Source organism: Apus apus, chromosome 2 (genome assembly GCF_020740795.1).
Source record: "Apus apus isolate bApuApu2 chromosome 2, bApuApu2.pri.cur, whole genome shotgun sequence".
NCBI lineage: Eukaryota > Metazoa > Chordata > Aves > Apodiformes > Apodidae > Apus > Apus apus.
Genome location: NC_067283.1, coordinates 38,059,865 through 38,204,043, shown reverse-complemented (window position 1 = coordinate 38,204,043; position 144,179 = coordinate 38,059,865). Strand labels below are relative to the sequence as shown.

The following is a 144,179-nucleotide window of genomic DNA, read 5'->3' as shown; positions in this document are numbered from 1 at the left end:
AGATTGATTGCAGATTTTCCACTGCATGACCTGAGGACTTGCCTTACGTGTTTTATTTAGGCTATGTAACACATGGAGTCACAGCTGGGTTTGCTGAAGCACCACAATACATTATGTTGGTTGACCTATAAAAAAATCCCTGCACAGAGGAAGTGGGGAAAAGAAAAAAAAGACAATTGAATGCTTTGCTGAAAAATTATAATATCCAGGAGATAAGAGGCACAAAAAAGAGAGGAACTGCAAAGAGGAGAGTCAAGCTTCAATGTCTAGGATATGAAATGGATGAGGATGTTGAGGTCAGCCAACAGCTGCCAGCCCAAATGAAGGAGGTAGCAGTGCTTGGATTTCCAAAGTCTTCCCTCTCCCCCAAGATTTGTTTTATTTTGAGTCAGAAATAAAAAATCCTTTTAAAATACACAGTTTTTAAAATGCACAGTTTGGATTTCATAGTTGCAACAGTTCTGCCTCCTACCTTAGACCGCTGATGGCCACATCTCCTCCTATTTTGTACTTGTCTATTTTGCCTTTAAGCATGATGAGCCAGCCTATATTGTGCTAATAATAAGCTTTGGGATGGCAGCGCTGGTAATACAATGTCTGATTTTACCAGTTTTGAGAAACATGGCTTCCCATTCTTTTTTTTGAGATGAGTTCTTAGAAGGCAGAAGAAATGTTAGAGGGAGACTTAAGATCTGTAATTCTTCCCAGTAGTCAACTGGTATCTGCTGCAGGATAACCCAAAACAGTTCAAGTTCCACTTTACACCCCTACTGTCACAGATCACTTTCCCTCCCACTAATTTTTTTCATCTAATTCTATGTAGCCATATCACAGCACAGAGATCTTACTATCTAGAAAGCATTCCTGAAATGGATTTTAATTATAAGGAGATTCTTTTTGTTCTGTCACATGGGTGCATTTCTGACACAACAACAACAAAAAGAGAGACTGTGGAATTAAAAACTGCAATTCAAGACATTTAATTGCATTTGTCTTCATAAGCACCAGGTGTGATCATAAACAGGTGGCTTTGTTTTGCACTCAGCTAACAAAAAAAAAAAAAAAAAAAGATACTTTTCAAATATTCAGGGTCTAGTCCTCACTTTATGTAGTATAAAAATTATTCACAAATTAAAATGGTAAATGTGTTTTCAGGCAAATAGTAGTCTCTAATACACAGTAGCCATTTCTGATGCTGCTTTGGAACTCAACAAGTGTGTCCACAAATTCATCAAAACTAGGGCTGATGGAAGAAGTTGTGTGCCTGGGATTGATCTGTCAAAGCAAACTAGAACTACAGGATACATCAAAGAACTCATCTGCTCTGCAGAGCAGGAGCTGCCATGGGGAGCTCTTTTGCAAAATAGCTCAACATAAGTTCTCTGTAGACAAATGCCTGCATTGTCATCTTGCTTCTCCAAAGTCAACAGCAAAACTTCACAGAGCTGTTATTTAGCCAATACATATTTTCTAGATAACAAAAGGTTACTTGTGAATGATTTCAAGTCCTTGCTTCTATTTGCATTTTGTAGCAATGATTTTAACTTCTTTTTTTGTGTAATTTATTTGTTACATTCCCTAAAGTCTGGGAGACAATTCTCCTACAGGGATAAAAGTGAACCTAACGTGACTGGGATCTGAAATTGTAAACTCTAACTGCAATGCCATGTGAGACATGGTGCTGTCACTTGATGAGCATCCTTACCTCCTTACATAGCTGGAACTGGTCCAAGAGTTTATACAGAGAAACCCAGTGTAAGGCACAGAAGTTCTTTAATGCTTGATATCCAAGCATGGGAGGCATTCCTGTTGATGGGAAGAGTGGGAAAGAGGGGGAAAAGTGGGAAATGAAGGCAGCTGCACATTCCCATTGCTTTTTTGTGACTTTCTACATGCAAGATATTGGCGTGCTGTAGTGCTGCATTAGAAATGCAGAAATTACTATGTTCTGAGCTATAGAGCAGGATTTCACATTTAGACAGTACAAGGGATGGGACTGAAAGTCCCCTTACTTATTGCCACCCTAGGAAGACTGCCCCAATCACCATTAAAAGAGCTTTGCAATCTTAATTCATTAAAACATTTGTAACTATTTACAAGTAAATATTCCCAGATCAGCTTTAGGGAAAAACAAACAAAGAAAAAACACAAAAACAATCAAACAAAAAAACCCAACAGGCCACCTGGTTTGTTTTTAAGCCAGTTTCTTTCACTATATTAAAACAGAAGAGGTACCATTTTTGACAAGTGTCTTACTTGACATTTTATATCACTCATGTCAGTCACGCTGTATTTCCTAATGCAAAGTGACAAGGGCAGCACTGAGACAGAGTCACTTGTCATGCTGTTGAGTCTGCAAGAATTCCTATGAACCAGAATTTGCTTAAATTCAGAGCTGGGGTAAGGGTGCCTTACAATGAAATTTTCTTTTCTTTCTGCAAAGCAGATGCTACAGTGTAGCACATATTTCAGTTCACCTGAGGTTTTACTCCCTGCCATAGGAAATGAATTATTGCCATGAATAGCACAGGGATACCAATACTCCCCTCCATTTAATAGTTTGGTTTTAGTGAGGATCACAATCATTAATAATCTGCTCTATTAAAAATAAGTTTAAATATGCCAGATGTTAAAACAAAATGTTAAAAAAACAACAGCTGAAATTAGACTAGAACAGTATCAGTATAAATTTGCCTTCCGGTATCTAAAAGGTAGTTATAGAGAAGATGGAGGTGGTCTCATCAGAAAGAAGCATGGTGACAGAGGAAGATGCAACATGCACAACCTGGGAAATTTCATAAAAGTGATTTACTCTGAGAAGAGTTAAACATTGGAAAAGGTTGCCAGAGAAATGGTGGGATCTCTCTTGCTGGAAATATTCAAGACTTGGCTTGACAGGATCCTGGTTAATCTGGTCCAATGTCCAGCTTTCAGTGGGAGCTAGTATCAGATGATCTCCAGAGGGCCCTTCCAAACTAGGGTTTTCCATCATGCTAGGATTCTAAATATTTAGCTGTGAAAAAAAAAAAAAAAAAGATAATAAAAAAATCACTGTATGCTACTATTTTCACCTGCTTATTTTTCAGGTATAGCATAGCAATGTATACCAGCACGGTTCAGGCACCTTTAGAAATAAAGATAAAGCTTAAAAGTCACACATTTGTTGTGAGCTAAGGCAAATCTGTCACTCACTGATGGTCTGTACAGCACCATGCACAATGTGCAACTATAGGCACAGCAACTGTTTTGTAAATCCCCAAAATCACTTAATGCACTTGCCAAGAGCACCACAATTTTTGCACAAATGTCTTGCACACAAGCCCTCATCCTAGCCTGCCCACAGCGATGTCAGCAAACTTGGTCTGTTTTGGGTAGCAGAGCAACTTGAATTTTTACTAACTTATTTCCCAAAAGTGCTTATTCAGTTGACCTGGCATTACTCATGGACATGAATAGGAACTGTCCAATACTTTCAGTAAAGTTAAAAAAACATATTTACATAGAGAATAAGCACCTATCCATTTCCATCCCCTCCCTTTTGTTCTTGTATTTTCTGGGAGATCATATAACTCAGTTTTCAGAATAGTTATTTCCTCAGAGATAAAGTGAAATTCTCATTTCCCAGCTGCTCAAATCCCAGCAGGTACCCTGTTCAAGACACCCATACCTATCAGTGCCATGGCCTAATTACAAGACCATGAGAACAGTCTGTTCCAGGGCATCCATTCTCCTGTTGTAGGTGTTACACTTAATATTACTTAATATGATACGCAAATAGGACAACAATACTCCTCTCTCCATTAAAAGAGCATGCTACCCATCATCCCTACCCTCCCTGATACAGCAAGTACTCAATTATTTATGCCCCAAAGAAATCTGAGAATCAGTTCCAAGGGTCATACATAAGCAGTTTTTTCTCCGTTTTATGAATCTTTTATTTACTTTTGCACGTATTTCAAAAGTAAAACCATCTAAATGCAAAGCAGAACAGAGCAGAAGATTCAGAAGAGTGGTTGTAAGATAATTTTATTCCTAAACAGAGCAGTTCAAGATCTGCATGGTTTTGTATTGACCAAGTTTTATATCAGATTATCTGCTGTGGCTTTAATTTTGTTTCTGGAGGAAACCTGGTATTTGCTAACTCCTGAGCTGTAAGACAGACCACCAGTAGACCATGCGTAAATACCTAATTATGTTTGCTCTGGGCCTAAGTCCCACCTGGCTGTTTAGAAGTTCAAGGAGATTTCTTAAGGAAACACCAAATCAAGCTATAATGTTTATTTGGTTTCAGCTTTTAGGGAAAAAAACCCCAAACTTCAGGACTACTAAAACAGAAGACAAAGTTCAGCAAAGCCAAAGGGATTCCTTATCAGAATGGCATGTGTGTCTGCCTCAGACTCACCAGAAAGACAGAATAATCTCAGGTATAATGGAAGAGATTTCTGAGAAGAACCAGTAGTTTCTATAAGGCAAAAAATCACCTGGATTCTGTTTCAACAAGGTAATTTCAAGCAATTTCTTTTCAGATATTTTGTTTTAAAGATTTTGAAGAAGTTAAGATCATAAGATCCAAACCTCCTAATGAAATCTAGCGGGTTTTTTCTAGTGGGACATTTTACCACATCTGTCCTCCCAAACTGTTTTCCTAGCTCTCAAGAAAAAAAGAATATGCCCTTGGGCACATGATAGCTTTTCAGGTAGCAAGTATGTATCTTTCATCCCCTTAATATTCTTTTAGATGCCTCTCCCTCACTCATATCCATCTCTACTCAATAGATCCTCGTTACTCAATTATTTTCAATCTTTTTTTGGTCAAATGTTTTTGTGGTCAAGTTAATGTTCTAAGGACAGTTCTCAGAAAGCCTGAAACAACAGCAAGATTTCTGTAAGCAAATACTAGTGCACCAGTTATGGCATTGGTGAGGTTTTCTGCAGGTTTATTTAGGGGGTTTTGGCCAGAAATAGCTGAGAATCCTATTCATGATGATGGATTAGTCCTTGGGTATTTCTTCGGTCATAACTCTTTCTTTGGACAATTGCACTACCAAAGGAACAGGTTGAAAACCATGCTGTTGAATTACTTTATTAATTTATTTAATTCATTAAACATATTGTTACAAATGTGTATAAATAGAGCAATTCAAGTGTTCAAGGAGGATTTAAAGGAAAGAAAATTGCAATTAGTTCCTGAAATTACAGGAGAAAAAACTGACCTATTTAAGTATCAGGGTCACATTATCCTTTCTATAAGATGAACAGTCACATAACATTCATAGTTTAAAGAACAGCTGACATTTAAGAATGACACAGTAAATCTCTTCTATAGCTTTGTATGGAAGATCTTATTAACATTTTTGGCATTAGGATACATGGACAGAACTGCAAACAGGTATATTTAGAGACACATAAATTTAGGGTAAGAAGGAAGGTCCAAGGTCAAGCTAGATATCAAAATTAAAATAAGGTGAAGCAAAGGTTTCACAGAATGATGGCAAAGAGGACTGACACTGTTCTTTTGTCCAGAGATCAGCTGTTCTGACAGAGAAACCCAAAGATAGTCTTGAGGCTGCAAACAAGCCTGTAACTTCCCTTTTTATATGGCCAGACCCCAAACTGTACAAGGTAAGATCCATTCCAGACTTTTTTAATAATTTGTAGACGTTTCCAAAAATTATTGCCTTGAAATGGTAGATCGGGAAACTCATGACAGTTGAAAACCAGACTCCTGTGGCTGCATCACAATTTCCTTACCATGAAAATAGCCTGGCTTGCTTTAAACATGCACAGTACACACACCTGACGGGTTCTCCACAGAGATTACTATATGTGGTTGGTAAGTGTAATGATCTTTTAACTTCTCCCAGATATGGTAAACCAGAATAGTGACTGGGCTCTCCAAACCTTTAAAGTCCCCACTGGAACTATGATCATATGTCACTTTCACAAAGCATTCATATCACTCAGTCCTAGGCACCACATTTAGTCTACAGATATCATATGCTTTCTACAGTCAATGGGAATAGACAAGCTCCTACAAAGGGAGAAATCCACAACTTTCAGGACAACTCGGAATTTTAATTACCCTTTGGTGCAGTGCCAGGGTCACCCTTTTCCCTCGATGCAGAGAGTGCAGAGGAACAGCAGTGCTGTACCTGTCCTGGCTGTCCTCCTCCAGCAGGACGGCTTTCTGCCCCAGACCCCCATCCTGCCCTACCAGTCCAGCAGACTGAGACATGCTTCAAGTTATCATAAGGTCATTTAGGACTCTGATCCATGCCCTGAACTTCTTCTCACAGGCAGGAAGATGTACAGAACTTTTTACAGCCTCAAAAGATATAAGAATGTCATTAAAATGAACATAGCATTAGACGCTTTACTAGAGGAACAGAAGGAAAAAATGAGCTCTTACTGTTTAATCAGCCACTTAACAGTTTGGATTTGTTTTATTATTCTAATTTTACTACTCTAATTTTATGAACATTTACCCTTGTTCAGATTCCTTCTCAAATCCCAGTTCATAACTGTTTGCTTAATACTTGAGGGATTAAGCCAGTGAGACTTAGACAATTTATTGCAGCTCTTTAAAAGGTTTCTTTTCAGTTTTACTGGTGTCTTACACGCTTGATACATCAGCAAGCACTTACTTCTAAAGCTTGCCCCAGGTCCTGACACATTACTGCAGCAGGCAAGGGAATTTAACCAAAAGAGGTGTTACTGAACTCAAACCACAGGCTGCAGTGTTTGCAGGATGAAGGTTGAAGGTCCGGTGTGATTTCAGTGAGCTGACAGGTTGTCAAAGATCCTCTGTCACAGAGGACAAGAGTGGAACAGTTGGTCTGAGATGCCAGAATGAAACTGGAAATTGAGGCTACACAAACTGAAGAGATCTGTTTAAGTCCAGGCATCCTTTTCTGAAGTTCCTCTGACCTGGAGGAGAGTTTGAGCTGCAAAAAAAAAAAGGGTGACTGAGCAGAGAGTACAAGACTGTGACACACGGAGCATGCCTGTGTTGGTCTGCAAAGCCATTCATACCCATTCAATGGAAGTGTAAAACGATGCCAATCCGATATACTGTCTTTGTGCATACCATGTATTGCTGTAGGTAGCAATGCAAGATCCGAGCTAGTTGAGATCTGCTTTGTTTTTGTCTGCATGATCACATATGATACACCTACCAGAGCTCAGCTAATTCAGGGTAATGGAAGTCAATCAGGTGAAATCCTAGCCTACATCCTCCTAAACCTGTCAATCCTATGGACAGACAGAAATGCAAATCTGTTAAAAGAACATAAACTGAAATTAAAAAAAAAAAAAAAAAAAAAGTGAATGATAACAGCAGAATATTTTGAACAAAACCTCAGACTTGTACTTGTCCCATTTCCTAAATTTCCTGCATTTAAAATTGATGTTTTGCTTCACGTATGGGAAATGTAATAAAAGCAGTTGACAACGTAATGTTAAGCTTCATTTGAGAACTGTTTGAGAAAAATCAGAATCTGTCCAGCCCATTAGTGAAATGAAAATTGTACAGGCAGAATTCCAGCACTTCTGAATAATTGAATCTAGACTTGTTCATTACAGTAACCTTCAGGGAACTGTAATGCAGATCCATGACACCAGCAGATTTAATAGGGATAAAAATGTGAATTTGACAGATATTGTCAGAATTTTTCAACGTTAAATTGCACTTTGTTTACAGACATTAAGTATACACTCTTTGTATCTCCTTACATAGGAAGTCAACAGCTTTATCTCATGGTAAATGTAACATGAGAAAGTGACACATACATATATGCATATATATACATATATACACATATATGCATATATACATATATGCATATATACATATATAAATAAAAGAGTGAGTTTGCACATGTGAAAGTGACAGCTGGGTTGGAAGCCTGCTCTATGCCATGTCCAGGTACAAAGTTCTGAAAAGACAATTACTATAACAACAAGATGACTGTTACTCACTTATATCTACAGGTATAAGCTAACCTAGGTCAGATGTCTCCTCTGCCTGAGCCTGCCTTTACTTCCTGCCCAATCCTATGGCCTGTCTCCTATAAGAGCAATATTTATATCAGAAAAAAATTATCTCTGTTGTCAAGCCCTGTATGCTTGCAACAGACTTTTAAAATCTTGATGTCAAGTTCCAACTCTCACCTTACTTAAGCCATTTCTAAAAATTTGGACTAAATTGGATGGAAAAAAATGTTCAGGTAGAAATATTAGGATCTCTTCTTGTATTTCACCTTAGCTGAATGACTGCATATGAACATATGACTGCATATGTTCATCCCTCTCTACCTTGACTCCTTCTATACTTTCCTTCCAGGATGAAATCAGACCTCTTTGAAAGGGATAGTAAGATTTCCTTCAATGTGGGAGGAAGGTGGCAGGGGAAGAGCACAACTGATACCACATGTCCTGTACCCTCTCTTTTCTAGTCAATCAGTCAGATGGAAAAAGATTTGAGAAATGGCTGTGGCTATGCTTTCTGTGGACAGCTAAAGGAGATCTGTGAGAACAACAAAATACCATCCTACATTTGCAGGTAAATTTGGTCTTGTGATAAATCTGGCACACCGTACAATATTCCCCAAGCAGGAAGGTGCCTGAGTTTCTGCACTTTTAAACTATTACATAATAGAAACAATGGAGCAATCAAAATGCAAACAGTTTTTACTGGTTATGACTTCCATTATTTATAGCTTTGTGTCCCTTTTGGGAAATGCCATCCCAAAATTAAACTTAATTTCAGTCTCCAAAATTAGGCAAGTCCTATGACTCAGTGGAGGAGAGAACGTTACACATGCACACTTCTAAATGGGGTGGGCAGTTTAGTCTATTAGAATTCATAAGAGACTGAGTCATGCTTGTGAAACTGAATTTACTTAGGACAATAACCTTCAAGTGAAATTAAGTATAACAGTGAGACAGTTCTCATTTCACAAAGAAATCAGGCAGCCTCCAAGCTTTCATAACTGTAGTAATCCCCTAAAGTTCCTGCCTTGTAGGATTTAGGCTGTCTCCTCTACTTTCATATGCAAGAACTTGACCACATATGATACCTGCAAAATAAATGACATGAAATTGGTATTTGGTGGCCTGGAGTGTTTAGTAACATCATTATCAAGACAGTGAGAATTCATTCCCACTCTAGTTAAGGAGTAAAATTAGAAAGGGACCACATACAAAAATAACATGAGTACGTGGAAACAGCTGAAGTAATTCCCTCTGCACACAGCAAATAAAGTCTAATAATAATTTATTAAAACAGAATGTTAAATGTCAGTTGAAGATCTAAGGCTAAAGCTAAATATTGGGAGTACTATTTCAAGAACAAGAAACCCTGAGTATATCACTCTTGATCACAGATTATTGACTGTTGCTGAAATAAAGAATAGCTTCTAAAGAATCAAATAATTGTCTGTCAACAGCTTCTCAGTTTGGCAGCAGATAGCTGCTCCCCACCATGCAACTGCCTGGTTGGAGTACTGACTTCTCACAGTCTGAGTGCAATAGTCAGACTCTTTCTCACTCATGACTTTGGAAAGTACTGTGGAGAAAGAGTAACTGTAATGGTTGTGGATTTTTACCAGTTTAGGTTCTGTTTTGGGGCCATAGAAGTAATGATGCTGAAGACAGGATAGCTATGTTTTGAATTTTGACAGCAATTGCAAAAGCACTTGCTTTTCATTCTTTATTGGTTGAGTGGTTGAGGAGCCTGCAGTATTCATGTACACTCAGGTGGTTCCAAATTTAATTTTGTCCCTAATGTACATAATTAACAATTAATACTGATGCTTCACAATTCATTTAAGCATAGAGCAGTCCTCTGTTTTTCACAGTGGCAGTTGTGTTCCAACTCAATTGAGACCCTCCCTGAATCTATCCTCTAATAGCTTTCTTAATTTTATTTTTGTATTCCACAATCCTTGATAACAGGAAACTAATTTCTATAACTCCGTTTGATGAAAATGTGCTGATGGAACTCATATTTCACTTCATTGACTGTAATGAGCTATTTCATCAAACTGTCCATGTGACACTACTATAGAGAAAATGATAAATTTACTAATTTATTCACTAGAAATTCCATTGGAAATTTAAAAAGGAAAAGAAAAGAGCCATGAAGTGAGTTACATTAGACTTCCACCAAATGATATGTCAAGGTCTACATGAAACAAAAGCACTGACTACTGCTACATTTAATGGAGTGTAAACATTAAGTATGTGCTGATTAATTACTAGGTTGGCTGAAACTCAGCAGAACAAAAACATGCACCACGATGCAGGTTTTCCCTTGTAAATAGTTTCATACTTTGCCTATTCATCACATGTAACACTGCTGCCACTAGAAATCACTGTTTCATTCATACACTTCCTCCCCACCTGAGGGACCTCCTACCCAATGTCAGGGCCACAGATTTGGATAAATTCAGCAGCTGACAATCAAGCTCTTAGATTGTACCAAGTCTTCCTAACCAAGCTTTGCAGTACACTAAGTGGCAAGGAAATGCTTCCTCCAAAGATCATTTTGCCAAAGACTATTTGTATTTATCTCTTTTAAAAAGGAGGTATCTGCAACTACACTGCTGTGTAGGATGAAGCTATATTTTGGAAGAACAGTAGGGAGTATGTAATTAGACTATTCATCTCATGTTAATATTAGGCCTGAAAATAGAGACAGTGTCACATGACCCGCCTGGCTTATTTTAATTAGCTGTCCTCCACCTGCTAGTAAAATTATGATCTGTGTATTGGATTGCTTTGCAGCAGACCATCCTGAAACCCAGGCATCAGCCTGGAGAGCATACTAAGGGGAAAACCACAAAACCAACAAGGGACAATTACTGACATTCTTCCTTGCTTTTCATTTCATACCTATACAGGGGCTTTCTTCATCTGTCTTTAAACCTGTAGCACACTCCACCTGCTATACCAACTTTCTGCACTTGTTTTGTGTGGAAAGGCATTTTGTAGGAGGTAAAATATTTTTAGAAGCACATTATTTTAACTATCTTCAAACAATTGTAAAAGCAATTACAAAGTTAGAAGTAAAATACTATTTTATATCATGGAATATTAATTTTTTTGACCCTTTTGGTCCACATAGTTTAAGGGAAACCATTTTACATAGAGAAGTGTGGCGAGGTTGCTTGCTTGGTTTGTTTTTTTAGATCTACTTAATTAAAACTGTCACTTTCAAAAACTGCTTTCTTTGCTAGTCTAGTATGCTTGAAGGACATGATGTCTGGAAGCCTAAAATCCAAAGCAACTATTTGCATGGCATATCTTCTATTAACTTAAGGATGTGGCATTCACACATAAAAAGAAAACTACCACAGGGAGCGAGCAAGAAGGTTTGTGTTTTTCCACAAAACCTGAACATTTTAAGACTTCCCGCTCCCTCCTCAAGGCTCACAACAACACACTGAAGGCAGTGACTAAGGAGCAATCATCTTGCTGCTGCACAAGAGCTGTCTTCTTAGGGTATGTTACAAGAAAACCCAATCAGTTTGCATGGTTTAAATCAAACCACCAACCAAGCAAACCAACAATTTAATAATTACGTAATTAACTGGCAATTAGTAAACTATACAATCAGAATCAGCATCAGGGATGCAACACACAAACCACATTACTACAAGTTTCAAAAATGTTAACAAATACCTATAAATTTCTAAGCACACACAGATTCGCTGCTATGCACACACAACCTCCTCACAGGGCTTAAGGGCAACGAGCCCTCACACCTCTCTTCTGGGACTGCAAGTTCCCCTACTTGCTCCCACATCTTCCAGGAAACAGGGGTGCTCTTGCTTTGTGTGTACCCACGCTGCCCTCTACAAATACCCTCATGGCTGAGAAGGCACTCTACAAGTTCTCATACACACGTCCTTACTTTTTGCACCCCAACCTGCAAGTGCAATGGCTGGACCGCTCCAATGGGGAGGATGATCTATTAGGTCTAGACAGAGGTTTTCATTCCAGTGGGTGACTGGGGCAGCATCAAACAAGCATCAAACATCGATCTTGACTGCTGCTCTGTTCCCACTTCTCTCCCCGCTTCTGTCACAAATTCATATGCTTCTTTTATACTTCTTTTCAAGCTGACTTATCAACTGATTTCAAAGGTTTCCTGGTTAGTGGGAGGGCCATGCCGGTGCCCCCGTATGGTTACACCAACAGGTCCAGGTGGGAAAGAAGGCAGTGAAGAAACTCTTTGTGAGAGGAAGGAGTTACCAGCTTGGACATATTTTTACTCTAATGCATCTAAACAGCATCTGGTCAGAAAGAGCTCACACTCCATCAGTGCAAGGTACGGAGCAAGCTTACCACTGATGGTACCTGACCAAGAAGATGGTGGCTCATATTGCTACCAAACTGCCCGCTGGATGGCACTCTCACTGCTTGGACCAGGCCCCTAGGGAAGTGCCAGTTAATCTCCCTCTCTGGCTCCAGCTTTATTTAATTCTCAAATTGCTGTAATATTTAGACATATGAATGATCAGGACCCTGTAGATAGCTACCCTAAGGTAGTTAGTCCTTGGGAATATAATCTCCATAGATACTCTGGAAGTACAAACTTTGCTTTAGAAAAATTGGTAAACATTGAGGAATGGAAACTGCTCTCTTTTTATGAGAGCAAGTATGCCACTACTCTCTAATTAAGATATAATTATATAAGTCCTGAGCACATCAAGTTATCATCAGAGCCTTCCTAAGAGATTTCTGTGTAATAGGCCAATTAGTAGTCCCTAGATCCCTATCCTGGAATTTGAAAGTAGTTAGAAGATCCAAGAAAGATCGATTTTAATGCTATTAGTAAAATAGACCACATACTTATCTTCATGCATGATCATCAGTAACCACTATGCTGATGATACTTGTGCAGTATCTGTCTGAAAAGAAAAGTTCGGTTTCAGCAGGTTTTTCATAAAGCATAATTCGATTAGTTAAACAGTCCCTGTTAAATCTGCAAGCTCCAGAATGCCACTGTACAGTTAATTTAAAAGATTTTGTTCCTGTCCCATTTTACTCATTTTTCTATTATATTGTTTGATTGATGTATCAACCATCTATAAACATGAAAACAGTCCTGCATAATTAGGGGGGGGAAATCCAGTTTCCTCTGACATGTGAAGGAATACCTTCAGCTCAGGCCAGAGGTTGTCTGATAGCTCTTTGTCTGTAGAAGATTGAACCAGCTAGAAGCAAGGGGACTCTGAAAGTTCCTTTTGCTCTCCATGTTGTGGGAGGGGAGAAGACATAAACTAATGGAGACATTAAAGACATTTTGTTCCTTTTCATCAAAGATCTAAATCTGGAGGATGTTACTATAAAATGCTACTGTAGGGTGGTTTTGTTTGGTTGGTTTTTTTCCCTAGCGGAGCCACAGACGTAACAACAGGGAACAGAAAGATCACAAGCCTTCCAGCTCAATACAATCAATATTAAATATTTGATCAAGTCTATTAAAATTTATAGCCATGCAAGTATTCATGGAAAGCAAGAGAAAAGGACATTTAACAGAAAAGACTTTTAAAATAGTTTTCAGGACCTGACTGTAAGCAGAATAACCAAGCAGTGGAGAGAGCGGACCAGCCACACCCTTCCTCCTTCCCAGTCTCCTTACACATGTTCCAATTCATATTCAACCTTACAGCAAGATGGGTATCACCCACCCATACCAATATGAAATCACATATTTATCACACTCTTGGACTATGCTCTGTCCACAGTCCCTCAACCATGGGCATTATCGCAGTGTCTTTTTATAGCAGCAAGGGACACTAGAATCACTATGTGGAGCAAGGGCCTACTAATACAAACAAAAATTTATCAAAGAAACACTGACATTGAAAAATAAACTACCTAACAAGTCAGTCATCTAAAATTTATATTAACCACAATCAAAAGAGTATAAAATACTTGAAATCGAAAGACTATATTATAAAGTAGAGGCATATGGAAGTGCAGAATTATTACCAAATCTCATGGTGAAAGCAACATGCAGATTTCGAAGTGCCAAGCTGTTGCCAGTGAAACTGAAACAGCCAATTCTTGACTGAACTGCCCTAATACCATGCTGAATAAATAGAGAGTACACTGGAAATATGTGACCAGCCAGAACAGAACAGCATTTAAGAATCACCAGAGGCCAGTTCAACTCCAGGTAAACTACCAGCATTCAGTTCTATACTGAAATGTCTTGTTTCACTTGAACTAGAACACAACTTCCACAGCACAGAGATTACTTCAAGTTACAAGTTACCATAAACCACGTCCTTTCTATGAGGTGATTAATTCTACGAACAATGAGATCTGTCTATTTCTTGAAGCATGTGATTCAGATGGAATTTAAGACTTAAGCTCCAGTTTCTAACGAGATGTCAAAACCCTCCTGGCCAGCAAACCTGAGGTTAAAACATGTTTATGCAACAATTCAATTGCAATGTTGCTTTGAGTTGGCACAAACCATTCATTGGGTAGGTCAGACAGAATTTGCAAGCCCAAGCAAACAAGGCTCACCCATCAGGAAGAGGAGACTGAGGGGCAACCTCATCAATGTTTACAAATATGTTAAGGGCAAGTGTCTGGAGAATGGAGCCAGGCTTTTTTCAGTGATGTCCAATGACAGGACAAGGGGCAATGGGTGCAATCTGGAACATAGGAGGTTCCATGTAAACATCAGCAAAAAAAATTTCTTTACTGTGAGAGTGACAGAGCACTGGAACAGGCTGCCCAGAGAGGTTGTGGAGTCTCCTTTGCTGGAGACATTCAAAACCCGCCTGGACACGTTCCTGTGTGATGTGCTCTGGGAGATCCTGCTCTGGCAGGGGGTTGGACTAGATGATCTTTCCAGGTCCCTTCCAGCCACTAAGATTCTGTGATTCTGTGATCAGTTTAGAAGAAATTCTTGGTGACATGGCAGTCCATATGGCAGTATAACTTACTTTGGTCCCATTTGCATAGACAAGATCAAAACTCTTGTTACGGTGCTTGGAAGCAAACTATAACTTGCTTGTTTGATACCTGTATGGAAAAGAGGACCAAGTCAAGTTTTAAGAATGTTCCTAAAAATGCTATGTTTTCTTTTGGAACAGAGAGGGAAATACTTAAGCACTGTTTTGGACATCTAATCTGTGTCATATTAACCACTTTAACAACTTCTAGGGCTCAGAAAAAAAAACAAAACAGCATGTAATAAAAGCATTATTTCTGTGGCATTTTCTATCTTGCCAATCCTAACAACATGTGAGTCTCTAACTGGATTCAGATGACACTTTACTGGTACAGAAAGCCTTTTCTTGCACTCTGTCATTATTTGGTGATGGACACTTAACAACCTGACTAATCTAAAGTGTATTAATGAGGCAGTAAAATGTTTTCAGGAATAAAGCAGGTGTTAAATTTTCTGTAATACATTGAATTCATTTAAAACTTACAGGTCTTTTTGATAGGTATATAAAAAGGTTTGTTATACAGAGATTTTTCTCATTATTCACTTTCAGAGTTCCTTTATCTTTCATTCTTTATTCATTCAAGCAGGCTTCACTTCTCAGAAAAGTCAACAAAACACCATTTCATATACCTTGGCATGGTTATGGTGGATTAAGAAACAGACAGAACATAGAAGAAAAATCCATAACTCAAAAAGAACAATGCATTTTACCTATATTGCTCATTTTTCAGTCCCCTCTAATTTTTCTGCCCTGTATGAATGGTTTAGCTAAGGGCTGAGTCTAGAACGCCTCAAGAAGAAAGAGCTTCCACTCCATTCAAGATCAAGGTGAACACTTGTAACTGGCCCTAACTATTTCAGTAATAATTATGTTTCAGTAGACAGTGAATAGTTTTCAATTAAACTGTCCATTAATTGAAATTCAGGGAGTTGTGTTGGGTTTTTTTGCAGTGCAAACCAGAAAGGGCTTTTGCTTTATTTTCTAGACAAACAAGCAGAAGGTATGAAACGGAACTAACTGCTTTTAAAGAAGAAAGGAAAGAACTAAGCAAGGCTCTGAATACTTATCAGCCAGAGAAAGGAATAAGCAGTAGGAAAAAGCAAACAACAAAAATGGTCCGAGTTACAACTTCTTGCCTTACTTACAACTTGAGAAATACTACAAAAACTTAGGGAGGTTTTCTGGACTGGATCCTTAAAGTCTTGATGCTTAGACTCACAGATAGTATCACATAATGTCTTTGTTTAAGACCTAATTAGTTCCACTTTGGGGCACTTGCAGAATTCTGTTTGCTCCACTGTCATAAGGATTCTGTTGCAATAGTTTAAAGTCTTCCTAAGGCCACACCTACTTTTCCTTGAGGTCAGATTTTACTCATTTGCCTTCATGTTAGCACTTACCATTCTTTTCAGTTTTTGCTTTGTGGTGTATCTGGACTCTGAAGTTTTGCCTCCACTTCTTGTTTGTTCTAGTAAACTAAAACACAAGATTCTCTGAGGTACAGAACTCATTATCTTGGAAACAGCTGACTACAATATAACTGCATCGAGGTGGTACTCCAGCTGAGGCAATTAGCCCTGCAGAGAAACGTTGCTCATTAGCCCAGGAACTTGGTTAACAAATCCATGCTGCCCAAGACAGGCTCAGATTGTTAGCAAAGTAGACAGTTACTGAAAGCTGTAAAACAGGCATGATCCTCTACTTATTTACGTCAGGTGTCTGGAAAACCAAGCTGACTACTTTTTTCTGTGGGAAAGGTTGGGATATGTAGACTGCTGGTTGGGCCAATGACTCCGATTAGCATGGCTGTTCCTCTGCCTTTCTCTCCCACTAGTTGGCATTTCTGTACCAAAAGCAACTCAGCCTTATGCTTTCAACCTTTAAGTGACAAAATAAATTCAGTCTATGATGGTAAGAAGCCTTGAGCCAGCACTGACACTGCCTTGGGGATCAGGACCACCCTTCACACTGCTGCAATGGACCATTTTGTTTTGGCTGTTTCTGGGATCTGCCAACATGTCCCTGGTTTCTTTCCACAGAGGATGCCAAAAACCTGATTTGGCTAACTGATCCAGCAGGAAAACCATTACTTGTCTGTGAAACTTTATAAAGGACAGCACAGGAGCAGAAATTGGAACCAGATATGCCCATATACTTTTTAAAATTTAAGGCACTGATGTATTTAACTGTGTACTGTTTTAAGGAAGAGTTGTATGGCTGAATTATCTCCAGAAATGAAACTCCTAAGGTCTTACTTGCTTTACTTTTACCACTTGTAGTTTTCTGTTTGTAGGTTAGTACATCTTGGGACAAAAGGCAAAAAAGGACAAAAACAGTGCTTAGTTTCTCATCATTGTTACTTCTTTTCTTTGGTAGGGATTGTCAGAGGGGGTTTTTTCCCCTACTAGAACTGTCGCTTTGAGAAGATAGTCAAATAATGATCCACATAACCATGGCATAAATCTTTTTTGTTAGGCTATGTTTTCCCATAAGCATTTGGCCTTCCTATGCAATTACAGTTCATCAAGCATAAAAAGTATTTGTCAGTCTATTAAGTTTCCACTGGAATCCTCCATTATTGCTCACTTGACTGTGCAGCCCAAGCTTCTTCGGGATCCAGCTGGTAGTGACCACTGCCATTAAAGAGGAATTCCAACTGCGGCTCAGCCTTCCGTTTTGTCAGTGGCTCCTGACTTTCTCAGACAAAACCTATCAAGCCAAAACTGTTTGTGATTGTTCTCAGCCCAGTGCTGAATTATTTTGGAAAGCTTGAGTAAAATCAATTCAGTCACTTGAGTTAAGCCAGCATGAAAAATAAACTGTGCTTTTGCCATATGTCCTGATTGAAATTTTCAAGCATGGAAATCTTAAAAATGGCTAATTTTCCACATGTCAGTCCAGGTTGTTTTATAAATCCTTGCAAAGGAAGGAAAAATTATTCATGGCTAATGAAAAATGGTTCAGTAATTGTAAACTTACGAGCATTTAAAGTCACACGTTTGTTTAAATTTTCCCTGAAATAAGGGATGAGTTAATGCTGCTTGAGTTTAGAGCTAATCGATTACCAGTAATGCTCCTCGGTGAAGTCTGTTTTAAGCATATGATTAAAGTGTGGCTGCATCATGTTTTTAAAGTATTTTTTCTTTTAAAAAAATACAATAAATAACATTTACACAACATTAATGAACCAAAACCTGTAATTCTAAGATATCCCCAAACATGCATTTTTCCTCCAGTATCAACACTACCTTATTCAACACCTACAGTACTCACACTCATTTTCCTCCACTGTGAATCTTGATGTAGTATTTTTTCAGTTATTTAAATTCTTATCTTGCTTACAATATACAGAAAGAATACAGTAGCCAAAACAACAAAGATATGTCTCTGATCACATATAAAGGATAAGTATAGCCCCAGTGTTTCCTGGGGGCAGCGGGGGAGGAAGACAGCTGTGCAGTCAACAAGGTTGCATTACCTAGAAGTCAGGGTACACCACACTTGTTTGACACTCATTATGGAGAAAAGGGGAGGAAGCTTTGAGCCTTTGGACCCATCCCCAGTAAACTGGCATTTGTTTATACAATGTAGGAGCCAAAAATTCCTTGGGACTCTATAGAATCCAATGGAAGGAGACAAGTCCTGCTTTAAGAGCTTTTATCTTCAAAGATAATTGAGAGCAAGGGAAAGGGAGATACCATGTCAGTGGATCATTCAATGTGTGGCAGTGCCTGTCCTCTTGGATGTGTTTTATTTGAAGACTGAAGTCAGGAGTTACGGTAGGTAAGGCCTAAAACACTCAAAGTATAAAAAAGAAAGTAGGGTAAAAATATTTAAGTGAAACAAATGAAAAGAGCTATGGTGCAGAGCTATGAGAAGATTAAAAGAACTATAATCCTTCAAGGAAATACAACTACCTAAAATGCAAAACAGTGCAGAATACTGACCATTTTTCTCCCCGAATTTCTCAACTGATCTCTCTGCTGAAAGTTTAATCCATCTAGAACTAAAAGAAGGAAGGAATTGTATAAAAATGACATAAAGATCTCAGAATTGGGCCTCTACTATTTTCACCTGACCTATTTTTCACATCATCACTAGCAAGCTACAGCTGTCAGAAAGGTAATGCATCTGTGTAGCAGTAGTCAATAGTGTTCTCATTAAGAGTAACTAATGCTCTTACAATTGTTTTAAACACTTTATTTGCAATAGCAGCAAGGTGAAAGACTAGTGGAAATAAATTAATTGTAGTAGTGTTTGTCCTAGTCGAAAGCACCTGCAGCTACTCCTGAGATGTAACCTAATCTGGAAAGCAATTATATGAAAGGTAATAATCTTGCCAGAGAAATAATCTTGTTGCTTTTAAAGACAAAGACTTAACAAAAACAAAACAAAACAAAAATACACACAAAACCCCTGAAAACAAACAAACAAACCAACAAAAAACCCCAAAACAAACAAAACAAAACAGAAAAAACCACAAAAAAACCCAAACAAAAAACAAAACAAACCCCAAAACCTAAAAAAATCCCAATGACCACTACACTGCAATAATATTTTAGCATAATAGTATTTACGTATTAAGTCTGCAGAATCAGCATCATGGTATCAGTACCTCAAATGGTGCATTATCACCTACATTTATTCCTTCGTATTTCCTTTGCTTATTGGAGTTTACATGTGCTCAACTGCACTAAATATCTAAGCCTTCTACAGTCCCGTGTTTACACTGCATGCAACACTCAGTGACCTCTCCATGCTGGTCTGTTCAGAGGTCTACTGAATCTGATCCCAGCACAGGCTGGCCAAGTGCTTTTGCAACAATTCTTGTAATAGTCAGAGCTAAGATCTTGTTGTTAGTCAGTCATGAAATGTTTCTCAATGAGAAAATGCTTGCTGCCTCAGGCTATGTTTCAGACAATTTAAAGTCATATCCAGTATTAGGTTTCTATGATATTATGTTTTTTACTCTTTTTCTGAAAGTTCTTAACACAAATAAAAACAAGTAACGGACAGATTGACATTTTTAACCATTTTTATGTTTTTTCATAATTTTGAAGTCATTGTGTCAAGTAAGTACTTCCTGTGAAAATCAATACCAAAACTTTTTTCATCTTGTTAATACAATATGTTAAGTTGCTAAAAATGGCGAATCCTTCTACCTCTAGCATAGCAGGCATTACTGAGCAGAAGATCCCTCTGCTACGTGAGAAACTAAGGGTAGAACATCTGACATTCATTTGCCCTGGTTGACTTGGTTTAGGAGGGATTCTCTGATTTGCACAGGATTTTGCACCAATGCACAGCAGCTGCCTCTCTTCAACTTAAGGGTTTTTGTTATGGCCCTACTCTCCTGCTCAGTGGCTGGTACACTCATATAAGGTGGAAGACAGCAGGCACCCCATTTTCCTTTACCTCAGTGGATTAAAATTTGTTTTGCCAGGAACCTTACTCCAATGGCTATAAGTTAAGAGGAAAGGAGATGCTCTGCACTGTTCTTGGTGTGGTTGTGTCATTGCACAACCAAGAGAGCAATGGTTCCTTGACAGTCAGTGTTTCAGCAAGTCTGTGGCCAAGGGTTAAAGCTTCTCACTTAGTTTGCCCAGGCAATTAGCTAGATTGTCAGTTCCCACACTGAGCATAAAATCACTTTAAAAAACTCTACTTCATTTTACCAGCTGGCAACCAGCAGGCTTCCAGAATGGGCAAAAGCTGGCTGCGCTCTGCTGCAACAGTGCATCACCCAGCAGCATATGGATCCCAGCACTGCAGCAAAGACATACTCATTGTGTCACCATGCAGCACCCATGCCCTACAACACAGTGTATCAAACTTCCTGGAATGGGACAGAGCTGCATTAGCCAAAATGCAATTCATTAATCTAAATTGGGATTTGAATTTGTGGAGCGACAAATACTGGAGTAATATCTAGATCCTCACTCAACACAATGATAGAGTATCCCAGATATCTTCACTGAGGTGAGGATACTTAGACTTTTCACATGTGTAAAGATGAAAATAGAAATCAAACATAGGGCCCTGAAGACCCTCAATTAAACATACGTTTCCATCTGTTATCCAGATTGAATTATTCAGTTAATTCATCCCTTACCTTCAACAACTACAACTCTGTGACAGATCTATGAAGCAGTGCTGCCACCTTACAAATGCATGTGTATGTCCTGAGAATAGAGCATACACTATGCACCCACATACCTTATATTTAGTAAATAACTTGTGTTTGACATTAAACCTCCTTGTGCTTCTGATGCAGTTGCCTAGTTGCAAATGCAATGTCAGGTATTTTTATCTTGTGCAAGACTATGCTTCCATGAGCAATTATAATCTAATTAAAGTCATTAATGTTTATGCCTTAGGGAAACATTCAGTTATTTGTAGGCATCTGAGTTTTTCCTGTCTTCTGATTCTTGTTGTAATTTATGCTTTATTGAGCACATCTAAATATCCACAAGTTACTTCACTGCCATCCCAAAGCAGTGCCACCCTGTAGCCTATGGCATTGTTTTCAATGCTTCTATTTAAACTGAAAATAAGTAATATTCCTAATAAAGTTTCAGAACTGGAGCTACAGCTTTTGAAACCAAGCTGTATAAAGTTTTCACTTATACCAAAGGATGTTCAAGATTTTCATTCTATGAATCATGCCTTAATCGGATTTCAGAACCCTCTATGCCTTTCCAATGCAAGCAAACAACTAGGAGTGTCTGAAAGAATCCATGGATGATTTAAAAACCTAGACCAAGTATAGGAAATGTATAAAGGATCCCTCTGCACTGATTTAAGTAAGCTCTGCAGCAAACTCCTGTGTCTCTCAGAGCAAATAATCTCAGGCCATGAGGCAAAAGGAAGGGTGCCATCATTACCAAAGGGTTTCTCTAATAGCTTCCCAAGTTTCCAGGTTAGGACCTTTCCTACTTGGAACTGAGAATGTTTGGGTGCAAGGTGAAACAGCCAAGGAAAGAGCACATGATTTCATTTCAAGCAATCTAACTCAATTGCTGCAGAGGGTGTGGGAAGTGATCCGTGTGTATCAGTGCTGTCAGCCCAAGGAAGGATCATTGCTGATGGCCTGTGATAGGAGAAACTTTCTCCTGGCTGTGTCTATACTAGTCTTATCACCAAAAATGTCCCTCATCACTGCAGAGAACAAGGTATTTCAACTACAGCAATGAAATAAGTATTTTCTCATTCATTCAACGTAATTCCAGATTTCAAACATTTTTCACTCCATGTTGGTGTGAAATCAAAACTTCTTGAAGGTTTTCACAAATAATGCTTTCCCTGGCACTCCCAGATCAGGTTCAACATGTTGTACAACCTGGTCTAAGCAAGAGATGTAAGCCTAAGCCTTCTTCTAAGACATTGAGAGCACCAGGCTCTCTTGGGGTGGATTTTATTTTCTCCCATTGGAGCTGTTACACAGATGCAGTATCTATAAACACTCAAACGTTTTACTGCAGCCAGGACTTGATCCCACTAGAGTTTATGAACTTGACTGTTGTGGACTGGCACTACATCTGCTTGTCCATCTTTACCTTTCTTCAGTATGGGGCCAAGATAGCTATCCTAAACTAAGCTAAATACACTTCAATTTGACAACTAGTCATTTTATGATAAAAGTAATTTCAGTAAAATATTCCCAACCAGTGGCAGTAATGCTTCTTTTGGAACAGGTTCTAAATAGCAATCAGCTTGTCCAGCCTGACCTTGTCTGAAATCTGCTCAGAACAGATTTAATTAACATGACTAGAAACCCAGAATACAGCCTGACATGGTCTGTATTCTCCACAGATGTTGGTTTTATTTTTTAGCCAAAGTGTTATTTAGAGGGGGTCTGATACCCATATAGTATAGTCCCATGATCAGGGCAGCAATTAATTGTCATTAACATGAAATAAGTGAGACTTCAGCACATACTGTTACATAAAAGTTGTCCTATGGATGTATTAAGAAATCCTTCTTCCCTGGGAGTTATTCCTAATATGTTTAAAATTAAGAAATGCAAGCAGACATTCTGTGGGGTTCTAGTCCTAATTGCGTAAATATAGCTTTATTTGCAAGGTTTTTAAAGTTAAAATAAGAATACATACAGGAATGGCCTTCTTTCTAAATGCTCTTCTGTTCACCATCCTAGAAAAAAAAGCAAAAGCTAAAATATTTTTTTCTGTATGTTCAAACAAGGAATGCAAATTCTGAACAGCTCAGTTTCTTGTATAAGCAGAAGGGATCACCAACATTTAAGCCTGCAAAGCTGTATATTTTACCCTCCTTCAGCATACCTTCTCTAGTGTGCATGTCAGGACACCATAACTTCACACATTTTGCTGAGAAGGTTTAATTATCTGCTACTTGCATCACATATCTCCATCCCATACTTTACCGTCCAAACTATTATCTGGAAATTTGGAATACAACTAGAGATGAAAATGGATTTATTTGATTAATGTGTGTATACAAGTGTGGGTTCTCTTGTGAACTATTCAAATGTTGAATTTAATTGAGCTACAGCTGGTGCTGAGTGTGTTTCCAGAGAGTAGGGATTTACTGACTGATTGACTGTCTCTCCCTTTTAACCTGGATGAAGATGTGTTCAGTAAGAAGTGAATTTTCCTGATGATGCAAAACCACAGAGAGAACAGTAAAAAAGAGAAGAGCAATAAATTGAATAAATATAAGAGCATATAAAATCAAGTAGCTTATATAGAAGGAGGGAAGCAAGGCATACCAGGTAGTAAAGGCTTTAAATCAGGGACTTTACTTGTAAATCTCCAATTCAACATGGGGAAAAAAAGAAAAAGAAAAAAAAAAAAAAAGAGCAACTAGAGTTACTATTCCAGTCACAATGCAAATTGCCTTTGGAGAGGCAGAATAAATTACATTAATGAACTTTCAAAACTCTTTGGCTGAGAATTTCTCTCCCTTGTTGCCAGAGTTAGATACAGCTGTTCAAATGGTATTGCAAAGAGAAAGCTAAAGAAAAGCAGAAAATTGTAAAAAGAAAGAAATAAAAAAGTTGTCTCCCCTGTTTGTGCAGGTCAAACCTGTGTGGCCTGTGGTTAAGTACTGATTATCCTAAGAAAAAGGGGTGGAACCAGATGCAAATTGCCAGTGTGCCAACAATAGTATAAAAAAAAAGCAGTAAAGTCACCCAGTTTAAAACCAAACCAAACAAACAAAAAAAAAAAAACCCCAAACATCCACAGCCATTTCTGTCTAGAGAAACAATGCAAAACTCAACTCCTTTCATAATTTTGGCTGAACAACAGCAGCTCTGGACAATTATCCAGAAACAGGCCATGGCAAGGGCTCTTTCCAGCCATTCTGGGTATGCAGAACCCCCTCTATTTTCATACTGCCCCTATTCCATTTTCCAGCATTAAAAGAGCCCATCCTGCCCTGCTATAGGTGAGAAAGTCACTTCTGAATTTCAGATATTGTCTTTTGTTTGACCTTTGTTATTTTTCAACACTAATTTCATTCCCATCTTTCCTTTAACTATCATATGTTCTTTACATACTCTTTTTTTAATTTTTTTTCCTCTTGCAGGGGAGTAATACTGCAGTTTCTAATTCTGCATTCAAGATACAAGTCTTGTTGCTGCCCACAGTTATAAATTGAGAAGTTCTAGAAATACAATTTGTTTTCATGATGTAGATTTTCATTATATACATTTTCATTCACTTGGAAAGAGTGCAGAATATGCATGCAGAAATACTTCAGGAAATGTAATTATTTAGCTAATCTTCGTAGTTGTGAATAATGTCCCTAATATGATTTTGTATGTAAAATCTAAAAAGCTATAACCCCAGAATTTCTTCGTTTTTCTCATTTTTTCATACTAGGATAGGAATAGTTAAAATAAAACTGTGCCAGCTTTGCCAGAGTCTCAGGGGCTTGAAAACCTCAACTGTCATCTGAGTCAGTGGGTCATGGAAGGAGACGCACTGCTAATGGAGATGAGAGAGCTGTGAGTGAAGACATGCAGTGTTGGGGACTGAGATGCTATTCTGTCACTGGACATTTTTTTCTTCTAACTTGATTGTTATAGCACAGTCCACTCTACCTGGCTCAACCTAGACTCCAGTCCCCTAGGGTTGTGGCTTCTCTCCCATTCTATAATGCCAGTTGCCAGATCATAGAATCACAGAATCATAGAATCATAAAATCATAGAATCCTAGGGGTTGGAAGGGACCTCGAAAGATCATCTAGTCCAACCCCCCTGCCAGAGCAGGGTCACCTAGAGTACATCACACAGATCTGTCAACAGCTGGCTGATTAGGACAACCGGATTCTTCTGGCATGTGGGGTCACCCACCAGAAAATAGCCATGTGCTTCATATATTATGAAATAAAATACGAGGGTGGAGCTTAAATGACAGAGTTTCTTCCCAATAAATGAGATCTGACAAGTCTAAAGAATATGTTGTAAATGTAACACTTTATTAATATGCTATTCAGAACAAAACCTCCCTGACAGGTCAAGGGAGATTCTCCTCCCCTCTACTCTGCCCTCGTAAGACCACATCTGAAGTATTGTGTCCAGTTCTGGGCTCCCCAGTTCAAGAGGGACAGGGATATGCTAGAAAGAGTCCAACAGAGGGCTACAAGGATGATTAAGGGACTGGAACATCTATCATATGAGGAAAGACTGAGAGACCTGGGGCTGTTTAGAATTAAGAGTAAGAATCAGTAGGTGCTTCTGTTGCCTAAACTCCTTTAAATAGTGTCCCATTAATATGGATTGAAAAGAAACAAATTATGAGGAAAAGCTTCTGAGAGTTCTCTATGCTTGACAGAGTGCACAGAAGATGTTTACTGTTTGATATCCTCTACTTTTTTGCCTCTTACAATGCTCCATTGTCTACACCAGAAATAAAATAGCTGTCCTTCTGGACTTTATAAAGTATATTTCAAAGGGAGATACAAAAATGGCATACATTTACAATATTAGCAGCAAAATAAAAACAAACAAAAAAAAACAAACAAAAAACCCCAACAAACAAACAAACCCCCAAAAAAACCCAACATCCCCCCCAAAAAAACCCCAACCAACCAGCATGTCAGCTGTTAATAAGCTTAACATTAACAGCTTTAATTTCTTATAACTGTACCAAGAGTGACAGCTATTGCTTCATCCTCACAGGTTTCCATGCACATTACCAAATATACCTACACTGTATTCCCTTTTTATTACAGCAAAAGGACACAGCCTTCGCTTCAGCCAGCAAGTCCTCTACTTCTCCTGTCTAGAGCAACTAAAATCAAAGCTGTAAAACTTCTAATTCATCCAAGGATTTATTGAAATCCCACTTTTTTTTTTTATTATCTTTCGCCAATGTACTGTTTATAAAACCTGCCTTTGAGACCTTTCATGCAAGCTATTTGTAAAGCAAATTGAGTTTGCAGAGTAGTCTGGCTCCACCAAGTGACCATGGCTGTGATTGCTAGTCAACTCTTGGACTTCAGATGACACAAATTGGTACTAAATATTAAACTAATTTGGAAACGTGATTTAACCAGAGAGCTTTGAACGTCAGTAACTCACACGTTTTAGATAAACTACTTTTTTATAGTGTAGATGATAAGGGAAAACACTGAAGCATTGGAAATAACTTACTTGCCTCACTACTCCTGGATAAGTTTTGTTTTACAAAACTACCCATACTATTTGTTAAAGTATTATTAATACCTATGAGAATTACTGTGGAAGGGTAGAAGGGAGGTGGATGCTGTGCAGATAGATTGGTAAAAAGTCTGCTGGAATATGAGGAACGTGTGTGAATGAACTTAGTATGCAGCCTTTAATATAATGTGTGGAAAGAATATGCTTCAGAAGGCTCAAAACAAAGTGGATGAAAATCACAGGTGTAAGGAAAGCCATTCTAATACGTTTTCTGCATACTATTTTTGAACGACAGCATATTCTGAAAGTTTTTAAAAAACACTTCAGAGTGAGGAAGCTGAAGGCCAGGGACAAACCACGCAGAGCCAGACAGTAAAACTGAGATTGCTTTGGTTGCTGCCTGCATCAGCTTAGTGAACCCACTCAAAGATCCTGGGCTCAGCTTTTGCAAGCTCACCGAGATGTGAAAAAGTACATCTACTGAAACTTGAAACTAACATGATGCAGTTGATAGGTTTTAAATATCATTTAGTCAGCTGTAAATTTTACCATAAACAGTAGAATGTCCTTTATCAACATTATTACTTGCAGTTTTGTTATTTTTTGGTGAGGAAGACTATGGAAAGGCTGAGCAGGCTGTCTGTTGTTAGGTCTGAGTTCTACTTAATTATTAGCAGAGACAGCAGTAAAATGGGTCAGCAGCTACTGGAAAGTATCATAAACCCATGCACACAGATACGCACATGTGCACACACACAGGGCGCACAGAACATTAGGAATTAAGTTAATGTCTTTGGCATTATAGTGCTTCCTACTACTGTCCCTACCTATAGAGTATATGAGCTTTAGAATACCACAGACAGTATTTGTTTTACTTGGGTATTCTCAGTTACACGTTGTGTTCCTTTGAAAAGACTGGATGAGGAGCAGGCCCCCTCAAGACAATGGGAGACAACTCAGCTGCTGAAAGGAGACAAAGTCAGAGAGACCTCAAGAAGGAATAGACAGAAGACTCACAAAAAAGAGCAGCAATGGTCCAGAAAGACTGGAAAGAACTTCCCAAGCAAGACTACAGAGAAATTGTGGGTACTCAGCAGCTGAAATCCGGGATATGTCTGCAAAATGATTGTGAACAAGAGAACAGTACATAAAACTTATTTCTGTTCTGTCAACTCAAGTTGCCTTCGGTTTTCATTATATAAAAAAGTAGAAATGCAACTTTTTATTTAAATTGTGTGGCTTCTTTTTAATTTAGAATTTTTCTTGTATTTTTGGGTAGCTTATTATAATATGAAAGTCCTTCTGGTGCCTCTGGCTGGCAGCCAAGCTGCCATGTGCCTGGGCACGCAGGGGACGGCTCTTTTTGGAGTCTGGGCACGGCATGGGTGGCAGGGCCACTCACCGCTGTCTCTCTGAAGAGCTTTCTGCCGATGATCACTGGAGAGGCGAGGAGTCTGACGCAGTATTCCTCAGTGGACCCGGATCTGGTGGCAAAGTCACGGCCTGTGGTGGTCTCAGCCAGGGCTGATTTCAGCTTGGCTCCTTTTATTTGGTTTTCCCTCTCCGCTCTCTTTTGTCGTCTTCTCTCTCCTTTGCACCAGCAGCAGTGGCGATGGGCATGGGAACGACCCACAACTCATTGCTGTGCAGGCCTGGGCCGCGCCCAGCCCTACCTGCAGCTCGGGAGGAAGTCCCAGCCGTGGCCCCTGGCCCGCAGTATTGCCACCGTTTTCTCCTTTATTTTATTTTTTCTGTTACGTCTCTCTATTACAGTCAATTTCAGTGAGAGACATACTTCTTTGGTGGCCAGTTCTCCACAGATAGGGATTAGGGAAAAGCAATCCTTAGAAATCTTGAAAAATTAGTCTTACCATCTCTTATCAAACACTACCAACACTGATTAAACTGGTCCATAAGACAACACCCACTCTAGGGTTAAAATTATGTTTACCCCAAACTGCAAACTGACTGTTCAGTAAATAGCAGCTTAATCAGGAAGCAGAAAGGAAGAGACTAAATAGGCAGAATACAATAGAAATAAAAAGAAGAAAGTAAATCCTGGTAAAATCTGTGCCGAAGGCTACCCTGAAGGAAAGAAATAATCAGTTGAAATGTTTGGGGACTAAGCTGATAATTTTGCATTCAAGTTGTACTTCTGTGCAAGATTTCAGGATCCAAAAAAAAGCCAAAGTGAGTTTTCACAAGGCAACAATGAAGCCACAATAAAGCAGTACCAAGGCAGACACATCAAAACATTCTCTTTGGCTACAGGGTTATGGCAAATGCAGACTTCCTCACTACTTCCTCACCAGTAAGTGCTTTCTGGTTGACCACAGGCAAAGGCGTGAGCCTCTTTACCATCAAATAATGCATAACTTAAATAAAAAAATCAGAATGAAAATGGGTTGGCAGCTGGGTAAAACGAGGTAATTCAACCTATAGGCAATCAGTATGACGTGCACACTGAGCTTCTATATGATATGCAGCAGTACCTTTCTCCTTTTTCTAGGACTTCCATTTTTCTACATCTGTTTTGCCATTAAAAAAGGCCCAGGTTTTCCACTATTTCTCAGGTGATCCAAGTTGACCGTGCCTGTGTCTTTGTATTTCCTTTTCTGGTTGGGGCAGGAACCAGTACATCTGAAAAAGGAGAGTTACTATCAGTAAGAATGAAACTAGGAAAGCTACAAATAAGTAGTTTTATCTAAATGTACATAACAGGAACCTAGGCAGACTCTCCTGTGACAATTTGCATCTACTATTGCCAAGACAAAAAAAGTAGGAGAGACGTGTAGGAAGGTGACTGAATGTTGAGTGGGCTCAGTGTCTGCACTTTTTATTTTCTCTACATCATAACCAGAGAAAACTGTCATTTGAGCAACACGGTTTAGATTTGTGCATATTTCTTGGCAAACAATTAGTTTATTCTTATTTCTCTCATGAGATTTCTAAAAATTTGCTTTGTACTAAACCATTTTGAAAGCTTCTATTAGATCTTTTTCCAGCCTGTTTATACCATGAATTGCTGGCTTCACTACAGTGAAAAACTTTCTGAAAACTTATTGATTACATAAAAATGTATTATATAATTGCTTAAACACTTTTCTCAGTAATATTCAAGCATTTCAATATGATTTTATCATGACAAATGCTATGCTCTATTTCTATAGATTTAAATTTTGTTAAGATTGAAGGAAATTTGTTCACAATATTTTTCAAATCTTCTTAAATCACATAAAATAAACTAAAAGAACCAGTGAGAATCCATTAAAACATACAATTATTTCAATATACTGATCTTTCTCTTTATTAATAGAGTCTCTGGTTCTTCTATTGTATCTGCATATAAATGTAAAATACCAGTATTTATATGTTTTTATTAAGATTTCTCCAATAAGATTGAGGGAAAGTATTCTGAGAGAAAACCAGATGAAATTGTGAGAATGAAAAACTGTAACACTGTACACTATAATACAGTTGCAAAGTAAGATAATAGAATGAGAAGAGGTAGTAAGATATACAGAAGTGCAAAGATTAACAGAGCCCAGAGAATACTGCCACTGTTCTGCTTTTCTGTCAGTCAAAAATCTTGTCATGTTTGAAGTTCACATCAGCTGCAATTCAGTTGCCTTTCCATACCTCTTTAACAGTGCCATGTCACTTACAGCTTTCTCTGGTGACAGATTTGCTTCAGCTTTTCAAACAAACACCAAACTGTTAGTGGCAGGCTAAGCTACGAAAACACGTTATCAACAGAGGCATGCAATGATGGTTGAGCTGTACTGCTTTGTTACAGCACTGACCACTCACTTCTTACCTCTGTTTTCTGTCTGGTATTACCCACAGTATTTCTCACAAAATGTTTAAGTAATAAAATGACCCTGTTTATTTCAACATGGGCAGCATACCTAGAGCAGAACCTAATGGACTCCGACTGGATAACGATGTTTGCTTATTTGTATACCCTTGGTTATAAATTATATGCTATCTTCTCTCCCTTGTTCTCTGTGGTTGACTGAAGTCATTAAAAAGTGCTTGCACAGGACCTGTTGTGAGAGAACAAAATGTCAATCTGTATCTGTGTCTTCTACCTATGAACAATGATTAGCTCTTGGAAAGTCATTCACCCGTGACCCAAATCTCTGAGATCTGACTGCAGCAATACAATCCCAGCAGGAAGGAAAATTGCTTTTCCACACATCATAAAAATCCTCCTTAACTGAATATTCTGATCTAGAAGCAGACAGGGTGTCTAGGCATTTTGTCCTTGCCTGATGCCAGCGTGCTCTACCCTACCCAATGTGTGTGCAGAATGCTGCTATTAATTTCTTCTGTCTTTCATCACATTTCACCAGTAGCTTTAGAAGATAGTAAGGATTGTACAGTACCTACTGCTATAAGGTCTCAAACAAATACTTCTATTTAACATGTATGTATAGAATAGTCATATATAAAGAGAAGAATAAAAGATCATATCTAGCCCCAGGTTTGTCCATCTAAACCAAGAGCCTCTTCTCTGACATCACAGTACCTTTAGAGGGGAGGCATATTAGAGTGGGAAGCTGGTGGCACTTGGCTCCATCAGGATCCAGAGCTTCTGCACCTATCATTGTGTGCTTAATATTCACTTCTCAGATTATGGCAGTTGTATTAGCATTTTAAAAAGCTACACTATGATATGCTCTTGTATCCATGAATGAGTTTCTTTCCATTATGTCAGACAGTATCATCACCATCATCATCAAGATCTACTATGCAGATAAGAGAGCCCATTTTTGTCTTTGTCTCTTTATGCCATTATCCCACTAGTGTGTTTTGGGGCTATTTGTTCATTGGGAAAAAAACAGATAATAATTAGTGCAAAGCCACACATTTTTAAAAACGTAACAAAGAAAGTAACAGTTTTGTTAGTAAATATTCCATTCAACAGTTAACAAAACTTTAAAGCTTTTTTAAAAAATATTTTATCTGAAACTACCTGGAAACCCAGAGCCAGTACTAAGTTTCACTTCAGTAATGTGAGACAGAGGTTGATATGAGATTTGGGGATAGGAAATTTGAGGGGAAAGAGATTGCTTCTGACTGCATGTTCTATAACTGCTGCATATTGGAGAAAGTCAGCTCTAGTCAACTGACAGATGGTGTAATGAAATTAAGACACACACTCAGTGGAAACATTGAGAAAATGTTAAACGTTTATATACACTTTATTGACTCATGATTCCCCCTTTGCTCATTATATTCATGTAGTTTCAAGATTTCAAACTGGTTCTTCTATTGTTGAAATAGTGTCGTGGGGTTAAGACACACTTCCAGGATTTGGGATCTTCCTCGGCACTGAAAGGAAAGATTTTGTGGCAATTTGCAGTAAATTCTGTCTGCAGTGAAAGGGAAGGCTATATCTGACCCATATCATTGCATATAATTTCCTCTCTGGAATCTCTCTCAAGAACAGCTCAAGATACTTACTAATCTTTCACCTCCTTGCTTTTACTAAATCAATGAATACTTGAAAAAAAAATATAATATGTATGTACATATTATGTATGTACATATGTACAATTAATGTAGCTATGCTGATTTATTACTTGCTATTTTTAGCTTAATGAAACAGGTAATCTCATTCGTCAATTTTCATGCTTACTTTCTTCTTCGGTATGTGGTTTTAAGTAGAACACAGTATTTTTGAGAAAGCAAAATATAAAAATTGTAATTAGAACATAGTTATGGATAATTTAGAAAGAACTGAGAATACACTACTCATAACATATTCCAAAATGGAAGTGGTCTGAACTTTAGCAGCTTATGGGCCTAGTTTGATTAAATCTTTCTGAAACGTGAAAGAAACAGCACATACAGACATACATAAAAAATAATGACACCTAGAAGATGATCACAGTTCTTCTTAACCTTGCTGAAGGTCAAGTATCAGTCGGCTGGTTGTCAAAATCTTCTCAGTTCATTATTTCTGCAGGATTTTCAGCGTAATTTGGTCAAGTTGACCTTTTTGCTCAGATAAGTCTGTGCCAGCTTCTTCAAAAAATATTTGCTCCTTTTCTATTTTCAAGGAAGCAGTAGGCACATTAGCATCTGACAGTCCCCAAAGCTCTCACTTGCCAAATATTCTTAGACTCCTGATACTATACTTCAAAGCTGATTATACCTACACGTGTCCTACTCAAAACTGATTAGATCGGAACAGTTTGAAGGCAGCTCACAAATGAGCCATGTGATGGTCAAGGGAGGCAGCAAGGGTGGGCAAGTCATAAGAAATGAGAACAGAGTGCACCCAGAAAGCCACAGGAGTGTAAATGACAGCCCTATATGACAGTAACCTGTCTTACTCTCCAGCTAAAGGAAGTACTGGTACTGTGTAAGAGCCACTCCTTTGCAGTATTAGTTAATTTGGTTTTACACATAAAATTATGTAGTATATATATTTTCTTTTGTCCTGGCAGTATGCATGGCATTGCACACTTTGTAGCTTCCACCCCTGAATCTTGCTTTGATAGTGAAATATGAGTCATATCTACTACCCTAGCCCAACTGATTTGCTCTGATGGTTAAAACCAGCAGGTATAAACATAATCATTGCAGTTGCCTTATGTAGGGCTGGACATGTGGCAGCTGAGAAGATGGGTGGAGTTATTTAGTTAGGTATCTGGACGTTATCCAGCTGCTTGCATCCACAAAAGCTTGCTGTTGGTCACCCCATTGTGCCTGCTCTTTTGTCTCAGGCAACACCTACTAGTGATCACCAAAAATTAATTAAAAAGTATGTACAAGTCTAATCCTTCACCATTATAAAGGCACACAAATTTAGCCTCCTGTTGAAATCAAAAGGAGGTTAAAAAATGTTTTCAAGCAAGGACTGGATTACCAATATCTTTCATGAGCATCCACTAAAAAAGTAAAAATTCAATTTATTTGAAGACTTTGATCTTGGTAGCAATAAAAATAATTTATTAGCATTTCATGGGATATTTCATATGCGATGGCTGGCTTGGGGAAAAAAAACCACAAAACAAACCAATTTTCTACCTTTGAGCCCTTTACAGAGACCACTAACAGAATGCATTGGACAGCAGCGTGTAACGCCACACTGAGACTTGAACTGTGACAAGAAACACCTGGAAGCTCCCAGAACCACAGCTCTGACTCCTGTAATTTGCTGCAGTTACAGGAAGCAAAACTATCCTTGTAATGTCAGTAAATCTAAGATGAGAGCAAATCTTTCAGTGCTTCAGCAACTCCATTCAGAGTAGCAGCTCTTTTGCCACCTAAGTACAACCAGTAGAAATAAGTTAACAATCTAGAGCTCCTCTGGCATCAATCAGAGCATCAATCTTCATAGAAGAAAATGTGACATTGCTTACAGCAAAGAGTCAGTCGAGCTAGGAAAAATCACTGCTAGGGATCCCACTGTCTTTATAAATAAAATAATACAGAGGGTGTAATCTGCAAGTAACTTAATGGAAATACAACTGTATTAAGATTAGAATACTACAGAAATGAGCAGAACTTAGTAACAGTGAAAATGAGATTACCTGAATATATATTTGACATTAAAAAATAAAAGAAATAATCTGCAGAAATACCCCAAAGTGTTTCTGAAGGAAGTGTAAAAAATTGATGGGTAACATTAAATACAAGAGGAAGAAAAAAGGTGAAGAGAGTTTTTTTTTAATCTTGATACAGGTATACTCTGGGGCAAAAAAGTAATTAAGAGTAGTATTTCAATAGCAACGAGGAAAGCATTCTTTTTTAACCAAAACATGGTTAATTTAATAACAATCCATCTATTTGTGTCAAGCAAATGAATGACTAATGGCTTAAAGATTTTACCAGCATTGCTGGAAACTACCATTTGCTACTGGGACAAATGCAAAACACCTGCTAGCTTTATGTGAGAGAAAACTGAGGAAAGGTATTGGTGTTGGTTAGAATAGCTGGTGCTTACCTGAAAAAAAAACAAATCACAAACAACTACACAAACCCAAACCAAAAGAACAACCCCCCCAAACTCCCAGCAGAAGCCAAGTTCAATGAGATTATTTCATTTAATGTTTAGAGAGAGCTGTTTGGAAGGGCCCAGAGGAGGCCGTTTGTTGCTGGTGAGTGGAGGAGTGTGCTCAATTATTGCCTCTAGAACAGTGAGGTCTATAGGAAGTGGATGAGAGGTTAACTGTACAATATCAGAAAACCGGTACTTCTACTGGGTGATTTTTTTATAACCAGTGCTTCTTTTTTTTTTTTTTTTCCTTTTTTTTTTTTTTTCTTTTCCCCAGGCCTCTGAGTTTTTTGTTTTGGTGTGGAAGGGTTGTTTGTGGGCTGGAAGGATGGGTTGGCAGGTGTTTGATAGACTCAGTAAGCAGACAGAAAGAAGCAAAAAGATGTAAAGAGAAACTAAAATGGCATTGCTGTGGTTCTGTGTGACAGTACCAACAGAGTAAGAGGGTCTGATGTGTTTAATTTGCTCGGAAGTTTTTATGCTGAATCCGAAGGAAACTGTGACTCTGACATTATCTTATGTTTCAAAAGGAGATCATCACACTGTATAAGGAACTGTGTTTGCTGGGCTACTTTGCTGACAGGAAATGCAACTCCAGCTTTAACAGCATTTACTGGGGAAATAAGAAAGTAAATTAAATTCTATTTATTTACACTACTATAAAAACTACATAGACGAGGTCAGCCCTCCTTTGCTGAAGAAACAAAAAATACATAATCTTCCAAGGAGTGGGAAAGGATCAATGGCTACATACCGTGGATTATGGTTTCTGCCATGATCTGTGAGAATTTGTCAAGTTTGAAATCAGCTTGCCACACCACATCCAAGCTGTAAAGCTGTGATGAATAAAATCAAGTAGGCAGGAGTAGCTGTTAGAAAAGAAAAAAATGTAGTAGCTACTGACTTCTCGGATACAACAACATCGTGCTGTTAACAAGGTCCCACCTGGCTTACTCTTCTTCTCCCATCATAAAGCAGCGTTTAACCCAAGTTCAGCACGCCAAGTTCAACATGCATGGACACTGGCATATACTAATCGGTTACGGCTGTCAATAACATGACATCATATAAAAAAACCCGAAACCAGCGGTGGGGCGGGAGGGAGGTGAGTGGCGGCCTCAAGCCTGGCGCTGCAGGCCGCAGCAGCAGGAGCTGGGAGCGCTCCCCAAGCGGAGCGGCCCGGGAGGAGCGGGAAGGGCTCACCTTGCTACGGCCGCGACAAGCAACTGCTCTAAGCACAGCATCTAGCACCAACTGTTTTCATCTCCCGGTTTTGCTGTTTCAATAAACTGCGGTCCTGTCTCTGCGCCGTTCCACTCCGGCAGCTGAGCGGGTGCAGGTGAAGTCAGGGCCTCAGCCTCAGGCCCTGAGCCTGACTTCAGCCACAGCCCCGGGGCGGGGGGCGGGGGCCCCGGGCCCGCCCGCGCTCCCGGTAACGCCCCGCAGGCACCAACCCCGGCCCCGCGCGTCACGCGCCCCGCCCCGCCAGGGCGCTCCGGGGTAGGCCGGGGTGGCGCGCGGGGGGCGGAGCCTCCGCTCCCGCGCGGCGGGGCGGGACCAGGCGCGGGACCCGGGTGACGTCAGGCGCCACCTCCACCAATGCGCGGGCGCCGCGGCGGGTTTTGAACGTCAGGGAGCGGCGCCAACCGTCCGGCCACGCGCGGGCCGCCCTGCTGCCCCCGCCCGGCAAACCGAGCGGGCGGCGGGTCCCGTCGCGCTGGTGCCGTGGGCCCGGGGCTCTGCTGCTGCGGCCGTCAGTGCGAGGTGCCCTTCTGAGGTGGGACGGCTGGTCTGGGGGAGTGGGGGGCACAAGGGCGCAAGGCTGGGGAGGGAGGGAGGGAGGGAGAAGGGGACAGGGCTGGTAAGGGGGATGGGGAGAAGGGGAGGGGGGGGCGTGTCATGAAGGTCTTCCTTCAGTGTTAGAGGAGCCGGGGGCCCGCTTATGGTGTCTTAGGGACACCCCCTGACTCCCCTCTGCTGCCCGTCGTGCAGCCCCGATGCGGGTGTTCACAGGCCTCGGCCCGGTCTTCGCAGCGACCCTGCGTTTTGCAGCTCAGAGAACCGGCAATAGTGACGGCGGCCGTGCTGCAAACACTGTTTTGGAAATGGCTATAGCCGAGTGTCTTTTCGTATTTGTGGGTCTCTTTTACGTGTGCATATGCAACTTAAAAATATCCTTGTTGCTCCGTTCCTTTTCTTTTTGCGCTCGGGAGCATTGTGCAATACCATCTTAATAAGTGTTTTGCCCTTTGTATTTTGAAAGGTAGAAGATGGCTCAATACCTGAAAAAGCCCTTCAAAGACAGTTTGAGTGATATAAAAGAACGAATGAAAGAAAAAAGAAATCAGAAATGGATAAGGCTGGGTAAAACTAGCCAGATCTCCACTGTTCAGTGCAAAAGAGCAGGTAAGATGCTTAAATATCTTCATAATTTTCATAGCTGTTTTTTTGAAACCAAGTTGAAATACTCACTGTTCAATTGCAGCCAAGAGCTCAATGCAAATGAAGAGCATCCAGGCAAACAACAGAGCTCTAGCTCAGGCTTTACAAGAAGAAAAGCTCAAACTGAAAGATGCCCAGGATACCATTCTTCAGTTAAGGAAAGATTATCATGATCTGAAGGTTCAGATGTTTGACTTGAAAAGAAATGTTGGTTTCAAGCAAGCACAAGAACATGTTGAGGTATTTTTAATAATAACTTTGATTTAGCAGAGCTGAACATTAGAATCTGCACTAATCCACTGATATCCTTAGGATTATCCATGTTTCATTTAAAAAATCCTCAATGTTCAGAACAAACTTTCTTATATTTTCACCTAACCTGGTCAAGTTGGTGTTTGGTTTTTTTTTCTGGTTACTCTTATTTTATTAAAATCTACCTTCTGTGATTTTTATTTCATCTTGATTGAAGATACCTGACACAGGCATCTTCAGGATTTACTAATCTCATAATACTGGTGGAGAAGTTATTACACTCGTCAGGGATACTCTAGTATAACAGCAACAGTGTTGTTTTCCTTTTGTCCATTAGAGTAGACTCTCAGCTTTGAATGAGATTATGTCAAAAGTTCATCAGAATCTACTGAACTCAATTGATCTCCTTGGCCCAGCAAAGAACTTGTGTTCCACAGATGTAGTAAGTACCTTTTCCTCCTGGGAAGCTGGATTTCCATTAATTAAGATTTAAGCCTTAGTTTGGAGGTATGACTAGTTCTACAGTTCCCAGTAGGACATGGGGTCCCCCTGTGGGGTTGTGTAGTAACTAGTTAGCGGGACTGAGCCTCTGCTACAAGGCAGTAGGGGCACCCTGATTTTCTTTGGGTTTGTCTTGATCCCCGTACCATCCTCACAGTTCCCTCCCCTGTCCACGCTCTGTACGATTGCGCTAGTGACGAATGTGCTCACTTGCAGGAGCAGGTATGTGAGATCCCACAGCACTTTCAGTTAGCCAGACAGAAAGAAATGGAGTCAGGGGCCTCTTTGGCCCTTCTTGTGGGCGACTTGCTAAAATTTGTATATGGTACAGGCTTGTTTCAGCTATTCAGTCACAGTACGATTTATTTTGTTGACAGAGTGTGCTTTCTTCAGTTCTTGAAAACAGTTCCAGTGTCACAGGACAAATACATTCAGTGTAAGTATCTTTTACTGATACCTATTTATATCTTAAAATGCTCTTACCGTAAGCTTAATTTTATGCCTGAAAAAAGGGAAAAAATCCAAGGTAATGAAGTCATTTATTGTCATAAAATGTACGGCTATTCAATAAATACTATCTTTGGTGTTTTCTCTAGAGGACCTCTACAAGGTGCTGATGGACACGATCAAGTACGCCCAAGTGGGATGGAGGCCGAGTGTGACAGAAATGAACTTGTTCATTCTATGGCAGAGATGTGTGAGGAATCTGACAATGCCGTTTCCTTAATGAAAACAGTTCCAGACAAAGGTAACTAAATCAAAGTATCAGACATTGCTCTGTTACGAATCAGGAAAAAGATGTGTAAGTTTAAAATGTAATTACTGCTTTTGAAGTAACTGTCAAGTGATTTTCCAATTATCATAAAGGTTAGATATTAATGTTGGCAACTCGTAAACTTTTTGAATGAAGAAGCCTAGCAAAATGGGGGAGGAATTTGAAAATGTTTCCTATATACCTGTAATCTAGTTTCATGATGTACCAAACCAGTTCAACATACTGAAGTGATCTTTACTCACGCATTATCACTTATAAAATAAACAGATGTTAATAAAATACTCAGAAAAATTAATGACCTGTAGGTAACCTTTCCAAACAGTTTAGAGGAAAATAGTAATGTAGTGTACTGAACTGCTTTCTGTCTGGAAGCTGTATTAAACAGAGCTTATCTTGATTGCCAAATACTGGTTTATACACATCTGTGTGGAAAATTCAGACTTAATTTTCATCAGGTTCAGAATTTGCACAAAACCTTTCTCGGTTGTTACTATTTAGTTTTAATATGATTCTTTTTTCCTTTTCAATTACAAGGGCAAACCTCTGATTTTCAACTGAACAACCTAAGGTCGGAGCAGAAAGCTGAGTCTTTAATTGGAGAGGATGGATTTGGTAACGTGGTACCAAAAGATGTGTCCACCAGGCGTCGCCAGTCGAAGATGAGGAACTGTGATGTACTTTGCAGTGGTTTCTTGGACTGCTTAGAAGCCCCTGATTCAACAAGAGAGCTTTCTGAAAAGGATGAAATTAGACTTGAGGAAAGTCTAGAGAAGTGTACTATAGAAAACATAAATTCAGGTATTTCTCCATCGAATGGAAACAAAGTACATTTAGAGGTGGTTTTGAGGCGGATAGATTGTGAAACTGCACTGTTCAGCTCGGACAATAATTCTGCTCTTAAACAACATGAGTGTAAAAGCAGAGAACACTCTCAAGCAAGCAAAAAGAAGCATCAGAAGGGAAAACTGGAATGGCCTAAAAAAAATTCCAAACAAAGACCAAAAAAAGGACAGGGTAAAGAGGCTTCCAAAGAAAAGATGGATTTCTTGGGTGGCTCCAGTGATGCTTATGACTTTAATTTTGAAGAGTCTGTCCATCTTACACCTTTTCGACAAAAGAAGGTGAATGACACAGATACTACTTTGCATGACGAAGAAGACTTAACTGAAACTGATACCACTGAGTCGAGTGATACTAAAGAAGATTCAGATGATAGCCTTTATGAACCTTATAAGAGTAAATCAAAGAAAAGGAGAAGTTCAGTGGACAATGGAGTTGCTTCGCCAGTCCATGTAAGGCCAAGGTCTAAAAGATGTTTGGCACAGCGTGAGCTGAAACTCCGTGATGAAAAAGAGACTGAAAGCAATACATCAAGTGACAATTCCATTAGTAAGTGCAGAAAGTGTTCTTTAATTGGTTTTGTTTTATTGAGAGACAACATTTTTCAAGGGAATTAGACTTTTTTATTTTAGATTTTTTAAAATAAATACAAAGAGAATAATGTCATAAAAATAAATAAGGTTACTTCTTGTCTTTCTCTGTTGGCAGAAAATGGAAGTAAAAATGTTTTAAGAAATTGGTCAGCATAGAATACTGTATTTTAGATGTGTTTTAAATATGTATTAAAGCTGAGGAAAAAATGGAGAAAAAGAGTTTAAATTGAGAGAGAGAAGCAGAATAACAAATTACCCTTTGCCTGCCACCGCTTAGTGTTTTTTAGAGTAATTTTCTAAATTAAAGTACTGAATATTTGTTGATCCTCTTGCACACTTAACTGGAAAGATGAAGTTAATTATTTCACATCTAGTATATTCATTGACACTCTCGGGGTTTGTTTTGGTTTGTTTTTCAGTCTAGCTTGCTTGCATTGTCATAAGCATGCTTGGTTTTTTTTCCCAGGGCAGCCTGCGGAGCCATCTCGCGGTCACCTTTGTGATGTTACCAATACCGCTTCCTTGCTTACCAGCACCAGGAATGCACCTGTTGTCCCAGAAGCGGAGCAACCACAATCTCCAAAACGCAAGCGAAGCTGTACTTTCACTGTGAGCTATAAAGAACCAAGTATTTCAGGGTAGGTGTCTTACTTTCCACTTTGACACAAAGTGTAGGATATACCATCAAATGGAGGATGTGAGGAGATTACTTAAATACCGGAAATAAGTTCTTAACAAAACACTCAAAGAGAGGTCTGATGTTAGGAATACAAACTAGTTCATGTGAAATTGAACTTCCTAGCTGAAAGTTCATGTTTTAAGTGAGGTGGGGAACCAAAACTGATTTTTTTTTTTTTTTTTTTTTACAGGAAACTCAGGAGAGGAGATCCATTTACAGATACAAATTTTCTGAATTCTCCAATTTACAAGCAGAAGAAAGATGCTAAACGCCGTTCTATTAAGAAAGAAGGTCTTTCAAAATATAATGAGAAATTTGTTGGTTGTCGTTGAGATTTCCAGTCACAACAGCAAAACTCCATGAAGACTGAAATCTAGTATGTTATTGTTGTACAATATACAAAAACAAATGCAACTATTTCCATGTGTCTAATGTTAAAGATATAAAATTAAGGGGTTTTCTTTTAATTCCAGTGACTTGTTCTTAATGATCTAGAAGACACAAGACTAATTTTATAACTAAGGTGATGACATTCAAACTCTTTTGAGAGGAGGCATTCTTACATCATGGATCTGTGAATATATTAGAAGTATCTGATGGAAAAGATAGTGAATGCAATTTTATGACTTGTACCCTGCTTGATCTCACAATGGTTGACACAGATAAACTGTAGGCACTTAGGATCAAATGCTTTTTTTGGGTAGTTGTTTGTTGTGTTGTTTTTTTTTTTAATAATAATGTTTATACAGATCTTGTTTATGTACTGGTTGTAGTTTCATATTGAAGCTCAATAAATGTCTTAGTATTCAGAAAGAGCTCAGAGTTGGCTGGTGGGGTTTTTTTTGCTGAGTTTCCATAGTAGCTTCAAGGGTAGCAGTGCCAGGTGGGCATACTGCAAGTCAGTGAACTCCTTCCCCCATTTTATGCAGCGTGTTGTTTAGAAGCAAAACTGCCGGTTGTGACTTGATTACGTAGCTGGAGCTTTCAAAAGTTGCAAATAGGGTTGGCTGGTTGGTACTGCTATGAATGCAAGCTAAACTTAATTAACTTGAAATTTGCTTTGTTCCTATTTGTGAAGGTTGTGAAAAGTGCTCTGCTTTGGTGGAGTATAAAGTAAACTTCTATTATGGGAATTCATAATAATTTTGGCCCTGCTTTGCAAGTGCCTTTACCAGAGGAAGATCTGCCAGATCTGCATTGGTATAATTTGGTACTAGAATAGGCAACATCCTAGAACACCCCCTTATGAACTGTCAAGCAAGATTTCAAACTAGTTTGTTGGTTTTTTTTGCTTGAGAAACATTTAAGAAGTTTTAGTGTATATATGAATACGAAGAGGAAAGCTACATTCAAAATAATAGGAAAGTACAAAAATACAGGTTCCTTGTCTTGCAAGGTCCCACTTCAATAGGTATAAGATCTCTCTGTAATAAAACCGTGTAGTGTTAAATACTGTTTTTATTGCTAACTTGTTATGATTCCGCAGCGATATAACCTGAGTGAAAATATTTGTTCACAACACAGCCTTTGGATGTTGGAACTGAAGTTTAACCTTCCTTTGGGACCCTAAACTTCTAGCTGTGAGTGTTACCATCTCCATTCTGAAACTTTAGTACTATAGGAACTTACATGGAATGATTTAACTTCAACTGCTCTTTCAGCAAACAAACCTGTAACAGCTCTTTATCAGGGAGGAGAGCAAAACAGATGTGGTGGGTCTGGGTTTTGTTGGGCTTTTTTGGACTGAGTAAACTTGAAGAAGTGCTACCATTCCATCACATCTGCAGGAAGGAGTCTGTGTCTCAACTGGTACTCCTAGAAGAGTCCCAAGAAAGGCTAAGCCTCATGACCCCTATTTGCTATCCTCTGAACAGTACACTTTCATGTGACGTGACAAAGGGGAAGAAAAAAAGAAATCTCTTCATATTCTCTAATTGCCTGCCAGGTATTAAGAGATGTGCAGGGGTTTTTTATGGAATAGAAAATGTACCATCTGAGTAACACCATGGTGACAGCAGGTACCTACAGGCTTAAAAGGGACTGTAGTTTGCTCCTATGTATAATTGTGTCTTGTGAATAGAGGGCTCTAGCAGAGAAAAGTAGGAAAACAGCATGAGCATGCTTTGAGGTGAAAAATTAAAATTTCTGAATTGTGTGAGATGTTGAGGAGTAACAGTTCAGTTGGCATGGAGCTGGGAATACTCCTTGCAGTGGTCACAGCTTTCCACACTGACTTGTCAGCTCAGCTTTGCACACCATCCTCCCAGGGAGCTTGGAAGCTTTTCTGTGTATTTCCTAGTGTACCCAGAAGCTGCACTGACTGCACTGTAGTTTCAGTTGTGACACTGCTTCAGTGTATGCAGTTGTAGTGCAAGAACTAATTAATGAAGAAAAGAGACCAAAATAAGTGGGGTTTTGTACATATATAATTTAAAACTATTCTGTACCAGTACAATATATTAATTTTACAAATGTAAAGTTTATCAGCTATTAAAGCATTTGCAAAACCACATATCCTACTGTAACCTTATTGCACAGTATCTATGAAAATATTAATTCTTAAATTAGAAAACAAACATTTCAATATAGAAGAGACAATCTGATTGAAAGACGGTAAGAAAATCTACTCTGAAATAACAAAATTTCACAGGATACCAAGCTCAACAGGTGCATCTGTAGGCCCAATCTACAAAACAGGATTATAGCATCCAGGACTGGCTAATTAAAGATAATAATACTCTCTGTACCTTTGTTATAGGTTCAAATGTAGGTCAGACTAATCTCATACCAAACACTATGGCAAGTCCTAGTGTTAACATTTTTAATACCTTGTGTACCACATTTACTACTTGCAGGAAGCTCCTGACCTCTACACTTGCTTAATTGACTTTTGATTCAACATTGCACAGGCATTTTGCAGGAATATAGTCTTTGACACAACACAGGAGTGGGGTCTTTTCAGTCTTATGACTACTGCATTTTACCAGTTTAACATCTGTAAATATAAAACATGAAGAATGAAAGTTAAATCTGTTTTTCATAAAAGCAATTATAATTACAGTTACAAACTCTTAATTAGAAAATGTCAAGTGACAACTTTTTGGCCTGGACTGATCTCCATGAGGAAGTCAGGTGTACCTCTTATATGTAGTGTAAGCAGCAAAATATATTATATATATATAAGTGCTCAATTTAAAGTTATACTAACATGAGTTGTAAATTGTTAATATGTTCCCAGATGTAAATAATCACAGTTAATAAGCATTTACAATAAAGCTTGGTAGAAAATCCAGTTTACCACAGAGCCAAGTATGTAAGCTAGAAGCTGTCATATGTTGACTTCTTCTGTATACCATAGTCTTATCTCTGCTGAATAACCTAAAGAATTTATCAGTAAAGAGTAGTAAATAGGGTGGATGATTAAGTGCATCAAAACCTTAACTCTACTAAGCCAACTGAAACTCTCTAGTATAGGCAAATCAGATTCTCTGAAGTTATTTTGGGTACTTATGTCCTGCATAAGCTGAGTCACTATGACATTACACATCTAGCCAGATTTTATTTTTTTAAATAGTGGTTATGAAATAACAATTTGCAGGTAAAATATTTATCAAAACCCAAAACGAATAGAAAAACTTGCAACTACCAAAGAATACAGGCAGTCCTTTTTCAGAACTGGCTGCTCTTCTCTCACAGCTTCTCAGTTAGCTGAGTGTTTCTTTTAAAAAATAACATCTTATAAAAAGATTTTATAAAGAAACAAAGTGTTTCAGAAACCCATCCCAACTGTTGTTTTCCTTTACTGTTTTCTTTTACACCAGAAAAAAATTTTAAAAAACCCACTTTATCAAATAGGTACTGCATTAGGTAAGCTGTAATGTTTGTTGTCTAGGAATTATCTTCATATTCCCAAACATGTGCAATTTCCCACGTGTTTTGTGGGGTTTTCTGAGGCTGTAGTTGATAAATTTACTATGAACATACGGTAATGGGCACACAAAAAAAAAAATCCATAATTAAATACATTATAAAGCATTTTAATAAAATAATTTTTGTAACCTCAGTATAATACATGTTTGCAAAACTAAAAGGTTTTTTTTAAAAGTGCTAAGTATTAAACAGAAGTTCCTAGAAACCTTGAAGTCCCACAACTCAGATATATAACAGCTTCCCCTGCCCATAAAATAGGCACACTGTTTGGTTGTAAAAAACACAGTGTCACTTGTCAATTAATCCAGCTTCTTTAATTTTTGTGTAGAAGAATTTCTCCAGTATATTGGCACATTTGTAGTATTCACTCTCCGGGGGGTTGTACTCTCTGCAATTTGTAAAGACCCGCTGCAAGTCTGCCATGAATAATTTCTTAGACACGTAGTACCTATTCTTGAGTCGCTCACTCATTGTTTTGAGATCTGTACAGGAGAAAAATAGATTAACAGTGTTGGATTCAAATACTTTCTCTATGCAATATCCTTTTACACTGGTCTGCCATTTAACATCAACTGGCAAAGCTAGGATTTGGAATTCCTAATTGCCTTCATCTACGGCACAATCCCTTTTTTAGCTTCAACAGCAAATGAGCCTCTGGAGCTAAGCAATGTTTCACTCTAAGAACGGCTTTGTGCAGAGTTTATTTTTTTCTTCTTTAAAAGATTAAAGCATCATTCTTTTGTGTTCTTATACTCCTCAGTGGGTATTAGGTGTCCCTAACTCTCCTCTAACTGCTCTGTGAGGCAAAGCTTGCTGTCAGCTCTGCTGGAGATGGCCTTAGGAGTGTATAAGCAAAGAATTCAAACATCACAAAGCATGCATGTTAACCTAAAATCTTCACTTCTATGTGAACACAGAAGAGAGGAGAAATCTGTCTATACTACAAGCAGTACTTGCAACTTTGAAAAAGATGACATTTGTTCTGCACTCTACATACATTTTAATTACATCTTCAAAGTTTATAGTTATGTATCCCTTTTTAAGAGTCACCTGAGAACAGGTCTCTCCTGCTTGGAACACATCATGTAAAGCTTTTACTTACAGAGCATTCTTTGAGAAATGTTTTCCTTTATACTAAAATCAGTCATTCATAAAATATGTACATCACCTCAGCATTCTCCATACAGTTGCTTTCTCAATAATTCCTTATCAGGCACTCAAAAATTTTGTCTACACTATAAATGTTCTAGGAGTGAGTACAGGAACAGAAGCAGTGGGAGGTGTGCTGGATGCCCTGGCTTTTCTCACTGCAGATACTCCAACAACTCTGTTTTTAGCAATGCTTGAGCCAGGCTTCAGCAGCACCTTTGTGAACCCGTAACAGAAACTGCTGAGGTGAAGACTTGCTGCCAACAAGCACCGCAGGGAAAGCAGAGACCACAGACCTCCAATACAAAGGAATGTTACCTTAAAACTGAGGATTTAAAAATACAGTTGTGGGTTTGTTTTTGTTTGGGCTTTTTGGATTTTTGTTTGTTTGTTTCTTTGAGGGAGTTTTGCCTTTGCTAAAACAGGAAAAAACCCTTGTCAAATTGACAAGAGGGAATTACTAAAGAAAGGTTTGATGGATGCTCTCAAATGCCTCTTCCAGTGACATAAAACTTGCTATTCACTAGTGTTGCACAGTATTTTGCAAAAGCAAAGGCTCATTCAGCCCCCACTAAGTCTGAAATGTAGGTACATTCATCTAAACTAGATATCCACAGTCTAATTATAGTATCCAACTGAGAAGGCTGTTCAGCTCACCCTAAACCAAACATTGCCTGGTGGGTCAATTAAACTGTTCTCCTCTAACTACAGTGAAAGTCTGACTCCATCTGTCACTTGGCCATATGGCTTTGTATTGCAGATGAAAAGGAAAAAAACCCAACCAAACACTATTTCTTGAAAATAAGCAACTGAAGGAGCACTTATAATGGGGAAAAAAGTGTTTATACATGAGAACTGACCATACAAGGTAGTAAAAAACCCCATACAGCGGTATGTCTCAAATATTGTAAAATTTAAGCTGTATGCAAACATAAAGACAAATGTTCTATCTTGTATGTGATAGTATAAGAAAAGATAATGTTGCTTCTTTTAAATCAAAATAATGTCTTAGGGATTTTTGTACAGTATCAGCACAATGGCAGTGAGAGCAGAAAGAAAACAGAAATCGATCATGAACTAAAACGTGGTTTAGCTGTGCTGGGTTCCTTGGCGGAAAAAAACAAAGCAAAACCAAATCAAAGACCTCCTAAAATGAGAGCTGCTGCCCCCACCTCCATTGTAATACATCTGAACACAGAAAGGACAGACGACATTCCTACTTGCTGATTGCCAATCCAGGCAGTAAATTCTTTGTAACCATCGTTGCAGATTAAACGGTCATCTAGATCTAACCTCTGCCCAGAAAAACAGAAAAATTCTGCCAAGTGAGAGTGTCAACATTCTTTTTCTTCATTGCTAGAAAACACATTTGTGTCAGGAATACAGGAAGCCAGCTGCTGTTTTATGAAGTATGCATATATTTGCTATTTGACAATGATAAGTTGAGTATAAAATACTATTAAGCCAAATTGGTACACACAGCCTAGAAGCCTATGCAAAGCTACATGAACAAAGCTTTCATTCTCTGAGAAACTGATTGATAGTAGCCTGCAATGAACTTGCATTTCATTCTGCAATAACATTAAAAGGTAGAGAAACTGTAATCAGAAAGATAGGAGTCAGTATTGCATAAACAATGAAGGAGTAGCAGGATTCAAACCTGCTATAATACAAATCAAAACAAGCATCTGTTTAGCACAGCACTGAATCATCATTGAAATTATATGACCCAGCAGCCAAAAGCAAAGAAAAACAGTATTCGCAGTTGTGTACTTCCCTTTACAAGTAATCCTGCACAAACAATAGCTGCAAGATCTAAAAATGAGTGAAGTTTAAAAAAAAACATCTTGGACAACTTTGGTAGATCCAAATAAAAATATAAGTTACCTTACTATCAGCCATTAGTTGAATGAAGCATTTTTTCAAACTTAAATTGCAGCAAATAATTATGACTTAATTAGAAAACTCTGGTTCTTTCAAAAAGGCTTTATCTATGTGATTTATAAAGCTTAGATTTGTTTTTCAAAGCAATTCAAATGCTCAGGTATTCGTGAAAGTATGCCTTGAGATTTTGTTTAACATACCAGTAGGATCTGCAATGACCAGTTTACCACAGACAAGAACATATCTGCACAACCCACACAGAGCTTAACAGCTTACTAGGGCTCTCTAGGGCATACTAAGATTCCACATATATACACTATAGATGCTTCACAAAGGTCATGAAGCAGTCAAAAATGACAGCATCGTACTCTTCGCACTTCAGAGCTGCAAGCTACTCAGCTGCAAATAGTATCTATCTTTTAACATAAAACAATCAGATAACAATGTATCTGCTATGTCTCTGGCTATAAAGATTCTTAAACTCTAAACTTAAAAAATGTTAATGGCATTACCCATGGGAAACCTTATAACTTCATAATATCCAGGAGCTTCTGTTCTCTTCACAGGTTCCATGAAGGGCCAAGCGCTTTGATGGCTCTTTGGTAAAGAAAAAAGTAAGGTATCTAATATGGAAACTCTATATTGGAAATTATTTGAAAATCTTCACAAAAGATAAGGTAGAACTAGCACTCACCTTCACTTGCTGTAGGATGGTTTTTAATGTGCTATAAAGTTGATCTGGATCCTTGGGCTCCTTACTTGAACAAAAATACAAATACAAAAAGATGAGCTTGAATCCCTCATCTTCATTCCTATAATGTGCATCTAATCTAAAAACAGCTCCAAAGTTTCAAGCATTTTATGGAAGAAACAAATTTTACAACAGCTACCGAAACGCAACATGCATCTCACTCCTCCCAAAAAAACACCCCAACCCAAACCAATTTAAGAACTAATCCCTTGTAGATTATTTCTTTGTTTTCCAGTGGATGAAAGGAAATAGCAAATGACAATGTTAAAAGACTTTTCCCAAAGGGATCTCAAAACTGCTCCATCGCTTTACTTTGAGAGCACTTACCCTTTCTCTTTTCCGCTTGGTTTCCAGCCAGTTTCTCCTGTACACCAACAACATGAGAGATTACAACAGAACTACAGTAGGTCAAAACACTGAGTTACTGCAACTCTAAAAAGAAAAGCCATTTCAGCGATGCTGCAGTAAAATGGGTTTGTTTTAATAAAAGCTACTCCTAATAAATAACACAACCATCTTCCCTACAGCCCCGTTCAATTTCCTACAGTCCTCTTCCTCCAGACTGCTAGAAAGATTCTAAAATATTCCTGCACAAAACACATTTTTTTCAATAATTCAATGCATATTTTACTACAATCTCTGTAAAGAATAATGATGTCAAAGCTATCCAATTTTATTCCTTAGGGACAGAGAATAAATTGCAGAAAAGCACAGTTGAAAAAAAATCCCCCAGAAGATGATACCTAAATGTTCTAATTCTATTTTGTCCTGCAAATCCATGTTTAGCCCAGAACTCATCCTCATACAGGAGTCAAGTGCCTAACAGCGGTGCCAGAGGGAAATAACAGACTAGACTGTGATACAAATCAAAGAGGGACCACATATAAATAAAATTACACGCATGTACATAAAAGAGGATCAGCCTGGGATGCCTTGGGGAAGTCTCAAAGACAGCAATTATAAAGGAAACACAACAATCTTCATAGAAATAAAATCAGCAGACCAAAACAAATAAAATAATACAAACAAATAATACAAACAAATAAAAATATTTTTTAAAGAAATAAGCAACTATATTATTATTTCTAGTTTTGAACCTTTCTTGAGCTGTCCTACTTCTATTCTAATTGAAAAGAGGTTAATACATACTAATTCCAGGAATGCTTTCTATAGGAATCTGCCGTACTCCATCTTTGAAGCAAGAAAGGCCAGGATAAACTTTTCGTATCTGCGCTTGTTTCCTTTCTATGAGCTTTTTAATTATCTGTAATAAAGCAGCAGAGAAAACAAAGAATAATTAATTGCTTTGCTCAAAAGTAACCCAGATGATCAATGCAAAACTGTGATGAAGATAAATACTCTTGCTTCCTTGCCTTATGGTCCTTATAGGTCCACTGAAGCTGGTATCAAGGGCAGGCTACCTGGCCAAACACTGGTATTGCAGATGAAGCTACCAAGTCTCTCAGCAGCCTATTTATGCACACCTCTGCGAGAAAAGGAGTCACTGCTTGCTGTATTGACCACGAGCTGCACAGCTCCTGGGAAGCTGGCAGCAGAGGCAGGGAAGGAAAATCCCTGGAAGCAGGTTTGGGGAGTGGCTCTAATTCTAACAGCCAGTGCTTCTAAACCCCTTCAGCCCAGCTGGTCAGGAGTGTCAAGGCATGTATTAAATGCACGTGTTTCAATGCACATATATGTTCCAAAATGTAGAAATACCTGTTTGTTATGAAGTCTCCACAGGAGATGTAGGAATTGCTTAGATACTAGTCAGAGATGCTCTTACTGAAGATTTTCTGTCCAGGAAGTCAGGATGATGCCCCTCTTTGGAACTGATACTCTACTCTGCTTCTAAATGCCAGAAAAGGTTTTCCCAATTCTGGGGTACCTTCTGTTCTGCTTTGCAATTTCATTACCTTAATTCTAAGTAATTTTCTTTGGTGCTCGATACACACTTATCTAAGCTTTGTGTGTCCTTATTATGTCATTTTCAAAGTGGCTTGCTTCATAATAGAGTAAACAAATGTGCAGCCATTAAGATCACTGCAGTTTAAGAGACTATTTCCTTTGAAAATAATAAAGATGAACTTTTTTTTTTTTTAAGGACCTTCACACACAGTATTTTCTCTCAAAGAAGAGGAAAAGAAAAAAAAAACTTTCAAAAGAGATCACAAATGTTAAGAGATATACAGCACAACAGTACCACAGATAGATCCCAGCTACTTTCAAACTAAATGTTAATTCCACCAGAAGTGAAAGAGGGAAAATTATGATCTATGTTGTATGGACATATGAAAGCTGTCCTGAGTGAAGTCAAGAAACCTTGTAAACTAAGTGTGTAAACACTTGTAAACACTGCGATACTGTCTTTCTTTCTGGAAGCACAGGCCAAGTAAGTTCTACTGGAAGAAAAAGTATTATTCTATAAAGAAGCATTTTAATAAAATAAAAAGTAATGAGATTTGACCAACCTTGAAATAACACATTATCCTTGTAATTTGTATTTCTTTAAAAACCCAGAAAGGTATTTCAACACAAATAGAAACATCTTAATTATTTTGCTAATAAACTGCCTATTATATGCAGTATTATTATGGATTAAGTAAAGAACTTCCCACATAAACTTCAAAGAGGGACAACCTGGAATTTAAGAGTCCACCCTTGATTTGTATATTAAAACACTGGCAGAAAAAACAATCCTCTTTCTTTCAAGTAAAATACAGGACATGCAGTATAAACACTCCGTTCAAAAGTCATCCTCATGAACACTACTGTCATTAGGGGGGACCAAAAAAAAATTAAAAATGGGAAAGCTGCAGAACATAAATCAATCTCACAAGATTTTACTTAGTTATTATCTATGACAAAATATAGCTATGAAATTCTCCTCAAAATATCAGTACTCTTCAACAAGTCTGTTATTGTAAAGTTAGTACAGTAGAATTGAATGTTTCAACTGCAAAATTGTGGCACTGGGACTTGAATTATATCATTATTCTAAATAATAAAAGTATACATGCCAATGTTTTAAGCACCAAAGCAAAGAAGAGAGGTAGCCTGGCACTGACTGAACTGTTTCCAAACATTTGAATAGATTATCACGTTCCGTGTTTCATTTCCGCCTTTACCTCTTTTTGCTTTTTAATGATGACAGAAAATTCTGTGTAGGGGATCCTTGGATTTAATTCACATCCCATTAATGTGGCACCCTCATAATCCTTGATGTAGCCAACATATTTTGCTTTTGGTACTTTAATATCTTTGGAGAAACCCTGAAGAAGAAAAAAATTCAAGCTGTCAGGATGTCATTTTCCATTTACACTTGTTTTAACTGAAATGTAATGATTTAGAACCAAATTAATCATAAAGTTAAATACAGACAGTGCAATTGAAAGAGTTACAGATCACTAACGCTTTGCTAACACCTTCTCATGAGAGTCACTTGATACAAGAATAATTAATTGCTTTAATATATAGTAAAAGAAGGGAGATACTGAAGATAAAGAGACAGAGGAAAAGATTTTTACTATAAACAAATCTACTGGATTTTTTAATATTTTCTTTTTCATATTAAAGGATGCCAGTTCTGTAGTCATTAATCAAGGAAAGTTGCTGTTGAAGTTAATAAGATGACAGCAGTTTTTTGGCCAGAATAAACTAATATTTTTTTGGTTTTACTTTTGTATTTCAAGTGAAAGAAAAAGATAATGCCTATTAAAGGTTCTAGAGTTATACCACAGTCTTTACACAGTTGAAAATTGAAAAACAAACCCATCAAAGAATCAACCAAGACAATTAAAAGTAGTGTAGCGCTCTCACTTTGGCTGCATTTTATTATATTACAGTGGTATCTGTGAATCCTCAACAAAAATCAGGAACCCAATCAGGACTTCTGTCTCACAAATTACCACCAGAGGCTTCACACTGGCATGGAAAATGAGTACCTTCAAATTGGGGAAGGGACATTTCACACGTGAAAAGGATCTGTCTGCACAGACTGCAGTACCACAAGCCCAGCTTTCATTCATTTTGAATTTGTGAAGAGTGAATTGTATCAGGTTTATATACAGACTCATAGAACAGTGGAGCTTGGAAGGGACTTAAGGAGGTCATCTAGCCCCATCTCTGCTCAGAGTAGTTCTCATCATCTCATGGTTGCTCAAGGTCACGTCCAGTCTTGAAGACTGCCAAGGACAGAGGTTTCTCAAGCTCTCTGGGCAACATTTTCCAGTATTTCATTAACTTTAGGACAGGAATTTTTAAAAAAATCCTTCTATACAGTTGCAGTCTCTGATGATTCAACTTGTGTCTGCTGCCTCTAGTCCTATTGCTTTACACCTCTCAGAATAGTCTGACTCCATCTTTGCTCTATCCTCTGACCAGATACATGACACCTGTTTAATCTATCGAATCTATTTGAGAGATTAGACATCAGAATCTTTCCTGAACTTGAACCTCATGCTTCAAATCAGTAGGAGCTGTGAGCAGAGGGCAGGTAAGTTCTAGTCTGCAGCAGGTATGTCTGGTCCTTCTTAAGAAATCAGTGAAATAACTGAACGAATGAAGCAGCAGCCAATCCATATTCGACTGGTTTTTAGACTTGAAAAATTATAGGCTATACTGTACACCTAGATTCAGATGATTCCATCAAAGCAAAATGTGTTGTAAGTCAGTATCATTACATAAGATGAATACAGAGCACATTTTTTAGGTAAAAAAATATACACATAGAATTTCAGTACGCATTTTGTCCAAGTACTTTGTGATATCTACTTGTTTAGTTTATCACTGTGAGATGTTACTTCTTGCACCAAGTAATTTCTTACATTGACTTACTTGTTTTTTGAAGTAGCCAATAGCATATTCATCTGCATAGGTGAGAAAGTTGAGAATGTTGTGTTTGATGTGGTACTCCTTCAGATGGTTCATTAGGTGAGTTCCATAACCCTGCATGAAACATATGAGGAAAAAGCCATTCAAAAGCCACTGGGGACTGCACATATTAGCAACTGTGGCTCAAGGGTTATTACAAACTGTTTTTGAAAATGTAGTCCTTTCTCCAGATCCTGTTTTAAAGATTTTCTTGGAACTAACTTGGCGAGGTGTACTCAAGATCCAACTGTTTTCAGCCTTGTAAGGGTATCTTTGTGACCCAAGAGGGGACTCAAAAAACCACAGCTTCCAGTGTCTGACCGACACTTAATCTAAAAAAGACCAAAACCCTGACTCTTTCTAGGGGCAAAGCATAGCTCTAAAGAGGTACATTGTCGTGGAAGTTGTAACTCAAGGGGTATTTTTTTCCTGCTAAGTTACACATCAACTATTAATATACACATATTTCAACACTTACAAAACTACTTATATTGTAAAAACAGGGCATCCTTTCTTAGCCATGCAACTTCAAAACTGCAAAGAAGTAGGAATACTGAAATTACTCCTTCTAGAGGAACCCATTCTGAGACGAGATCTGTTTTACTGTTCTGTGCACCTGCAGCAGAAAACAGCCTCTGCCTCCAAGGATTTAGAATCTGAACTTATCACAGGAAATAACAGGGAATTTTGAAATAGTTATCACCATAATAAGCAGCAGCAAATTACTGAATCCACAATCAGCTAAATAGCTATGCCTTTCTGACTGCACACAGGAGTAATTTCCATTTTCCTTCAACTCCAAAGTAAAAAAAAGGTTCCATTTATTCACATTTCCAAGTAAGCTATAGTTTTCCCCTTCTGTTGTGAGATGAAGAGATGTAAAATAGACAGAAAATCCCATAATAATGTGCTGTTCCTGCATATGTTCCAATTTTAACATCATGGAGAATAACTGGACACTTAAAGAAATATACATGGAATGGTTTTGGGTACTTTATTCTTGAAAACTGGGGAAATAATTACTTATCTACCTAAGCCAGAAAAATAAATTAGAAAATATACAATTATTTTTTAATTCACCATTTAATAGCCTGAAACATGGAAACAGCCAGATAAAGGCAAGTTAGGTTAGTGCTGAAGCTCAATATAAAAAATGTAGTAGTGACACATCTTCTTTAAAATCTTACCAATCTAGGTATAGAATTTGGGCATTAGTCCTTCCTTTCCAGTTGTCTTTGGAGCATCTTGTATTCAGACCTCATATTGGAAATTAAGAGCTCATGTGTGTAAAATTAAGTATTTCTGAATTTGAGGAAGCTCTTCAAGCCAGATGCTCACTTGTTAAAGTGGCACATATCATGCATGGCATCAAATATGAAGAAGTGTTTTGACAACTGGTGACATGCTCATTGGTACAGCATTTCTTAGAGCTCAGAAGTGCTCAAGATAACAAAGAGACTTTCTGACTGCAATTTTGAGTTCTCAAAGTCTTTGCAAAGGACAAAAACTCTGAACCAAAATTTTTAATGAAAAATGTTTTCCTTAAATGCAACCTAGCAAATACATAAGCTACCCAAGCTTCTCACTTCCCTTCTCATCAGCAGAGTGAAGGAAACAGCCTGTTAGATACTCACATTTTATTTACACGTGAAACATTGCAATTATTCCAGTAACTCTAAAGCATCTAACCTCTGACAAAAAAAATGTCAATTTTGTGTCTCAAAGAAATTCCAGTGATTATGATAACAAATACTTCAAACATTTTCTGCTGGCCTATTATTTTTATAACCTTCACAGGATTTACTCACAACGTCACTTGACATGTACAGTAAAATTTAAAATAATTTTTTTAACATGGGATCAAACTATCTCAAAAACAATCCAACTTTTTAAGCATAACATCTAAAGGAAAACAGTACCCATATTTCTTACTCCAGCCTTAAATTGAATTAAAATAGGAATTTATTTTTCCCAAGAGGAGGCAGTTCATCCACGTGTGAACATTTAGTTTTTCTCAGTTACCTACTCTAGGGGTCAGCTTACTTAGTCAGGAATGTGGGAAGGCAAATTTTCAGAAATAGTCAACTGATATAGCAAGGCACCCAGAGAGGTAACAGAAGAAATGGTGCCTTATGTATGTATATGCAACCTAGGAGGCACTCTGACAGGTCAGATTTTTTTTGCTCTATTATATTCTGAAAGGTTATTCCTAGAGAATCACAATATACTCCTGGTAGCCTAACTTGTGTCATGCAGGTGATTGTTTTATTGAATGAAAACATACTTTATGAATTAGTCAAACTTAGAATAGAGATAACTTAAACATATTCCATTACTGTCTGCACTTGCTAAAACACTTTGGATACTTTTATGACAGGCCATTGCTAGGTGCAAGGAAATGTTCCTCTCCAACACCAGATTTGAATAAAATAAAATAGAACCCAAGTACAAACAGTTGTCACAGGCTTTTAATTCCACCGAGTTACCCTTCAACATCCAGAGCTCTTCCCTTCAAAACAGGATACAAAATATTCTGCATGTTCCACTGTTACAGGCTCTGAATTAACTCACATCTCTGCTGTAACAGTGTCAACTGTAAAACAAAGCTGCAGCACCACCTAAAGGCAAAAGCCTGAACCAAATGGTCACAGATCGACCTGTACTCCCAGGAAAGCAGGAGGAATCTCCTGCATTCATAATGCTCTCTTTACGCTTTCAACTCATCACTAATTCTCAACACTCAGAGAACATTTTGTGAAATTAACTAAAAAAATCAGTGTATAGAATAGGCCATGTGGGGTTTTTTGAGATGCAAAACTATATATTTTTTTTTATATATCTAATTCTTACTGAAGTCATGTAACACCACCAAGTGATTGAACAGTAACTACTGTCACACACAAGCAGTACTTATTTCAGTCAACCGTGAGGTGTTACACTACACAGGCAGGCAACTGCCAAAGATAGAGGACTAAACAGTCGAAGAATGGGAGACTACTGGCCATGATTGCTGCGCTAAGATAATTTGATTTATTTAGTTAGTTATTTATTTAGCAGTAATCCTACTCTTACAGTGATGATTCTAAATTTGTATATTTGTTTTGTTTTTGTGTATTATATCCAGAATCACTGTATCTTTTAAACTCCAGTTGTGTTTGGCAGCTCAGCAATATATTCAATGTGACTAATGAAATTGGGAGCATATGCACTAGTGAACGAGACTCAAACACATTTAATACACTCTAGTAGAGATTTATTTTTACCTTGACTTGCTCATTGGAAGTCACAGCGCAGAAAACAATCTCTGTAAATCCTTGAGAGGGGAACATGCGGAAACAGATACCACCAATAACACGACCATCTTTTATTAATGCAAGGGTCTTGTGTTTCCTGAGTAGACAAAAATAACAGTCACTTTAATTCATGTACATAGTACATAAAGTGCCATTACCTTCCTTTTTTCAGAAACTTGATTCACTTCTTTCCATGATGTTAATGCAATCGTATATGCCTCTGTTAAGTTAGCTGCTTGTATCTACAGAAGAGTTACTATTTTAACAACATCCTTTGAGTTTACCATAAAATTCATCATTCATGCAGCAAGGTCCTGGCCTTGCCAAGTACTCCTAGATACTAGGGTAATGCCCAATAAATAAGAGTTGCATTGCTTTGACTGAGTCTATCGCTGACACTTAAGCCACTGCGCAATTCTCAGGATTATTTTACCCTGACTAAATTAGAAATTAATGGAGTTACAGGGCAGCAAGTCTTTCCTAAGAGACTCCAGTTTCCTTGCATGCACTCTCTATAGCTAAGCTATCAGTTTCAAATGCAGCTGATGAAGCAAGAAATGATATTTCATATTGCTAATCACCCACTCCTAGTGGAATCAAGACCAGAATAAATATCCATTTCTGTTGTACTTACATTCACTGCTAGAAAAGACATAATGAGGTACAATCTGAACTCCTGCATCAAGGATTAAGAATTTCAGTGTAATCCTTAAGGTCTGGAAAGATTTACACTGCACCTGTTCTCTAGATTATTCAATACCCGCTACCATATAAACTGTATAAACAACACCACAAATTTACAAAGATCTCAGGAGTTAGTGAGAAGGTTGGGGCCAAAAGTGAGTCTCTTCTAAAAAAGGGTAGTCTGAAGAGGAGTCATATTTCATATGCCATGGTTGAAAGATATTCTCTACATTTAATGTATTCTTTTTTTTCTTGTACTTAAGTTTCATGGTTTTTATTTGTAGAATGACAGCAGCAATGTAGCAGCCTGAGCTTTTAATTTTGTTTACTCATGTTTTAGCTTTTTAAGCAATAAGATCCAGTAAGGATGGCCATTTCAGAAACCAAAACACTAAGGGTGATAACCAGGTAAGAGACAAAAGAAATTTGGAGAGAGAACTGTCAGGACTCCATAAGAAACATAATGGTGGAAGAGTGGACACTTCTGAGGAGAACCTCCTTCCATGTGTGAGCAGCTGAGGCACAATTCAGTCAGAACACTAGGGTAGGTGAAGGTCCACGTACAACACAGCCGTGTATCTTTTCAAGCGCCTGTGGTGTAGAGTTCCACCCAAAGCAAGACAGGAAACTTGCACTGACAAAGCAAAAAGCAATGTACTTGGGTGAGGAGTGATTTGCTCCATGCTGACTTAAATGCTGCTGTTCTTTATATATTCTACAAGTTGTTCTCATTGAAAAACTTCAGTCTCTGCTGCCATTTGGTTCACAATCTCCGCAGAGAGAGGATGGAGCAGCCTGCAAGTTAGCATGGGTTGAAAACCACTAATACGCACCATAATTACTTTCCCAGTTTAAGTTCTAACATTCAAAAGCACAAGATAGTCAGAGCCTTCCCTGCAGGCCCACTTCCCACAACTACAAGCCACTTGTCATTAATGCAGCCACCAAGATGCTATGTGGGTACAATCCAGTTAGATTGGCTGAGTTATGGGAGCTTTAAGAGATGGGAAAAGGGTATCAGGGGCAGAGCTGCCCTCCATACCACCTCAGCTGGCCCCTTCCTATACAGCTGCCTGCACCAGTACCAGACTGTCTCAGTCTCACCCACCAAAACCCTCTCCAGCAGTACTCACGGATCAAAGACCAAGCGTGTGATGTACTCCTTCGGCATTCGAGGCAGCTGATGGGAGAACACATTCTGTAAACCAACCAGCCACATCATGATCTTCTTGTTGGGCTTCTGGTTCAGGGAGTTGCCAACCACGTGGAATTCAATCACCCCCCTGCGCTCCTCTAGCCTTGCTGCCTCATCCCGGGCTGAGTGTGCCGAGAGGAAGTTGGTCTGTGTTGCACAAAAGAGGAACAAATCAACGTTTTGGAGATTTCACATCCTCTGGTGGAACAGCCTTGAGGAACAAACAAACAAAACCCTCTCTTTTGTCCAAGCCATCGTTTTTCAAAAATAGAGCTGCCAACATTTACCTTTTTTTAGCAGAAGTGACACAATCCAATAAGCTGGATGTAAGTACACAACAGTGCAAAAAGGCTTATTCAAAATTCTTTTGGTAAAGATTAGGTAACAACAGCAATAGTTATGAGTCAACAAGTTCCAAAATCCCCCAGGGGACAGCACTCATCCAGCTGAAGACTAAGCAACTAAGTCTTCATATTTTCTTCATTCTAGCCAGCTTGCACAAAGTAGTATATTCGCCTACACACAGTGCAAATCACATATTTAAAGGTGGTGCAGAGTCATATTCATTTTAGTAGTGCTTTCCACTATCTATGCCACCATCACCATAGCCTAAAAAGAACATTTTAATTCCTACTTATTTTGCTGTTACATATACAGTGATTGCAGCCACATATTTGAATAGAGAAGAAATTAACACAGATAATTTATTTAACTTCTTCTTTTTCAAGACCATTTTGCAATGCCAAAACATCTCTGCATGGACATACTGTTTACTTTCTAGAGCAAGTTTGTCTGCTGGGTTTCAAGTCACTGCCAGCCACAACAGCCAGACTGGCACAGCATTTGCAATACACAGAGCCATCAGTCACAGTGTTATAGTTTAAGTAAGAAATGTAGGTGGTTCCAAGGCTTCAGCAGTCTCTAGCTAAACCTTGGCAAACAAGAGCTGCTGGCAAAACATAGTGAAAGGAACAGAAGGAGGAAAAGCCAGCCAAAAAAAAAAGACACTGCAATTCTGTACATGGCACAATTCTGCAGTTTTGTTTGTTTTTCTCTTCCAGCAGAAAAAAAGAGCAACTGTGGAAGACGGAGCAAATAACTGTTTAAATCAGCCCTTCTGCACTAGATAGAGGTTGTAACTGTGGATCTTACATTCTGCTGCAAGATTTGAACCCCATTTACCTTGTCTTAAGAGCTACATCTATGATTAACAATAAAAAGCATACTCTGGAAATGTTCTGCAACAGAAGTACATTGCAAAATAACCTGGAATCTACTTTTTTACTGTCACTAGTTTCCAAGTCTCTTTGCAAACTAAACACAATGCATTAAAAAAACCTGTAGAACTATTTCTCATGTTAATGATGCAGTTCATCAGTATTTTTTGCTCATCTAATCGTACTCTTTCAAAGTCTCTATTTTTCTTACTGACAGCCTGGTGAGTTCTGTTGACTCTTAGCTTATGATGATCTAACCATGTGGAATATTTGTTGAAAACAGATCATTTGCAAACAAACCAGGTCTATATATTTCTCACCTCTGGCCCGAGCATTGCTGCAGGATCTGTAATTGTTGACATTACTTCATTGATTAACTCAATAGGAATATCTCCTACAACCCTTGGTCTTTTTGAATCCTCCAGAGAATAGGGTTCATTATTTTTTCTCTTTTCCCCTATTAAAACAAAAACAAAAACAAAAACAAAAACGAGGACAAATTGGAAACAATCAAACTGTCACAGACTAGAACTGTGAAGCCTAGCACTTCTGTTACAGTCTTTAATTTGCATGCCAAGTCTGGGGATATATTTTTTTTAATTCACATAGAAAGGGAGAAGGAAATGGAACCTGAACAATACTTTGCACTGGTGCAATTTTGTCTTTGTGCTGGGTTATTAGCATGAAGCAGGATGAATATACCACTCCTTCTATACTACTGTAAATTCACTGTGAAAATATTTGCTTTTCTCTTTGCTTCAACATCCTCTGCAGTGAATTTCTGGTCTGCTGTCTTGGAAGGTCAGTGCTTAATATACAAATTATAGTGTATACCTTTGGATAACATGAAATCTTATTTTAGGATTCCCTGGAATTAAGTATCCATTATAAATTTATTTCACCCTTTTTGTAAACCAAGCAGCACATACAGTCCTACATATTTGACTTAGAAAATCCATATGAAGTTTCCAAATAAATATATACTGTATTTATAAATCATTAACTACCCTACTAACTGCAGACCAACATTCAACTAGTTTAACAAATTCATGAAAGAATACCAAGGAATAGGGGGTACAATAACAGTGATTGAGCCAGCTGCTAGCTCAGGATTTATCCAAGCAGCAAAGTGCCAAATACTAGGCAAGCATACAAACAGGAATATCACTCAATGATTACCTCATTCCTGTATTCTTTCCCTAAATATCTGTTACTGGTCATTGTCAAGAGTCAGGATTTTGCCTTTGTGATCAGCCATTAGCAGTGAGATACGTTGGTTTGGGTTTGATTTTTTTCTTTTTTCTCTAAGGAAAATCCAAAACAATGTTAAGATCTTCTTTTTGAAGCAACCAGGTAGTTTAGGGCCCATTATGCCTACTATTTTACATATATTCTACAGACTGATTTCCCTCAAGTGCAAGATAAAGCACTAAATATATGAGGATCAAACTGTTCAAGAAGTACAATTGTTTTCTTAACAATAGAATTTTACTATTAATTTCCCTTCATGGTGGAAGTTGTTTAGTCATATTCTTTATTTCTTACTTTTTAAACAGTTACTCATATGTGAACAGACCCTCATTCTTATTTCCCAAGGGACTAATTTCTTATTTTAAAACAAGGTATTTTTTTTTAAGCAATTTGTCAAAAGCTCTCTGGAAATCCAGGTACACAAAATCCTTTTCAAATGCTCACCACTTCCTTCACAGATACCTACAATTTGTGAGTTCTAGAAAAGACACACAATTTCCACACATCACACTTACACACTTACTCATTTCACTCTTCATCAGTTTTTTATTGTTTCTTCTAATTGTCTGAAATAGGAGACTTACAACTGATAGTTTTCTGAATTCTCTTAGAACCCCCTTAAAAAACTAGTTTCACATTTGTGTGTTTCAGTTCTATAGTGCCAAGGGCAATTCCAGTGATAGCTCAGCTGCACAAATTATTAGTTTGTCAATTCTACATTTATTTTCACCCTCTAAAAAAAACCCCAATTTTTCTAGTGACTACTTACAACACATTTTACTGATTTGCAGTTAAAAAAAAAAATCTTCTACTCAATTCCACTTTTAAGACCATTTCCCAACTTGTCGCTTAAGAAAAGCTGCAGTTTAGGGGCCTCCTTAAGTTCTGCCATAATGAACACCAAAGCTAAAAATTCATTTAGCTTTTTCTACTTTCTTGAGGACTTACTTTACATGAGCTCATGATCATCTCTCTGACCTACAAACTCTCTTGACAAGCTCATTAATCCTGAGGTGCTGGAAAAAGGATTTATTAGGAGAATTTATACTTTTAACAACTTTTTTTCCCCCAAGTATTTTTTTTTTCCCTTTAACTTGACCTCATTCATGTTTTAAATTTAAACTGGTTGGTGCATTTGTTCTTTTCTTTGCCAAATGTATGCAGGTTCAGTACCTTGAAAGACTGAAAAAAACATATGCAATGGTGCTGTTTACTCTGCCTTTATTTAAACAAAACCTTTTTTTCATGAGTCATAACACATGTACTCCAAGTAAAGTGTTTTCCAGCAACTTCTGACACCTGCAGAGCTTGCCCCGTTTTACCTTAATTTAAAAAAAAAAAAAGTATTTTTTTCTAATACAGTTGCCATTTCTGCTAGTTAAACATTACCACAGTGGAGAAAAACTATGTGTGTGTCTTTTAGTAAACACTTTAGGTTACTATTGCAGAGTGAAAGCAATGATGACCATATAGTGTAGTTACTGATCACATTAACAAAAGCCAAAAAGCAAGTCTCCCTCTTCTTTACCTAGGTTTGGATCAAGGGCAGAAGAAACTTTGCAAGCAGGACTCATATTCCCACTGTTAGGTTGCTCTAGAGATGAAGGACTTGCACTGTATGAAACAGATCTTGCAACAGGAGGAGGGCTGATAACTGTAATGACATAAAAGCAAGCAAAAAAATCACGGCATGGAACCCATTAAGGTGCTGACTTAAAGACTGTCACAAGGCTGGCCCCAGCTTCACACCCACCACCTGAGAAGCAACAGCTAACGTTGTGCAACACAGCAATGCCACCAGTTTGCAAACAGAAACATTTAAGCTTTATCTCAAAATATTCTTCTAAGCTTCTACCAAATGAGGGACTGCATTACTGTTGGATGGAAGAGACTGCAAATATCAGGCTACCATGCTGCAGTGCTGAGCATAAGCTAAGAAAACAAACTTCCTTCACACACCTACCAAGCCTGTTGGTGTTTAGCTTCATTAAAAGGCTTTTTGTAGGAGTCTACTGAAAAGTAAAGTCTCATATCATTCAGCTTCAGCTGTCCGCTTTCTTTTCAAAGACTGCCTGGATAAATCAAACTCAATAAAGGGAGAAGGTGTTCCATGAGTTAAGAGGATGAAACAGACCAACATCTCTCTCTCTAGTATTCTTTTTTTAAAAACAGTCATCCCAAATTATCCAGTTTTCATTTGCATCAGGACTTTTAGCAGGCAGGTGGGGGGCTGAGGTGACAGCTCACAGCCTGGACAACTGCAATCTTTCTCCTTCTGTGCCTTTATCCTGGTGTCATCACCAGCAACAGCTCTTTTGTGCCATGTTCATACCAAGAATCCAGTGCTTAAGAGGTGCACGTTAAAATGAAGCACTGCAGAAATGTACATGATAGAACGAACTCTGAGAGCAACATGATTTAAGTTGCAATGAACTTGTGCCTAAGTCATAATTCAATAGGTCATGGTGCAGACAAGGAATTTTTTTTCTCACAAAAATAAAAAAAAAAAAGGAGCCTCTATGTGTCACAGTGGAATTTCCCTACTACTCTAGGAAATTCACTATTGGATAAAGTGCTGACATTATGGTTTTGTCAACTGATAGTCAACTACCATTTCAAAATACTGAATTTTTACGAAATGTTGAATTAAATACCTGAAAATTAAAGTCAGACCCTGAGCTGCATAACTGGATTTTAAATACTTTTGAGCAAGAAAGAAGAGGAGAAGGCAAAAGTGAAAGAACATCATTACCAGTGTCTCCCTGCAGGTCTGGGAATGTCTTACACCTCAATACCATAAACGAGGAAAAGTGAGTAAAGCTGCAGAATAGCCAATGAGGCACCAAGCAAGAAAAAGGTATAAAAACCCCAAGAAAATCAAATGCATGTGTGCAAAGAAAGTAGCACATCTGATCTGGAAGTTCCCTACTTCCCTACTGCTAGGAGCTGTAGGACTGGCATGGGTTCTCATGTGAGGGGACTGCTGCTGAGCAGGTGACCCACCACAGCCATTTACCCCCTGATCATTCTCTCTTGCCTGCATTGAGTGCACTTTTGTCTCTTGAATACTCAAGACAGTTCACCTCAGCACCCAGCCTGCTCCACTGGCACCTTCAAGTAGCTGGATTTCATCACCAAAATGGGATCTTTATACAAGGAAGCACTAAAGAGTCAGGGGCAGAAAGCCTTACTCAAGGCAGACTGATTTTGGTATAGCCTGCTATTTGTACAGCTGTGTATCTAAGTCTCATTCTTCAGAATCAGCAGTTGTACAGATTTATCTTTATTCAGGTCCTTCTTTACCCGTAACTAAATGCAAATTACCTGTCTGGATTCCCAGCTGGCCAGTTTGGGAACTAGACACCATGAAATCTTGATCCCAAATGGGAGAATTCTGGCTGTACACTTCTTCTTCCAGCATTGACAGAAACCTAAGCACAAAACCAGGTGAAATACTGACTGAATACGATCATTCAACACAGGTTCTTTTTCAGAATAAGCATTACCAACTGTTTTTTTTTTAATTTAAAAATACTTAATTATTCAGTCAGAAAATGTTGTGGACCAATTCCTTTTGAAAAAAAAACAAACCAAACACACAAAATCACAAATCAGAGTAGACACTAAGCATCTTCATTTGGTAGAGTGCTTTCACCTATGAAAACTTATCTTTAATTATAAGCAACATTTATCTACTTTGCAAATCCAGAAATAAACAGTTAAAAACTGCTTTTAAAGAACAAGACTGTACACTAATAAGAAAGCTGTGAGTTGACAGATACCAAGGTACTCATGTTATACAATTATGACAAAATATGTCTATTTTGATAAACTGTTTTTTTGCAGAGGCACTTGCTTTTTGACTCTTACAGATTTATAAAATCCCAGTGTTAGTTATTACCAATGCTCTTAGGAAGACATTTTCATTCCTTTAGGTGTGCTACTGTGCCATTTAATTGCATGTTTGTGCTTGTACAGCAGTATTTTTAGTCTTACTTCGTACACTTACAGAAAGTGCATGACTTTAAATCTCTCTTGGTATTATTATGAGTGAGAGGAATTCCACAGATCAGACTATCCAGCATGCTTGCCTTCACAGGGCTAACACACTAGTTCCCTTTTAGAAGCAAGATTGGGGCATAAGCTATGTTGCACAAAAGGGATTTTCAGCCCAGAAACTGACATAGCACATTTTTACTCTCTCTGTCATCTATATGTATAGAAACAATTCAGCTGAAAGCAAGAGGACTGTTGAGCAAGTCTTTCCTGAACAGGATAAGGATTTTCAGGATCAAGTCCTACTTTTGTGATCTGTATATAGGACATTTACCTCTAAGCACAATAATGTGCCATGTTTCCTGCTATATATACAGCTGATAATAGACAAAAAGTTTGTAACACGTACTCGACCATCTGTGACAGAGCAGAAGCACAAATTAAACTTCAGCAAAGGCTACAGGTAGCACAGAGGCTCTGTGTTCAGACCCCTTGGTGAATAATTTCTAGATACACAGATACACACAGGCATAACCTGTGGGCTCTCCCTTTGCCCAGGAAGGAGTGGTTGGGCAGCTGGGAGCCCTGCAGGGAAGCCAAGCCCTGGCTGGATGCTCTGAGCTGCAGCTCCTTGGGAGGGCTCAGAGGGCTAAATCTGCCTACTGCCAGAAGAGAGACAAATGCTTCAGAAAAGTACAGCCTGTAAAACATTTAAAATGCTATTCATATTTCCCACAGATTATCAGCAAACAGTGCCTGTCTTTTTTTCCCCCAGCAGAATATTAAAAGGAATGGCAGTGAATAATAATGCTATTCAAATTACTCTCCTAGGCTGTAAAAGGCAGTGGAAACAGGAGCACATGAACACCTCCCTCTTCCACAAATCTACTCCTTGTATCGATGCACTGTTAAATCCTTTTTTATACCTACTTCAGGGCCAGATCATGATCCTATTCACAGATATACATAAACATTCCTGTATCCATAGCAGTCTACCCTAGAGACAGTTTACATTCTTCAAAGTGGTAAAAAGAGCAACAAATCTTGGTTCTACCCAGCTTTGGAAAGCTCATGTTGTTTTTCATTCCCCTGAGCACTAACCCACTCTAGCCCAGACAGCAGCTTGCATAGCAATGGTGCAACCAGCTCTCCTGTGGGTTCAGTTCCTTTGTTGTTACGATGGACAGACTTCTAAAATATGGGCTGGAGAGCCAAGCCAAGCCACTCTCACAAAATAGACATATTTTTAAAGCGACACCCTATTTTAACAGGAAGCATACAATGAATGATCCTTTCACCACCACCCTTAACCACCCATAAAATGTTTGAAATTAAAAGCTGTCAAAGTTGAGCATGTTTTGAGACAAGGCATTCTCCCACACACCCCAATATGCAATTATTGTTGTCATCAATATTCCAGTACTGGAGCAGGTGGTCAATAAGAAATTAATGAGTTTAGGATTCACTGATACAGATTTACACTCCCTTCTTTGTCAAATGAATGCATCTCTTCAGGGGGTGGGGTGACTATGCTTTCTATTACAATGTTGAATTAAACTGAAATTCTCAGGTGTATATAAACTCCAGTGCAGAAGCAAGCACATGTTTCTGGAGATCTAGACTTATGTTGCTTCTAAGGACTGCAGAAACAGAAAGTAAGTACCTGCTAATAAGCAACAAGCACAATGCCCTAGCAAGATAAATAAACCTTTTTGTAAAGTAAAGCCCTAGGACAAAGCCAAAGAAACAGTTGCGTACATAAAATACCCTAGTTCAAGCTATGGCAGGAGAGAAATCTGCAGTATCTACTTTTTACTGAATACAATGAGAAATTATTTTAAGTAGCAGGTAATTTTTCCATTTCCATGTCAAAGTTGCATACTAGTGCTTAACCTTGAATGCAGGCACCTCTTACTTTGGAAAATGGGTGAGGATTAGTGTTCGTTTCTCTTGAGGAAGCTTGTCTTTTTCTTGCCTGGCCTGCTCCAGCAGTTGCCTTCTCATCACAGTAAAAACAGAGCGAAGCAATGTCCTACCAAACACCTGGGTGGTTTCATACCGAGGTAGACTGTCACAGAACTGAGGGACATTGCAATAACAAAGCCACCTGTAAAGGGGAAAAAAAACACATTATTATCACCATCTAACATGAATTAATGCAATAAAACCATTACCCACATCATTTATAATGCTGCTGAGAGCTATACGACCATATTAATCAGTTCCACACCACGTCTGGACAGAGTTAAGCAGCACTTATATTGCCCAGTTTTTTAAAGAAATGACAGCCAGGTACTTTTAAGGCTCCATATATTCTTTTCCTCAGCAGCTGTAATTTCCATAAAGTGCCCTTGTTCCAGATAATAATCATAGATCACATAAAATTCATGTTGATGTCAGGGATTCTCTCCACAGCTCATTCATTTAGCTTCCCAAGACTCCTGCCTGAGACTCCAAAAACCCTTAACCTGGTCCACTTTCCCTTATTTAAATTCCTACATTTCCCCACACAGACACAAAGGGAGCGACACTTTTAACTAGCCCCATCCCAATCCAACTGGACTCTCACCTGGTGTCCCACCAGCTGGCTTCTTCCCATTACACCCTAATTTTGACACTTTCAGTACTAGTAATTCCCTTCATAATAAGATTTGCATTAAGAAATATAGGTGAAAATATATAACGTTGTGTTTAATTTTCTTGGAAAAGGGACAGTGATACTCAAGAGGTAAATCAGGAGCACCCTGACTATGTAGGTCACAATAACTTTTAATTTTATAAACAAGATTTTGGTATCTGCGTATAAGTGAACAGTCAATGGTATCTCTAACTTTAGCAGAATCAGACCACGACTATTATGAAAGCTCCAACAATGAAAAAATGTTAAGAATTGGATGCAAACAGCATTTTTGGATCCTACATGGATTTTCTCATCCAGATCCAAGGTACAGCCTGTCTCAAAACACTCTCCCAAACTCTTGCGTCATAATCTTTGCAAACAAGAGTTGCAAAGGAGTTCTGATATACAGTTGTTCACAGCCCCTCTACTCCCTGTTGTTGGCTGATAAAGCACACCTCTCAAAGCACAAGGATGCATGTGAAACTCAGATAATGGTTCCACTAAAATCATCAGGTTTTCAAATTAAGTCAGTGACTACAAGAATTCACGAGGTGCACCCACGGCATATAGCAGCTTCCCCTGCATCCTGAGCAGTGCCATGGCAGAAGCTCACTCTGACAAGTTGGATCAGGTGGAAAGAGTCAGCACTTTGCATCAGAGGGAACCTTAGGGACTGAGGGCAAGAAGGTTTCAGAAACCACAAATGAAAAAACTTGTTAAGAACAAAAGTCACCAACCAGAGCCAGTGCTAGGTATTGATTCCTAATAAAAGTTTACTCCAACCAACCTGGCCTGTCTGATGTCTGTATCACAAACAAATGGAGGGCAAAGACCCACCAAACCTGGTCTTAGGAGCCCCATGGATTATCACTAACTGTCCTTTACACCATGTCGTTGTTTGAGGCAACAGGCCACCTGATGGCATCACAGCTGGACACAGCAAGAGCACAGTCTGCTGTATCACCCACCACAGTCTTTAACTCACACCAGGGTTTGCCCTTCTCCTCCACAGAGCTGAAGTTTGTCAGAAGACAGGCCACCACGAAAGTGGGCAGGAGGCAGTGCTCATCCTCAGCCAGGAATACTGTCTGTGGCAGTTCCTGGGGACAGGGGGGCTGCCAGAGACGTTGGCCAACTGCTGCCCACACCAACAGACCTTTAACTGCTGCCTGTACTGACAGGAACTTTAACTGCTATTGCTGTGCTAACTGAAAAACATGTTGCTCTATTGTTATGAGAAAAGCAAAATTAAGAGAGCCAGCTTTTTATCCTGACTGTTCTCCTCCCCGTGACTAAGTTATTCCTTTGAATTTTGACAATGTATTAAAAGGTGACAACAAGAACTATCACTTTAAGGAAACTAATAGCATTTATTCACCATTTAGCATTAAAGCTCTTAAAAATTATGTTACGTTTTCAAATATTCCTTGATTTGGTTTCGAGCTGTGATGCTTTGCAATGCTTAATGTTATCTTAATGCTTAATGTTTCAAACTGAAAGAGGGTAGATTTAGATTATATATTAGGAAAAAATACTTCCCTGTGAGGGTGGTGAGCCACTGGAACCAGTTGCCCAGAGAAGCTGTGGATGCCCTCTCCCTGGAAGTGTTCAAGGCCAGATGGAACAGGGCTTTGAGCAACCTGGTCTAGTGGGAGGTGTCCCTTCCCAAGGCAGGGGGGTTGGAACTAGATGATCTTTAAGGTCCCTTCCAACCCAAACCATTCTATGATTCATATGATTCTATGATTCCTGTTTTCCTTTTTTAAGTTGAATGACAACTTGCCTGAATTTTAAGTACATGAACTAAGAACCTTCCATGAGGCTAATATCTTAATTAGATTGAGAGCTACTTTGCAAACACAGGAGTTGAAAAAGGAGCTGTCAGATACAATTGTTCGCAGGCCTCTTCTGTACATTCTTGGCTGATAAAGCACTCCCCTCAAAATACATGGATGTGTGTGAAACCGAGAGCTTCACTAAAATTGTCAGGTTTTCTGGTGAACAGCATGACTGCAAAAATTTACAAGGTGCACTCATGGCACACAGGTACTGGTGTATTCCTGAAGTATGTACATGCCATTATTGTAACAAGCAAAAACAGTATTACCTGGTGTAATTCACTTTATATCCCGCAATATCATCATTGGGTGATCTTAGTCTTCGCTGAGAAGGTGTCTCCAGGTGCCAGTAGTTAATGCGGTTCAGAAACATTTTAGCCAGTTCCACTATCGTTTGCCTTTCCTTTGAGGGTAAGTGGCTAAATTTGTACTGCACAAAATTATTCACACCCTTTTAACAGAAGAAAATTAAGTTTAATTTAGCCATAATTTTTTGTAGGAGTGTCCTTGAACATTCCTCACTTTATTAACCCTGAACTTGCATTACATGGGAAATAAAACCAGTACCAGAGACCATCAACTCCTTGCTCAGCTACTGATGTAGCTGCCACAACCTGGTTCTCCTGTGACAGAGCAGGTTCATCCAGATGTTCTTATTCTATCTAATTCCAGCAGCTGTCTTATAGGGAGAGAAGGAAATTATTTGTTTTTCCTTGCTTCTCAATGTAAAAAAACAAGATCCAGTAGACTTTCTTCAACATGCTCACATATACACAATTTTGCTGGTAACCATGCTGCATTTATTTCCTCTGTCAATCAAGTATTACCTATAAACCTCTCCAGCCACTTTTCAATAGTAGACAAGGGCTTGTTAAGCCTTCTAGTTAAGTTCATGTCTACACAACATATTATTTCTCCAAGTGACAGTGTATTTCACAAGTCTGTCCCCTCATTGCACTTTGTATACCGTCCACTTAAAAAAAAAGTATTGAAGATAAGTTAAAATGTATGCATAGAAGTCCTGCAATACATACACATTATAAATCAATTCTAAAACCGCTGCTTAGCAAATAATTTTGTGTGATTGAGTTGCTGAACTGCTAAAAACAGAATTGAAAACATCAGTCTATTTTAAAGGAAAATTACTTCAAAATAAACTACAAGAATAATTACCTTCCCATCTCTACACTTTACTTTCTTAAGCAAATGGAACAATATGAAAAATGTGACAAAAAAGATATTGTATGAAACCTTTTTAATATTATATCTTAAGGCCTAGGAGTGTATACAGATTGCATACTCTTGTTCTTTGTTTATACCTAAACTAAAGGAGAACTTAACATGAACTTCCCAGAAATTCAGCAATACTGTGTTTTGATTTTCCTAAATTATAAGAAGTGAGAGTTGCATGGAAGTAATTACTACACATAACAGCCTTTGTGTTTATAATTTCATGTTCAGCAATAGTGCACCCATTCATCCATTGATGGGAACACATTGAGCTCCTGTTTCAGCAAGGTATGTGAGACTCTGCATAGTCTCACTGGAGCTAATGGGCTCACTTGCGTGCCAAAAGTGCATTCTCAGGAGCTTGCTTAACCAGAACTTGAAATTGTCATATGTTCTTTATCCACTAAGAGTTACAAAAGCCTCAGTTATTCTTTGGTTTCGGCTTTGGTTTTTGTTGTGTACCCTTTAAAAGAAAAAGCTATGATCTCACTGAATTGGATTGTAACATTTTCATTGCCTTACAGAAGACAAGCGTCATTTTAATATTGGATTTCAAAACTTCAACAGGATTTTTCATCACTTGAAACAAAGAAAGATTAGAACTGCCACACATAAAAGTAGTATTTAAAGTTCATTCCCTAAAACCACAAAAAAGTCAGTTTCATTAAAGCATAAGATGAATGATGAGAAAAGCCAAATAATCTAACTACTGTACCAACACGAAAGCAGAAGCAGCAGCAGAAGTATCCTACTTTGCCCTAAGTAATATACAAACATTTGCACACTGTCTATAATGCCATGTTTTCAAAACCAGTGCCTACAGTTACAAAAAAAGAACAAACCAAACAATGAAAATCAAAACAAACAAAAAAAAACCAAAACCCCCACCAAATTAAAAAAAAAAACCACACCAGCCAAACCCACATTTGAACTGTTTACCTGTTCAATGCTAGGTTTCTCAAATGGGGGACTTTCCAAAGATCCTTCTACTACAGGTTTTCCCATCTGTAAAATGCACTTCCTCAAAAGCTGTTAAAAATATACAATTTTTTTTTTAATTAGCATATTTGCATACATAGGGTGAAGAATTCAGAGGTGCACAACACACTGCAAGCAGTGTTGAAAATCTCCTGGTTATAGATCTGCTTGTTTAGTTGTCTCAACATATAGCTACTAAACTTCATTGTGAATTCAGTTTCTTTGAAATGTGTGTAAGAGGCTTCTCTGAGCAAATGTAGGCAGGTGAGTTGGTGTTTAAGTCAACTGACTTTTTCCTGATGTGTAAGTGAAGAGGGTGAGGCTTGCAGGATGCGCAGTTTATACACGGGAACTCAAGTTCAGCCCCTCAGTCATCTGGATGACTTTTGGAGTAAGATAAGATACATTGCAAGTACCAGAATGTCTAGCCCACGGTTAGCCACCAGAGCATCACACTAGACAAAAAGTGTCCCACCAGATGAAGTCAATACATACATGAGGGGCAGTGAGATTAGCTTATGTGTGAGGGAGTGAAAAACCTCAGAAGTTACTACATAAGTTCAGCTTACTTTGAACAGGTAGAAATAAACTTGCTTGGTGTCTGCATCTTCTTCTTTGTGGACACAGGTGAACAGATACTCCACATCCAACACAATCCCCAGAAGCCTATTCATTTCCTCTTCAGACACATTCTCCAGGTGAGAAACATGAGCAGCTAAACAAAATAAAAATTCAAACCTGTAAAAAACCTATTGAAAAAAAACCACAATAGCACAAGTATTCCCAATGGTAAAGAGAGTGATCCTCTAATAACCTACTTAAAGAGAACATCATTAGAGGTAACTGAATTATGCGTTACATTGGAGCAATTTGTAGTAGTCTAGGGGTGGTAATTCACACAGCAGAGGAAAGATGGCTGGTTGCAATCACAGCATCTATTAACATACAAGCAGACCACAGAAGTCCCATCTGTATTTTATTTTGCAGTATAAATAAATACATACATTTTTGTCCAAGAGCTATACTTTTGAGACAAAGTTTCTTGACTGAGAAAAATAAATTCATAATTCACATAAGTGAGGTAATTCAGGTGTTGATGCAAATAGCACCCTATTATGTGAAAAGTGTAAAAAAATCCAAAGCTTTTGCAGGTTGAATATGCTCATTTGTTCAGAAGTTTATAAAAAAGCATCTTCAAGTATCGTAATAGCCAAGTGACAATCTTCCTTTTATCATCTCCAAAGGTAAATACAGTTCCACATTTACAATTTTCAAAAGCTTGAGGTTTGTATGCATGAAGGGTGACATTCAGTTCAAGTTGGTTTGAACAACTGTGGGGCCAGTTCTTCAAAGGAAGGGAGAAGGCAATTTAGAATAGAAAGTCTCTTCCCAGAAAGAATCTCTTTGCATTACAAAAACATAACGATCTTCACCGACTCCAGGCCAATGTACATGGTATGCATACCCTTTCCTCTGAAAGAAAATATCCTTCAACAGAAAAGGAAAATTATATGAAAGGTTGGGCATATTAGCTTTTCTCTATTTTAATACCCTTTCTCATTATGTACTTCTTAGATAATCATTATCAAACACTGAAACAGGCTGCCCAGAGAGATGGTTGAATCACTATCCCTGAAGGTGTTTAAATGACATGTAGATGTGGTGATTAGGGACATGGTTTAGCACCAGACTCGGTAGAGTTCAGTTAATAGTTGGACTCGATGATCTAGGAAGTCTTTATCAACTAAAATAATTCTATGATTGTATTATTTTAGATGTGCCATTGTGATTAGGACTAGTAAGATATTTTCAACATAAATCTGATTTCTTAGAGGAGGAAGAAATGGAAAAAAATAAAACTTGACTTAAAAATGATCATATTTATTGGCCACCTGGCACAGATGGTTTGCTTTGGGAAGTCTGGCATGACACCTGTCAAAATGTATAAATTCAATAAATTTGTGCAGCTTCACATGGCCATCATGAGCTTTCTTTAAGGACAACTATCAACTTTCTGGGCAGAATAAAAGCATTTCATTTTTGTCCTTTAGCCAGACATAAAAGTTGAGTATTTCCAGCTGCCTGTTCTGATCTTGCAAAAGTAACAAATACCCTCCTAGACGAGCATTCCATTAGGCATTGATAACATATTAAAGAAACCTTGCACTCAACTAACAAATGAATAAAACATCAGCATAAGAAGCCATTTCTATGCAGTTTCCATAACAATAACGAAAATTACTTTGACTACCTTGTGGCCATATTTGAACAAATTATTAAACTAGAGAATTATTAGCATAAGGTGAGTCTAAAAGTAACATAAGTGTATTACCAGAATGGATTTACTACCAGTTACCATCTACTGTAGAGTGACCAGTGTTTGTGCTTCAGGCCAACAAACTATCTTTCTTCAGATGTTCACATCCCAGTCCCAAATTCTTGTGGTCACTACTAGACCAGACACAGTCCCATTTGCCTGCACTGATCAACTGGTAAACTCTTCCTCAGCTGCTGTTATGCTTGCAAAAAATAAATAAAAAATAGAAATAATAAAAAACCCACAAGTATAGGTGGCTGCTGCATGCATAAAAGGAAAGCAATCAAAAAGAGCAAGGCCAATGCACTGATACAAAGACCTGAAAAATATCAAGTTAATTATTTTAGTTGTGCATCTTCAATAAGGAAGTAGTTGACTGCATGTATCAGGAGCAATTAGAAAACAGACTAATGAGGAAAGTGCCCACAGTCTACCTTAAAATCAGTGTGTATGTAAAAACACTTGTATATAGGAGGGGCAAACTCCTATAAGAACTCATGTAAGAAATACCCAAATATGCTACGTGAACATGCACAGCAGGAACAGAAAACAGTGCTGGGAAAGAAAGGGAGACTAAGTGTGCATATAGTATATAAACACATTAATTAACCAGTTTTAAAAGTGACTCAAGGCTGAAAATTATTACCAACAGGAAAACACAGCCTGTAACACAGGAGAAACCAATCAAATATAAATGAAGAAAAGAGCATCTGACTACATAACACCTGGTCTTGAACCTAGTAGAGAATTAATTCTCCTGGCACCCACTTCGGCCACTACTTCACAGCGTTATGGTAGTGACCTAATACATCACCCAAATAAAATAAATATTCATAAATACCCAGTATTGAGCCAAGCTGTGGGACTGAGTCACAAAAAGAATACAAGTTGTAGAATAATAGACAGAAATAAGCTCAACAGGCTAATACACACTATCAAATAGATTTACACACAAAAAAACCTGCACCGGCTTGAAGGTTAAACCATATCCCCCAAAAGAGACACTTCAAGCAAGACAAATGTCACGGATTAGCTTTGGAGGAAAATAGTAAGTTTTTTAAAGGCAAAAAAACCCAAAGATCCTACATATTACACAAGGTATGGCTTTAACCTGTATAGGAATTTCTACATCGCTATTTCAGTGACTCTCTGAGGAAGAGAAAACGCGGCACAGATGATTATCTGAAGCCTACAAACGTTGTGGTCAGCCTGGTTTTAAAGGCATTCAGGAGGAGTACACTAATTTAGAGGAGATGAATAGGAAAATTATCTTGGAAAACACCACTGAAAGACATATTTTTGCCAGTGGTATGAGGAAGCAGCCAGCAACTAATTTGACTTATTTCAAATGAAACATCATGCTCATTAGCCCACAGAACAAGAAACATCACCTTTTCTAAAACAGCAACAACTAAAAATACAGTTTGTTCCATAAGGTACATTTCACTTGTACTGGTTTTACAACACTGGCTTTCCCTGGTTCCTTAGCTAATGAGCAATTTAAGATTTTTTAATAGAGCCTCAGCCTTCAGAAAAGCTGAATTTTCCTATGAAATACACAGTATCCACAAACTCTGCTTAAGAACTGGGAACTGACATACACAACATCTCATAAGATTAAAAAAAAATAAATCCTGTTTCTTCAAAGGCCTGGAATGAAAGGGTCAGGTAACACAAGCTACCCTAACTGCATACCCAAAAGCAGCATGGAGAAGCTGTGTGATGAAAAGCCAAAATTAACTTGACTAACTTGGGTAAAGCACCCGAACTTGCTTTGATACTATGCATTTGTTAATGTTCTCCTGCAACCAAATCCAGAGGTTTAGCTACCAGGAAAGGAAAGACATCTGCTGAAAAGCCCAGAAATAGGTCAGCTGTAAGGAGAGCAAATGAAGAAAAGCAAGTAGATACAGAAATAAATCCCAATTTTATTTTTTTTAAAGTATTCCTCTCAAAATACACTATTATTTGCAAAAACAAAAAAATACATGAACCACCGTGAAGATTTTAGATTTCCTTTCTCTTCTTTCACTATCCTAACATTTGTACATCAATAAAATTTACACAGCAACTGCTTCTTTTCAATTAGTCCTGAATCTTATTTCATTGCAAATTTTTTTTTCAGTATTTCCTGATGTATATGGAAAAGTCATCAGCTTCATTTTGGATAAGTACAAATTCCTAAAAAAACAATAGTGATTCATCAGTATTTTCAGGCTATGCCAGTAACAATTATTTGTTAGTCTGAAAAAACAACCAAAACCACCTCATAACAGTATTTAACAGTGGGTTTTGAGCATTTGCTTCCAAGATATGCAAGCTGTATGCACAATAACTTAGGCAATGCTAAGATGTACAACCTCAGTATTATTTTCTGTGGCATGGAAAAGGCATGATTTTTTTTGCAGGAAAGAGTACCTGCATTAGCATTGTTCAAGAAAATGTTACAGTTTATTCTGTAGCAAGAAAATGTAATACAGCCTACAAGACAGTCATAGAATCATAGAACATTTTGGGTTGGAGGGGACCTTAGAGATCATCTAGTTCCAACCCTTGTGCCATGGGCACCTCCCACTAGATCAGGCTGCTCAAAGCCCCATCCAGCCTGGCCTTGAACAGTTCCAGGGAAGGGGCATCCACAACTTCTCTGGGCAACTTGTTCCAGTTTAAAGCTGCTCCCCATCACCCTACCTCTACACGCCCTTACAAAAAGCCCCTCCCCAGCTTTCCTGTAGGCCCCGTCAGGCACTGCAAGGCCGCTACTGGGTCTCCCTGGAACCTTCTCCTCTCCAGGCTGAAAAGCCCCAATTCTCTCAGCCTGTCTTCATAGGAGAGGCACTCCAGTCACTCACACAATAACTAGGGCAGCTGACAGATAAAATAATGTGAGGTTAATGCATACGTTACACAAAGTAGTAAAATTGTAATAGGAAGCTTAAAAGTCCTTTGGCATTTTAACAGCTTAGAATGTCTGGGTTATTACAAGCTGTACCTCAGCTTAATTTCTTCAAAACTCTCTATAGGATATTTGTAACATACTTTAATCTAAGTCGCTGACATTTATGTCTGATCATAACCCTAATTTCCAGGTCTCAGCACGGCATCTTGACTTCAGCCTCTCACGAGAGGAGGGTTCTGGGCCGAGGCCGGCGGCCCGCAGGAGGAAAGCGGCGGCTTACCCAGCGCGTGGCTGCAGCTGCGGCAGGGCTCGGCCAGGCTGACCCCCGCCTGCTGCAGCTCGGCCCGGGGCGGCGTGGGAGGCGGGTTGGGGTTCTTCCAGCCATTGCACTTACAGGACTCCTCAGCCTGAAATCAAAGCAGAGGGGTACCGATCAACGCTGTGAAACGTAGGAGCTCGCTGAAGCTTATTTCAAAAGCAATACAAAGTAATAGGATTAATTATAAGTTGCTTTTTTTGGTTTGATTTGATGGTCGGGTGGGGCTGTGGAAGGGTTTTGTTGTTGCTTTGTTTGTTTGTTTTTTTATCTACCGCACAGAGAGACTTTATTTTCTAGCAATAACCAGAAATAGAATAACAGCCCAAATAAAGAGATTAACATGGTTCTGGTAAGCAAACCGTGCTTGGAAAAACACATGCACAAACTCTGGCTAATTCCTTTTTGCTCGAGCTCCTGCATCGAGGAAATATTAGAACATTTACTGGTACATCAACGTGCACAGATTCTGCCACTGAGACAGTTTTAATGATTTAAACACAAATGGGTTATCTAACATGTTCATCACTGCTTTTTCAGCTATACTGGGAACAAGGAATCATGCAATTAAAACCAAACTCATGACAACCCAAGTAGGGTTAACTAAATACTGAAATAAGCAAACTAACTGCACTGTTGGATAAAGCTGCCCAAAGCAAGGCTTGGCCACAAAAGCAATGGATGCCAAAGACAGTGATGCTGCCAATGCAACCAGCTCTTAACCTTGAAAGTTTATTTACTCTCACTGAGTGTGAAACACCGCCAATAGACTACAGGTAAAAAGGGCTGACTATGAAGGAAGAGGTCGTGACTTGGGTAATCATATCTCAAATAATTCAGAAGTTCGAAGTCCCAGTTCTAGCTACCCAAAGACAACTTTATAGGAGGGGATTTTCTTCTGCATATCCAAACGATCTTAAGTTATTTTGATGCTAAAGTTCTTCTAACTATCCTTAAGAGCAGATCTAATCAAGGGAAAGTGTGCTTTTCTACAGTTCAAACGTATCTGTGCACTAGGCTGTAACAAGATGCTCTTGAATTTGCAGTGCCAAGGCCTCAGTGAGGAAAGTATGCCAACTGCTGCATTAATATTTAGGACTGAAACAACCTTAGTAGGCAAAATGGTAACATTAATACATCCAGCACTACTGTGTCATTTTTCAAAACTGAATCAGAATGTATTTAATGTAATCTATTTCAGGAACTCATTTCATTTTCCTTTATGTTTCCAAATGAAGGAATGTTTCTAAGGAAGAAGCACCCAGGAGAAGCAGAAAGGATCTCAGCTTGACACATCCTAAGACTGACAGTTTTGTGCACTGATGGTAAATTGTTCCTCCAAACTACTTTCAATATTCAGCAACCTGAGCACCAAGAAAACTGCTGCCTGCAGTTTGCTGAGCACCACATTATGTTTTTACCATCCCTAAAGTTTAAGTCTTTATCCAGCTGGGCTCCTGGCTCCGGGTGCCACAGCCTCTGCCTGCACCTGGGGCAGTCTGGCAGCTACCAAGGCCTGTGAGTGGCATTTTCAGCAGCCACAGCCATCAGGATGATGCAGAAATCGACCTGCAAGTGCCCAGCAAAACCACTTGCACGCACTTCCCTTGGAAAGGGGACAACCTGCATTGCCTGAATTCCCCGGCTCCCCACACGCACTGTGTGGGTGCAGGCTGCCTGTCACCCCATCTAGGTATGATGTAGCATCAGGGAGGTTTCCATATGAAACCGAGGGAAGATTAAAACAATTTTTTTTTCAAAGTCTTGTAAAATGCAATCTGGATGGATTTATGGTGAATTTTATGTTATTTTTCTATCATGTTTTCTACGAGTAATATGATTGGCAGAGAACTGAAGAAAGGCTGATGTTATTTTACAGCAGAAACTGTCTTTTACAACATCACAGGCATTGAGCCAGTTTTACTTTTGTTTGTTTTCCAGACCTACAGGCCCTCTTAAATTTTAATGACTAGAAAGAGAGCTCAGTGATTGAGTGACACCTGCGAACCAAGGATTGCCCTGGTGTGGGGACTTTGGACATCTGTGAGATAATGTGAAACCACACTTTCAGTTATCGTCTCAAGCTACCGAAAACCAATGCCAAATAAGCTATCCACATTTGCTCTGTGGGAGAGGCAATGTTGCCATGAAAGTTTTTTGCAGTTAAGACAAGTACAGGAAAACTGTCACAGAAAAAACTCTCAGAATGAAATTATTGACAAAGAAAATTCAAGAAGCAATGATAGAGAGATTGTCAAACAAAAATTGATTGAATATTATTTTAGGGAAGTAAGATTTGTTCCTTCCCATGCAGCCACCCAGACAAATGTTCAACACTGAAAATTACTGACATAATATCATGCTTATTATTAACTGCCTTAAATCATACCATAATGAAACATGTTAAAAAAAAAAAAAACAGAAAAAAAAAAAAAAAACAGAAAAAAAAACAAGCCCTTCAAACGAGGCACAAGCTTTTTGAGAAATTTTTCTCTGAGTGGAAGCAGTATTTCACAGAAGCTCACCACACAATGTTTACTATCAAGCCTAAAAACTACAAACAGTGAGTAACTACACAAACTTTAGTGTCACACAATAATTAACAGCAAAAGATGCAAACAAACAGATGTACAATTCGTGATACCAGCTCAGTTAAACTGCCAAAAAAACCCATCAACCCACCCACAGAAGGCTAAAAACAGTGTGTTCAACGGCAGGTTTTTTCTGCCCTTTGCAATATTTCCTTGCCAGATCTTTCTGAAGCAGCTGTTAATTTGTATTGTTCAAATTATTAAAGAGACCCTTCTCAAACAACTACTAGGGTGGGGTTTTTTTCCTTAATCTTTCTATAAGACAACAGAAACAGCATAAATGTTCTGTTAATCAAGGGGAAATGCTACCCTAAAAGGTCCTCTTTAAAACTAGGCTTTCATTGTAGATGTTGACAGTGCAACTATTTTGCAGTGAATACGCAATGTGCATTCCTCACTGGCTTAAATTGCTGAGTTGTTTTAAGTATTCAACAGCGTTCTGTTCATTTAATCCTTTCTTTGACTATCTTCAGCTTTTTCCTTTCTTTCTTCCTTTTTTTTCTAATGCCACTCATCTGCTTTTCATTAGAAAATAAAGTATGACTTCACCTCTGCAAAAACTTTATTTAAGATCAAAACAGTTTTGAGGGAAGGAAGGAAAAGAAGCATTTAAACTAGCACATCCAGTCCTCGAAGCCTTTTTTCTGGGACATCTGCAGAGCTTCGATAAAGCCACTGGAGCAAGTGGGGGACTTCTGCCTTACTGAAGCCTGCAAAGTAATGACAGTCACCTTTGCAGGCCCAGGGATAATGAACACTGCAACTTTGTTGGCAGTTTTTAATAAAATTGGATGAGTGCAGTATAATTGCATAGCAATTACACAATGTTAACTGCCCCCCCAAACAAACAAACAAACAGAGCAGAAATTATGTGCATTTTGCCCTATACAATGAAATATCAATAATTTTTTTTAACCCTCCATGTCAGGTGGAGCATCACAATGTGGGAAATCAAACTGTGCAGTACCTCTGTGCAGTGAAAACTGCAACTCTTGGACAAAATAAAGTAGCTGTTTCCTTTAAAATACTGAATATATTGACAACAGGTAAAAAATTAACAGTGAAAAAATGCAGCACATTTTAACACACATTGTTAACATTTTTATTTTAAAAGGAAGCACTTCAATATTTAATGGAGTTTCAGATGCCTAAATAGTAATGAATAAATTAAGAATGTTAGAATAATTTATGGACTAAAACATTCCTCCCCTTTTTTGGATAGTGAAATGAGCATAACAACGTGCAAACTTCAAGCTAACTTAATTACTAAGTAAAAGATCCCAGCACTCCTAAAACTGAGTTTCAAAACAACTGTTATGCTGGGCCCTTGGTTTCCAACTCAAAAACATACAGCTTGCCCTGTCTAGTAATTGAGATGCAAAGTAGACTCAGCAGATTATATATACATGACATTACAGATCTTACTATTTCCAGCAAGTATAATTACTCTAGAAAAAATATTCTTCTTCCCAATAAAAAAGCCATGTGAAAAACCCTGTAATTTTTTTTTTTTTCTCCTGCAAGCAATAATTGCAAACTGGTGCTTTTATCAAAGAACATCACACCAACCCTAACAAATATAGTAATTTAAAATATATGTATTTTTTATACTTAAATTTCCAGTTACCAGCCAGACAGTTAGACACTGCTTGAAGAGCTACTCATACATAACAGGAAATGAGCTGAAACATTTGTCATTAACAAAATAAAATAATCAGTTCAATGTTCAGCTCTGAGGAGATGTTCTTCATGTATTCATCAATCCAAGTATTATTTTATTCCCTGTATTTTCCAGTTTCACTGACAGAACAGATGCAGGCTACCACACAAAGCTGTTATTATTAACACAGAACAAATTCCCACCTTGTAAAGTTCATGGTAGATAATCCTGTTTAATTTAAAGCAAGATGCTTTAGTTGGGCCTGTAAGACATTGTAAAACAGGTGCACCCCACTATGAAACTGATCCAATAAAAGCTTTAGATGTCTTGTATGTCTCCTATACACTTTTGCAGAAAACAACTTTAATACATTCCCAGTTGAACTTCAAGGAGATGTACTTGCACTATACAGAGTCCAGCAATAACACGGCCAAGTCTGCTTTGCTTTACTTGCCTTGTAAAAGCCAGGAAAAAAAATAATTAGAGAAACAGTGGCACATATTCAGCCTACAAACCCTCTTTCATGTATTAGAGCAGGAAAATAGAGGTTACTCTAGGGGGAGAAGTGGGAAGTGCCTCTCCCAAGAGTCAGCAGTTGGTCTGGAGCCCAGGACTTGAACCTCTGCCACTCATGCACCTGATGCAGGGCCTTGGCCAAGTAATCTCATTGTAACCCTTCTCACTTTTGTTTATCTAAATAAAGCACAAGGTCTTTCTTCAAGAAAGTATCATTTCCTGCTACTTGTGCAAATGCCTTAGGCTACTGGGCTCTAATTATACTTATAATCCTCCATGCATCACTGTAAGATACATACAGTGAGAAAGAACCAATTTTACAGAAAACTTAGCGTACTAAAATAGTACACATTTCAACTTGTTTACAAGAAAAACTCTCAGTGAGACTGGAAAGAGAGTTTTATTTTCACACACTGTAAACTGATAGGGAAAAAAAGCTGAGAAGACTTCCTCCTACATCTTCATTAACTATATTTATGTGTGTAAGTTACACAGTGCTGCCTTCTATAAAAGTTCTGCAAGCTTCCATGCCTAATCCTCAAAATCACGCTGGGCAAAACCAAAACGATGTATGCAGCCATTCATACATACACAGATATAACAAGTGCCAAATACAAAATCCTGCACAGCATACAGCACTACTGTGCACTTCCAAATGTCATGAAAACCGTGCCAACTCCTAATATATATCCTGCTGTTCAGAACATGCTTCTTCCCACACAAGCACACACAAACTTGATCATTTAAGTGTTTTTTTACACAGAAGAGACTGTTCTCTCCCCTCCACCCCAACCTTTTCTCACAAGGGAAAAAGTCAAGTGGAGCAGCTCAACAGCTACAACTCTCCTGTCCCAATTCTTTATCAGTAAAAAGAAACAACTCGCCCATTTCTCTAGCCTGGGCGGCAGATCCCTAAACTTCATTCTCATTCTGCTCAGAATATGTGCACACTGAAGAGGTCTTTGCAAATATTCTTTGTGTTTCCCATAAAGAAAGGGGATCACTGAAGAAGGACCAGGAGGTTTCTCTTAAAGGACTGAGCACCTTACTCCTCAGCAGCACCTTCCACCCTTTTCCACTCAGCATTTCTGCTGTCACCAGTGAGACTCACCCTCTACACAGCCACCATCCTCCCCATCTTACTGTGTTGCTGCTCTTCATACCTAGCAAACACATGTTCCCTGCTTCAGCTACTCCCAGCATCTCCAAATAATTATTTTGTGCTGAAGCAGCAGTGTTTTGTGATTAATTTTATGTGGGAGAAGATCACCAATGCTAAGGATGCCATTACATACTTTATGCACTCCAACTTGTACAGCTCTATGTAGATTTATGCAAGATTCATGTATAGCCACGACTCGAATGAACACAATTCAGAGATGGTGTGTTTGCTTTCTCTCACTCTCTCGCACTCACAAACAGAAATGCAAAATAAATGGAAGAGAAATCACAGCCTAAAGAAAAAGTTCAAAGTTACACTCAGCACTGCTACAGCTTCTTGCAAACCACTGGAGTTATGAACCAAGCAGTGTAGTTTTGGAGCACCTGCCAGGTGTTCAGGAAGAAAAATAACACATTCTTCCACCCTGCTCCATCCCTCCCCCTTTATCCCACAGAAGCCACTTGATTAGTTTACAAGGAGCTACCCGTCTGCCTACTTGCTTCTGTTTTGAGACAAGAAAGCAAGCCGCTTGCCACTGAAATACTGAAGAGAAGCAAAACAGCAATAGTAGGTTTTGCATTTCAATCTGAACACAGAGCAGCATTTAGTGCTGTATCTGTTCCTAGATCCTGATGGGAGGAAGAGGTCCTGGGATGTCTCAGTCATTGGTCCCACTCCATCCATCACTAGAGTGCCAGCATTCACCCAGGACTTCTCACAGAAAAGAGCCAGAAAGGACACCCCAGAAGAGCACCAGCAGTACGAACTGTCACCACACTGCAGCCCACCACCAGAGCCCTGTGAGAGGAAAGAAAGGGCTGGCAGCAGGCCATGGTGTGCCTTCCTCCCCTCCCAAATGGCACTTGACTCCCTTCCAACAAGGTACCTGCAGCAGGTGGGGCTGGTATGTCCCTGAAAAAGCAAAGGGTTTGAGAGGAGACAAGGCTGTCCACACTTCTTCACAGCACAGCTATCTCTGTGTAGGTAAGAACTTCAAGGAAAGGCTTTTGCCCTCGCTAAGATTATCTGCAGGTACATTTAGAGAAGAAAAAATAACTGACTAGGGAAGAAAAAAAGTAATTCACAAAATACACACACTCTCCTAACAGTGGAAATCTTACCCACCCCACAACCAGCTTAGTTTAACAGCAAGTCTTGTTATGATTAAGATATGGAGGTGCAAAGGGGACTCAACACTGGAAAAGCTTCAAATGACAACACGCAGCCTGCAACGAGGGCAGAAAGTTTCAAGTGCACTAGCTACTCTTTTCCTGACACTGTGGTGTTTAATCTTGCAACGTCCCACATACACACCAAGGCTGCAGTAGAGGTGCCTGCACATTTGCTAACAGCTACGAAACTGAAATGCGTGTGGCTTCCTTAATTTGCCCTCACATGACAGCATTGCACCATGTCTTAGCATACCGTTAAAGCTCCTCACCCCACCAGACAGGACTACAAAGCCATAGTATGATGCTTCCTTACGTACATCAACGTTTTGTTTGGCCTTTCACTTAACATTTGCCATTTTGAGGCTCCAAAGTAAGGGAACAGCGAAAGTAAGATGCACGTTTCTCATAAACAGCTACTTTCAACGCTGAAAACATTACTAGTGAATGGCAACTACTTGGCGATCTAATCATGTCAGACCAGCCGTGCATCCAGGAATTGCCCTGACAGCAGCAGCACAGCCAGCGGCCCATGCTCCCAGCAGCCCGTGCTCCAGCACACCCCTTCTCCTCTGCATGTGCACACGCACGGACGACGATGCCACTTGTCACAGTCTCTGAAGGTGGGAGCGACAGCTCTGACCAGGCTGCTCCCGTCTCCCACAAACAGGCGAGCCCCGCTTCTCCCACCGGGATGTAAACTGGAGGGAAAGTGCTTGTGGAAGGAAACCCAAGGGCAGCTCCCTTGCCTACGAGAGGCAAGCGCCGGGCAGGCGCTGCGCAGCCGATGCCCGCTGGGGCAGGGTACCGACGGGCGGTGGTGCCCGCTGCCGGCACGGACACCGGAACGGTGGTACGTGACCGCCGCGGAAACTACTTTCCCAAGACCATAGGCCGCGCCCCTTCACTCCTCTGCCAAAGCGGCTGGCGACGGTGCCAGCTCGGGGCAGCGGCTTCTGCGATGTCAACAGCGCTGCGATGCGAGACCGCCGCCCTGGCCGGCCGGCAGCCTTCGCCCGGGGCCGGGAGGTGCCTCCCCCGGGCCGGAGCGGGCCGCGCCCCTCCCCGAACAGGCGACTGTCCCCGCTCCCCGCCGGGATGTTTACGCGGCGGGCAGCTGCGGCAGTGCTGCTAACCCAGCGCTCACCGCCGGCACCGGCAGCCGCCCCGCCCGTCACCGCTTCCCGCAGAAGGACGGACAGACGGACGCCGGGGTCGAGCACCTCTGCTGCCGCCCGGCCCGGGCAGGAGGAGGGCAGCGCTGCCCCATCCCCTTCCCTCCCACCCCCCCGCGGTCCCGTTTTCGGCGCGTGCGGGGTTTATTTTTGCGATCGCCGGCCGGAAAGCTCCGGGGGAGCAGGATCCACCGGCGTAGCCGCCACTTCCGCGGGGAGCGCCGGGCTGCAGCCGGGCCACCTCCCCCGCCCAGCACGGCCCTTCCCCACCGCCTCCCTCCTTCCCTCCCCTCCCTCCCGTCAATCCCCACCCTCCGTGGGCGGGTGGGCGCCCGCGGCCGGGTACCTTGCAGGCGGAGTAGACACCCAGCTTCTCCAGCTTCTTGGCCCGCGGCGCGGCGCGCAGCTGCGCCTTCTTCCCCGCGGTGCGCGCCGAGCCGGGCCCCCCGGGGCTCTCGGCGGCGCTACGGGCGTGACCCCCGGCGGCCACCCCTCCGGCGGCCGGGGAACCCTGCTGCGGCCCGCCGCCGCCCGCCGCCCCGGCCCCGGCGCCGCCAGGCTCCGCCATGCCCACGGCGCGGCGGCAGCCGCCCGTCCGGCCGGCCGGCGCGGTGCAGCGCGCCCGGCCCTAGACCCTCCCCTTCGCCGCGCCGCCGCCGGCTGCTCCCCGGGGAGGGCTGGAGGAGGGACCCACCGCTCCGCGGGCGGCTCCTGCCCCGCCGGGCGGGGGACGGGGGAGGGGGCCGGCACCCGCCTTCCGCCGCTGCGCACCGCAGGGGACGCGCCCGCGTCCCTGCCCCTGCGCGGGGGCTGCGCGGGGCGGGCGGTGCCGGGCGCCCCCGCGGAAGGGTGTGAGCAGTGCCCGCGGTGTGCGGGCAGCCGCCGCGGAGCCAGGCCGGCCCTGGGGGAGGCAGCGGGGCAAGTTGCCCCAGAAAGAGGCGACACGGGCGGCTGCGCGGAGCCCATGGCGGCGGCGGTGCGGAGCAGCTGCGCTCCTCGACCCCGGCGAGCCCCGCGGTGCTGCCGCAGCCTTCGTTCCACCGCCTAGTACCGCTACTTTGTTCGACTTTACCATCGCATTTCCCCATCGTGCGCTTTGCAGCCGCTTTTGAAGGATTCCTGTTTTCCCCAGATTGTTTCTAATTCAATGTATAAATACCAGTTTTAAACACTGGAGAATTCAAGAACTCTCTGCTCGGTTCCTCACGTCATGGTTTTAGGAGGTTTGTTTGGTTTTTGTCCAGGCACAAGTGTTGACAGCAGGTCAATTTATGTCTTAAAGGGATTACTTTTTTAATTGCGAGCTGAAATTAGGTAAATGATCCCGCCGTATGCACAAAGCAAGTGCCTCCGTTTTGAGACAGTTACGCTCCGTTGCGCGTATGTAAAAACGCGGTTGAGCTGTGAGAAAACCACAAATGGCAATTCTGTGGCACGGTACCGCCGTTTGAAAGGCTGGGATTGAGGCTGGGCGTTCGCGTGGGATCTGCGGCTCTTTGATGTGTAAAACCTGAAGCAGCAATATTATTTGGAAGGGAATCCCAGGGTCTAAAGAGCTCTCGCAGGGCCTTGCCACCTTGCACGGGGTGACTTCCCGGCTTCTGCAAAGTTAGGAGGAGTTTGTAAATTTTGTTTTTCTGTTTGTTTGTTGTTCTTGGTTTTTTTTGGGGGGAGGGGTGAGAAAACACTTTCCCTGGGGTCTCCCTCTTTCCCGCGTTTTCTCAGCTCCTGAGGGTGTATTTTCAAGCTTGACGTTATACGGCGAGTTGGCATTTACATTAAATGAAAGGGAAAAAAAAAAAAAAGAATTGAATGAAACGCTGGAGTATTTACATGAAAAAGAGGGGCTGATGTTTTGTTTTGTTTTGTTTGGCTGAGGTTTTTTAAACACGACATGGGAGAGGGGTCGGGACCTGCAACCCCGACCTCCGCCGCGGGTTCCCCAGGACCGGGGTCCCCTGGCCCCGGGGAACCCGCGGCGGAGGTCGGTGCTGGCTTAGGGCTTCCCAGCAGCTGTGACAGCAACCCGTAAGATGGCTGCTGTCATCCCTGGTGCTTTAAGACGGACTCTTAAGGTGGAGGAGCCGCTGCCCTGGGCGGCGGCTGCCCCAGGCTTTGCAGCAATTTAAAGGAGAAAAATCTTAAATTGTAAGACAGAAATATTTATTTATCAAACTGTCTCAATCGTGTTTAAAAATAACAAATATCTGCTGCATGGTTAACAGTCTCTTAAGAACCTCTTTACTTGCCTGTTTTTTTAATGCCCTGTAGGTTTCCACTCGCTTCCCAGATTTGAAAATGAAAGTGTTATTCCTTAGTTTCACTTTCAGCTTTCCTACTGCTCTTCAGCAGAAGCAAATTTTACAAGAATGCATCTGGATCAACAGCCGGTGCTCCTGTGGACCACTTAATGTCCATGTCTGGACATAGTTTTTCTAGGAGCTACTGTAGCCTCTACACCCCCCAGTATGTTTGGTTGTTGGTTTGTTTTTCAAATCACCAGCTTTTTCTTTAGACGGTAAGTTAATGATACTTAACCCAGCACCAAGTTTGCACACCCACAGAGAAATTAATTGCAAGCTTCAATCTGAAAATACTATTTTCACACGTGTGAGTGACTCCAGTGACGTTGAGGCTGCTCAGTGTGCATTTATGGCTGAAACCACACAGACAAGTGCTCACAGGATCATGGCCTAGGCAAATGACCTTACTCTTTCACTTCATTCTTCAAGGTCCTTAAAAGCCTGATAAGTTTTTACTTCCATTCCAGTAAAATTGAAGCTGAAAGTTACTATAAAGCAGATACAGAGATTGTTGAAGTGACCAAATATTTGCTTACATTTCATGGCGTGTCTGTGAGGATATCATGGGATCTCACTGCTTTATTGCATACAGTAAGGCACTGGTTAGTGTAAAGACCAGAAATACTTTTGCTGCAGTTCCTCCTTGAATTCTCGAGAGCATGGCTGTCTTACAATACTCTTTTTTCCTTTTTACCTTGCTGCTCTCTAGATAATCAGAACGGTAAGTCTGCCAGCCTGTGGCTGCGGATACAGTTACTATGGTAACATTTATAAACACTAACTTTGCTACACACGCAGAGCTACAGCCTGCTGCTGCAGAAGAACAGCTCAGAAAAAAAATGAGAAAAAAAATCACTCCTTAAATGCGAACAGGCAAGTCTTTCTCTTTTTTTTTTTTTTTTTTCCACTTTAAGCCTAATTTAAATAATTGCTGTCATTCTAACTTTGTGCAAATATATGGTTTAGAAAAAAAAAAAAAGTAAAGAAAAGAAGAAAGCTTGACTTTTTCTTAACCTGCTCTATTGACAGGTAAAATACTACATTTACAATTTTGGCAAGAATAAGGAATGAAAATATTATTTGCTGGCTGGAAACATGGGACTATAACTTGTGCTGTGTTGGCTTGTGGTAGCTTCTGTGATTATAAGTTGGCCATGACAGGTTAGCATATACTAGGAAAAAAAAAAAAAACAAACACAAAAATTATGCTGTGACTTATGAGTGTATACATACCATTCTCAATTCTCATATATCCAAGCTGGCTTTTTCTGTTGCTTGAATTTACAAGCAAGTACATGCTAATTTCATAATTGTAGTGTGTGCATAACTCTGAGCACAACAGAACCACACTGGTGCTTATTTTTCATCATTAAACATGCACTACAAAGATACTAAATTTGATTCAAACTCCAAGTATTGTCTGCAAACCCCCCCACCACATTTACCAGTTTCTGTCCTTTGGGGCATGTCAGTGGGTTTGCACAAGTTGAAATGACTCAGATGCCCATGTTCAGCAAGCGCTGGTAGGAGCCAAGCAAGCCTAGCTGCCTGCCTGCCCTCCTCAACTCAAACTCGGGTGAGAAGCCCCATGAATTCAGAAGTTGGTGTTCATCTGCATCGAATTAAACAAGCCAGGAGGCAGATGAGACAGGAGTGCCAGCTCCTGTGATCTCAGGTCTCTCTCAGGCTGCTGCTAGCCCTCAGGAGGTGCCTGCTCAGAGCCGTGCTCCCAGATGTGCATATTGCCCAAATTCACTGGGAACACCCAACACGCTTAACTGCAAGAGTGTGCTCTTTATCCCAGCAAAGGAGGCAGTTACATTCTTGATGTTGAGTCACAAAAGAGGAAATTAAAATGCAGTTTAAGGTGTGTCTGATGCCTGTTTATTACCTAGTTGTCATTTGGGGCTTTGGGGGCCTATGTGGATCACATAAAATAATGACTCGACTAATAGCAGCCTAATACTGCATGCTACCTCTCTGAAAGGGACTTCCCAGCCTGCTGCCAAGCTCTGGGAGCCCAGCCCATCTCATCCCCATCTCCTAGCCTTGTCAGATCAAGAATGCCCAACCCAGCCCCCTCTCCTCCTTTTGTTCAAGGTGGGACTTTCTTCCTGCTCTCCCACCTGTTTTTATTCTTGCCATTCAATGCAAACGTGAAAAGCGGAGCTCTTGCCTTTCCAGAGCATTTCTCTGAGTATAAAATCTATTGTGCTCTTTCATTAATGCATTCCTTGTGGGTGAAGTGGCCACCCTCTTGGCCACCATGAAGTCAGGACTGCTATCAATATTTTATGAATCACTGCAAGTATTAACAGTACAAAAGTTTTGTTCATTATGCTGTCTCCAGCATCTTGTCAGCTTCCCATGGTGCTTACATGTGACTTTAATAATGCAGATGGCAGATCTTCCCACTAAGCCTTTGTCTGTTACAGGGAACCTCACACCCCAATTACTCAGTTTTTAAAGGAAAAAAATGTCATTGCAACACTCATGGCTCTCTTAGTAATACAAACTTCTCGTTAGTGACTGAGTGCCTAGCAGTTTTTGTTCACTTCTTACCCAGAGGATGCTCTTCTCCACTGCACTCAGAGTTTTGATTTAATGAAAACCAAGTGAGAAAACTAAAGGCTGGGCTCATGCAGCACCAGATATTTGCTGCTACTGCCAGTACAATGTGAAGTGTGTGCACCAAGTTCAGAAGGTACTTGTTAAAGTAATTTAGCCATCTGCAGTCACTACACAGGCTTACACGCTGTTATTTCATGGTAGGGAGGACTCTAGCTTGCTTCATGCAAACACAGGACATACTGTCATATTTTCCCCTTACCTTTTCTTTCATCTGCCTCCCCATGAGTTGGATTTTTTTTCTCTTCCTCCTGCTACTTAATATGTGGCAGAGATCCCCATGATTCTCTGGGACCCTACTCACAGTATTTTGACTGTGCTTTGCCAGTTTTCCTAACCACCGTATCCCTGTGTAGGACCCATCCTACCATGCAAGCCCACAGCTGGGCTTTCCCCATACCTGCGTGGGAGAGCACCTGGAAATCATAAGAACTATGAACAAAACTAGAAGCACCTTGGTTAAACTACAGGTACTGAACAGGTTAAAATCCTCCATTTAAACTAACCATAATTGTGGTATGTATGGCTGGAAAAAGTAGAGGAAACCCAGGAGGACAGTAGTAACCCCAGGTATGGGTTTGTGGGGTGAGGGAGGAAAGTGCAAGAGGCACAGTTACCTTATCTTCACCTGTCTTCTGTTTCTGCCACTGCTTTCTCCTTGTGGATCCCAAAAACCTCACATGCTCCCCTCCCATGCTGAGCCCAGAGGGCTTGCCATCCCCAGTTGATGCTTCACAGCCTCTTTATCCCACACAGACACTTGATGGGTTATCAACTGGTGCAAAATATCTGGAGTGTAGAAAGAGCCAGTTTTGCCATTTTTTTACTACTCTCATTTCCCAGTTCAATGCTTTGTCCCAGCTGAGAAGGTGCACCTCTACCCAAGAAGACAGGGTCACAAATTATAATCCTCACCTCAGAAGATCTAATGATGGGGATTCTTTAGATTTTATAGGATGACTTAAAACCAGTTGGCCTGGAATCCCAGGATTCCAGTTTTGGACAACACTTAAGATAAATAAGGAGACTAATTATCTTAATTTATTCCATAATTATTTTAATTATTAATAACTTCCTTCTTTCTTGCCTATTATCAGGTCTAGAGGTGGGAGTGTTCTCATGTCCCAAAAGCAGGCTCTGCCCCCAGCACGCTCCTGTGACTCACTAGGTTCATCTTTATCTCTTCCCACACCTTTCATAACAAGATTTCCTTGAAGCTGCATCATTGATTCTGGGACACAGTAAATAGGGTACTAAATACACCTGCATTGATTCATTTGGGAGAAGACATCTTGATCTTTCTGCAACATTCCCTGTGCAGGTGGTTTTGGGAACTAAGAGGGCCAGCCCCACTAAAAGGGCTGGAAGGTGTAGGGCATGGCTGCTATGTTATCAAATGAGTTTGTCTTTTCAGGTGGAGAGTTTTTCAGAGGTCTTATATGCATTTAATAAAGGCTACATAAGGTTTTTCACATAAGATATAAACCCCTTGCTGCTTTGGCCAAAGGTGACCATGTAAAACTGAGATCTGGTAAGGTACCCCTGCACAGCTGACAGTGCTTGCCCTTACCCTGGCTCAGGCTGCGCAACAGGGCACGCGCTGAACAGCACTGTCAAGCTGCACCACAAATGCTACAGCCCCACTTGCCACCCGTGGTGGCTCCTTGGCAGGAGTCAGTCCTGGTGATGCCAGAAGTCCCAACTATGGTTTTGCATTCACAAACAACTTCAAGGGGTAGTGCTGCTGACAAAGTGTGTGACAGGCAGAAGGGAGGGAAATGGGTCAGGAGGAGATGGGCAGGGTGGAATGTGTGGAAGCAACAAAGCCACATCGTGGCATCACAGGCAGGTGGGGAAGGGGGTCTGAGAGGGAAGTGCCAGCTGGGGCACAAGAAAAGAAAAGGCATGGAAAAAAGTAAAGTGGAGAAGGAGAAGACAGGCAAGGAAGCTGGTGTTCAGCAAGAATTTGCAGCAGTGAGGCCTGTTTATACATATTAGCTCATAGTACTGTGATGAGAAGCCCAGGGAGGCTGTGACCTGCATTTTATATCACACAGCCCTTCTCTGCTTCCTCCTTTTGCCTGCAGGCAGGCAGGCATTTTCTCAGTGCTGGTTTCAGCATCGATAATATAGTCAGTGTTTTCTAAGACCAGAAGTATGTAACAAATATTAATAATAATAAAACAAATATCACAGAGGAAGGAGTTCAGGACTAGAGATTGTGTAAGTTAGGTGCTGACTGGACAAAGGTGAGGAAGAAGCATGCTCTGGGTGGAGACAGAACAACATGTCTGACGGAGATGACTGTATATTGGGACTCCCGTTTGGTTACAAATCAGATCCTGGGTCCTCAAAGCTCAATTAGTGACACATCTTCACTAATTAAATGATGAGTTTGTAGCACCAAATGGCAGAAACAGAAAATAATTTTGCCTGCTATATGAACAGTAAGCAACTTGATGTGCCATAGCTAGAGAAGGTTTCCAGAAATACAAGATTTACTGGGATGATGATGTGCTCTGCTATTCAAGCCCCTGGCCTGCAGTCTTGTGTCCTGCCTCTCTCAGACAGGGCAGCACACAGCAGGGAGGTGAAGCAGCCTCCCTTTCCTAGTAGCAAGATTAAGCAAAGACCCAGGAGGATCTTTGCTGTGACACAAACAGCAAATAGAACTTTTGCCTTTCAAAAACACATGCAGTCTGAAACTGTGGTTCCCTCCCTGTTTTAAGTTTTGTTGGTTGGTTGGTTGGTTTTTTTTGCTTCTATTTCCAGCTCAGAACATTAAGCAGTGCTGTGTTTTGGCTCCCTAAATAAGCACAAGGAAACTTCAGTGAGCTAGAAAGCTGAATTTTATCTTTTGCTCTCTGAGGCTGAGGGCACTTTAGCTGTGTGTATTGTGTTGTCAGTATCTCACAGTTATCCTTTAACCTGACAGCAGGACTCTATCTGTTCCTGATGAGGGAAATGGAAGGACAGACTAATCTTTTTACTTTATAGAGAGAGATCAAAGCAAATATTTCCTTTTTTATTTCATTTTCACTAAATTTTCAGCTTTGACATAAAGTGTATGCATACTATATAAAAAAAAAATAACACCAAGGCTGCCCTTTTTATAATTATGAGCAAAATTATTGCAACTGAAGAGCTGTAGCTCATATTGGTGTTCTACATGAATTATTATGTATATTATCCTGGTTATTTACACATAGTAATGAAGTGGAACTGTTTTGGTGCTCTATTGCGATTTGTTAGCACTTACACCCACTTACAGAGATATAAACATCTACAAATAAAGTGTTAAGAATTCATTTTACTTAGGTCAAACTAACATTTTGTTGAATTTTTTTCAAATTCTTGTCTCCTATCCAAGGGGGGTTTATATCCACCAAATGTAAAATGGGTTCATATTTTAAATGCTGACAAAAAGCAGCTTGCAGATTTTCTGTATATATTAGTACTGACTTTTCTTGGTCATGGATGCATCATCACACTTGTGCAATCTCCCAGTCTCAAACTCCAACTATACAGAGTAAAGGAAAAGGCACCTGCTCAAGAGTACCTTTTGCTGCTATTTTAGCATCACAGAATTATTATGGTTGGAAAAGACTTCTCAGATCACCTAGTCCAACTATCCACCCAAGCCAGGTGGGGGAACAACACAAACCAATCAACCAACACCAACAAACCAAACAAAACCCAAACCCACCTCCCATAAAACCAACACCATGACACAACCCAGATAAAACCCACTGTGCCCACTAAAGCATGCTCTGAAGTGCCACATCTACATGTTTTGTGAATACCTTCAGGGATGGTGACTTCACCTTCTCCCTGGGCAGCCTGTTCCCATGCCTGACTATTCTTTCAGTAAAGAAGTTCTTCCTGATATCTAGTCTAAACCTCCCCTGGTGTGACTTCAGGCCATTTCCTCTAGTCCTATTGTTATTTACATACCTCCTCATATTGCCCCACTGATGTAGTGTAGCATTTCTAAAGGAGGCTAATGCTCACCTCTTGTGGAGAGATGGACTCTCCCATAAACTGGTCCTCCAGCAGATTGAGAGCTGTAGCCACCTGCAACCTCACATCTGCAAAGACAAGGTATACTAGTGTCATAAGGGGTTTTTATGTGGGTCTGGCAATAGTATATAGTAGGCATCATCCTCTACAGAGGAGATTTTCTTTTTGAAATGTTGTAATTGATCTACCTCAGCTGATCAGAGGCACTTGATTCTTTAAGACATACTAATTGGCACTGGAAGAGGCTGGGGTTTTATCTTTAGTGGAATTTTGTCAAACAACTGTCATCACAGGAAAAAAGTGGATGCATTGAAACACAAATCACGAAAATGCTTAAAGTCCAGAGGTAGTGCACAGAAGTAGTGAGAGAGAAGAAAATGTATTTCCCAGCTGAAGACCTGGAGGAGATTACAGTTGCAAAACAGTTACTTCTAGGTGTGGCTCTATCAAGTTTTAAGAGAGTGGCCCAGAAAATCTATGAGGTTGAAACAGTATGAAATTACCAAAGACTGTTCTTGTAATCTGGCTGTGGGATAATTACCGCAGCTAAACTGCTGCTGTTTGCCCTGGTGGTGGATTAACAGCAGTTAACAAAGACTAACTATAAATCAGAAATCTTAGAAGAGAGAATAAATACCTATAACAAACTTGAAACAATTTTAATTTCCTCTACTGCCTAAGCAATATTGATGTTTCCTCCATATGTTATATGTTTTCTTACCCATTTTAAGTTACAGGCAGAATTAATAGTGCTGCTACCAACAGGGTCACCTCATATTTTCAGTAACTTATAACTCTGCCAGATACTGTTTATACTGAATTTTTCCAAGCCTGAAGCAGAACAATTTGAAAGTGTTCCAGGTAACATAGTTTAGCTATTTCTGATAATATGATGTGAAAAATATTTTGGTTTACTTGTATTAACACAAAATTATAACTATTTTATAGAGAAGCTTCAAGATCATTCCAAACTAGGACTTGGAAATTTGGCTGAAATAGCATCAGTGATGAATCTTTTGTCATTCTTATAAATTTAACCAAATCAGAGCAAGTTACAGTATTGAAAAGAAGCATCAATTTGCCTCTACAGAGTGGAGACATGCCAGTATGTAGGTGCTGAATTCAGGCATTCCTTTCTGCAACCACTGACCTTTGTCAGGGAGCACCTCACCAGGACTCAGGTTTGTAGCGCCAGGTGCCATACCTATCAGTTGTCTCATATTTCATCCTGGCTGTCAGTACTCCCTTTGCTAGTAACAGGAGAGGACTGAAGGTGTTTTTATACGCACACGTCCCCATCACTAGCAGTAGTAGTGATATTGGGAAGTAGATATTGAAGAGAATGTATGTGCAGGAGGGTGGAATCCGAGGACTCAAGAAGTAAGACAGCATCAAGGAGCAAGAATAAGGAGAGAGAGACTGGAGCAATGAGGTAAAGGGGTAAGAAAGAAGGTGCACAGGGATAGAAAGAAGAGACTAGCTTTGGCTGGGGAATGGGCAGAGAGACTTGTACTGATTAGACCCTATGTCCTTGCAGTATCTGGCCTTGATTCCAGGTTTTCTGCCTTGTTGCTCTTCCATGAGCTCTGTTGCAAAGCACATCTCTCCTTCCCTCCCGATGGCTGGAGAACAGGAGTGTGCACTGCTGCTTGCAAGTCTCACAGCTCAAGGAGCAGGAGTGTTTCCCACAGACTAAAGACACTGCTTGGCCCATTTAATATTTTTTTTCTTCATTATGCTTTCTTGATTTAGAAACTGGCACATTCAAAAATCCATCCTACAGTAAAGGAATATCAGCGTTGCAAAATCTAGCTCTCATAGCCAAGGAAAACAATAGAATATTGTTTTGTCTCTTTAGCTGGGAAGAGATGAGACTGAGGTGAACCTCACTAATGTTTACAAATATTTGAAGGGCGAGTATTAGGAGGATGGAGCCAGGCTCTTCTCAGTGATGTCCAATAATAAGACAAAGGGCAACAGGTGCAAGCTGCAGCATAGGAGGTTCCAAGTAAACGTAAGGTAAAACTTTCTCACTCTGAGGGTGACAGAGCACTGGAACAGGCTGCCCAGGGAGGTTGTGGAGTCTCCTTCTCTGGAGACATTCAAAACCTATCTGGACAACATTCCTGTGTGATGTGCCCTATGGGATCCTGCTCTGGTAGGGAGGTTGGACTAGATGATCTTTCGAAGTCCCTTCCAACCCATAACATTTTGTGATTCTGTAAATTGTCCATATTAATTTATCTTCTGTGTGCACACATACAATGGCATACAGCAATTTTTTTTCCAGTTGACTCCTAAAATCCTCACAACTAAGACTCATGACAGTGAGAGTGAGATTTGATTGAAGAGATACAACAATGCTTATGGCCCCATTTCATATTTCCCATGCAAGACTGGTAGATTTTTTTCATCTTAATCTGGATTATGCTCTTTTTTTTTTTTCCCCAAGTGTGAATTACACTCCACTACCATGTCTGGAAAGTGATTAATAGTTCCTCATCAGGTTTTCTGTACCTATTTAATATTACAGTTCTAACAGTGTGAAGGCACATGGCTACACATTGAATTACAAGGAGGAAACAACTGCCTAAATCTCACTAGGTACAAGAATAACCTAAATTGTGTCATGAACTCTGTTTTTCCAAACTTTACACTTCCTGAATTTGTGGTATTAGGGATTTTTACCATAGTTACTAGTTACTTTTTTTTACATAAACTCACATTAATTTCCCAGTTTCTTGACCATGTATGCATTAGTACACCATGATGCAATTCAGAGCTTTTAAGAGTCTGAGAACAAGACTTAGGTAAATGTAGTGTTACTTAATATTGAAATATGAAAATGTGAAAGCTCTTAACGTACTCAACTCCTTTATAGAATGACATGGGAGGAAAAGTCACAAGACAAAATAAACCCACCTGATTTTGAACATTCTAAAGATGAGGAGGATCAGCTGGAGAAGGTCCCAATTGCACTTGAAAATGATGGTTCCAAGTTAATTTCAGTTTTTTGCTCTGCGTGTCAACAACCAATATATCCATACCACCTTCTTTATCACAAAAAATCCCACAAATCCCTAGCTTTGCTAGGCTTTGATAGCCTACAAAGAAAGACTGACAAAAAAACACTTCTAGCTCAGAGACAAAAGGTCATTTCAAAATTGACCAAGACTCCTAAATATTCTGAGACACATAGGCAGAAAATTGATTATTCATTTGAATTTCTTATGAATAATCACACTGCTACATCATACTGTGATCTTGCTAATATTAACAATTCTAGTACTTCTAAGGAAGTAAATAATTCTTTAATAAAAGCATTATCAATTTGCCAAGATAAAAATTCCACATGGCAGGGAGACATGGAAGACAGATTTATTGTGCTTGACAACTATGGAAATAGGTCAGATACATGTTTTCTGGGGTTAGTTGATGGCTCTCACGGTGCGACAGCTGCAGAAACAGTTGCAGCAGAGCTTCCACTTCTGTTTCTTGACCAGCTTGCTCAAACAGATTTCTCTTACAAAAAGACTAACGATGAACAGCAAATTCTAGATTCTTTTGCCACAGTAATCAATGCAGATTACAGAGAAAAAGAGAAGATTTTCTCTGATAAACCAGACAATGACGAGACCAACAAGACTAATACTTACAAATGGATTCACAAAGCATATGCCAAGTCCTTTTGGAGAATGGATAGACTCCTACGCCTGGGAAGGAATGAGGTTTCCAAAGTTCGCTGGAGTGGCTGTTCAGCAGTTACCTGTTTGGTGGAAAGAATCCCCAGCGAAGAGACAGATGGCACTGAGGAAGAGGAAAGAAAACATTCTGAGAATAACACACAGAGTCCAATAGCCAGGACAGCAAAAGGGTTACTGCACATTGCTAATATAGGTAGGTACATTCCACACCAGGCTTTTTTTTTTTTCACTGCACAATATAAAGACAATAAATAAATAAATCTAGAGTTTTGTTAGCAGTAGATACTTAAAAATAAAAAGCTGCAATTGCTTTAACTTGAAAATCTGAAGGAGACATGATAATTTCCTTGTAACTGATAATGGGATCAGGCAGTAATTATTAAGCATATCTAATAAGTACCTTCAATATGATATTTGAGTTAAACCAATAAATTTATTAATGCAAGAGACACAGTTAAATGTTCCGTAATACACAACTGACTTCTGTAAGAGCAGGAAGGACAATTTTAGGCATTTGTTTTTTGGTGTTTGGTGTTTTGTTTTTTTTCAAATCAAGCGAAGCTTAAGGTGTCATCGCTTCAGGGCAGGCAATCCTAAATGTTTTTACTTTAAATCTGATAAATCCCTTCTGTCAACATATCATATTTAATATATGCCTTTTATTCATTTGTTTCACTGAGACTAAGCACCACCACATTTTGCTACCAGCAAACTGAAAACATGATCTGTGGGGATAATCCAAATTAATTTCGGAAATAGGATTTTGTTGTTATTGACTGTTGTTATGGAAGATCTATTCAGGCATGTCTCCTTATGAAGGAGAACCCTGCTTTGTCTTTATATGGTGTAGAAAAAACAGTTATTAAATACAACCAGAAACACTGATACATTCCTAATGCTTCTCCACCCAGTCCTGCTACATGCAACAGCTCTTGCAGTTCTTCGCAATTCTAGTCATTACATCTCCCATTTGGTGATTTTTCTTACCAGTTATGTTGCGTACATAAGACTGCCATAAGATTACAAGCTAGATGCTTGCATTCCCATAAAGGAGTACACAAGCAGAAGCAGAATTATATAAAAATAGCTGTGCGGTGAATTGATTTGTGCCTACAATTGTATTTTCCAGTGTCTCTAGCCTCTGCTTGAAGCATATTCCCAGCACTTTTCTATCACTCCCCACAGCATTACTAAGGAGGGTATCAACACTGCAACCTCCCATCAACAGGGCACTCTTCCCTCCTCAGTTAAGTGTATTCATAAAACTGCTAAGAGTTCATGTGAAATTTGTCTGAAATTAATCAGAGGGTCAAAGATCAGTAGGGAAAAGAAAAACCATTTGAGAGGCTTCATTTCTTCAGGAGGTAAACCCCCCCCCCAAAGCAAACAAACCAAAAACATATTCCACATTTGGAAAAGCTGATCCTAAATTTTTAAGAATTTTTTGCCTTAACAATAATGTACAATCCTTTGCCAGTCTGAGGAGCACTATAAACCAACTTGATCACGCACTGAGAGTGAAGTAGGTCACTGTGGTCTACCCCCTCCCTTTCCTCTCCTCCATTCTCCTGACACTTGTTGCTACAAGCCATACTATCTCTACCTCCAACAAGCATTTTTGCAGATACCAGAACTTTACTGTTATCGGTATCAGAACTGATAGTTTAGCACTAGCTCAGATATTCTTGCAGGAGATGTAGTCACACCTTTAATGGAATACAGGAGTGACTTGCAGAAAGGTTGTAGTATTTTCAAAGCTAACCAATGCTGCTTTTTTTTTTTTTTTTTACCTTACTGGGGAAGAACTCCATTTTTATTCCAATGAGCTTGAGAGGTAGGATGAAGGTAAGAAAATCTGGTAGAGAATTCATCTAACCTAAGTTTTAGGGTTCTAGTTACATGCTTCTGTTCTTCCCTCCCAGACAATGTTTTATACTGGTTGCAACTGAAGGTACTTTTAACTCAAGCTCTGCCAAGTAATTAAGGCTTGAAGTTGATCAGAGGTACTTTAAGCCTTTTAATCATGAAGTCCACATTTTTTAACCACTTCTAAATACACATTTATTGAATCTAATACACTTAGTTTTCCACCAAACGTATCACATCAAAAGAAAGATTTGCACAACATCGAGCTTCATTTTCCCCCCAGAAATGTGTTCTTACAGAAGTAGACATGTTCCTTCAGCACCACGTAAGCAACTGAAGAGGATGTTCAGATATGAGGAGCAGGAGATGGTGGCATCAGCCAGCTTTGTCTTCTTCATTTAGTCCCACATTGATAGGTCAGCTAGCTTTTGACAATTCTTTTACCTTGTCCCTGGTTTGCAAAGAAGAGACTTGCATCCAAAAGCAACTAGATTTTACTTTCTTGCAGTCAAATTGTTCCATGTGGGTTATATAAATGTGCCCTTTGTTAGGCTTACAGCTGCTGGTCTTACTCCAAGGGTTCAAAGGAAATTTTAGACAATCTTCTGGCTCTCCATGGAAGTCAGGAGGGAGCAAGCACAAGGAAACATTCACACAGCGTAACTTAAGGCATCTACATTCTGTAACCAATAAAAAAGGTGTGCCCTTCGGTTTGATATTCTGAATCACCTTCGAGAGAAATCTGCCTTCACACAAACTATTCCTAGCTGTCTCCTACATAAAACAATGCCAATACATCCCAAGAATTACAGCTACTTTATAAGCAGTGCCTACTTATACACACTTTCCAGAAATCTGTGCCCTAGTCTAGCCAGATACTAAGACGACAATATAAATGAACACACTGTGGCCAGCTTAGCATCTGGAAAGCTACCATCCCACTCGAGTTCCTTCTGCAAGACATCACTTTTGCCCTTATGCCAACACATGGGAGCAGGCCAGTAACACAAAAAACGGTCTTCCCCCTGTGTAGCCAGAGGATCTCAAACAATACATCACTTTGTTTCAGAGCTGCTTTCCTTCATGCTCTGCATTCAAGTCTGACAAGACTAGTCACCTGCAGTGTTGCAATTTTTAACACTTTTCATTCTCACCCTGCAGATTTCAAAAGCATAGAGGGAAAGAATCTATTCCTACTAAAGGAAATTAGTCCTTGACTTCTCATGATGACTGAGAGAACTTTTGCTCCCCTGGGCCCCTTAAAAAGAGGAAGAGATTTAAGGCATCATGTTAGTAAACTGTAAATTTTATATACAACGTCCAAATTATTTTCAGGTACTATAAATTTTATACTGCTAGAAATAGTCTGAACCTGAAACTTTGTGATGAGTTCATTCAGCCGTAATATTTTGCAAGCACACACTGTTCTAGGAAAAGGTAGTATTTGTGAAAAATATGTACTCTTGCTTTGAAATAAACTCAAGGTGCATCACTTCTATCTACTTTAAGCTGAAATGTCACTTAACTCCGCAGAAGAGTTTAGCTGCAGTTAAAAGAAGGTGGTTCTGGAATAGTCTTACAAATAATGGGAGGGAAAAAAAACCACAACAAACCCACAGAGAACTTTGCAGTAATACAGAACCAAATTCACTGATGGACACATTGTTGCCCGTGGCAGTAGATAATTGAACTATGACCTCAGCTTTTTATCCCAGACTGTTGCAACAGGCTGATAATGTAACAGCAGTATCTTAAAAAACATTATGCTACAATTGAAAATACTATCTTACTTCAATTTTAGGTAATGCGCATGCAGTCTTATGTAAAAATGGAAAGAGTTACTGCCTCTCAAAAGAGCACAGCACTTCTAATGTAAGCGAGAGAAGACGCATACTTCAGAATGGTGGAAACATCAGCACTAACGAACCAGACGGATTAGTAGAGGGGTACCTGAGAACTACAAGAGGTCTTGGACATCATGGAGATCCAGTACTGAAAAGATCTGTTATACCTGTACCTCATACTGCATCTGTCCCTATTGATGATACTTGTCAGTTTCTTATTTTAGCTTCTAATGGGCTTTGGGAGGTTTTGGATTGCAATGAAGTACTTACATTAACACTAACAATGTTCACTCATTACTTAAGAATGTATGAATGTATTCAACAGAACAGAACTTTCCTGTGTAAGTCTCAGGTTTTGATGCCCCTCACTGATGACAACTTAAATGACTCAAAGGCCATTAGTGATCTGCAAGATGAAACAGAGATACTATATTCCAGTAAAGACATTTTTCCCAAGGAAACTGATGACAACAAAAATCAAGCTGATCCAGAACTCTCTCTTTTCAGTAGCAATGAAGTAAGTTCACAGAACAGAGAGATAAAACAGTCTGATTCTAGCACACAAGATGGCTCTGAAGAACTGAAACACTTTGAGGACAGAGGAGTGTATCTGTCCATGAGTTTTCCGCCACAGTCACAGACTGCAGAGCAAGAAGAAACAGACACTGAAACTTTCTGCATGACAGATCCAAGTTGCACCCAAAAAAAGCAGCAAGAGAATGTACTGGCAGTAGGGTCTGAAGACTGGAAACAGCCCCCAAAAGATACAAATGCATGCTTATCTAACTATGACTCTGGTCCACAACTGGCAGAAAAAATTGACTCCAACACATGTTGTGACAAACCTGCAGGTTACACTGGTCAAGAACTGCTGGAGACTGCATCACCAGTGGGTTCTAAATCACCACCGCATTTTGAAGAGGACACAAACATACACCCATCCAATTGCGATTCACAAACTGCAGAAAGAGGCAGGGCCACTTGTGGAACAGTCCACAACAATGCAGCAAGCTACATCAGTGAACAACTCGTAAAGACTGCATTAGCTGCAGGTTCAACAGATAACGTTACCGTTTTGGTTGTGCTCCTGAATGGATGTGATAAGATACCAAATTACCTCAACATTTAGAAAGTTATCATAAGATAACTAGAGTGCCACAGCAAATACAGTACAAGCTCGTATTTAGCTGTGTCACAAAATGACTTAATTTTAAACACTGACCCATATAGCAAAACAGACATCTTGTCTGGAACTGTGCAAATGCAATAAAACCTTATGTAACTCTCAATAAGAAACAGTAATCAAAAATCTTTTTTTTTTTCTTCTTAAACCACTTTATTCAAACCTGAGCACCTCAATATAAAACTAAACACTGGTGAACTGTCATTATCCTTGCTAAACCAGATTACTGCAAATTTAAAATCTGCACAAGTTTCTGCTATCAGTTCAACATTTAAATAGACTAATTAATCTCTTCTGACACACTTGGTAGATTTCATATAATGAAAATAACTAAAAGAATTAGTGCAATATACTGGACAGATCAAAATCAAATGTACTTTGGAAAACAAAGTTGCAAAGTTCATTACTGACAGACAGCAGTACTTATGTTACAGATACAGGAGCATCATTTATTACTGTTCTAGCCATAAAGGAAGAACTCCGAACCCCCTTTGATTAGAGAGGAAAAAAATTAGCTTTAAGTAACTGTACATTCTGTATACCTTTAAGCAACTCTTAAATATTACAGAAAATTTTAAACAAATGTAGACTACAATGCAGAGTACCTATTTACAGTACATTAATATCCAAATTTAAAATCAAATTGGATGTACATAATTGTTAGTGCACTATTTTTTCTCCTTCAGGTAAGAAAGAAACTGTAATGGCCAGCAATGATCAAAACCAAGAAATAAGTCACAGACACCAGGTTTGTTGTGGTTTTACTTGAAGAGCTCTTACAGTTTGTAGAAGAAAAAAAAGGAAATCTAAGTCATAAAGTTGCCCAGAGAAGCTGTGGATGTCCCCTCCCTGGAAGCATTCAAGGCCAGGTTGGATGGAGCTTTGAGCAACCTGGTCTAGGGGAAGGTGTCCCTGCTCATGGCAGGGGGGTCGGAACTAGATGGTTTTTAAGGTCCCTTCCAACCCAAACCATTCTATGATTCTATGAAGTTTAACTTACTGGTCTGTACCCTCTGGACAGATCAGAAATGAAGTTAAAACTTGATTTATCACTAATTCATTTAGATAAGTAACTGGGTTGATATAATTTACATACAGTGTAACAATTAAACTCCACTTTCCTGCAAGCATAGGGTTCTTAAAATTGTAAATGCAAGTATTATTTGTAATTATATCATTAAACTATGGAATGTATAACTAAACAGTGGATACCTGCAGAAACAATCAGTTGCGTCAATACTGTGAATAAGTTTAAGTAATTTTTAGACCGTGTTTCTAAAAAGGTTTTAAAGCACAACTGAGAATTACAAAAACTCCCAATTCTATTTATTATAAGAGCAATCAGTATTGAGGCTACAGGAACTGGCCAGTTAGGTCCACAGAAAGTAGTTCTTCTACACCCCTAATGGTAAGTGATTTTCAAAACCTTTCAACCGGAGGAAGTTTATTCCGCTTCCATCTCTCCTCTATTGCTGAACCATTACAGCCAGTGGTGGATACATGCATGTTAAAATTTTAGGTCAAAAGTAAACTCTGTATCATGAACTTGACTATTATCATAAGTCTCTTCGGTGTTTGGAAGCTGTGCTGGGCCAGGTTAAGCACTCCAATTCCATGGTTATTAACAGTTAGGAAGCAGAAGAATATTCAGAACAGTTTGAAGCAATTGATGTTTTAGTTACTACAACATTGACTCTTGGGTGGTTGTGTGGGTTCAGTAAGGTCTACTCCTCTTCCTCTGGCAGAGCTGGCTCCTGCATTCTGTGGTTCATTCTTGGGCAATTTTTTTGCTATAAAATCAACAATAAATAAAAGTTAAAACTGAGAGTGAACTAAGATTAAATCACCTGAATTCACACAGTCAACACTTTATTATTCTATAAGCATATCGATAAAATCACTATAATATCTGATTTCATTTAGTACACTGGTAATAAAAGAAGTTAAGGCACTTAACTTCTTAATGTTTGACTACCTTATCTATGATTTTCAAGAGTGAAATGCATTAGTAAATCTAGCAGTAAAATGTATCTGCACAGGTATGCTATGCCAGTAAATAATGGCTCTTCTGGGAATCCACCTACACAAACAGGCTTTAAGATCAGGATGTTAGTGCTGAAAGATACAGAAAGACTGAAAAGGCAGAAAACAGAGGCAGAAATGGGTCAAACCTCTGCCGAGCTAGCTAGCCCAAACAAGTACTTGCATACAACATACAAAATGGCGCCCTAGCACTAGATTAAGCCTCTCTCTTTTTTTTTTTTTTTTTTTTTTTTAAGCTGTCTCTTCTCTCTAGCTCTTAGGTGTTAACTGACTGTGATAATGTCTTTGTTGTTCTTTTAACTCGAGGGTACCTCCTCGGTCCTGACATAAAAAAATAAGGGTGACAAATGTTACCCTTCTGAGCAGTACCTCCTCTTGGCTTTCTCTCCATCAGGAGGTTGCTAAAATCTACAAAGAAGGATTTTTGTGGGGCTCTCTTGCCCAATTACCAGGACTCAACCATCCCAGTTCTACAGTTTGGTTGCATGCTTTGACTACCAAGTAATTTATTTGGCCAGCTTTCTAAAGAACAACTTCTTCTAAAAAGGAATGAAATGCAAGTATAGCAGCCAGAAAACCAGCAGAGTACACAACAACAAGATGTGCTGTGGTGACAGATCATCTCATCTAGGCTCTCTTTTCCACAAAAGGTTGAACCAGATGATCTTTTGAGGTCACTTCCAATCTGGACTGTTCTACAATTCTATGACAGAAGAAAGTGTTCACATGGTACTAAGCTGCTGAGAGAGTACAAAGGGACAAAGCACCAGAGAAAAATGTCTTCCAAGCACTGTTGAATTATGGTTGATATAACAAATTACAGCCCAAATTATAAGATTTTAGGATTATTTTTTTTTTAACAAGATGTAAATGGCACCTTTAAACAAATTAATTCTGAATTTTCAACAGAACAGCCTAATTGAGTATTTCTGTATCATTAAATGCAGGCCTACCTCAAGTTTTTATGAGAAAAAGATATTCTCCACTCACAGTTGTGTGTTCCTCTCCCAAGTATTTGTATTTAATATGAAGCAAGTACTCATTATAAAGGGTTGCTATAGTGATAATTTCATTTACATCTGCTGGAAGTTTGAACCACACCACAAATTACATTCTGCTTTACTGACTTAGAAAGCAGACTATATGAGCTATTTAGAAACATTCAACTTTGATAGCCATGCTGCTTTTCACGAAAAGAGGTGGGATAGAGATGTCACTTTAGTGCAAAATACTCAACAGCATTAATAAGGTTATTTGACACTATACATTACTATTGCCCAGTAGCAGAGCCACTACTGTCTTTAAGGCTATTACTAAATAGATTGGTGACCAAGCTAAAAATGCAGGATTTTTCCTCCACTTTCAAAATGTTATTAACAATGAAATACAATTTTGTGCCTATTAATGGAAATAACAAATTTTCTTAATAATTTATACTTACTATTCTATGTTAGTATGTTTACAGAAATCCCTAAGGTTATACTAGGGATAAAAATATTTTAGTAAATTTACTTTTCACATCAAATGTCCTTTACTTATACTTGGACTTTGGCTATAGGCACACTGTCATCTTTGGCACAATTTTTTGGATTTCAGGTAGTGTGTTTGAAATTCAAACAAAATTTTTACACTGAAGAGTATTTAGCAAATATTTTGTTTCGACTAAAATGAATACTTGACTTTTTTTAGCAAGTCCATTACCATTCTCCCACTTCAATTAGCACTGTCTCATAAAAGGTACATTATTCCAGATTCTGCACCTATCCAAGGCAATGTGGAACCTGCTGCAAGTAACATGACACCAAAAGGCACGCATTCATATGTTTTCACTTACATTCTTACGCTAATTTGATTAACAAATGCCAAGTACATCTTACAATTAAGAAAAGCTGTGTAACGCCTTTTATGGTTACCTATACCATGGGAAAGGAGGGGTTTTTGTATGTAACCACTAAAGCTTAATTTTGCTTGAACTTGAAGCAGTACAATTTTTCATCAAAACAGGCACGTGCATCTTCCTGACAAGAGTTCAAAAGTAACCAACCTTAGCTATTCCAAGTTAATCTAAGTGGTTTGGTGTTTGACAGCAGACCTGTACAACTGTGCCTAAAGTAAGTTTCTGACTTCTGAACATCAAAGAGGCTATGAAAGGGCCCAAAGAAACTTTAGTGCCAGAAATAATTCAGGTGAAAAACAAACATCTTGGTTCTGGAAAATTATAATGGTATGAATCTCATTAAAACAATTCCCTTACATTTTCAATTTGTTAGTAAACTCACCAATTGCCATGAATATTTCATTTACATTCATAGATGTTTTGGCAGACGTCTCCATGAACAATAAGCTGTTGTCATCTGCATAAGCTTGTGCTTCCTGAAAGTTACAATAAGAATGCATTACTTCATTAAAAAAAATAAAATTAAACATCACAGTAATTGTACATTATACTTTCATTGCTAGTAAGGGACAATTTCCATACTATTTTCAAAGAGAGAATGCTTGTTGAAACACTCATGTGACAATGTTTTATTCATCAGCTATGAAGAAGTTACGATTCCATTAAGCAACTAAACTTTTAGAAATGCAATCTTAAAAATCATACTCAACTTCAAAAATACCCAGACAGAAAAATCTCAGGCGAAACTAAATAATAAATAAAAAACATTTATTAAAAAGAAAACCCTGATCCAGAACACCAGCTGTAATAGCAACAACAAATAAGCTCCAGGAAGTGCCATGAAATGGCAGAAAGTTTATTACACTGGAAAGACATTAGTCGGTGAACTATCTTGAATCTTTCAATCATTGAGGCAGATGGATCAGAACAGTTTAATTATACTACCAGAAACTCACAATTATAAAACAAATAACCGGTTTTAAATACCTTGTCACATTATCTCTTTTCAGTCTGAAATTCAATCTGAAATATACTGTTGATAAAAAGCTTCCTACTTTTGCCACTTCCTGTTAGCCAGTTCAGCTAAGAACCCCCAGCTTCTTATGATTAAGTGCCTTTGCAGCCAATACGAAATCTGCAAAAAGGCAAACTATCGAATACCTACGAAAAAAATTAGACAGCATTCTATATTCATTATCTGTGTAGCTGTATCTGAAATAACACACTAATACCTAGAAATCTAACGTGTGCTTTGCAATGAGAAAGGATTGTCAAACCTGCCAGAAGCCCATTAAATCCACACTAAAAAAAAACCAAAACCAACAACATTTGAAAAATATTAAGATTGTAATGGTTCAAAAAATAGTAAAGGTAGCCCTAATTCAGTGATTGAATTTTCAGTGATTGGAGTTTTTGACTGCACACATATATGAAATTTCTGTTAAATACCTAATTTTTTGTAAAACACCAAGATCCTCTGTCATATAGCTTTATGTTTTAATTGACATGGATGTATAAAATTAGAGAACCAAGGTGGTGAATTCTGGCAGAAAAATACTGAAATCACTGCTAAACTTCAGTCTGACTCCTATAGTTACTATACACAGCAGTATCTTACACAGTAACACCAAATTCATTCTGTTATGGTTTTAGTCTGTATGACTAATAAATACAGTTTTAAGAAAAATTAAATCAATCATGAATAGACCAAACCCACTTGAGTAATTGATTTTGGAAGCCATTTTCTGTTTACTTGGTTAAACTTTCTAGAAGATAAAATACAGCAGTGAAAGCACAGATATCTCCACTGAACCAAAAAGAATGCCATGAAAAGCACAATTAAAACCTGAACACTGCTTCAACAGTATAGTCTAAGCAAGTTAAGCACATCAATCAGGTTTGTATTATCCAATAATCAAAACTCTCCTGCTGACAAGTCAGAGAATGGTTTGAACTGAGAGCTACTGTGATCTCATTCATTGAAACTTGTTATTAGTAATTTCAAGCAAAAGACAGGAAGACATCACTTCAAAGAACAGAAATTCAATTAGGCTTAAAGATATGCAAATAAATTAGTTATTCCTCAAAGTCTAACAATTATTCAAAAAAGTCTATTGCTACATAACACTTCTACAAAAATAGATTTTTCAGTAGCATGTATAATTTAAATAATCTCAGTTAATGTTTATACTAAACAGCATGGCCTCTTTAAGAACTAGCTATGCTATGCATATACGCTCCTCCTAGGTTTATTTACCGTCTATTCCAACAAAATTCTCTAAACAGAAGTTATTTACATACCTGGAAATCCACAGCTCTTTTGTTAGCTAGATCAGCTTTGTTTCCAGCTAAAGCTATTACGATGTTGGGACTTGCTTGTCGCTGAAGTTCTTTGACCCAATTTTTCGCTCTGGCAAACGACTCCTGTTAATGGTTACAAAATGATGCAACTGAGTTTTATCATCCTTTTGTGCTCACCTATTATCCCAATCTCTGTTACCTATACAGGGCTGCTACTTTTGTCCAAAGTCACACTCTGACCTGCCAATTAAGTTTTCTAAATGAAAAATTCCTACCTTAGATCTTAAATCTGCTTAGTTGGGATAATGTTGAAAAGGTAAGTGAAGATAGGGAGATCTTTACATAAACAGAGTAAGGAAAAAGAAGTGGTTAAGAGAGAATAGAAGTTTTAATTTCTCCCCTAGAAGAATCTAGTTTACGAACAGCTGTATTGAAAGGGTCTCAAAACTCTAATTACTGAGCACCGTTCATTATAGTACAGGATTCCTGGGTTTTCAGAAAGTTTTGGGTTTTAAGTCTCACTTTATCAAAAACAAGTGAAGCTTACCTGATGTAAGTTCAAATAAAAAGGAAATCAAACAACCTCAGGTTTTGCTTTCAATGGCTTGTGCTACTTGTCAAATCCTTATCGTTAACTTGCAATAATACCATGTTAAAATAATGTATTTCATTATCAGAAATAAATGGCCACCAGCAAAGTTGTGAGAGTTAACAGCTCAAATCTGGCTAACAGATTTAAAGGTGGGTTTGAAACACTTTGAGAAAATAATTTTCTTTCACTTAAAAAAAAAATACAATTTAGCTTTACCTAGCCCAATATGAAATGAGCAACCTGATATAGTGAAATATGTCCCTGTTTATGGCAGAGGGAGTTGGACTTGATTACCTTTAAAGGTCCCTTCCAACTCAAATCATTCTATGACCCTACAAAATGATGTATTGAGTCACACAACTCAATGACAAAAATTAAAGAAAGATCAATGTAAGACTGGTAAGTTCCAAATCCCCATTGTGCCTCTCTAATAGAGTGCTTACCTCATTTGTAATGTCGTATACCACTATAGCTGCTTGCGCTCCTCTGTAGTACATGGGTGCTAAACTGTGGTACCGCTCTTGCCCAGCTGTATCCCAAATTTCAAATTTTACCGTCGTATCATCGAGACATACAGTCTGGGTTAGAAAAGCAGCTACAAAAAAGACAGAGGTGCTGAAACCAGAAGTCTGCTTATATGTCTATATTATTTTAAAATCATTTTTACGGAGATGCAAATATAATTTCCTTAAACAATTCAAACCCATTATTAAAATATAGCAGGTTCAAAGCAAGCATTAGCTTATAGACTGTAACAGAACAGTTAAAAAATCACTCTTCTTCAAGTTAAATACTTAAGAAAGTAACCAGTGGAAATAATTTATTTATTTTTTGTAATAATGAATTTGAACAAGCACAAGCCTTCTTCTCTTAGTTCTTCTAGATACATTTCATCCTTCTTCAACAGACTATACACAATACCAGTAACAGCATGCCATCATGCTATAATCCAGCAGTTCAGATATTTACAGTTCTACACATTTACATTACTTGAATAGTATCTTAAAGATTTGATTTTCAGCTCCTGACAATGCCACCTCAGCTAATTGGTATGGAAGAAAGAATCACTTCTCAAAAGTTCTTGTTCTTAAAGCAGACATTTTTTTTAATTTGCAAGTGATCTCAAAAATTATTTTCAGCATCATTTTGACAGCCTGCGGTTTCAGAGAAACTTTTATCACTGCCACTAGAGCTGAATGCATTATCATAAATAATGATCTTCTCATTACAGAAAGCAGTAACTTATTTCAAGTCTTCAGTTACTCCCAGTAAACATTTCCCAATCAGATTAAGGTACATTTTAGAAATACAGAGGTGAGTACCCACAAAATATAGAAATCCAGATTACAAAACTAAGCTAGAATCTGAATAATTTCTTCAGGAACAACACACTGAAAAGCAAGATTTCCTGCTACTGGGTTCTCTTAACCCTCTAAGTCTTAACTCATCCATCTGTTCTACTTTAGTTTTTGAAGTTTAAAAAAAGCACACAATTATTACAGTGGTCTGACAAGCTGTCTGCATCACCTGCTTTATAGTCATGTTGTTTGCCCAGTTACAGCAAATACACTGCAGAAAATCAAACAACTCCAACAATTTAGATGGAAGTTTGTGCAATCCAGCATAATGCTTGGAGCAGTTTTTCCAGACACAACACACATTTAGTGAAATACTGTGGACTGGCTTGTCCTTGCTCCTTCCACAATCAATGAACAAGAACAACAAAAAAAACTTAAGACCTTTTGCTAGATGAAACACTGAGAAACCCCTCTACTCGGCTGAATGGGGGACTCCCACCACTGAACATAACAACAGATTGTAGCTGATTTAAATCTAATCTCTGAAGAGACAATGACCCATAACCTTTGCATACCTGGGATGTTACCCTGTCACACATATTCCAAGACATTATAGCCTATGCATCATTTCAAAACTGCTGCAACTTTCAACTCAATTTCAGTAAACCAAAAGCAAGTCAATCTTGCTTTACAAAGGGCACTGTAACTAACATACTGAAGCTGACTAGTTAAGTGGTCAGGTGCTCCTGCTTCAGGGGTATTAACATCCATCACAGATGAGCAGGCAGAGTAGAGAAGGTAAAGGCTTTGATCTTCCAATGTTAAATCACCATAAATCTCTCTAAATGCTAAATATCCTATCACCAGTAAAACAGGCTCCTCTTGGTAGCTCCCCAGACAGTCCAGAATCAAAATAAAGAGAAAAAAACATACATTTTGCATCAGACTAAGTGCTTCCTCCTTAGAATCATTTCAATATTAGACTTCCCCAAGGCAGAGACAAGATGTTAAACAAGTGGAGTCTGAAGTTCTTAACATTCTCTTCAACAGAAGAATGTACTTTCACACCATAAACAAAGGAACAGTATCCAGGAAGAGAACTGAAATGAGTTTTATTCTATGACATCCTCTTTTTTTTGAAAGCAACATTTCAACCGCCATAAAATGCCAGTTAATTTCTACAAACAAGGTAACTTTCTTCTATCTTGCAAGGCCATAATAAATTGACAATTAATCAGCTTTGGTAATTATCTGAAAGCTTATCATCCTTAACAACCATACTTTTTGTCTTAAGCAATCAACAGGCATTGCTACACTAGTCTGAAGTGGCAAAACCATACCACCACCACCCAACACATCTGCCTTTAACTGTGCTCTCTTTCAGATGTTTTTATTCAGATCCACAATGCACATAAGCTCCTCTTTGTTAAAAGGCCCCTCTGTATAGAAAAAAAATTGTGCCTAAGGCAGCTACAAGCTACTGTTAGACAGTGTTCTCTATAGAAAATTTTTTCTGATCCCAACATTGCTGCATTTAGTATCTCTCTGCTGTATGATATGGCATTTCCTTGTTTCTATTTTATATAGAACAGGCACAAGTTAATACAGAGATTATATTAAACTCCACATATATGAACTTGAACTTAAGCCATTGTTTAACCTTTGTATAAATTTTCAAGTGTAACAGAGTTTGTTATCCCTTGTTCTACCCAGACACTAAAAAAGAGAAAAAACAAAAAAGTGGGTTAAATGATTAAATGAATTGGAGAACACTGATCTCCTATTGCAACTGAACAATGAATTTCACTTAATTAAAAACCATGTTGATATTGGGAAGGTAATTCACTATAGATCTTTGAGTATGCTCTCCATATTACCATACAGCTGTAGGAGATACTACAGAAACCTTTCACACTTAACATCTATTCTAAAGCCATTATAAAATGCACAAAACCAGAAGCGAACATTAGTAAGACTGCTAAAGGAGGAAAAAAAAGTAGTTCTCCATTTATGCTGACAGATACACAAAATAAATACACCTAACCGCTAGAAATAGGGGAATAAAGCGATGCAATGAAATTCAGCTTGCACTTATTACCCCAAGCTTTGGAGATTTATTACATTTCAACAAGTGTTCATATGCTAAGACACCTACACACCACTGAAAGGGCTTCACAAACATAACAAAGAAACACACTGATTCATGCAAGCAGCAAAAGGGTCTACTAGAGAATATTTATCAATCCATAAAATGCATAATTTGCTTAAGTCTATATGTTTTCAGATAAGTTCAAATTTATCCAAGGAGCAATGTAGCTCAAAACACGAACAACTTCAAAAACCAATAGAACAGAATAAAATTGACAGGAGAGGGAAAACATTATGTTCACAGTTAAACAGATTACTTTTTTTAAATTCTAGTTAGCTAGCACCCATTTTGTTTGAAGTCACAAAATGTAAAACCAGCACACTAAATTCTGTGATTGCTAACAAAGAAAGCTATATCCAGAAATGCAGCAAGTTCTGCCAAATCAAAAGCAAAACCAGGATGCATAAATGACAACAAAAACTTCCTGGAAGATGCAGCACTTTGTTTTCAGAGAAACTCAATTCTTAATTCTCACTGAGCAGTTATTTAATGCATTAAGCATACAGCACAACTAGAACAGCCACACATACATCAACAAACAAAATGTAACATTAAGCTCTGCTTCAAAACAATCCAGTTCAAGCCACATTTGCTATCTCCATTTGACAGGGATGTTTTCTACAGCCTTGTGTAAACTACAACTTTTAGCTCAGAAAGTTACAGGTCTCACTTAGAGACACAGGGCTCAGATTTGAACCTTGCTGTCACTGACCCATTCTAGATGTGCCATTACATTCAAGGTTATCAAGGGCAAAGATAATATAAACTCAATGTAAAATAAATCACTGGGATAACTTTCTCACCTCCAATCGTACTTTCTTGAAACTCATGAAACTGTCCTTTTACAAAGCGAAGCACCAAACTTGATTTGCCGACTGCAGACTCTCCTAAAAGTACTAGTTTGAACTGGCAAATTTTACTTCCAGCATTTGGCCCGTTGGGTCTTGTTGCTCCTCGATTGGCCATGCCCAAATTAGAAAGAAGTCCTTTGTTTCAAGAGCTTGAAAGCAAGTTCCAGGATTCAGATCTCAGCGGCACTTCTGCCAGTAACAATCTGTTTAGGAAAAAGATGGTGGTATTAGATTCACAAACCAAGTAAGAAAAATCTAATTCACTAATGCAACATGGATTACATCTAACTTGTCCTAATATTTACCAAAGTCAATAAATAGTCCAGAGTACAGCTACTACCACTGTTAAGATGTCAAGTCTACAAAAGAAAACTATGACAAATGAAGCAGTTACCTTCTTCAATATCTAGTCCTCCCATTAAAGGTTCAAATTAGGACATTAAAACCCAATTATGTTTCTTCTTGCAAGACTTCAGTATCTTATTTTTTAACACACCAAAAATTAAATATGACACAACAGATTCAGATTTTTCCATTATGGGTAAAATAGAAAATGACAATTTTTTTCAGTAATTTTTGCTATTACTAAGAAATATTCTCAAGTCAGCACCACTAAAGCATGCCAAAAAGATCAGGGAACTAGGAAAACTCAATCAACACATCAAATTCTTTGCAAGCATACTTAATCATTCACTTGTATCACGTATACCAAATGCAATTTCCCTAGATAAATGTACAGAAGACTGTGAAGCACAAATCATTAATAGCTTCTCTAGTTAACAACTGCACTTAAGAAGAAAAAAACAAAGCTTTCTGGATTGTCTTGAACAGTAAGAACTCCAGATCACCATGTGCAAGCCACTAGAGAACTATCTTCTTGTGGTAAACTGGTATTTCTAACACTAATACACGTCCTACCAGATAAGTCTTCACCACAGAGATCTTTGTTAACAAGTATGAACCCTGTATTCCTTAGTCCGCTTTCTCACCTTTCACAGGTGAAATCACAGTATTTATTAATAAAACCAGGGAAGCCTTTAGACTCTGCTGGTAACACTTCTGAACCTAAGATTTATACTTTCATATGCATAACAATGGAGATCACATCTTTTGCAAGAAGGCATTGCTGTATGAAAGACTGGCATAACTTTCTCTATTCTCCTTCCTCCCTTACAAACTCATGCAATAAAAGAGAAAGAAATCTTAGCATTATTATTTCAACAATGTAACAGTTGAAAAGCTGGCATTTTATTTTTCACTGTAAGCAGAACTTGGATGCAGGTCTTAGAAAAAAATATTTTCAATATCTGAAAGACTATTTGCTCGATTTGCTCCTTTTCCCATACCACTCCAAGTAATTTAGCTTATTCCAAGTAGGATATTCCAATCCTGTCTGTCTTGACTTTCTATCCTGTTTGACTATTATGATAGCCTTAAAACAAGAGATATTTGTACAACATGATCTAATAAATATCAAATTTTAGATATATGTTCTTAGAAACACATGAAAGTGTACCACAGTGAAAGGATGAAGCAAAAGAGCCCCTGCATATCCCACAACCATTATTATTAACTACTATGATAATTAAATATTAAAATTATTACTCATTAATTTTGGTTGAATATTTTACAATCTAGGAATGGATCCAGTTATTTTAAAATGCCAGATCTTCCATCTTACAGCATAAAACAATTCATGCAGAGCTGGTTTGTCAGTTCTCAGGCAAGACTCTTTCCCTCCTGCATGTGCTGCTGAGATTACACCTCAGAAGTTGTGGAGCAACTTTGTATAAAAAAAGATCAGTGACAACAGTTAATCTCTCCCTAATTATACTCTGAGAGAAAGCAGCAAGGCATAGCCAAAATACAGGTAGCTCAGAATACTGTTAGCCATTTATTTATCTTTTGGTTTGGAAAAATAATGACAAAATGAAGTCACTTTTGTTTTAAAACAAAGACCATCTACTTGCTGTAGCATTCTATCTAGTGTGTCTGGATAACCATGAAATAATTTAAAACCCGTTAATCTTATTTCATCCAATGTTTTTCTAGACTCTGAAGCAGTAATGAAGCCATAAGGTCTACACCCAATTACCATGCAAGTTAGTGTTCTTTCAAGCAAGTGACTTCTAGATGACACAGAGTGAGGAAATCAGCCCACCACACTGGTTACTCTCTATGACTGCTTTTTGGCTTCCTGCCTCTCATACTGAGAGCAAAAGGAGACAAAACAGAAGAACAGGCAAGACTGATTTAACTCACAATGTTTCAACTAGCCATTTACAGCTTGTAGTTAATCAGATTTATAATACATACAAAACAGTAATTACTACCCATTGCAAAACTCCTTCAGGGCGCAAAGCTGAAGTTGTCAAGAAAATAATTAATTCAATTTTTATAGATGTCCAAGCTACAGACAGCAGTTATCAGAGAAATTTCAAGTTCATATCCTTATAACACCCCTCCCCCACCAGAAATCACTCTAGACACTCACATACCAAGTTCAAAAATAACCTGCTGTCAAGCAGAGATCAAGATCACACTACCTGAGAGGAAGGCCATCAGATTCCAGAAACTTACTGCAAATATAATTAATTCAACAGTAATACCACTCACTTTTTAGAAACTCAGGATAAAAAAAAAATGCAAGACTGAAAACCTAATCGAGCACATCCGAATTACTCTGATGTAAACAAGTCACTAACACATTCTACAAGTGTATACGGAAATAATCTTTCAAAGTTTTAGATGATATTTAAACTGTTCAGTAAATTCACAACATGGCAGCATATAAATACAAAAAATGAGGAAAAGATTTTCTTAATCTGAAGAGAAGCAGTACTGCAGTTTGTAATAGACATTAGAGAATGGTTTTGGCCTGTTCTTTTCACATTTGTGTGCTGAACAGAAAAAGATCCACTAACTTGCCCCGCCCCATTTTTGTGTGAAGAAAGAAAACCTTGATAAGACATTTTCATTCATCTTCACAAAAGTAAGAACACAACTGCTTCACTTGAACTTTTAAACCAAGCTCAAACTAGTATGTATAGAAGTTACACAAGGGAACTACTTCCATAAAAATCTGCTGAGGAAAATACTATGAAAGTTTCTTAGATGGGTGGCTTCATATGGATAGAAATGAGTGAGATTTTCTTACTTGTATGGAGTTTAATGTGAGAACTTCATCCTATATGAAAAGGCAAGGCCCATTTAGCAGCCTTGGGTACTACAAATACATAGGCCCTTCTGGTAAGTAGGAATTTTCACTCTCTCAAAAAGACAGCAGCTCCATGCTGAAAGGCCAGAACAACAAAGTTTGGAGCATATTATTAGAAAAATACTTCAGTTAATCCCCCCAAGTAATTTACCAGATGCTGGGTATTCTCATAGCTTTAGAGGAGAAATTTATATGTTGCTAGATAATCTTTATTAATGTGTCTGTGTACAAAACAAAAACAGTCTTAACCAATACCTACAAACTCACAATAGCATAATTCAGTAATGTAACCATTCAGATCAGTCCTTCTTTTAAACTAGAAGAAATAAAAAAGTATCACAGTAACACTAGTAAGAAAAGCCAGCCTACTAAGTAGTAAGACAGCTAACACTCTTCCTACAATGACTGTGATTAAGTGCATTATCAAATAATTAAACCACAACAAAAATTCACAATAAATTTGAAACTGTAACATTGCACCACTTACATATTTCAGAGCAAATGACAGTTTTTCTTATCATGAACATATTTACTATTGTAATAATTTCCAGTAAACTTTTTCAAACTTCATGACAGGGACAGATCATACAATGCTGAGGTTGCAACCATTATCTAGTTTAAGTTTGTTTATATTTGACTAACTATCTTGAATGTTTAAAAAAAGGACTATGTAAAAAGCCTTTTTCATTAGGCACTCCCACTAACCATGTATGTTGTTACTCCCTTTCAGGTTGGGCAGAATTAGTGTGGCATCTTACTGCAGCATTCAAGACGGTAATATGTACAACTATCAAAACACTTGTCACAGGTAAGCCATTTATATTGAAACATAATAAGACATTAAGTTAAACAAGTGAATCAACACAGTCACTGCAAAAAAATGATAACCTTCCAATTAAAGACAATAGCCATCTCATAAGCTCATATGAATCATGTATAGTACCAACTGCTTTCTGATAAACGGGTTTATCATGCAGGAAATATAAGGAATGATGACTGTACTACCATTGTCTCTAGCCACCTCACTTCAGCTAACATCTACCTTCTCCCTGGCATTTTGTATTACAGAATAACAATACACACATGCAATCTAGCCTGTCTGCAATTCTGAAAAGTCACTACTCAACTGGGAAAAAACAAAGATGTCATGCTTTTAACTTGGTCTGAACATTGTGTGAAAGCAGCTGATTAATTTCAACTGCTTAATTAGCTGTTCAACCTCTCTTTTCCATCCCCAGTCTCTGAAAGAGGCATAAGGTAGAAAAAAATAATTTAAAACTGCTGAGAGAATAGACTTTCATGGCCCTATTGTTTCGAGCATTTTGATAGATCAATTCAGCTCTCCTCTAAGACATGAGAGGGCACAGGTTTCCTCCTCCACCATACTCTAGCTTTGTATCTAGCTCCTATTAAGTGTTATGCAGTGCACATCTAGTATACTACACCTGCCGCGATCCCCGGGATGGCGACGCGTTACCTAAGTATTTTGCTTCCCACTTTATTCACCGTCCCTCCTCCTGCCACAAGTGAAAGGGAAAGAGAGGGACCCATCTCCTAGCATCGACTTCCACATCTCACGAGCAACCCGAAAGGGACAACCCTGCCCTTGCAGGGGGACCCAACCCATGGTAACCCACCGCAGGAGAGCCCGCACGCAGGGGAAGATCCCCACTCTCTCCTTCTCGCCGCAGTCCCGGGCCCAGTCCCCTCCAACGCCACCTCCCCTCCCCCGCGGGTCCCTTCCAGTCACAGGAATAAGGGGAAGTGGGAAAATCGGGGGCGCCATTTTGAGACGGGAAGGGAAGAGACCGAGCCTCTTCTCCCCGCACACCGGGCTGCCCACCGCGCCGGCACCACGGCCGTGTTCCGGCAGGGCCCGGCGGCGAGGCCTGGGCAGCCGGCCTCCAGCAGAAGCTCGAACAACAGAGGCCCTCCTCTCCCCTCCATCGCCGCCGGGGCCCTATCGCCCCGTGAGCGCGGCCCACCGCCGCCACCAGCACCTCCTCCTCTTCCTCACCTGGCCAGGCCGCGGGGGCCGCGCGCGGCGGAGGGGTACTGGGGGGAGCCGGGGGAACTGGCCGGTAGTGGCGCAGCGACGTCTGTCTGTCTGTCTGTCTGTCCGTCCGTCCGTGCCGGCGGGTGAGCCGGGGCAGGGGTGGGCGGAGGAGGGGGAAGCGGGAAGGCGGCTCCTCGGTGGGGGCGAGGGGCGGGGGCGCAGCCGTGCCTCACCCAGCCCGCCGCCGACTTCCGCCGCCTCTGCCCCGACCAAAACACACACGCACGCACACGTACTTCCGCCGCTGCCGCCACGTCACGGCCCGCACGCGGCAGGCGCTTCCGTTTCGCCCTCCCGTCATGTGACCCCGCTTCTCTCCCACCGTTTTTCCCTTCCCCCTTTGGCTTCCCCTCCTCCTCGCCCTGCTCCCCCCGCCGGGCCCTCACCGCGGGAACGCGGCGCGGGAGGCGGGGCTGGAACCCCCGCCCGTCACCTTCCCCCCCGCCACGGCCGCCACGTGCCAGCCCGCGCGGAGGCCGGCGGGAGAGGCGCGAGGCGGGCAGGGCAGCCCCGCGTCCCCGCCGCCGCCGGAGGGAGCCACGCGGGGCTGGGGGGGGGGGGGGGGGTGTCCGGCCCTCCCCTCCGCTCCGCTCTGCCGGTGCTTTGTGGCCGGGTGAGGCTGGAGGAGTCGGTGGGCACGGCCGCCTGGCCTGTCCTGCCAGCAGGGCGGGAGCTCTGTCCGACTGGTGTCCCGCACCTCCCGCTTCTCAACCTGAGAAGAGCCTCTGGAAGTGACCGCGCATCTTCCGTGCGTGTCCTCCATGGGCTGCGGGTGCGGGGTAGCCTGAGAGGGCCACTGAAGTGCCAGGGTTGGGGACTAGCTATCCCACAGAAGAGTCTTGGTTTAATGCCATAATAGAACCAGTCTCCAAATCCACTAGACAAAAGAATTCAAAGAAGGAACTACACAAGAAAATCCCAATTGCAACTGGAAATCTTCCTAACTTTTTGTAAAATCAAATAACCACTAATAAAGCCTTGGAGGTAGGCTCGTTATTGGGAGAGCGCTAAGACTTAAAAGGACAGGTTGCTAATACAGAACAAACCTTGATGGTTTAGTGGGTGGATATAAACAATCTGACTTAATACATGCAAATATTAAATAACATCCCTTGTTCTGGAGTACGTTGGATGTACTTCATTGGTTTTCTGTGTTACGGGTGTATATTGTGAAGCCTTTGTAATCCTGTGGGTTGGTTTTTGTTTGTTTTGTTGTTTTTGTTTGGTTTTGGTTTTTTGGGGACTGTTGGGTTTTGTGGGGTTTTTTGTTTGTCGGTTGGTGTTTTTTTGTGTTTTTGTCTGTAATTGAGGAAGAAGGCTGAAAAACGTAAGGATAATTCAGGGAAAGCCTTAAAGAATGGCTAAAAGACTGGAAAGCTTGCCTCATGGTGAAATATGCAAAGATCTGATGACCTTGAGATGGCTAAGGATCACTTGGTCACAGACTGTAAATGGGCGGTATAGGAGGCGAAACTGTGATGGTATGTTTCTTCAGTCCTACAGATTTAAAAAGTTGGCATTTGAAGGAAGTAAGAACTGGTAAGACATGTAATAAGTTTATCAATAGTGTTTCTTAATCTTCAGTATAATTTAATGAAGATTGTTCTGATGCTTCATCACTGAAAATACTGAACCAAGATTTGATGTTGCTGACTTCTTAGAATATGCTTTAGTGTGTTTAACTTAACCAAAAGTAAATTAGGAAGAGCTGGTGTTATACCAAAGCTTATGCCATTCATTCATAAAATACATGACTTCAGTGTTAGATGTCTAGTCAGTCCTCTTGTCAATACCGATTTATCTGCTCCCGCTGTTGCTGCTACTTTTGGAATATGCTGAGAACAAAAAGGAAAAGTATAATCAATCATTACTTCCTTTTTTTTTTTTTTTTTTTTTAATAATCTCCACTTTTTTCCCCTTCCCTAGTATGGACATACCAATGCTTTAAAAATTGCTGAAGTGGATGCAATAAAACCAAACTGTTCTTATTTTAATCTTCTTCAGTTCTTTTCCATTGTTAGCAGATTGGTCTGAGAGTAATAATTTCACCATTCTGCTTTTCTAAGTAAAAGTTAATCACTTAGATAAATGCTTCATGTAAGGCAAATACATAACTTTTAAGAAGTGAATAAGTCTTTGAATTCACCAGTGATATAGAATGCCAGGCAAGCTCCAGAGAAGAGTGTTTGAAATTAGTCAAGTTCTCTGAGCCATGAGTTTGTGAATTTTATGGTGAACACTGTCTTCTAGAATACTTGAGAGAGTTGCCCTTTAAATCAGGTAATCCTGCCCTAATGCACTGTTTATTTTCCATAACCCTCTGGCTGGTTTCACTGTGTTTGGCTGTACTGCAGTATTTGCTGAGCAAAACATCAAAATCTTGATAAACAGATGTTTTTTTACTGTATACATTATCAGCATAAATCCAAGCACCAGGCAGCATCCAACCAAACTAGCAGCTGCTCACTTGCTTGCTCACTCACCTCCCTGCAGCAGGAGAGAATAAAATAGGAAGAATAAAAGCAAGAATATTTGTGGATCAGGATAAAGATGAAGATACAGTTGAAGGAAAAAGGTAGGGGGAGGAAAGGCAGTACAAAGGAAATCACTCACCACCTCCCACAAAAACTAGTCTCCAAGCAGCAGCCATCTTGAAAGCTAGGTCCTTCATTCTCTACCTACGATTTTTACTGCTGAGCATGATGCTATGTGATGTGGAATATCTCTTTGATCAATTTGGTTCAGCTGTCCTAGCTGTGTTTCCTTCACAAGTTTCTTGCCCACCCCCAGCATGCCCAACAGATGATGGCAAAGTGGGGAAAAAGGGAAAGCCTTTGCTTTCCTGTGCAAGCACTGTTCAGCAGAAACTGAAGTATTGCTGTATTAGCAACACTGCACAAAGTCACAAATGCACCATGCAGGCTGCTATGAAAAAAATTAACTCCACTCCAGCCAGAACCAGTACCTGTGTTTTGGATGAAAAAAATTAAAGTATTACACTGTGAATCTTTAGAAAGACTTGAACTTCAATTTAGAAAGTAAATGCCCATGTTGTACATAGTATTTCATGTTTTGCTTAAGCTACTCAAATGAAGAGGCACTGATGAAAGGCATGATCCTAGTCCATTTCTGTTCCCAGCTGCAAGCTTGCACCTCTTGAGTAAGTTGTGATACCCTACAGCTGCAGAGTGAGTTGAATCAACCACTTGATGTCATGCAGAAATTGTTCACCAAAAGTCATAGTTTTGTAGTAGCACAGCTGACTGAATCAACTCATCTGTGACTGCAGGCTGACTAGATCTGGTGCAGATAAGAATAACGGAGTGTTAGTTGAGAGAAGGCAAAGAGCCAATGAACACCTGATTGGCAGTAAAATTTGTTAAGGTATAATGTGAAACCACATAGTTTACACAAGAAGAATGAGAAAATACAAAACACAATGCAGCAGTGTTCAGAAAAGAACTAACATTCTGTATGTGGGGATCAGACATTCTATGCCTATAAAACATAAAGAAATACTTTCTAAAATCAGAATAATCTCTCTGGTTAGCAATTGTATCTGAAATTCAAGGCTGAATAGAATTTTTTATTCAGAAATTATATTAATGTGATATAGTTGCACTAATAAAAAAGGAGCAAAAGTGATAAAGAATGAATTATGTTCACATGAGTCGTTAGAGGATTTTTCTTCTCAGAATCCTTTGAGCAGACTGAAGATAGGTTGCAGTAGGCATTTTGCTGAAACTGCTAACATGACTGCAAATCTCTCATGCTTTTTGTCTGTTAAGTGTAGAGGCAGTCCATGTTTTGGATGATGTGATGGATGCAGTCTGAGATTTGGATCCTACAACAGCAGCTCTATGATACTGGTGTACTGCTAGAAAGCTTGTGTTTCATGCGTGAAATTTCTACTGGCTAACTAACTCACTGACTGCAGCACAGAGCTCTGTCTCCCTTTTGCTTTGTGAAATGCCCAAATTGTTCAGAGCTAGTTGACACTGACATCTGGGGTCAGCAAACAGCAAAGATTCACCGGGAATGTGTGAAATAAGAGGTGGAGCATTTGGCACTAATCAAATGACTGAGTTCAATGACTGTACTTTGAGCTTTACAGGTCTCTGTGAATGTTCTTGGTGAAGATGAGTTTCTTCTGCTGTAGTCTGGACAAACAGCTGATTAAGAAAAGCTCTGGCCCTAGTCCTACCAGTGTTCTTGTTTTTGTATTTTTTGTCATTTTGAGTCATATGTCAAATACCAAAAATGACACTGTGTTGGATGATGTTAACAAAGAAAAAATGATGTTAGTAGGTCATGATTTAACCAGGTGGATTTCTACCTATTTCTGCATTTTTCTGCAGTTTAGTAATATACTTTGTTCACTCTTCTTGTGTTTAAGTCTGACTCTAGATGTGTAATAATAAATAGAATTTTACTTAAGAGGATGTGCAGAACCTCTTTGTTCCATTTGAACTTCCCATATTTTTTTTTTTTCATGTGTACATCTGCTATAGTATTCTTTTTTCTGCCTGTGGAGAATAGCCATGGGACAAGAAAAAGGGCCTCCTCTATCTGTAAAGAAGTAGGTAAAACAATATGAGACCAGCTAAGGGCCAGGGCTTGCTGTGAGCAGCACTGTGAATTGACAAAAATCAGAACACTGTTTATTGTGTGTTTGGTGTGTGATTGCCTACATCCTGGGAACCCAAGGTCTGTGTGTGTGCCAAGGAGCAGGTGTGTATGCTGTTTACATCCTCTGTACCTCAGTTGCTTATTTTCGGTTCCCACTGTAAAAGTATATAAGGAAGCATTTTCTCGTAATAAATTATTCCATTGCTTCTCACCCTGGAGTCCATGTCTTAACCACCACACCATCTTCTATCCCTGCTTGTGTACATTTCCTCTGTACATCCATTGGTTTGGTCACATCTCAGCATGTAGATTGTGTGTGGCATGTAGAAAGTAATTTTCTATCCCTAAACTAGTTGAATAAAAAAATATTAAAGTAACCAGACAATAACAACAGCAAAGTGTATTGGCATGGCAAATGTCCTTCAAGAGTTTAACAAAATTTGCAGCATTTTATGTTGAATTCTCTGGTGTTCAGAGACCTTAAGGAATTTACAAATTTACTACTTTGACTGCTGTGTGTGCCAGCACCATGGTCAGAATGTGAACTATATTGCAGAACATGGAGTCTTTGTGCTTCATAAAGACAGTAAAACGCAGGGTTTTAGGTAGTTTCCATTCCTCAGTTTTGTCTTGAACAAGAAGAGAAACACACTGTAATGTGGGAATTTGGTGTCAGTCAAAGTGGTAACTTTCAACTGACAAGTAATGTTAAGTACAAAAGTACTGGTGTAGAAAGGAATATTTTGTTCAACTTTTTCGAAAACAGAATTCTCTAGAGATCTGACTATCTTAACATAGGAGATGACAAATTCTTGCTGGAGTGAATAAAGTTTTGATCTTTTTTTTCTAAAATGGTGTTTGTTTGTTGTGATTTGTTGGTGGTTTTTTTTGGTTTGGTTTGGTTTTTTGTGTGTGTGTTTAACATCAGTTTAACATTTATTCATCCTTTGCTCAATCCTGATTCCTAAAATGAGCAGAATTACAGGGAGAAGGAGCAGCTCTTTCGTTGGATACTTCTACATGGAATTCACATTTTGTATTTGCACTGTGGACTTAACACCTAGAAAATGGATGTAAGAAACTCTTAGCGTTTGCTACTTCTTCTCATATTGTGTATCTACCCATTATAAGCTGAGAATGCACTTAGCCTGGCTTTTACCAGGCTGAATCCTACCTACTTGTAATATGATTCAAATGAAGGGAAAATCTTTCCAAATTCACCCGCTACTACTTTAGTTTCATTTCCATGACTTCCAAGATTCGCATTTTTAAGAATATTATTTTTTCTGATAGGGCATGAAAATATGGATGCAGTTTTTACAGATTAATAGTAGAGGGTTTTTTTTTTTTTTATATAGATGAAAAAGATGTATTCTCTACCTTTTTACTAGCCAGTTTTCAGTATCCACCCTGCTATAGTAATTCATAATAGTAGCAGCTCCTTCAGATAAATATGCTTTCCTGTTTTCTCTGGCCCCTGGATGAGTCTCTTGTGGAAAGCAGCCAGTGAGGCATCTCCCTCTTCTACAAAGAGGCTTGCAAATGAGAGCACTTTTAAGAGCAGTTTTTTGGTCTGAGGGGGTTTAGTGTCTGTTTCCAAGCGATGTGTGAAAGGTAGCTAACAGAAGCATGTATACTGTTCGTAGGTTTCAAACTGATTAATAGGGACCCATATCTCTGCGGAACAAAAAAAAACCAAACAACAACAACAACAAAAACCAAAGGACCAAAACAGAGAAGGCTGATGACTGCTCTGTTTGTTTCTGCAGCAGGCATTCTTTTTACATTGCCAGGTCCTGTTTTTCTGTCTTTGACCCATCCCACTCCTTCAGGGCTGAATGGATTGTTTAATTTATCAAGTGTGGCCACCTACTGGGGAAAAAAAGCAATGTAAAAATAAAATCAATCAGAAATAACAGAATGTACACCTTGAACACAGGTATATAGACAGCTAGAAATGAAACAAACACAAGACTAAACTTTCAAGTCCCAGTTTTCTGTGCTGTGCTATTACCATATAATTTTGTGATGCTATGCTTTGCTATTCCTCTGTCTAAATTATTTCCTCTTCTTAAGCTTTATCCTTACCCAGTTTGAAGCACAATTTAGCCTTTACTAGATAGAAATTTGTCAGATGAACTTATCACAAGGCAAGAGGTAAACGATAATTTTTTTTATTTATTAAACTACCAACAATTATTTATTAGGCAAGAGCACTCTTAAGTAACAACACAAATGACTGAAGTACAAGTGAGCCAAACATGTTAAGAACTTCTTCAGTTCCTGGGTGGTCATGGATGTTCTCTATTAGCAGTGTTGTACAGCAGAAAAACAGTTTTTGAAAAAGCACACCAGCAATGGCCATAGTTAGATAATAGCTGAAGATAATGTATGTTACCTGGAGAAGGTTAAGCTATGTTCACCTGTGAGAAGCAAGCTGATCATAGTACTGACGTGTAGAGTCAAGGCCTCTCGACAGCTGGAGCAAGTCGTCGGCCATCCCTACTGCCCAGTGGCCTGGTAATCTGAGAGCAATCGCTGCCTGAGCCTCTCACCTTCTATTTGTAGGAAAGGGTCCTGAGAATTCAGTTTTAATTTAGCTTCCTCATTTTAGATCCTTATCAAACACATCAGAGCTGAGAATAAAATGGCAACAGCTGGTAATGTTTGTTAATTAATTACCGTTAAGGTCTGTGTGTTTATCTAAAATTGGTTTTGCCGTCATAGGACTATAGAGAATGGAGAAGGATGTGATTAAATTTAGATGTTTTCAGGGATGAAGTGGAGAATTTACTAAATGTCACCTGCAAGTAAAAGTTTTTGTAAGAGCTGAGGGGCTTTTGAACAGCAGTGAAAGTTGTTCACTCTTAGCCGTGCTGCTTCTCTGAAACAATCCACATCTGTTTCCATAAGCCAAATGCAGTAGTTTAGATATATGATATGTTTACTCATTTAAGAGAAATAGTAAGAGCATTCATGTGTCCTGATGTAAAGGTAGTGTTGACAGGCTTCTTTCACCCACCTCTGTGCCATTGTGTAGATGTAGTTTTGTCTAGAGGAACAAAGTCAGTATAAAATATTGTATTAGTATGTTTATACATGTGACAACATCTGTGGAAGGCGCTGTATTTTTATTAGAATAATTAATAAAGGTTTAAAGTTTTATCAGACTTTTGACCATGTAAAACTTTCAAGATACAACGCACCTGTCTAAAAGCTGGTGCATTTCCAAGGGCTTCAACCGTGGGTCTGAGAAACATACCACCTCTGCAGTGGGACTGTAATTGTTTTCGTAGATCGTGTCAGTTACGAAATAGCCTCAGTGCAATGTGTTTCCTGGCTTTCTCCAGGAGGTGCGAGGGCGGTGGCGGGAGGAGAGTGCCGGGGAGGGCGGGGGGGCTGCGGGGCCGGGCCCGCCGGGCTGTGAGGGCGGCCCCGCCGCGCCCGGGCGCTCCCGTCGCCGCCTGCGGCGGGTGTGGCGGCGCAGACCCCGCCCTCGCCACGCGAGCGGCGGCAACGGCCGCTGCGGCCCCGCGCCGCCATGGCGGAGCAGCTGCGGCCCGTCTATGACGGGAAGTTCACCGAAAGGTTTCCTGAACTGTCGCCCGTGAGTGCCTTCGCCGAAGGGCTCCCGCCCTCTGCTCCTTCTGGGAGCCGCGGCCTGGCCACGGGCTGAGGGAAGAGGCTGAAGGAGGCGCAGCGTGTGGGCCAGGCTGGCGCATCTCCTGCAGTCCCACCCGTCTCCTCCCAAACGTGCCTGTGGCACCTTTTTTTACCCCCACCCGGGGATAATTAGACATCAATCTCATGCAATCTCCTCATATCCTTATTTGACGAGTTGTGTTTATTAGTATAAGAGCTTTGGTTGTGCCTTAATTTTTCATTTTCTTATTTAGGCTGGAAAGTTGCTTCCCACAGGTGACAGAGCAGCCAGTTGCCTCACCGAGGTTTTACCCAGGGTGAGTTACTTTTAAAAGTTGCTCCTTGTGAAACTTTTGTTCTGAAGGGGGCCTGTAAGAAAGCTGGAGAGGGACTTTTTATAAGGGCACGTAGGGACAGGACAAGCGGGAACTGTTTCAAACTCAAAGAGGGTAGATTTAGGTGAGACATGAGGAGGAAATTCTTCACTGTGAGGATAGTGAGACTCGAGCTGGTTGTCCAGAGAGCAGCCTCGTCTAGTGAAAGGTGTCCCAGCCCATGGCAGGGGGTTTAGAACTAGATGGTCTTTAAGGTCCCTTCTGACCCAAGCCTTTTTATGATTCTGTGATTCTGAGTTCTCGTTAGTGATTGTGCTTTGAGACAGGCCCTAAAAAGAAAATCAGTGAAAATCTTGGTAATTTTTCTACATCCTTTCTCTTCAGAAAATACTGATTTTTTTTTCAATGTTAATTTCTGTCGCGTGGGATCATAGAGAATAGTCGGTAGGATTGTAAAACACTTCTGTCAGTTCTTTTTTGGTCTTCATGTTTTACAAAGATGGGACTAAACAGAGTTGGTTTAGACAGTTTTTCTCTGATAATACTGTTACAGTGATTAATATTAGGAACTACAGTTACTTCTGATGGAGATGTGGATGCCCTTTATCTGTGGATGCCCTTCAGAATCATGCTTCCCAGAGGCCCTTCCCCATGGCCCTGAAGAGTCAGAGGGTGCTGACACAAAAACTGATCTCTTAAATAGCAGCCCTGCCTTTAAATGGGTAATTAAAAAACCCCAAACTGTGGTTAAAATAGTTTCTGAAAAGGCTTCATTGATGGTGGAATTGCTGTGAATCAGGTTAACATCTGCTTTTCATGAAGTATACCTGAATAAGCTGTTATCAGTCTTAAAGATGGAACCAGATTGTTGGAACTTAGCAACTCTCTCATTGTGTCTGTTGTGGGTTTGTTAAAATTTAGACTGGGCTATGTTGACCTTATCCTCAGAATACTGGCATTTGCAGAAATGCATGCATGTGTTAAAACCCAAAATATCCTCATATTTTGTTCTTCCCTCTGAGATCACACTGAAGTTGCTGTAGTACATTTTCTTCTCTTTAATATTTTGTGATTATCTGGTGTAATTTTTTTTTTTTTTTTTTACTTTGTTTTATATATAGCCCATTACTCCAACTATTGTGCAAAAGTTTCGAAATACAACAAATCCAGCTCCTGGTGTTAAAAAAATATTCTACGGCAGAGCAGATGATCCTGACATTGCATCTCACTTGACACATGGCAAAGCAACATATTCTTCATTCGCTGTAAGAATGTGACTCATTTACTTTTGTTTAAGAATGGACTACTTAAGAATGTCCTTAATAAGAGCAACTGATTTCTTCATAGTCAGGGGTAAAGGTACACAGCTGAGTGATTTACATGACAGCATTTTACCATTGTTGTGGATTATCTGAATCCTGAGATCAATTCATAGAGTTTAACTAGCATGATTGAAATAGGAAAACACTTGAAGTCCAGTGATTTTTATCTTAACAGTGACTTAACTTTTGCAATGACTACTGAATTATAAATTCCGTTTCAACACTTAAGCTAATGAACAATCTTCTACCCACAAATTTTGCTGCTTTCTTTACTGGTTACAGAAGTAAAACGTGTTGAGCTCTTAGCAAGAGAACTGCTATCTGAGAATGTGCTTATAGTTTAGTGTAATTCTTACGTATTCTTTTTTACCTTTGGGTTGAAGCTTATTTTGTTAGCTAAAAAGTGGTTCTGGTTATGTCAGACTACTTTATGTGTATTCTTTACTTCAGAAATTATTTTTGTAATCTATACTCAAACGGAAGAGAAAATTGGTGATTTAATAACATAATTATTTTTCAAATATCTAAAAATAACAGTTGTTTTAGTAAAATACACTTTTATGATGCACTGGGGCTTGTATGCATCAGCCTTTTGAGCAGCTTTTATGATCAGCTGGGCTTGTAAATTTTTTTCAATTTTACAAATGGAGATGTTGAGGCAAAGAGGAGTTCAGGTCTCAGAAAAGGTCTTCAGGTTTAATCACATAAGTTCTGATACTACAGGGTGTTGAGTACGGCATTTATTAGGCATATCCATAATGAAAACAAATCAGGCTCTTGGTGTCCCTTTTCAAAAGTTGTATGTTGAATGGATCGATTTCTTTAGCCTATACTGTCTGTTCAAGACTGCTTCATCTTGCAGTATTAACTAAATGTTATCTGGAGGAAGAGTCGGAATCTTACCAAGTTCTCTAAGCACGGATTTGGATCAATTGTATTTGCGACTGTCACGATTTGACTCAGGATTTACAATTAAATGAGTAGCAATAATGCTCTTGATCCCCTCCCCCTCCCATCCAGATAGGGAAAGGAGAGAGAGAATAAGAAGAGAGACTTTCTGGATTGAAAACTAACCTAGACAGCTTTAATTAAATACTAATGAAAAAGAAAATATGTACAAATATATACAAGTATATGCAGGAATGTGCAACACCCCTGTCGCCTCCCCCCACCTCAACAACTCCCACGGCATCTCCTGAGCTGTGAGCAGTCCTGAAAAGTCCCGGAGCTGCCAGAGAGAGCAGCAGAGCAGACAGGAGCTGAGAGGAGAGTTATGAGGGTCAGGAGTGCACAGGCCTAGGGATCAACAGTGATGGATAGACAGAGTCCTCCCCAGATGCCAGCCATGGACGGAAGAGAAGGGAAGAAGAAAGAGGAAAAAGGGCCTTGAGTTCCGTGATCCCTGTAATATATCAAGTCCTACATAAACATAAGGATGTAATACTTTGGTTGGCCAGTTTTGCCATCTGTCTAGTCCGCTCCTCCCTATGGAAGGGTTGCAGATATGAATCTTCTGCTTTAGAAGTGTCTGAAGTAGAAAATCTGACAAACAGAGCAGAGTGTCCTGGGTCTCTCAGCAGCAACTATAAACATCCAGGCATTATCAGTCCACTGGCTGGAAAACTTGCTGCTAGTTTCAGTAAGTGTGCTGCTTAAATGAGTGTTCACTGAAGAAAAAAAAAAAAAAAAAGTAAAAGGAAATTTTTTTTTTTGCCTTGAAGTTGACCTAATTTTACAAGTAACTTCTATTCATCCAAGCCCAGTGTGTACACTGAGGAAAAAAAATGTCCAAGCTAGTGCTAAGCTTTGAAAACACTGCTGAAGTAACTTCTGTTGGTATGACTGTTTAGAATGCAGTATTAATATTTATCTTGAATTATTATTTTTAAATTATGCATTGGCAGAATTGAGAGTAGCTTTGAGAGAATGGTTAGTCTTAACTGTTAGACAAAATATGTTTTTAATCATAAGTACCATGAGACTTCATTCCAAAGATGTTACAACTTTTCAAACTGAAGTTTTGGTCATATTATAATTTGAATATTGTTTCTAATATATGATAAGCACAGAAAGGCTGCAGTCTGAAAATGTATAAATTAACAAGTGGAAAAACTTGCATAAAATTAAAAAGTGATGTCTCATAATATGTATTTTATTTAGCTGGAGATTTTGCATAGCATTGATTATTAGTGGTCTTCTTTCAAAATACAGTATTTTTTTTCATAGTTGTAAACAAAATTATGTCAGTGTAATCATATAAGATCTCAGAACACTTGTGATCAAACTTTTGTACATGCATTGGTGAGGGGATGGCTAGATTGCTGTGTGAATGATTAAATTTTGCAAGTTTTCATGCCTCTTGTGTTGTTTGTGATGTCTTTAGGTAGCTTCAATCATAAATCCACTTCCTAAAACTAATTTTCAACAAATAATGCAAGACAAAAAAGAGGCAATCTACTTTAGTAATAGAACAGCACCCTTGGGCAGATCACATGATCAATCTTCTATGTTACCTGAGGGCTTGGATATAACTAATACTACATTTGGAACAAAAATCATCCAAGGTAGGAAAATTTAGCATTAAAACATATTCTAAATACATGATAATCTGCATTTTAGCATCTAGCACATATTCTATGTTTCCAACAATTCCAGTTTAATAGAAAAGTTGTCAGTATAGCAGTTATTGAAATACATTAAAATGTACTAGTATTTTTTAGTTACCATGAGGAAGGGAGCAACTGAGAATGGTAACTGTTAGGGCTTTTGGGTCTGTCTTTGTAGATTTCCCTGGAGAACAGTTTAGCAGACACCTTCCTTTTCTGAAGTGTTCTAATGGGGCTAAGAAATGTTATTACCTTGACTTGTGAGTCTCTCCTCCATAGATTGGAGCAAATCATGTATGTGTTGACCATGTAGCTCTCCTGCAACAGTTATGTTCATCTCAGCTTCTGTGATTTGTTTTTTCCCCCTAGCCCCATGCTGTAAGATTCCTATAGATTGACTAGAAATGTGGTAAAAACTATCATTCTTCCACAGTATTAGCATCTTCTGTAGCAAGATATTGTTTAAAATTAAGAACTAACCAAACAAAACACCCAACCCTTTACCTCTCCCAGCAGTATTATTCCTTACTTTCCAGGTTCACCAGCTGGAGAGCTTATAAATCCACCAAAAACTTTTGAGGAACTGGATAATGAAGACAGAGAAGGGCATGATCTCTATGTTGTGTCACACAATGATTATTATGCAGGTAAGTTCAAAGGCTGACAAGAAAACATAAAAAGTTCTAATATAAATAAAGGTAATTTATACTATGTATACTCTTTTTTGCAATATCAACAATTATTTTTTATTACTGTGTTAATATAATATACATTCTTTTTAAAAGTAATGATGTGAAAAAAATACATGCAACTGAGAAAGCATGTCCTGTTTTTAGAACTGTAGATCACTTTGTAGTGGGTGTATTAGTCAGTATAAGAACTTACTGAGGGAAGTGGAAGCCTGACGTATTTGGGGTGCTACTTGAAAAGCAAAGTATTACCAGGAAACTAGAAACTCATAGATGCCCTCATTGCTTACTGAGTTCGGCACTGTCTCTGCCACTGAGAGGAATCTCAGGCTTAAAGCCAAAGATTGTGAGCCCAACCTATGCCTGTACTTTCACCTCTGGTTCCTCTTATTTATCAGGAACCAAACAATTTTGGGGCAACTAGACTTTCTGATGGGGAGCTCATCGTCAAGCTCTGGTTACAAAGAATTTCAGGCTGCTGACTGGATCTCTGAAATGGAGGTTCCCTAGCCTACAGCATCCTGCCTGTGTGTCTGTCCCACAGCCCCTGTCTCTGCCCTTCCAGTATGCTGTACCGTCACTGCTTCAGCCTCTGGGGACTGTACTTACATGAAGTGGTTTGCTCAAGGATCGCTACCCTTTATCTCATAGTGCTGCACAGGAACAGAGTGAAAACTAGCACTCTGAAATGCAGTACATGTATTACTTTTGCAGCCACTTCTATTTTTCAAAGTTCTATTGTTTGCACTTAGGCTGAGACTTAAATTGCTGCTCTGTAAGACTAGTATTTTAACAAAATTGCACATTGCGCTAGTACCAACAGTTTTGTAGGTGTAGTCCAAACATGTAAGAAACTCCAGATATTTGAATTGTAATAATGTAAATGTTATATAGAGGCACTTATGTAGAAGTGAAATTATAGTACTGTGTTCTCTTACTGAGAAGTCCTACTACGAGTACTATTGGTATGAATTGGCCAAACTTGTAATTTTATTTCCCCTATTTCCTGCCTCTCTTAGGTGTTTTGGTTGAAGTAATTATTTTCACTTTCTGTCTCCCTTGCAACTACAGTGCACAAGGTCATGGAGAGGCCAAGCCAAAAACAAACACACAGAGAAAAAAAAAGTCAATTAAGTGTCCTGGTTTTGAGCAACAACATAAAAATTCTATGCTCCCATACAGCCAGAGAAAGTTCTTATTAGAAAGCGCACAGGGAATAATATTTTTTGAAAGGTCTAATTGCCATTATTTTCAAAAGTTGATTGAAAAGAGCTTGAAGAAACATAATGACATTTTTTTCTGTAACAAGAAACATGGTTGCAGCTCATGTACATACAGTATTTATGTGATATTCTTGTAAGGGAAACTTAATTTTATAGGCAAGACTGGATTAATAGATTCATGAGCAAGTAGGGTAATATCTTCTTTACAATGAAGTCAGTGGCAACATTTCCACTGAAGTAAACATAACAAGAGTATATTTGAAAATGCAACACCTCAAAAATATTTTTTTCTTTTAGCATTTAAAAAAACCCCAACAAATAGTAAATTAAATGGTACACAACTACGCTCAAGTAGCGACATTATAAACTGGTTTTTTTGCATGACCCTCAGGCTACCTCACATTTTTTCATTAATTGTTTGGCTTGTCTTTAGTCAGGCAGAATAGGATATCCTGTAGGATATTTTACCACTGGAACAGTTTTTGCTTTTTATTTTGCCTTTTATCTTAATTTTCAACAATGAGGTTATTCCTAACTATTTAATAAACATGAAAAAAGAAAAGTAGTTATCTTTAAATAAACAGAATTGTTAATTAGTTTTTTACTTCTGTTTCTTAATTCTTAAGAATGAGGATATTTAATACATTTTCCTTCCTGAGGTGGAAAGTTGAGACCCTTAATTTTTTCACAGGGGAACCAATAAATAGGAAGTATGACTCGCGATACTTCAGCAAGTCTTCTCTTTATGGGTTACCAACTCCTCACTGTAACCATGGGCGAAATACAGCCAAATGCTTCCATTGGCCCTGTGATCTGCAATCGTAAGTTGCAATGAGTTAACTATTTAATTGGTGGTATGATTTCTTAAGAAGAACGAGTCTTAATATTTGAAGGTAATTTTTGCATCTCACAATCCCATCCTTAGCTTTACTGAACTGAATAGAAAATGAAAGGAGTAATTTTTAGAATAGTTTATCCAGACCAGTTCTACGGTAGGATAACAGCACTTGACATATCTCTAGAATTACTTGAAGACACCTTTGATTTTAAAAAGCAGGATTTTTCAGTTACTAAATTTGCGTTTGTCTTGCAGAGGAGTTGTTTTTTCCTTCTAATACATAATAATGTTTTGTAATATTATTGAAAAATTGTTTAATATTGTTAAACAAATCTGTGTGAGAGATATAACTTGTAGAATGAGAGCAGTATCAAAAGAAAGTGATGATTTCAAGGAAAAAATTCTACCTCAGTTGGGAAAAGTCCTTGATCCACAAATGAACAAAGGTACTTTCTAATAACAAAATTAACTCACTTTTGCCCAGTATCCAGTATCTTTTTCTGTATTGGATAAAAACTATACCTGCGCACTCAACCCTTCCACTGCAGTATTCAGTTACAGATGGGGACTTTCTACTTGCTCTAATTAGGCTGAAAAGTACCCAAGTTACTAGTGAGGTCTGTATTTTGTGTATTGTATGTTAAGTCTTACTGGTCTATATCTGAATTGATCAAATTTGCACCAATCAAATTACAAGCACACTGTAATGCTTAATTTTTTCCCTGTCTGTTGCAGTTAGGGAGGTTTGAAAAAACTGAATGTTTCACCTATTGTTTGGGGATTTGATCATTTTACTTATCCTGACACTATTTTTTAATAATCTTTGTTAAGTAACCTGTATTCTCACCTTATTACTTCCTTGGAAAAGGACATGGAATTTAATTGTGTAACTTTCTAGCAACGTGTATCAGTCAAATCATTACAGTGCTTCATAAACCGGTGATTTGGAAGAGCTTTTTAATTTTACAAAACAGGTCTTATGAAGGGCTACACTGTTCCTGAAGTACAGAGTGGTCAGGATCCAGCTGTGCTACAAGTCTAGGGTTCCTCCATGCATACAAAGACTTGTCTTTGCAGGTGCTCTAGGTTTCTGCAGAATTTTATCTGAAGACTCACAAACAACATTATTGACTTTGGTAGCAAAATTTAGTTTTAAGCTCAAGATAATAAACTTAAGTGACTCTGCAGAACAAAGCCCATAGTACCTGTAGGGAGTGAACAGAAATGTGAGCCAGTTTCTCCTCTCCCCTTCACTGTGTCCTAGCTTATTGTGAAATAGAACTGGAGAGTGAGCAGCATAAAGCAATATGATCAGTCAGGGAATATGGGTTGCTCAAATCCAGAACTAATATTACAAGACAGACACAAACTAACCTGTTTTTATTTAGTAAATTTTACACCATCCACACTGTATGTATAATATGAAAAAGATAAAAATACACACAGCATTTTTTAGGTTACAGTGCTTCCATCTCTGTGGTTTGTTTGTTTTGTATGTTAGAACAAACCACTGATTCTCTTTTCAGTTTTGGTGGAGATATCTGATTCCTGTACAATTTTAATTATTAAACATAAAGTTAACATTGCATCTTTTTCAAATAAAGAAATCAACAGTTCTTTGATGTCACCAACGGTATCTTAATTTGCTGGTAAATAAAACTAGGCCAGGTTTTTCAGATGCATATTGGCTTGGTTGCAAACACAAAACTGCATATGAAAAAGCAGAGATGTGATTAAATTTTTCCACTTTAGCCAAAAGTAGTTTATTTGGAGACATATTTGGAGTTTCAGTTGGAGATCTGGTTTGTCCTAAATGTTCCTATTATTTGATTTGTATGTTATAAGGACTTTTTCTCACTCATTTCTATCATTCTCTCAAGAAAAAAAAAGTGTTTTAACATAAAATATTTTTCCTCTGTTAATAAACTATTTGACAAATAACAAAGAAATGTGCTTCTTGACAGTATAAGAGAAACTAAGAATGTTCCCCCAGTCCATACATTTGGAATGTTGGTGCGTCGAGATGAATATGGTAAGTTCAGGGGCAGAATAAAATCTTAGCTTGTTGATGGAACTATGCTGCAGTAAGTACTATTGTTTGTGTAGTATAAAATTTTCCTAACATCTTAGAGGCAAGGAACAAAAATGTAACAGTAATTTTTCTGAGGGAAAATTTGAGAAGAATTGAAGTTGCTAGCGGGAAGCCAGTGAATGTAAGAAATTAGGAAGCTGTAATTTTTGCATGATTGGGTTGGGTTGGGTTGGTTATTTTTTAAGCCTTTGTATCTGAATGTAAACAAATTGAGAAAAAGCAGAAAACTCATATTGACATCTAAGTGAAAAAGTTGAAATTATTATTTAAATCAATTATGTATCTTTCCCCTCAACGATTTTTCCAGCACTTCTATAAAAAGAGTAAAAATAACAAGCAATAAATAAGAATAATATTTTTTTAAGTAACAGAGAGACAGAAAACAGAATGAAAAGAAAACAAATATTAATTTTCATTGTGACAAAATTTTGAAAGCTAGTCAGCTCAAATAGTCAGTGTTGGCATTGATGGTGATTTAACATGTTTAATAACTAGGGGATACAGTGAGTAGTTAGGCAGCAAAAAAAGTAAGTGGCTCTAGGTTCTTTAATAGTCAGTACTAGAGAAGGCATTCTGAAATTCTGCGTAAGCTTTTATACATGCTGAAAATCAGCATCTCAGAACCAAAATCGTCCTTTTTCTTAAGACTGTAAGACATTTTTGAAAAATGTCCATTGTCTGTATACATGCAACTGATGGAGGAAATGTTTATTTTTATAGGAGTTGGTGATCTACTTCACTGGTGGGTTCCATATGAGTTCCTCCATGGAAAGGGCAAAGAGAAAGCTGTCTTGACTACAGTTCGGCAGAGTTTGAAGAACGCTAACTACAATAATTTTGACATCTTACTAGAAGTATTCAGGCATTATGATAAGGTCAGTGCTTTGAAAAAGTGTAAATGTAGTGGAATGTGTGACATTAGTGCTCCTGTGCTATGAAGATACAGACATGAAGAAACACAAGCATTTCAAGGCACGTATAGGTGAAGACTAAAGACCAGGTAACTTCATAGTTACTGTATGTTGGATTTACTGTGATATGCTATGGACAAGAGTATTTGGAGCCTTTCACTACAGTCCTTAGAATAGCCAAGTTAAGAGAGAGCAAGGGACATGTGAGCAGAAATATTAGCATTTTTTTCTCTTCAAAATTTGGTATTCTTAAAATAAAAATGGCTGAAGAGACTATGTTCATATTTTCTTCCAAGCTGTACTTTCTGACTGAGTCACCAAGCATCAGAATTTCAGATATTTTCTTTTTTTCTCTCTGAAAAAAACCACAACAAAACCCTAAACATTTAATATATAACATGAATTGGAATGTGTACAGAGTGATTGATACCTTACTTTCAAAGTAAATCTTAGCTTTGTCTCAACATTTGTGATTAGATTGTTATCTTGTTGTTATACCCTGTCACACTCTTTTACTCTCAAATCACTGCATTATTTAATTTGAAAATTGTTTATTCATACTTTTATATTCCAATTTTTAGTATCTGAATTACTCAGAAATGTTACTCTTCTTAAATGGTATGCCTGCTGGTGCATGCACTTATATGTATACATAAGCATGTGTATGTGTTCCTTTTGGTGGAGCTTTCTTATAACGGCTGTTATAAAAACTTTTATTTTTTTTATAATAGAATAGAGATGGGATGATAGACAAGGACAATCTACGCAAGTCCTGTTTTCAGCTTAATTTGAATCTAGATGATGAGCTCTTGGATTCGTTATTTGACTGTTGTGATTTGGATAAAGATGGTCTGATTAATTACCTGGAGTTAGCAAACTTTCTGAACTGGAAAGACAAAATGGCTGTTAAAGAGTTTGAAGAAAAAATAATAATAAAAGGTAGGTGACTTAATACTGTGAAATTGTGGAGATGGTCTTGTTCTAAAACAGCTGTTGAAAGGACATTGCTGTTGTAAACTAGGTGCTTTAGAAGGCTAGGGTTTAGAAAGTGCATTTTGTCCTTGCCTGCCACCAGCAGAACCTCAGATACAAATGTATTTCAGGACCCTGGAATTCTGTGTTGCATGTTGAGAATGTCCCACAAATGGGGAGAAAGTAAAAAAATCTCTTATAATAATTTCAGAAATACAGATTAACTTTGTCACCTACTTTATATTTTTCAAGGATTCAAGCAGAATTTTTTACCTCTTAGTCTATAATGTGCTGATAATAAATCCTGTCTGCATTGTAACTTTTGTTTATAGGCAAAAAAATAGATGTTGCTGCTCTGCCTGAAAGCACAAAGATAAATGAGGAGCCACTGCTGAAGCAGGAAGATCTTGTGTTAAAAGAACCAGGAAGTTCAGAAAAGACACCAAAAACACTTACAAGACCAAAAAGTCATATGTTTGCAAATTATCAGACAAGTTCTTCTCAGTATAATTCTGTAGTTGGTGGTCTCCCAACAACCTGTAAGTACAGTGGACTGTACTTCTGAGCATTATTTAAGACAAAATCATGAACAAGTGTAAAAATGTTTCTACAGGTTCTACTAACGTACAATAGGAAATTACTTAATCTAAACTAAGTTTGTTTAGAGTTGTGGCTTGGAAGTTGGCATGGTTTAGATGTTTGGCATGGTTAATCCATTCAAAGGGTGAAAGTTAACTGAGGTGTCTTTCAGAAATTATCATAGTAATTTTAGGAGAACAATATCTTGGATCAGCTATAAATGTTTTCAGCTGGAAGTACTGTATAAGTACTAGAGCATTATGGCAAGATTTCCAGTTGTGCTTCATGAGGTACCTGAAGCTAGGAATTCTTAAAATATGAAAAAAGAGATGAGGAAGAAAATTTTGTAACTTCTTAAACCTATGTGAGATGAAGTATCAATTTTGTTCTTATTTAATACAAAATGTTTTCTCTTACTTGGGTAAATGAGGATTCTCCATGCTACCTGTTGGTTGATTTCCCCAGGTTATCGAGTGTGTGGTGTTCCAACTGTTCGTTCAGATATTCCTGCTCCTCAAATTCGCGGCATCAATGACAGAACTAATTATGGTGATGAGGCCAATGCTTATGCATTATTATTCCCTTCTATCTTCGGTCAAAAGGGAGTGTGTGAAAGAGACCTTTTTAAAACAAGACCAAAGGCAGAGGTATAGTGCATTTCTTCAGACTGTTCTTCCAAGATGTACCTCCAGCCATATGGGAATGGAAATTCATCAAATAATCAGGCTGTAAAAGTTGTTGCAACTTATCTTCTTCTCTATTCAATGATCTGAAAAATATGTACTCTTCACATTCAAAATAATTCATAAAGGTGGTAGATATTTTATTGAGATGCAACTTCAATCAGTAATGTAAGGAAGTATATCAGGTTGTTGCTACTCACATGCTCCAATGCTATGTCAAATGAGGGCTGGTAATTAATATAGGGTTAATTAATCTAGGAGTCTAATTTATCATTTATGTGATGTGAGAAGGGCAGAGCATCTGTGAAATATCCATTCTTGGACATATTCAAATTGCTGACCAAGGTCCCAATCAACATAGTCTAATGGTAAAGTTGGCCATGCTTTGATGTGGTTGGATGGATGATGTCCAGAGATCTCTTCTGACCTATGTTATATTCTATGAGTATGTCTTTAAAAGCCCCACAGAAGATTTTCACAGGTATGTGAAACTAGTTTCTATCACAGAGATATATTCTGTGAAAAATTGTACCCAGGTTGTCTCTCCACAAACAAGCTTGCAGGTTTTGCTAATAGCAAATTCGGCAAACTGCTTGAATATACCTTTTGATTTCTCTGCTGAGTCAGGGTCATAGGCTCGCATCTGCAAAGTACGTTGATGAGGATATAGGGAGTCACTCAGTAGTGCTGTCCCATCTCGTATTTCTGAAGATAAAGATAGGGCATGAAACTATAGGGACTTAACTGGGGACAGTTTTCCATCTGATATCTCTGGGGGCTGCTACCACTCTCTTATCTCACAGTCCAGAGTTCCTTCCAATTAAATACTAGAAAAACTTTTCTCCTTCTCCAGTATTGTTTGCTTTTTTGGTTCTACATTTGTATACATTTTCTAGTGAAAAAACTATTAACAGATAACTTCATTCCCTGAAATACAATTTATGAGACAGTTGTAACAAAATATGAAATTCTTACCTAAAATGAAAAAAGAAGCCTTGACAACCTCTCCCTTTCTATGAGTCATTCAGTCACATTTGAAAGTGGATCTGGAACTTGCATATATATTTTACAGAAAAGAATATTGCTAATTAGTGGCATGCAGAATATAGGTAGCACTAAATAGAATTCATGCTTCATTGAGAAGCTCTTTATATCTGTCAAGAACAAGATAGAACTCTTCTCTGAAGTTATAATGTGGCCTGAGATATTGTACTTCATTGTAGACTATACAGGCTGTACAAAGTTCAGTGCACAACCACTTCTCAGTGTGTGAAATTACCCTATATTGATGAAATGGACTTCTGCAAGTGTTTTCGTGATAGTCTTTGATTTATTTTGATACGGAGCATTGATATTTTCAAACATGTAATAGCTAATGAAATTATTATATGAAAACCCAGAATCATTTAATGCTACCAGTTTTTGTATAGGCTTGTAGAAGTGAATCCACATTCTGACTATGAAGCAGTTTCATGAGGTGACGCTTCATGTTACAAAAGAAGAAAATAGTTCTAGGGCCTACTGCTTTCTTCATAGGAATGCATCCTAATCTATTGAAGAGAGGTTGCGTAACTGAGTAATAGCATGTGATTTATATGCAGCATGATCATGCTGATAATAGGTAAGGGTGCTTTTAACTCTATTTGCACACTTGGTAGTCTGTGGTTTAGTCACTGATTATTTTATGGCTGTTGATGAGCCAGGACAGAGCTGTATTTTTATAAGGTGAAACTGAGTTGTGAGAGCATGTAGTTCTTTATGGTTTCTGCAGTAGTATCTTGTAATGGAATATTGCTTTTAGTTTAACTTTCAAATTTCACTAGCTTGTTGAAGACAAGGATCAAAACCAGTTTGTTTTCCTCATGATTCATATTATTGATTGAACTGAAATAACACCTATGCTTAAAGAAACAAAATTTAGTCCAAGTTACCCTCCTGTAATTTCAGCTGGTATAAACTGTCATAGATTTATTGGCTAAGATGAAGTTGCAGATTTGCTGCACTGTAGATCAGGCCCATAGTTATACAACAGAGTTTTAGAGAAAGATGACAAACAAGGTTGATTTTACTGTGTTAAAGGTTTATTTTATCAAAGCATGCATAAAATCTCTAGAGCATAAATATAGCACGTGTGCACACAAATACAACCGAGGAAGCCAAAGGTTTGCTAATAGAAACAAAAGCACAAGTCATTTCAATATTCTTCTAAAGTTGTCTTTCCCTAATGAATCAAAAGGTCAGTGTAATGAGGCATGCAGCAGGAAACATCCAAGTAAGAGGATAAGGAAAAAAAAAACATTTCTCCTGAATTACTTCAGTGTAAAACTATAGTAAGACCCTAAGTTGATGTGAACCATCTCATTTTAGTCACTTCACTCACTTACCTATACCAGCTGAAGATCTTTCATATATTATTCTTACTGTGAAATGCAGACGATATAATTTGATTTATGTCAATAGCTGCAAATAGTAAAAATACAATGAATAAACAGGACTTGACTTAGGGCTTTAAAAAATAATAATTTTACTTTTCCCTGAATCTTCTGTGTTTGACTTTTCCAATGTTGAAGCTGCATCAACATTACTTTATTAAAAAAAGACAATTTGTACACCTCAGCTTTCATCCCAGTAAGACTGAGATTTACTTAAATAGTAGCTTCGTTGGTTAAGGATGCAGTATTTGATCTGTAGTTTTTATTTAAGAGTGGGAAAATGTTCTTTGGCAAACAGAGATTGGCACTATATGTAAAAGCCAGACTCTGTACAGTTTTAAGAAAATGCTGACCAGAATTACATGGATTGTATTTTGTAGATTGCACAAATCCTCCGCAACATTGGCATGAACATTTCAGCTGAAAAGTTTGAAGATATATGGAAACAAGCCTGTGTGAAACATCAGAAAGAAGAGGTTTGTGTAGAAAGCATCAGGAATGTACTGAATGAAATACATGCATCACACACAAAAGCCAGCTGCTAATTCTAATAGTTGGGCATTGCATTTCTTTAAATTGATACCAGGCATAATTCTGATGCTAAATACAATAAACTTTTAAAATAAGGTGTGTTTACAGAACTGGAATTCACTGTTTATTGTCTTTCTGAATAGTGGGTTCACCACATATATATGGATCTTTCTGCTATCCTTGCAGTTAGTAGGAACTGATAGCCATAGGAATAAAAGAGGATAGAACATGTTTGTGAATGGAATTAAAATATTTTTCTTATATTCTTGATTCTATGTTTTTGTACAGTGTTTCTGAGTCTAAATAATAATACCTTAAGCATGGACACATTTTGCATTTTTAAATTTATTTTATTCCCTTATAAATAGAAGGGCAGTTTTGGAAGTACTTAATATACATGTTTCAGATATGCAAGACCTCTTAAATATTATTGTCATAGAATGCTGTCTTGCCTTACTTGTAATGCTGTGTAATTTAATTTCAAAATAATGGTACCTAACAGAGATCTGGTTGTGGTAAGTTCTTGACATGTTTAAAAATTCATGTGAGAAAGTGCTCTATAGTAAGATACTAAGGAAGCTGCATAGTCATGGGTGTGGGATCTATTGTGTCATGATCTGTTGTGTCCATAAGTACCAATTGATTAAGAAGTGTAAAAATAGATGTCCAATTCTGTGGCAGAGGGCTCATATTTTTTATGCAAACCCACAACTATTAAGTGGTTGTGTTTGGCGTGCAAGAAAAAAGAATGGATATCTAGAGGTGTATGAGCACATTATGTAAAAACAGAGGCTAGGTAGTTAGAAAAGTTTGGGAAGGCATACAGAGAGAGCTAACTTTAGCTGTGACTGATGCAATTTCTAGGGAAGAAGGATCTTCATAAACAAAAACACTTGATCATTATGGAAATCTCAATGAATATGTATTTGAAGTCCAGTAAGAATAGAATAGAATCATAGAATGGTTAAGGTTGCAAGGGACCTTAAAGATCATCAGGGTCCAACCTCCCTGCTATGAGCAGGGACACCTCACACTAGACCAGGCTGCACAAAGCCTCATCCAACCTGGTCTTGAACACCTTCAGGGAGGAGGCTTCCACAGCCTCCCTGGGCAACCCATTCCAGCACCTTACTACCCTCATGGTGAAGAATTTCTTGCTGATGTTTAGCCTAAATCTACCCTCTTTCAGTTTAAAACCATTATCCCTTGTCCTACCACTACTGTCTCTGGTGAAAAGCCCCTCCCCAGCTTTCATGTAGCCCCTTCTGGTACTGGAAGGCTGCTATAAGGTCTCTCTGGAGTCTTCTCTTCTCCAGGCTGAATAGCCCCACCTCCCT

At 38.9% G+C, this 144,179-nt stretch overlaps 5 protein-coding genes across 6 annotated transcripts; 3 read left to right on the top strand and 2 right to left on the bottom strand.

Moving 5' to 3' along the window:
• Positions 1-36,340: 36,340 nt before the first annotated feature.
• On the top strand, positions 36,341-41,322 carry SGO1 (shugoshin 1). The gene is made up of 9 exons (XM_051610857.1): positions 36,341-36,411; positions 36,898-37,040; positions 37,120-37,316; positions 37,666-37,770; positions 38,207-38,265; positions 38,426-38,577; positions 39,139-39,993; positions 40,504-40,675; positions 40,907-41,322. Exons 2-9 carry the CDS (start codon positions 36,905-36,907, stop codon positions 41,046-41,048), a joined length of 1,818 nt encoding a protein of 605 aa, XP_051466817.1. The 5' UTR covers positions 36,341-36,411; positions 36,898-36,904; the 3' UTR covers positions 41,049-41,322.
• Positions 41,323-43,124: 1,802 nt separating this feature from the next.
• KAT2B (lysine acetyltransferase 2B) lies at positions 43,125-86,138 on the bottom strand. Of its 2 annotated transcripts, XM_051610491.1 has the most exons (18): positions 85,753-86,137; positions 77,098-77,224; positions 72,171-72,316; positions 71,563-71,652; positions 69,663-69,844; positions 66,851-67,042; positions 64,264-64,370; positions 62,468-62,593; positions 60,009-60,145; positions 58,410-58,618; positions 56,563-56,689; positions 53,264-53,374; positions 51,556-51,699; positions 49,580-49,694; positions 48,758-48,794; positions 48,374-48,437; positions 48,192-48,276; positions 43,125-45,128 (listed from the first exon to the last, which is right to left on the bottom strand). In XM_051610491.1, exons 1-18 carry the CDS (start codon positions 85,972-85,974, stop codon positions 44,935-44,937), a joined length of 2,415 nt encoding a protein of 804 aa, XP_051466451.1. In that variant the 5' UTR covers positions 85,975-86,137; the 3' UTR covers positions 43,125-44,934. The 2 variants fall into 2 exon arrangements, with proteins under 2 accessions (XP_051466451.1, XP_051466453.1); XM_051610493.1 differs by lacking the exon at positions 48,192-48,276 and having other exon boundaries at positions 85,753-86,138.
• Positions 86,139-97,124: 10,986 nt separating this feature from the next.
• On the top strand, positions 97,125-102,900 carry PP2D1 (protein phosphatase 2C like domain containing 1). The gene is made up of 2 exons (XM_051609820.1): positions 97,125-98,254; positions 101,729-102,900. Exons 1-2 carry the CDS (start codon positions 97,240-97,242, stop codon positions 102,898-102,900), a joined length of 2,187 nt encoding a protein of 728 aa, XP_051465780.1. The 5' UTR covers positions 97,125-97,239.
• On the bottom strand, positions 100,097-119,419 carry RAB5A (RAB5A, member RAS oncogene family). The gene is made up of 6 exons (XM_051609819.1): positions 119,320-119,419; positions 114,038-114,288; positions 110,231-110,382; positions 109,196-109,318; positions 107,277-107,370; positions 100,097-104,744 (listed from the first exon to the last, which is right to left on the bottom strand). Exons 2-6 carry the CDS (start codon positions 114,198-114,200, stop codon positions 104,629-104,631), a joined length of 648 nt encoding a protein of 215 aa, XP_051465779.1. The 5' UTR covers positions 114,201-114,288; positions 119,320-119,419; the 3' UTR covers positions 100,097-104,628.
• Positions 118,081-143,105, top strand: EFHB (EF-hand domain family member B; the record flags this gene model as incomplete). The annotated part of the gene is made up of 12 exons (XM_051610228.1): positions 118,081-118,110; positions 127,884-127,946; positions 129,086-129,229; positions 131,670-131,850; positions 132,429-132,539; positions 134,496-134,625; positions 136,607-136,674; positions 137,455-137,609; positions 138,377-138,584; positions 138,950-139,156; positions 139,662-139,843; positions 142,692-143,105. Coding segments are annotated over 12 exons (1,644 nt in total), but the record flags the coding sequence as incomplete, so codon positions are not given.
• Between the last annotated feature and the right edge of the window lie 1,074 nt (positions 143,106-144,179).

Bases quoted from the DNA above. Each gene is read 5' to 3' on its own strand.
- RAB5A (XM_051609819.1), bottom strand. From the start codon at position 114,200: ATGGCCAATCGAGGAGCAACAAGACCCAACGGGCCAAATGCTGGAAGT. The intron at 110,383-114,037 runs GTGAGAAAGTTA...TCTTTTTTGTAG, and splicing joins TCAAGAAAGTACGATTGGAG to CTGCTTTTCTAACCCAGACT. The intron at 109,319-110,230 runs GTAAGCACTCTA...AACCATTAACAG, and splicing joins TATACGACATTACAAATGAG to GAGTCGTTTGCCAGAGCGAA.
- SGO1 (XM_051610857.1), top strand. From the start codon at position 36,905: ATGGCTCAATACCTGAAAAAGCCCTTCAAAGACAGTTTGAGTGATATA. The intron at 37,317-37,665 runs GTATTTTTAATA...TTTGTCCATTAG, and splicing joins AAGCACAAGAACATGTTGAG to AGTAGACTCTCAGCTTTGAA. The intron at 37,771-38,206 runs GTAAGTACCTTT...TTTTGTTGACAG, and splicing joins ACTTGTGTTCCACAGATGTA to AGTGTGCTTTCTTCAGTTCT.
- KAT2B (XM_051610491.1), bottom strand. From the start codon at position 85,974: ATGGCGGAGCCTGGCGGCGCCGGGGCCGGGGCGGCGGGCGGCGGCGGG. The intron at 62,594-64,263 runs GTAATTTGCATT...ATGTCATTACAG, and splicing joins CCAGCTGGGAATCCAGACAG to TTATCAGCCCTCCTCCTGTT. The intron at 45,129-48,191 runs GTAATGCCATTA...TCTCCTGTACAG, and splicing joins AGTTATAAGGTTTCCCATGG to ATCTCAAAACAATGAGTGAG.
- PP2D1 (XM_051609820.1), top strand. From the start codon at position 97,240: ATGACATGGGAGGAAAAGTCACAAGACAAAATAAACCCACCTGATTTT. The intron at 98,255-101,728 runs GTAGGTACATTC...CTTCAATTTTAG, and splicing joins ACTGCACATTGCTAATATAG to GTAATGCGCATGCAGTCTTA.